Genomic DNA, 121896 nt, shown 5'->3' on the forward strand with positions numbered 1-121896 from the left:
CCTGGGTTGCTTTTGCCAGAGAGTTTATCACAGAACTGATTGTCCTAGCAGATCACTGGAAGCAACCCAAATGTCCGGCCAGAGAAAACTGGGTGAACAATGTGAACTATTCTTAGGCAGGAATAACAGGCACCTATTACAATCAATACTATGGATCTCTAAATGGCAATATGCATAGATTTTAAAAGTATGTGATGGCCCTGGCTGGTTTGGCTCAGCGGTGGGAGCCTCGACCCGTGGACCAATGAGACCCGGGTTCAGTTCTGGCCAAGGGCACGTACCTCAGTTGCGGTTCATTCCTGGCCCTGGTTGGGGTGGCGCAGGAGGCAACCAGTCAACGTGTGTCTCTCGCATCAATGTTTCTCTCTCTCTCTCTCTTCCTCCCTCTCTCCCTCCCTCCTAATCTGTCTAAAGATAAATGGAAAAATGTCCTCAGGTGAGGATAAACAAACAAACAAAAAAACCTGGGATGAAGTTAAAAAAACAAGTTGTGGAATGAGAAGCGCTTTAGGTGTGTGACCATGTGTGCGTGTACACGGAGTCGTACTGCTGGCTGTCAGGTCGGCAGCTGCTCAGCTTCAGGAGACAGCACCAGTCAGTTCCCGAAGCCGACCCCCGCGCTCACGGCCATCGGCCATCGGCAGGCTGCGAGCTGCCTGCCCGCGGCCTGGACGTCGCTGCCTGGGCGCGACCATCCCCGTCACGCAGCCATTCTGCCGGGTGTGAAGAGACGGCGCATCGTGGTTCTGCTGCCTCTCCCTGAAAACTAGCGAGGGGGAGCTGTTTCGTGTGTTTCTGGCCATTTGAGTCACCTCTTTGGTGACTCAAGTCTGTGGCGGGGTTTTCTTTAGGAATTTTTGCCTTTTTTTTTTTTAATGTATAGAGTCTTTATAGGTGCTGGATATGAACTCTTTGTGGGGTGTACGTATTGCAAATATCTTCTTCCATTCTGCGGCTTGTCTTTTGACTGTCTTAATGGTGTCGCTTGAAGAGAACGTCTAAATTTTAATGTGGTCCAATGTGTCCTCTTTGTCCTTTATGGTTAGAGCTTTGGGTGTTCTGTTTAAGGAATTCTTGCCTTCACGGGAAAGTCCTCTGAGAGTTCTTCCACAAGAGATCGCACCTGTCATATTTAGGTCTACAGTCCTTATGTAACCAGCTCCGCTCACACCTTGATCTCGGGCTTCCAGCCTCCAGAGCTCAGACACAATACCTTTCTTTTGTTTACGCCATTCAATTCCCGTGCGTTCTCCCGTCGGCCCTAGCAAGCTAATACAATATGCTGGTAGATGTTTTCCTACAGTTTGGACACGCATCTCTATATAGACAAACAACTTTTTCAACAAATGCCAATATACTATTCATGCCACTCATTTTTCCATTTTGTAGTATACGACGGGCACTGAAAATTAATAAAGGGAAGCCACACGAATATGGAGACAAAAGACCAGAAGGGGGAGCTCTCACACAGACCCTGTCATGTCAGGTACAGGAAGAATTGTGAATTATAGACGCCAACAGAATTGTCTACTGGCAAGAATCTTCAATTATAGCCCCCACGGGAAAAGATGTATGTTGTGTCTCCTACAAGACATCAGCTGCCCCAGCAACTCAGCCAATGAGAAACTCATCTCCCTGAACTCTCGATGATCTCCAACGCACTTTTGTTCAACTTCTCCCAACTTCCCCCTTTTTCTCCATAAAATAACATTCCTCTCTGTTGTTGATTGGACTTGGCTTATAGCTTTTGCTATAGCTTGCATGTTCTGAATTGCAATTCTTTGCTGAGCCCAAATAAATCCACTATGCTGGTAAAATAACTGACTTTTATTTTTAGGTAAACAGCACTTTTTTATGCCGAGAGGTATGACAAAACTCAGTGAGCCCACCTTCTATTTTCCTAGGGCCCTGTGGGGGAGATTTAAGTGGCTTCCAGGCTGTTGCTGCTCAAAACAATACAGTAGTCATAGGGAGACATTTCCCCTGTTCCTCACCCGACATGCCATGCGGCCTCTGAGCCATACTCCACAGGCTCGCCTGGGACCTCCCTGGAGCTCAGGTCGTGTTCTCCTGCTAGCTGGCTCTTGGCTGGTTCCTTCACGGGATGTGAGCTCCAAGCACATCTGCCATGTACAGTTTTTAAAATATGTCTTACTGATTTTGAAGAGTGAGGAAGGAAGAGGAAGAGAGAGAGAAAGATCAATTGGTTGCCTCTCCTACGCACCATGAGATTGAACCTGCAACCTGGGTATGTGAGTGGACCGAGAATCTAACCGGTGACCTTTCGGTGCATGGGCTGACACTCAGCCAACTGAGCCAAACCGGCCAGGGCTGCCATGCACATTTTTATTTTTATCCTCACCCAAGGACATTTTTGCATTTATCTTCAGATAGAGTAGGAGGGAGAGAAGGAGGAAGAGAGAGAGAGGAACATCAGTGTGAGAGAGACACATTGACTGGCTGCCACCCACACGACCCCAACCGGGGCCCCAGGGACAAACCACAACAGAGGTACGTGCCCTTAGTGGGAACCAAACTCAGGACTCTCTGGTCGGTGGGCCAACACTCTAACCGTTGAGCCACACCGGCCAGGACACTGCCATGTACATTTTTACATGGGGTGTGCAGGAGGCAGCAGATTGATGTTTCTATCACCCTTCTTCTCTCTCTAAAAATCAATAAAAACATATTTTTAAAAATTCAACTGAGTCCATTGAAAGAGCTAATTGGCCCTATTAAATGATTTATAGATTAGGCAGCATCTCATCTAGCAAGCAGACAGATACTCTGAGGAGTTATACAAAATGGAAGGCTTTTATATGAAAGAGCGTGGGGCAAAGAAGTCCCCGGCAAAGAAAATGGGAAGTTCACTAGAGGAAAGAATTCAGAGTGATGATGCTTTCTCATTGGCTGGGCTTGTTGCTGGGCAAGAAGAAAATTTTCCTCCCTCCTGCAGAGGTAGTAAAGTAGATAGCACACCTTCCTGTTGGAGACGCAAGTCCAATCTTCTCATGTTTGGGGTAAGTGATAAGGAGTGGTAGGTAGGGTGATGGCCCCCGCTACAGGACCTCCAGAGTCCAACTTCAGTTGAGGTTTCCTGTATTAATTTTCACAAACCAGATCATGCCTGTTTGCCATTGTTTAAATATTTCACTTGTCTTTTCTTCCCCCAGTGTGAAGTAGACTTTTTGATAACTTCTAATTGGTTGTTGTTGGTACGGAAAATATACCTTTTTATTTATTTTTCAGTTGAATCACTCAGTTCATCTCTTATTCATTTTTAGATTTTTCAGTTGCCTCTTGGGAGATGGAGGGAGCTGATCACATTATCTCGTTGTTATGGTCATGTTGCCTCGGCCTTTCTAATGATATTTTCCATTTCTGGTGAGTGCCTTATTGAGTTAGCCAGAACTTCCAGGCTAATATTAGGTAATAACAGTGAGGGCAGATATCTTTGAATCTTCCCTCCGCCTACTGTGCATGGCCTCTGTCCTCTCTTCATCCTGACCTGCACCCATGTTCCCAAGGGCCATCCTCCTGCCTCTCAAATGTGGGTCCTGTCAGGGACTGCCATGAGGCAGGCTGTGTTTTCCTGTAACACGTATGTTCAGAACTTCACTGAATAAACCTGAATGTGCTGCATATTCAGCACATGGGGAGGCAACTGTACTGCCATGTGGACGTGAACTAAAACTAACAGATTAACCCGGCTGGTGTGGCTCAGTGATGGAGCATCAACCCCTGCACCAAGAGGTCGCCAGTTCAATTCCCAGTCAGGGCTCAGGTTGTGGGCCATATCCCCAGTGGGGGGCGTGCAGGAGGCAGCCAATCGATGTTCTCGCTTATTGATGTTTCCATCTCTCTCTCTCCCTCTCCCTTCCTCTCTCTAAATTCAATAAAGGAAAAAAAAAATGTTTTTTAATCTAAAAACAAAAAACAGATTATTTCTACAAGTCACTGCTGATTTCAAAATGATGTTGTATCCTCTTGTACTTTAGAAAGGCTTTCTAAGCATGATTTGGATTGCCTGTTTTTAAACAACCTGTCCAGGGAAGCCTTAAGCTCCTCCATATTTATTTCTCTAGTGAGTAGCAGCATTAAAATCATTTATTTTGCATAAGACCTATGTTCAAATTAAGGATCAATTAGAAGAGACCTTTGTATTGTATTGCTATGAAAATATATAAACAAAATAAATGGAAGTTAAAAAAAAAAAGAGGAAAAGGTACGCATAATCCTACCACCCGGACACAAAAATTGTATTTCTGCCCATATATTTGTCTTTCTCAGAATCGCAGTCATTGAATTTATATAATTTGATTGTGACTTATTTCACTTAATAAATGTTTGTGGTTTTACATAATCTGCGTAATGATCAAGCTTAATGGCTGTGTAATGTTTCTGTAAGTAAATGAGGGGTAATTAAGTTAACCATTCCCCTAATGCCGAGCATGAGTTTGCTTCCAAGTTCTGTAACACAATGGACATTTTTGTGCCAGGGCTTTTTCTGCTCTTGGCTTACTTCCTCAGGCCAATCCCTAGAGTGAAATTACTGGGTCAAAAGATTCTAAGGCTTTTAGGACTTTTACTGACCAACCAAGGGATTGTGCCAAGTCACCTGATGCCAACAGAGCAAGCAGTGGTCCAGGTCCACTCTGAAGGGTGGCTCCTCTTCACAAACAGATGTCACAGCATCACTGTCACTGGAGTTCTGGTGTGGGAGTTTAGTCCTGAGGGTTTGGAAAGGAGTTACCAGAATGTTGGTTCTTTACCCAGGTGTCCAGGGAGAGAGAGCTGCAAGGGGAGGGCTCTACCCAAAGGTGGCACTGCCGTGACATGCCAGGTGACTGCTTTAGGTGACTCCAGTGTGGTCCCAGGGGTTGCAGCCCAAGATGCAGATCACAAACCCCACTCTGGACATACAAATGCTCAGAACATGGGATGGCTGCTCCAGATGCTTCCTGCCTTGTTCACTCCAGCGTTCATGTATCTCTAATGGATATACATGTTCAACCATCTTTTAAGGGAAAACAGCGTTTTGTGGCATCTTGCCCACAACACTCACTGAAGTGGACATCAGATACCTAGTGTAACAAAAAGTGTAAGTACTACACAAAATATGAAACACAGACAGCAGTGGGGTCAGCATCCAGAGTGTGCCACAAGGAGCCCTGGGCTGAAGGCACCTTCCTGGCCCCTCAGCAAGGCCTCCTGAATGCCCAGACCCCAGGCTGCCCCTGCATCACCAGCAACCATGCTGGTAATGCTTCCTGGAGATGACAGGTGCACCTATGGTACTTCTGTCTCGTGCAGTGTTTACCCAGGGCCTTGCTGGCTCGGGGGCCTGGAAGGGAAAGAACCACAGACATGCAGCTGCAGGAAAAGGCAGAGGGACACCGGGAACTGATTGTATGGCCTTTCCAAGCGTAGAGAAACTTCAGAGTTAGCTGGGGGCGGGAGGAAACTGTCCCCAAACAGAAGGAATACCAAGAGCTGTGCTCTTCCCTGGTCTTCCTGGCTCTGGTCTCCTCTCTGCCTGACTCCCCTCCCACCAGCTCACTCAGAGCCAGAAGCCTGTCTTAGAAAGAAAACCACCGTGTCACAACAGTTTCAAATCTTTCAGTGGGGCTTCTGGAAATAAAATTCCTCCCGGTTCTCCTGGTGAACCTCGTCTTTCAGATGGCCCACTGTTCCGGGATCCTTGCCTGACCTCCCGCCCCAGAGCGCTGATGGCCAATCACACAAATAGACGTGAAAAGAATCTGTGCAATTCGAAACAGACTTTTAAAGTACTTTACAAAAGTGTAAGAGACGAAAGAAGGAATAAACACCATGAAGACATGAACATGAATGGGCCCACTCGCTCCTCTGCAGGCTGTGGGGTCGGCCCTGTCCTCTGCATTCTGGGCACTGTGTTGGGCACACGGCGGGGACATGCCCCGAGATGCGGCGCAGGTGCCCTCCGAGCCACAGGCCCAGGCCCAGCGCAAGACTAAATGAATGGACGCGGTAACACGGGGCAGAGGCCGGGACTCTCACGAGCGCAGGCTCCGGAACGGATCGAAAGGCCCCGCCCCCATCCCCCACTCGCCAATCAGAGGGGGCCGCGAGATCCGCCCCCCGCCCCCGCCCCCGGCCGCGTCCTCTGCCAATGAGCGAGGCCCAGCCGCCGGCGGCGCACACCGTTGTTCGCGTACCATGCGCCAAATAAAGTTCTTCAGGGCTTTGATTTTTTTTTTTTTTAAAGGGCCCGCTGCGGTTCCAGCCGCCGCGGGCCAGAGTGGCCGAGTCTCCGCCCCGCCACTTCCGGTCGCGCCGCCCGGAGCCGGTGCGGCTGTGAGGGGCCGCGTCTCGCCGCCGCCGGCCGGCCGGGCATGGTGTTGGGCGCCGGGCCCGCCTCGCCTGTCTCGAGGTGCCCAGGTGAGGAGCGCGCGGCCCCGCGGCGGGCGAGGGGCGGCTGAGGGCGGTCGCGGGCCTCCGGGCGGCTCGGCTCCCGCGGCGCCGCTGCACCAGGCGGGCCGAGGCCGGGCGGCCGCTGGGGCCGCCGGGCGGGAGGGCCGGGGCCGGGCCGGACAGGCCGCCCGCACGAGCACCGCCGAGCCGGGCGCACGCGGCCTGCCGCTCGGCCGCCGTCGCGGGGGTGCCGCTCGCCGCCCTGCCCAGGGAAACGGGGCGCCGGGCGCCGGCCCAAGGTCACCGGCCCGACGTGGCGGAGGGAGCGGCACCCGGACGCGGAGGCCTCTGCGGCCGCCGCGGAGCCGGGCCGGGGCCGCCGCCGGGCGGAGCGGCCGGAGGGCGACATCTTGGGACGACCGCGGAGCCGGTCCTGGTGCGCGGCCCGGTCCCGCCGGGGTGCAGCCTTGGGCGTGGCCCCTGCCTGGCGCTCGGTCCTCGCCTGGTTCGGGGGCTGGGCCGCCCTGTCTGCACGCCCCCGGCGCGGCCTCCCCGCAGCTGCCGGAGCCCGGGTGCGACGGTGTTGTCCCCGCACACGGACTGCGGGCGGCGGCGCGCCGGGCGCTCCGATCGGGGGGCCCCTGCGACAGAAGCTTCCAGAAAGGAGCTGGGTGCCGGGGAACGAGGAGGCCCGCCCGCCCTGTGCAGAGCGTTTCTGGCAGGTGGGGGGGGGTGCAGGTGGGACAGGTGGTCGGAGGCCAGCTGCCGGGGCACTGAGGGCCTCCACCCAGACCTACCTGCCGGTCAGGCAGCAGGCCGGCTGGAGGGGCAGGCTTACTGCCGAAGGTAGAAGGGTTGGGCCCGGAGGTCGGTCAGCCGACCAGAATGACTGCGGCCCGCGTGGGAGGCTCCAGGCCCTGGCTCTGCGGGAGGAGGTGGGAGGGGGGCTTTTCTATGTCCCGATCCGGGCCTCTGGCTGGAGAAGTTGTTTGACCCCTAGTGACCTGCACGCAGTTGCATCTTTTACCCTTAGATCGGGGTTTTTCACGGCAGGAAGACTTGTAAACCAGGAGTTTCCCTCCCTGAGCTGACTGGCCCCCACCCCCACCCCGGCTCCTTGCACAGGTGACACGGCCCGGTTTTGCCCCTGCAGGCAGGTGAGCGGAGTGAATGTCTTACTTAGCGATGAAGCTAGTAAATAGCACACTCCAATCTGCCTGACCAGTCTGGAAGCCAGGCGGTCCCACCCAGAAGAGGAACTGGAATGGGCCCATTGCGGCTTGTGGAATTTAGGGACCCAGCGTGCTAGATGCTGATCTGTCTCCGAAAATGCTGCCTTAGTCAGAGTGTAATCCGCAGTAAAGGGAAGTTGAGTTTTAGCCCAGATCTTCAGTGTGCAGAGCGTGCTGAAGAGGGAAAGGAGAACTCTGGATCGGCCGGAGCTGTTCAGCAAACAGCTTGGCAGTTTGAGCAATTATTTTCCTTCAAGTCTCTGTTTAGAGTTAATTTAGCATCTGTGGATACATTTCCAGAGTAGGCCTTTTATCCCTAGAGTGGTAATGACACAGGTGATGGAGAAATAGACGGTCATCATGTACTGACATTTCTCAGCAGGCTGGGGGAGTGAGTCTTGTATTTTCTCCTGTGGAAAACGGAACACAGGTGCTATTTCCTCATACCTTGTACAGTGAGAGCCCAGTCGGGCCACAGCCTGAAGACTGCAAGCAGGAATCTAAGTGGAATTGAGTGGGGCTGACTGCCCCAGAGAAGAATTCAGTGTGGGGCAGCAGGGTGATGAAAGAGCCAGCCTGAGCCCTCAGGCTGCAGTGACACAGAAGAGTGTCTGGGTTTGCGAGCCTTTTGTGCGGCGAGTCTTGCCAGGACCCTCTGAGCGGCTCCTGTGGTTCAGGCCTCAGGAAGCTGGGAGCAGGCGTGTGCCCAGGCCCTCGCTTGTCCATGGGGCTCTTCACTGTGACTTTCCTCGGGTGCTACCTGCTGAACTCTGCACACAGTGCTTTTATTTTATGTTTGCACATTTCATTGCCAAGGCCAGCTAGCAGATAAAAACCGAGTGCTTCCAGCCGGACCCCCAGGGGCAGACATGCCTTGGCCGTCATCGGGCAGCCGTGACGATGCGGTAGGCCTGATGTGCTCATTCTCAGTGGGTGGCAGACACTGCTTTGTGCCCCGCATCTGCTTAAGGGTCCTGAGGGATTATTCCCAGTAGGGCTGAGTGAGCGCTGTCTCTGGTAGCTTGTGGGCTGCAGCGCCCATAGGTTTTCCTCATGCTGGCCCCACTCCCAGTGCCCCCCACTCTGTGAAGTTACTTCATAAGCTGCACCAGGAGCCCCCACTCTGGGTAAACCTGAGAGGATGTGTGCTCATTGGTTGTGGTCCCTGCCTCTACGCAGGTCCACCTGAAGAGGTGACATGGTGATGGGGATGAGAAAACAAATGTGTGTTTTCACATTCTGTCAGCTTTCTTGAGGTGTAATTGAAGTATACCATACTGCACATATTTAAAGTATCCGTGTGCTTGGTCTGAAGGGATGTATACCTCTGAAACCGTCACAACCCTCAAGGTAAAAACGTCCCCATGTCCGGGAGAGAAACTAGTGTTTCTGTGGTGACTGCTTCTGGCAGCTGAGCGGCCTCACACAAGCCCGTTCCTGGCCCCGTGGTCCCGGGGTCCACGTCTGTGAAAAGAGTGTGAGTGGCCTTGGTGTGCCTCAGCAGTTAGAGCGTTAGCCTATGGGCCGAAGGGTCTCGGGTTCGATTCCTGGTCAAGGGCAGGTACCTGGGTTGCAGGTTTGGTCCTGGGCCCCCAGTCGGGGTCGTGCTGCAGGCAACCAATAGATGTGTCTCTCACATCGATGTTTCTCTCCCCCTCCTCTCCCTTCCATTCTGTCTAAAAAAATCAGTGGAAAGATGCCCTCGGGTAAGGATTAACAATAACAAAACGAGTGTAAGTCAGGGAGGCCTTCCCAGATCGAAATTCCCATAGCTTATGAGCCCTAATGTGTGGCTGAACTATCTTCTGAAGATTTAGACCAGAGAGTCTTTCAGGGGTTGGGGTGTGTGTGCGCATGCACGTGTGTGTCTTCACAGGCCATGTACAATTCAGGAGACACTTGATGCGTTGTCGTCATGGTACAAATAATAGAAAATAGAACTTTACGGACTGAGCTTAGGCCAAGTTTTCCTCTGGAAGTTTTGGGTAATTTTCTTTTGAAAATAGAGTGGTATCGAAAGGAATTGATAGTAAAGCAATGAAGGAAGTTCTGGAAGTATCGGGCTGGTGACGAATTTCGCCCTCAGTGTAAAGAAGCTCCAGGGTCCCTCCAACGGGGCCAGGCAAGCACGAGCTAGGAGGCCTGCGGGCGAAGGGCCTCTCGTGCTGGCAACGGGGCAGACTCCAGAGGACAGCGATGCCGCCACAGATGAGGACATTTCTCTAGCCCATGCTCCCAAGCAGCCAGGTGCGTCGCCTGTGCTGGTCATGGTTACCCTTCCCCGTGAGTTCTCGCGGGAGCCTGAAACACAGCTTGGTTGGAAGCAGCCAGAGAAGACCATCTAGTTTGGGGCATTAATTATAACTTAATCTTGATGTTCATACTACCTGAAAATGTAAATTAAAGATACTTATTAAAGTTCTAGCCATTCCTTTGTTACAGGAGGAAGGAAAGCAAAGCCTTGTGGTGTCCTGTCCTCCCCAGAAGCTGGCACTCCCCTTAGTCTGCCACGGGCCCAGGCGTGTGGGCCAGACGCAGGTGCATGTCCCCGCAGCGGGGAAAGGCAGACTTACTGTGACAGTGGTGAGCCCACGTAGGGCCTGTCAGCGGAGGCTCCCCTAGAGCGGGAGCTCTGCGGTAGCTCTGTCCCCACCGCATCCCAGGGCCTGGCGCCCAGTGAGTGTTAAGTCCATGTCTCTCCTTTTCTTTTTTTTATCCTCACCCGAGGACATTTTTGCATTTATCTTCAGACAGCACGAGAGGGAGGGAGGAAGAGAGGAAACATCGGCGTGAGAGAGACACATCAAGTGATTGCCACCCACACGACCCCAACCAGGGCCGGGGACAAATAGCAACCGAGGTACGTGCCCTTAGCGGGAACTGAACCTGGGTCTCTCTGGACCATGGGCCGACGCTCTAACCGGCCAGGGCGTGGCTTTCCTTTCTGAAATTTTAACTCGTACTTTATACAGTTAGACTTACGGAGGATGACAGGGAGATTGCCCAAATCCATTTTGAAGGATTCCAGTCTTCATAGAGCTAATATGCTGAATTTTTCCATAACTGAAGGCAAAAATGAAAACCACCGACATCGTTGCGGTCAGTGTCCAGCCGCTGTGGAGACGTGTCCTTAACGGAGCTTCCGTCTGTCTTCCAGGGCAAAGGCAGCAGTGATGCTGACGCTGGCGAGCAAACTGAAGCGGGATGACGGTCTCAAAGGGTCCCGGGCATCAGCCACGGCCTCCGACTCCACCCGGAGGGTGTCTGTGAGAGACAGGCTGCTCGTTAAAGGTGATGTCCACGGGGCTGGCTGGGCCTGCTGGGAAACATGCTAAACCGGAACCGCGTGGTGCTTACGACAGGAACTGCTGCACTGGAAATGCTGCTGGTGACGAGCTGGCGTTAGAAACGGTGTCTCGTGCACTTGGAGTAGTCTCTGTGGGCTGCCAGGTGCCAGAGGAAGGACTGAGGTCCCGAGACCAGCAGGCCTAAGACTGGTCGCGGTGCTGTGGGCAAGGGGTCATCGCTGCTTCTGGGCTGCTCAGCACCGAGGGAGGGAGTAGAATTCGGTAATCTCCTGGGGTCCTCCTCCATGTATTTAAGTCAGAGCCGGAGGAGACTGCAAACTCAGGTCCCCTCATAGCATTAACCGCAGAGCCTCCCAGAGCCGCAGCCCTGGAGAAGGTTTGTGGAATGTGTGTGCACGTGTGTGTGCAGCTTTTGCATCACTGATGGCACAGACTTAAATTCTCAGGAGCATGGGCAGCTTCCCGGGTTCATGAGGACTAGGAGGTGAGGGAGAAACAGCCCCTGCCTTGAGGGAGCGCATGACTTGTGTGTCCAGTTCTTAAGTGTCAGGAGCTAGGAGGCAAAGGAGGGTTGGGTGGTTTGTCAGAACTGCCCGTGCTTGTGTTCAGGGAGGCAGGTGCCATGGGGTGTCGGGTCCCCTCAGAAGCACAGCCGCGCTCAGCTTGGGAAGGAGTTGGAACAGGAAGGCCTTGGATTGGGGCGCGTGCTTCCTCACTGTCCTGGTGGCCCTGAATGTTGACTCGGCTCTGGCTTAGGCCGCCTGGTAGGGGAAGAATCGTTCTGTCCTATCGGGCGTTACCTACTCTGTCAGGGACAGCACTTGACCCTGAGGGGTCAGAGGGTGGGCATGGCGGGAGCACCCCACTCGGGTGGGCCCTTTAGGACTTGAATCTCTTTCCCGGGTGCTGGCTCCAGAGTCCCGTCTGCCAAGGACCCGGGAGCCAGGCAGAGCCTGGAGCAGGGTGTGGTGTGTGTTGTTGTGGTCCTGGGCGTGAGGCTGTTTTGGTGTCTGACGAGTTACAGTGAGGAAGATCCAGACCTTCACTGGTGGGGAGCAGGTGGGAGCTGGCGACTGTCCCCCCTTGTTGACCACGTCCCCACCTTGGTCGTGTCAGAGCAGCTTTGTACACTGAGCACTTAGGGCCAGGCCCTCTGCTGGGCACTTGCTAGTGCTGTTCTTACTGGCTTTTGCTAAGCCTTGCTTGCGGTGGTTCACTCTGAAGCTGGACGCAGAGGGCTTGAGAACCTTGCGGGAGGCAGCGTCACTGCAGCAGAACTGCGCACCCACGCGCCGGGCAGGGCGAGCTTGGGGAGCAGCCCCCGCCGGCAGAGACGGGCAGCAGGACAGAAGAGCGAGCGCGGGGCTTCACCTGGGAGCGCTCACGGCGGGAGGGCCGCCACGGCCTGGGGAGCCCACGGGGCTCACGAGCAGGACTCTGCTCCTGCTCCGAGGGCAGGAGGTGTCTGGGGCTGAGTTTACAGGCTCCGCAAAGGTACTCCGACCTTGTGAGACTGTCAAGGGGAGGTTCAGAACCGCCTCGCGAGGTCACCTGTTTGTATCCTCTCAGGTGCTGGTGGTGGTCAGGCTTCTGGGGCCCAGAGCACTTGAGTTGACAGTGGTTGTGGGCCTGGGGGCTCAGGGTGACAAACCCCTCATGGGCCTGTGCCCTCCATCTGCCTCGGGGGGCTGGGCCAGGCCAGCTGATCAGAATGGTGTGGGCTTGTGGGGAGGGCGGGTAGAGGGCAGGGTGGGCTGACGGGGCGGAGGCCGTGAACAAGAGTCACGTGGGAAAGAACGCTCTGACGACTGACGACGGCTTGGCCGATCCCGGAGCGCTCCTGTGCTTGCTGGTTGTGGCCGTGGCCTTCATCCTGGGGTTTCTGATGACGGCAGGACGTGACCGATGTGGGGCTGGTGAGACATTGGCCTGGTGAGTACCGCGATTATGGTGAAAGTCTCTTTAGGCAGAGCTCCCTTTGGGACTTTGAGGACAGTAGGGTATCCAAGTTCAGCAAGATCGCTACAGTCAAGACTGTCATGCTGGGCTGACTCTGGCTCGTGTGGGACTATTACTCATGAGGGTCAGTAGGTTGCAGAAAAGTGTGCTAATGTGTCTTGGGACTCGGTGCCGCAGGCTGGGTCTGAGAGCAGGGAATTTGGCATGCAGCAGAGTGTCCTTGGGGCGTAACTGTGCAGGGGGAGGCGAGGGAAGCAGGGGCGGGCAGGGTGAAGTCACGCTTCAGGGAAGGCCCTGCGATGCCTCTACAGGAGCACGCGTGGCCCTTCAGAGGTGCAGAGGCGGTCCTGCCCTGCATCCGTCAGTCGCCCAGGGGGGGTGTCCTGTGAGGTGTGGCCCTGGGTGGGGGTTGGCACAGCACACACGGTCCCTGGAAGGACTGAGCTGAAGGCCACCTGCTGACAGCCCTCACTGAGAGGGCAGGACATGCCTCCCACAGACCAAAGGAAAGAACAGAGACTTGCAGGCAGACGTGGGTGTTTTTTGTCTGGTCCACTGCCACACTTGACCTGACGTGCTGTGGGATCTGGCTTGGTGCCGATGGCTGTGAGTGAGCTGAGGGAACAGGCGGTTGACCACCAGCAGGGACAGCTGTCCCAGCAGCGAGGGCTAGTGTGGCTGCTCACGGGGGCACCTGTTTTTTTTTCTTGGAATAGTGGGTCCAGTCCTGAAGGGCGACAGAAGGCTGGGGTCAGCCCTCCCTGGACACACTGGAGCCTGCCTGGGAGTGGCTGGCCAAGGGCATGCTCTGCCATACCTGCGGCTTCACCCCAGCTCTTCGCGTGCCCCGGTGGTCTCAGGGACGTCCTCCGGCCCGAGCTGGAGAGAGGCTTGTAGCTGCAGGACCAAGGGCACTGTGTGCACTGACCCCTGGGAGCTGGGGACACGGGGAGAGTGTGCGTTTCCTGTCGCCCTTACTGGGGAGCATCATGGTGTTTTCAGGCAAAGGCAGGTGGCACTGGACCTTTGTGGGGCTGCTGAGTCTAATGGTGCTCCCCACCTCCCAAAAAGCCCTCGGGCAGAATGCCTGCCGGTCTTGTCCGTTAGAAGTTGGCCCCTTTTGTCCAGTGGGAGCATGTCTGTCCCGGGCCTTTCACTTGTCCGCTCAGCAGAGTTAGTGCCTGCTGGGCGCCAGCCCGCTGACAGCGAGCCCGCAGACCTCAGCGGGCTTCAGGCACCTCTTCAGTCTTTGTAGATGTGGAGATTGGGGATCGAGCTGCCTGACTTCAGGGCCAGGTCTGGGCACTAGAGGGACTGGGTCTGTGCAGCCTTGTTCGTGGGCGGCAGCCCCTGTGGTCAGGTGGTCCCTGGCATCCTTCTGTTTCAGCGGGTGGGCTCTGGGGCTGGCTGTGGTGTCGGCTTGCCCTGCTCCAAGTGTGCTCTGCACAGCGCAGGGCCTGGCTGCCCACCCACTGCAGGTGCTCCCAGCACCTGGTGCAGGGCATCTCCGTGGGGTGCCACGTGAGGCCTCCCTCGGGAGAGCGCTTCTGTGTCCACATGGGCAGCTCAGTCGTGGGTGGTACCGGAAGGACTCCTTCCAGTGCAGTTCCTGGATGAGGGAGAAGAGAACGTTCTGGTTCTGCAGAGCGGCTCTCTCCGCCCTGGCCCTGCCCAAGACTTGGGGTGGGCTTAGGGCTTAGTTTGCCGTGTGGGCAGGATATCCCCAAATGCACCACCTCCTAATACCATCACACTGTGGGGGTGGGATGAGGCTGGGGCTCAGTGTGAACTTGGGGGGACCCCTCTGCATTTAGCAGAGTGTGAAGCGGGGGTTACATGCTATAGTGTGTGTTTAAAAAGCCAGAGCCGTGGCCCAGAGAGAAGGGCTCTGCTGGCAGCTGCGGTAGCCGCCCTCAGGCTGGCTTCAGATGCTTTGTCGCAGGTTAGAGAGCAGGGCAGCTGCCAGGACACGGGGTGACCCCTCAGGTGTGCTGCACAGCCCGGCGGGCAGGAAGGGTCTCCGGCCAGTCCTGTCTGCTCTTGCTGGAGTGGGTGGCATGAAGCCTGGGGCTCCATTCCCACCATCCCAGTCTCTGCTACAGCCGTGCCGGGGTCAGGGTTGCAGCCTTGGCCCCCAGAGTGCGGAGGGGCCCGTGGGTGCTCTGGGCCTTCGCCCTGTAGTGTGCTGCTGTAAGGCCCTTCGACTGAATGGAGGGCTGATGTGTGGTGGGGCTGGGGTGGGGACTGCAGCTGTGCTGTCTCCGTGGAGGGGCTGATGCCCTGGTGCCAGGTGTTCCCCAGGGGAAGGCACTGTGCGTGGGTGCTGGAGTGCAGAGAGGTGCTTGGTGCCCTGACAGGGAGCTGAGAGAGAGCTTAGTTCAGATCTAAGGGCTGGTGGTTCAGGTGGAAGGAGGTGGTCAGGTCTCCTGGGAAGTAGCTACTGTCTCTGCCTGGGTCAAAGGGCACAACTGCTCTCCTGGTGCTGTCTGATGGGGTTTGGAACGGGCTCTTGCTAAGAACCATCTGCATCTAGGATTGGCCTTTTGCCTTAGTCACCTCGGGCCACCATAACAAAATACCACAGACTGGGCGGCTTACACAACAGACATTTATTTCTCATGGCTCTGGAGGCTGGAAGCTCAAGATGAGGGCACCGGCACGTTCGGTTCTTGGAGAGGACTGGCTTGCAAGCACCTGGGGACTTCCCATAGGGGCACTGATCCCATCACGAGGGCCCCGCCCTCATGTCCTCGTCCAACCCTGATTAACTCCCAGGTGCCCACCTCCTCATACCGTCCCACTGAGGGGCAGGGCTTCAACAGAGGAACTTTGGGTGGGGACAGTTTTGTCCACAGCACCTTTGGAAGCCCCGATCCCCAGCTGTTCCAGGAGAAAGGCTCCTCGTGGCTCAGGACATTCACGCAGGGGCCACAGCTGCCTTGCCAGCAGTTGTACCAGGCTCGGGGCCAGGCACTGTCCCGGGGCTGGTGAGTGTGCAGCTTCTGCCATGGAGAGTGTGCGGGTTGGGGTGGTGGCTGGCTGGAACCAGCTGGAGCACTGTGTAGAGCAGCCCACTGCAGAGGGGGTGAGCGTGTGCGTGGGGGGCCATGGCGGTGCCCTCTGTGATGTGATCTCTCCGTGTGGTCATGCCTCAAGTGGGCTCTGTGGTTTGATCTTTAGTCAGAAAGGAAGAGTCATTTCTCAGAAGGAAGCTGTGCAGCCACGGAATTGTGCAAGGTGCCTGGTGCCTCCCAGAAAGGCTGGGCCAGTGTGCGGTGGAGGTGCTAGCATCTGGGAACTGGGGAGACCTCAGCAGCGTGAACATGTCTGAAGTTCCTGTTCCCTCGGGGGGGCTAAGTCCTTTGGCACAAAGGTTATGCAGGGAAGGTCCGTTTGCCAAGAGCCCTCTGGCGTGGAAAGCAGTTCCCTTGTGTCCGGTCAGAGTGTGCACATGGGCTCTGCGGTGGTAGCTGTTGGTGTTGGTGAACTAGTGTTTGCCCTCGCCTGCGGGGGTGGTCTTCGTGCCCGCTCCCTGAGCGCATCGCCGCCGAGCTCTGCGGCTTACTTTGTCGTGGGTGCTGGGCTAGCATCCTTGTGAAGTCCTGGTGCCCGCACTGGCTGCTGGACCAGAAGCTGCAGGTGTCCTGCCTGTGGGGGTCATTGCTGACTGGGCCTGAGGGCTGTCCCCAGCTCTGTCCGCCTTCCCCGAGTGAGCTGCACTGGCCGTGGAAGTGCAGGCATAACGCTCATCTTAGGACTTGAACTCAGGACCACAGTGTGGCATCGTCAGGTCCATCGGTGTGGCTAGCTGGGTATAAGCATTTTAGCTTGGCAAAGGGCCGACAGCAATGACCTGTCGCCGGGGCAGTAACACTCAGAGGCCTGGGCCCACGCAGAGCTGGTTTGCTGGTGTGTACAGGGCTGCTGAGGAGGCTGCTCTGCGGACTGGGCCGTGGTGGGCACCGAGCCCGCTCTGGGGTGGGTTTGGGTGTGGTGTGCAGAGGGCGCTCTCACAGCTGTTGAGAAGACCAGGAGGACCTCCCCGGGTGGTGGTCTGCAGCCGGAGCGCAGCCTGTCCTAGAGGGAGGCCTGTGCCTGTGGTGTGGGGGCAGTTCTGTTGCTCAGCTGTCGTCATGCCCTGGTCAGCACCTCCCTGTGTCCCCCCTCCCCCCCCCGCCGGTTCTCTGGGCACGTGTGTTGTTTCATGGGGCTTTTATAGCTGGGCAGGCAGAGTTCTGACTGCACGCAGGACAGGCCCGGGGAAGCCGGGGCGGGGCCGGCATCAGCCCCTCACAGGAAGGGCCACCAAGGACCGTTTCTTGTAAATTCTTATCAACACAGTTAAATAAGAGCTTAATAAAATATGTAAATAGAATTTGCCAATAAACATAGTTTAAGTATATGGATAACATGTATGTTAAAGTAATTAATATGAATGACTCACTTGATAAAATCCCTACTTTTCTGATCAAATGAATGCCCTGTGTGTGTCCCTGTCGGAGGACCTGGCGTGGGTGCCACGGGACATCAGCGCTCTGGTCCTCCACACCCGCTTGCTCTAGTGAGCACCCTGCTCAAGGGCAGGGCGAGAGTGGACCAGTCAGGAGGCTGGAACTCGAGCCCACTGTGGCCGCTGTGACAGCGATGATGTGGGTTCTCCTGGCTCGTCTTCGTGGTGGTTTGTTAATGGGTGTGTTTGAATGTGCCACCTAAGACCACCAAGGAGGGGACCCTGGGCTTGCACCCATCCCAGAACCTGGTCCTTTCCAGTCATAGCCAGAGGACGCCGGGGTCACTGCTCGCCCACGCCCAGCTCTGCTGCTTGGCTCTGATGCCCTGGGCCCCGAGACAGCGTCGCTCCCTGGCTCCTCTGGCCCACTCCACTTTCTGGACGCCATTCCAACCCCTGGAACCCCAGAGCTGATACGTTTTGTGGGCCACTTGTCCCTACCCAGATTCTCAGTCAGCTGAAGCCAAAGGCCTGTGGGTTTTCTCACCCTCAGCCTCCGAGCAGGACCACCTGCCGGTCTCCCACTAAGGCACTCAGCTCTGAGCTCTGCGAACACTGTGCCCCGCACTCCTCCTCCCTCCCCACTTCTCCCCCTCCCTCCCCTCTCCACCCCTCCCCTCCCCTCTCCACCCCTCCCCTCCTCCCTCCCCCTCCCTTCCCTTCTCCCCACCCCTCCCCTCCTCCTCCCTCCCCACTTCTCCCCACCCCATCCCTCCCCATCCCTCCTCACCCCTTCTCTCCCTTCTGCTCTCCATATCACTGGAAAGAATGGTCATACCTATAGCATCTTTATTTTGACTGCTCATTTGCTTTTTAGTTTTTTGTTTGTTTGTTTGTTTTGTTTTGTTTTTTGGTACATGCCCCTAGCGGGAACTGAACCCAGAACTCTCTGATCCGCAGGCCGACTCTCTAACTGCTGAGCCAAACCAGCCACGGCGCTTTTTAGTTTTTTAAATCTGGTTTCTGTCTTTCCACTTGCCTTCCTGTTTGAATGCCCTCAGCAGGGTCCATCACATCCGCTGGTCATGTCTTGGACCTCCTTCCCCTTGGACCAGTCTGTCCCCTGTTTACTGAATCACCACATTCCCCATGTCTCCTAGTTTTCCACCTGTTTCTTATCAGTAACTTTCCTGGCTCCTTGCCTTCTGCTTTCTGCTGAGGTTCTTCTCCCCAGTCTCCCCTTTGTCAGTCTCATGACATCAGGCGTCATCACTCTGCAGTGGCTCTTCGACTCTGACCTTGGCTGTGCACCCAGACTTCAGCTTCTTCCTCCCAGGCTCCCCAGCCCTCTGTGCCACCTTGGACCCCTCTCGCCCTCACAGTTGGCAGCTCCTTCCGTGCTCGGCTCTCAAGCACCCTGCCTTTCCCGGCCTTTGCCGGCCTAGCTGCCTATCTGAGTGCCCAGCTCACAGGTCACCTGGCTCAGGTTGCCTGGCTCTCACTGTGCCCGTCCTAAGGTCTTCTGGAGGCAAAGCTTAGAGACTTGGTTCAGAGGTCTCCCTCGGCTGGTGTTGCTGCAGAATACACTTTAGAATGGGGAGCGGTGCTCTCGGGGCCTCCCCGAGCCTCGTTTCCCGTGCTCTGGCCACACCTTTCGCTCTGGCTTCTGTGTGTCCGTGCGCTGTGCTTCTGCACGTGGCTGACAGCCTTCACCTCTACAGACCAAATTCTGCTTGTCCTTTGAAACGCAGGCAGAAACCTCCTCCTTCCTTTCGTCCTCACAGCTGAAGGGCATCCCAGAGCCCACTCGCCTGCCCAGGCAGCTCTGTAATAGCTGGATGGCTGAGGGCTGCTTGCTTCGGTGCTGTCATGGCGACAGAAGAGGCCCTGGAGGAGGGCACTAGGGCCAGGAGTGTGGCTCCCAGGGCGGGCGCCTCCCGCAGGAGGAGACTCCCTCGCTGGAAAGTGAGCACGTACGGGGCCTGGGACGCAGGGCTGAGAAGCTGGGAGAGGCACGTGTGTATCAGCAGATCAGTTTGGGGCAGGAGCTTCACTCCTTGGGGGAACAGGTTGCATAGAGCAGCCCCGACGGCTGGCCTGGAGGTCACTTCTGTTGACGTTACGGTTCTCCTTCGTGTTCGGCTGCGTGGGCATCCTGCGTGTCATTTTGTATACTTGAAAGCAACTTCATGGAGTAAAGTTTACTTCAAGCCAAGTGTAGGTTTCAGTTTGTTCAGTTCATCTATTTTTTCCCCAGGGTTCTGGAAGAAATTGGTAATTTAAAGCTGGTAATTTCATGTGGAGTAATTCACTGATATTGACAATAATCTCTTTGTTTCTACAGAGGTTGCAGAACTTGAAGCCAACTTACCTTGTAAGTACAACTCCCCAGCGCAGCGTCAGTGCTGGAGGAGAGTGACGGGCAGCGCGGGGTGTGCTTGCTAGCCTGCATGTCGTGTCGTGTCGTGTCGTGTCGTGTCGTGCGTCAGGCCCAGGCGGGAGCAGCTGGCGGGGCTGAGGCAGGTGCCCTGTCCTCGCAGCAGGGCTGAGCCGGCTCCTGCCTGCCCCGCGTCCTCGAGGGAAAGGCCCGTGCGTCGGCAATGGCCCGTCCTAGTCTGCTGCTGACAACGTACCGCTTGGCCCAGGAGGCGCTTGTTTGCGTTCATCTCTGTGCGTGAGGCGGGGCAGCCAGACTGCCTGATGCCAGCAGGCTCCCGCGCGGCATCTCAGACAGACGCTGCGCAGTCCTCGCTCGCTCGCGGGCTTTGTCCAGGCCGCGATCTTCGGACGTGTGGCAAAGTTCCTTTTTTATTTATTTTCTTTATTTTTTAAGACCTTCAAAGTCTGAAAGCTTTGGCCATTTTAATATTTTTTTTGAATTAGAACTTTTTCTCGTCATACTTGGTTAAAAAAATTGTTCTGACGCTGAAGATGTTTGTGATGGGGAGAAATATTTTATATGTGGTCTCCTGTCTGGGCAAAGGCTGCAGAGCCTGGTGTGAGTGAGCCCGCGCGACAGGGAAGAGGGGCTCGTCCCACCCCGCCCGAAGCTGGAAGACCGTGTGGGGTGCTCCTTCAGTAGTCTTGCAATCAGTTTCTAAGGGTAAGGACAAATGTTTGGGGTTTTTAAGTAGTTTTAATATATAGTATTTATGGGTATACTGGGTTGTAATATAAAATGTTTCTTATCGTGGGTCCCAGCCAAAAATGTCCTAAAAGTCATTGGATTGTTTGACCTCAAAGTTATCTTCCAGTCAGAACTAGAAGGAAGTATCTTGGGGTTCTGTTCAAAGGCTGTCTTTTTACCTGCTGAAGTATTTAAAAGTGATTTACTTTAAACTATTCCAGGAAGACCAACAAACAGATAACCCTGTATTTGCAGACAAAAGCAAGATCGGCAAAATGTTGAAGCTGGGTGATGGGTTCATTATACTGTTCTCTCTCTTTTTTTAATCCTCACCCAAGGATATGTTTTTGTTGTTGTTGATGTTTTTTAACTAATTTTAGAGAGGGGAAGGGAGAGGGAGAGAAACATGGATGTGAGAGAGAAACATCGATCAGTTGCCTCCCATACGTGCCCCGACCAGGGATAGAACCCACAGCCTAGGTATGTGCCTGACTGGCAATCAAACCCGCAATCTTTTTGGTATATAGGGTGACACTGCAACCAACTGAGCCACCTGGCCAGGGCATTTTTCCTTTTAAAATTTTGTATCTAAGGCACAGTTGATTTTCAAACCAATATTTTAATTAAATACCTTAGGTTTAACTGAATATCTTAACTCTTACGGCTGAAGTATCAGATTAAAAAGGCTTTGTGCTAGCCCTGGCCAGTGTGTGGCTTGTTGGAGTGTCATCCAGACAATAAAAGGTGGTGGGTTTGATCCCCGGTCAGGGCAAGTGCAGGAGGCAGCCAATGGATGTTTCTCTCTCTCATTTTTTTCCTCTCTCTAAAATCAATTTAAAAAAATTGTTTTAAAGGCTGTATGCTATATCCCTCTTCTCTTTTTCTCCATACCCTCGCCCCCAATCACAATGGGGGAATCTAAATTAGTTTGTATAAATTAGCCACGTTTTCCAAAAGTATGCAGCTTATTTCAAAGAGGAAATAAGCCACCAAATAAATCTTTACTGTCTGTTCAGTGAATTTTTTTTTAGGGCTCTTATTTGTGTGTGTCTATATATATATATATATATTTTTTTTTTTTTTTTTTTACAGTAATCTCTCTAAAATATTCACTGTGGCAGATGAAATCGCTTGCCATGTAAAGTTGCTGCTTAGTCATTCAGAACTAGCCTAGACCTCTGTTTCTTTTTTATCCTCACCCGAGGACATTTTTCCATTTTTTGTTCAGGTAGAGGGGGAGGGAGAGAGAGGAACAGAGAGAGAGAGAGAAAAACATCGACGTGAAAGGGACACATCAAGTGGTTGCCACCCACACAACCAACCAGGGCCGGGGACAAACTGCAGCCGAGGTGCGTGCCCTTAGCAGGAACCGAACCCGGGTCTCTCAGGACTGCAGGCCGACGCTCTAACCACTGAGCAAAACTGGCCAGGGCTAGCCTAGGTCTCTGTACATGCATGTTTATAGAGAACTCTCTGTGAAAGCTAAAAACTAGCACTTTCAGATAAATGGAAATATTATGAGCATCCTAGCCCCTGCCTGGAACAGAGGAGAGCTTAGTTCCGGAGCTGTAATAAAGCTGCTGCACCGAACTAAAATAAACCTGACTTCACCCTCTATTTATTTATTTATTTATTTATTCATTCATTCATTCATTCATTTATTTTTTATCCTCACCCGATGACATTTTTGCATTTATTTTTAGATAGAGCAGGAGGGAGAGAGGGAGGAAGAGAGAGAGAGAAACATCGATGTGAGAGAGAGATATCCAATGGCTGCCATCCACATGACCCCAAATGGGGCCTGGGACAAACTGCAACCAAGCAAGGTATGTGCCCTTAGTGGGAACCGAACCCGGGACTCTCTAGTCTGCGGGCCAACACTCTAACCGCTGAGCCAAACCGGCCAGGGCTTGACTTTCATTGCTGCTGTTAGAACTTTGACTTTTTTTTTTTTTTTTTTTGCTCAGATAGAGTGGGAGGGAGAGAGAGAGAGAGAGAGAGAGAGAGAGAGAGAGAGAGAGAAACATTGACGTGAAAGGGACACATCGAGTGGTTGCCACCCGCACGACCAACCTGGGCCGGGGACAAACTGCAACCGAGGTACATGCCCTTAGCGGGAACCGAACCCGGGTCTCTCTGGACCACAGGCCGATGCTCTAACCGCTGAGCCAAACCGGCCAGGGCAGAACTTTGACTTTTTTGAGCTTTAAATTTTTGAGATTTTTTTAAGTAGTTTTATTGTTTGTTTTTTTTTAAATCCTCACCCGAGGATATTTTTCCATTTATCTTCAGATAGAGTGGAAGGGAGAGAGAGAAAAACCATTGATGTGAGAGACACACATCAATTGGCTGCCTCCCACATGATCTTGACCAGGATCAGGGACCGAACTGCAGGCCAAGGTACGTGCCCTTGACTAGAATTGAACCCACGACCCTTTGGTCTGCAGGCTGCCGCTCTGACTGCCGAGCCAAACCGGCCAGGGCTGTCATGTTTTCATTACATGTATTGTACTAGAAAGGTGGCCTTTAGCTTTTCAATTTAAGATTGGGAGAAATGAAGCCCATTTAAATTATTTCATACATAGTTCACCTGTGTGATTTGGGAGAAAGTCTTGAACTCTTTGGACCCATGTGCTTTACTTCTAAACAAGGAGTACGCCAGTGTCGTCTCTGAGGCCCCTTCTTGTCTTCTGGACGGGCCAGCGTTCATTCGTGGTGGCTCCCTGCCGCCGGGCTAGCTAAGAGACCCACCCGCAGTCCGCGCTGTGCCGTGTGGCGCCCCGGCATGTTCGCAGTGCTGGGCGAAGCGCATGGAGGGAAAGGGATCCCGAACGAGCTCCTAATGTGGGGACTGAGCTTCCTTCTGTGTGATCTCGGTCTGCTCCCTGAATCCCCCAGACCTTCACGTCGTCTCATGACTGAGGATTCTGTGCTACCTGGTCTCCAAGGCCATTTCCAAGTCTAAGTTTGAATCATTCTATTTTGGATGAAAATTCATACTGTTGTAAAACCAGGCAAATAGCTTCAGTGGGACTTGTAAGAAATAGTAGGTGACTCAAGGAATTTAGTGTAAGATTTTCCATGTTTATAAAATATCGACAATTTATATATTCTCACCAAATTCCTTGGGTATTTACTGTTATCTGGATCATTTGTGTGAAGGAGGCAGGTGCAGGATGCGGTCAGCGTGTGCTCTGCAGCGCTGGCCCTTCTCTCCAGCAGGAGCTCCAGGGCCTGAACAGACCTTCTGGTGTGTGTGGTGCAGGTGGGCCCGGCGCATGGCCACGTCAGGTAGCAGGTGGGCCCGGCGCGTGGCCACGTCAGGTAGCAGGTGGGCCCGGCGCGTGGCCATGTCAGGTAGCAGGTGGGTCCGGCGCGTGGCCATGTCAGGTAGCTGGTGGGCCCGGCGCGTGGCCATGTCAGGTAGCAGGTGGGCCCGGCGCGTGGCCATGTCAGGTAGCAGGTGGGCCCGGCGCGTGGCCATGTCAGGTAGCAGGTGGGTCCGGCGCGTGGCCATGTCAGGTAGCAGGTGGGCCCGGCGCGTGGCCATGTCAGGTAGCAGGTGGGCCCGGCGCGTGGCCATGTCAGGTAGCAGGTGGGCCCGGCGCGTGGCCATGTCAGCAGAACAGCAGTTCACCAATGAAGCAAGTTCAGTTACCATTGGATTGTGAAGACATTTTTATTTAAATGCCACAGAAAACTCTAGGTGTACATTACTTAGCTAACAGCCTTTTCTTTTTAACGTTCACTTTCTGTGGTAGTGGGAATGATTGTTGCTAGGTGAGCAGACCTGAAGTTTGACCTGGGTTCTTTTTCTGGTTTTTCCACGTGTAGCTGTCCTTTATGCATGTACTTTAGTCCCTATATGGTTTCTTCTCAGGGTAAAGTAGCATAATTCTGAAATTAATGGAAAGATTTCTGTTGTTAGTGACCACAGGGGAGGAAAGAAAACATCTCAATTTGGCATTAAGTAGTCAAAGACTAGCAGGAAATCACATGGGAAAAACCACTGGCTTGCCACTTGAGCACATTGGCAGTCATCAAACAGCGAGGGGATCCGACCCGTTGACCTGGGGTGTTTCCAGGCCGGCCTCGCCGTGGGCCACCAGCTCTCAGATCTTCCTGACGTGTGGTTTCTCTTGCAGGTACATGTAAAGTGCATTTTCCTGACCCAAACAAGCTTCATCGCTTTCAGCTAACTGTAACCCCAGGTAATATTCTCATGTATTTTTTAAACAGCAACTTTTAAAGGCTGCCCAACCCTACACTCTTTCGCTGGACTTGCCCTCTAACTCTTTGAGTTACGACAGTAGTGACCTTTCCGTATGAAGACAGATATATGCTTTGTGGTCAGATAAAGCCTGGTGCTGTGAACCTGAGGGACTCATCCAGTGAGCAGGCACAGACCACAGCGCCGGGAACAGGGCGGGCTGGGCGGGCTGGGGCGGGCCGTGCGGGCGTGCGGGCCGTGCACTCGAGTCGGAGCCAGGCTCAGATCCTGCTCCAGTGCAGCAGCTGCCTCGCCTCCCACCACAGCCTGCCGGCCGCAGAGCGGGTGGGACAGGCCCTGTCTCCCGGGACAGTGTCAGGATTACGCAGATCGCCTGAGCGCAGCACAGCCGGGCAGGGCAGGTTGCCAGGTGTCCTGGAAGGGTAACTGTGCCCTGGTCACACTGGGCAGCGGGAGGGCGGGCTTGTGCTTCCTCCGTTCACAATGCAGCTCCAAAGTTCCCGGTCAGCACAGGCGCCAGGCAATGAGTGCGTTGCTGCAGCTGCGGGAGGGCGGGGCCGGGGCCGGGGCCGGGGCCGGGGCCGGGGCCGGGGCCGGGGGCCGGGGGCCGGGCCGGGGCCAGGGGCCGGGCCGGGAGTTAACCAGAGAGAAGGGAGTGTTGTGGAGGGAGCCAGGGTGTTGTATTTAGAGGGGGAGAGGGGATGAGAAACAGACTCACTAGCTAATTGAAAAGTGAAAGAACACAGGATTTCAGTAGGTGATAATGAGCCCACAAATAAGTAGGTAGAATGGTTGGTTTTTCTTCTTTGATTATTTTATTTTTGTTACAGATGTTTCTCCTTTTTCCCCCATTTAGAATTTTTTTTTTTCTGTTAGATATGTTTTATAATAACAGGAGAAATCCCATTTTCAAAATGTGCTTGAAAAGTTTCAAACATTTATTTTATTTTTAATGTTTTTATTGATTTTTTTTTTTAGGGAAAGAGAGAGAGATAGAAACATCGATTGGCCGCCTCCTGCACGCCTCCTACTGGGAATCGAGCCCCAAACCCGGGCATGTGCCCTGGCCGGGAATTGAACTGGGACCTCTCAGTCTCTGGGATGACGCTCAGTCCACTGAGCCACATCAGCTGGGCGAAAAGTTTTAAACATTCATTGACTCCATGTGGTGGTTCTATAAACGCTCTGGGACAGGAAGGTGAATTCAGTCTGGTACCATTTCCACTGAGACAAGTGGCACCGGGGTGGAGTTAAACCCAAACGCCGTCGGGGATGGCTGTCCGCCTGTCTGGCGCCCAGACGCGCGGACACGGGACTTCAACCGAAATGGCGAAAATGGGAACCGCTCTTGGCCGCCTCCACGAAACCCACTGCATGTCTGCTGATTTTATGAGGGGCATCGAGCACCTCTGTGTTTCTTGGCGACTCGGGTCCCCACTGCATGGTATTTCCAGAAATTGTCATGGTGATGAGGGCTGGTTCTCTGTTGAGTAAGCGGTCTCAGAGGTGTGTAGCCGTCGTCAAACCTTGGCTGTCTTCTGCCGTTCTGGCCTTGTCAGTGGCTGTGCTCTGCTCAGGTGCCGGCCTTGTGTCCTTCTCGGCACCTGGTGGGCTGTGCCGGGTTTGTCACTGTCTTACTTGACTGGGTCTTTGTGGAGTCCAACTTCTGCTTAAGTGTTTCCTTTTTTAACTCCATTTTCCCCGTTACATGGATGTTGTGATTATGTTTGTGACACTGTCTTTCATGTTCTTTCTATCGTTCTTGAAAACAGAGCACAGATGTTTGTTATGGTTTTGGTGTTCTCTGTTGGATCAGATAAAAAAGGACTTGTGTTTGACACCTGTAACTGTGAGTATTAGTTCTGTCTGTGACGGGCACGGCAGGGAGCCGACTGCCACCTGGGGCCGTTTGCTGAGGTGCCCCTCACAGAGTCGGGGCCGCCGGGCTCCTGCCCTGGGTGAAGGGGAGCAAGGCTACGTCTGCCAGCCCTGCGCACTGGCCTGATATTGTGGTGTCTTAAAGACTTCTGGAGTCAGACTCCTTTTGGTACTGACCAGATTGACAGAGATCTGCCTAAGAAGTAGAGTTTCGACGATGGGCAGGGCAGAGGGTGTGGCACTGGCTCGCTGGCAGCCAGGAGTCCAGGAGTCTGGAGGCCGCGGAGTGAGCAGAGCGACCTGGGCGCCGCGTGCTCAGGGCCCCTCTGCCTCTGCGGCACAGCCCCGTCCGCACTCGCGCGTTTCCGGGTGGGTGGGTTTGCAGTGTTCCTCTCGCTTGGGGTACGTGTGCTCTTCAGGGGACAAGTGGAACTGGAATTTAGTGACAGGAAAAGAAGTGAGTTTAGGAGAAAATTCAGTCTTCACATCAACTCACAAAACAAGAAAAAACACTACCGAGTGAAGCGGAACCAAACAAAGCAAAACCCTGAACACAGCCTCCTGTGAGGGTTGGACCACCGGGCCGGCCAGGTCATCACTGCCCAGCTGGCCCGCGGACGCCCCACAGCCGCCCCGCAGCCTGCCCTGCTTGGCGTGGGGCTGTGGGCAGAGGGGCCGTGGATACAAATAATCATTATTTAAATGTTCATCTTTCCTTTGTAAGGAAGTGTACTGAGGTATAAAATTCTAAATAAAATGTACTAATTTGAGTTGTACAGCTTAATGAGTTTCAAGAAATGTGTGCCCTTGTGTAACCATACCCAGCGAAGATGTCCCCACCACTCCCAAAGGTCCCTTCTGCTGCTTGGCAACCAGTTCCTTGGCCCCTGGCACCCACCCCAAATTCCTTTCTGATTTCTGTTTCCTGAATCCATTTTGTCAGTTCTTGAGTTTCATATAAATGGGATCTTAGCTACTCTTATGCCTTATATAAGAGAATCATTTGTGTCCTATATACTTACATGTTCTCTGTCTCTGGCTTCTTGCATGTAACAGGTTTTAAAATTCATACATGTTGTGTGTACCAGTAGTTTGTTCCCCTTTATTTGTTATATGACTATGCCATGATTGGTCATTTTCCTGTTGCACGTTGGGATTTTTCCCGCTTTGGCTATTATGAAAAAGCCTGTGTTAGCCTTCTCTTACCGTCCTGGCATACTCTTAGTTTTCCTTTCTCTTCAATTCCACTTCAGAATGAAATAGCTAGGTCATGGGAAAGGTGTATGTTTAACTTTATTTTTTAATGTTTTTATTGATTTTTTTTTTTTTTTACAGTGAGAGAGAGGAAGGGAGAGAGATACAGAAACATTAGTGTGAGAGAGAAACATCGACCAGCTGCCTCCTGCACGCCCCCTACTGGGGATTGAGCATGCAACCTTGGGCATGTTCCCTAAATGGGAATCGAACCAGGATCTCTGTCCAGGGGACGACGCTCAATCCACTGAGCCACACCGGCTGGGCTAAAAATATTCTTAGGATTTCTGTGACGAGCACATCAGTAAAGACAGTTTTACTTCTTTCTCACCAGTATGTATGCCCTTGATTCCTTTTTCTTATTGCACTGGCTCGGCTATGGCTGCCAGCACAGTGATGAATAGAGGTTGTGAGAGCATGTCTTAGTTTTGTTCCTGATCTTAAGAGGAAAGTGTTCATTGTTTATTGAATATGATGTCAGCTGTAAGTGTTTTTTTAAAAACATGGCCTCTATCAGATTGAAGCATTTCTTTTCCGTGCTTGCTTAAAGTTTCTATCATGAATGTGTGTTGAATTTTTTAAGTGCTTGTTCAGTACCAATTGAGATGATTATATCATTTTTCTCCATTATTTTGTAAATATGGTAAATGACATGTTGATTTTTGAATATTAAACCAACCTCGTATTTCTGCAATAAACCCGTTTGGTCACGGCATGATATCCATTTTTTATATTGCTGGATCCAGTTTGCTATTTTGTTACAGAATTTTGTCAATATTCATGAAAAATGTTGGTTTGTATGTTTCTGTTCTTGTCATGTCTTTGTCTGGTTTGGCATCAGGGCAGTGGTAGTCTGGCGGAACAAACATGTTAAGTGTTCCCTTCTGTTTTCTGGGAGAGTTTGTGTTGGGTTGGTAGTATTTCTTCCTTAAATATTTGCTAGAATTCACCAATTAAGCAATCTGGACATGGAGTTTCCTTTTTGAGAAGGTTTTTATTTGTGAATTCAATTTATTTAATAGATATAGGGTTAGTCATCTGTTATATTCGTTCTCAAGTCGGCTTTGCTAATTTTTTTCTTTGAAGGAATGTGTTCATTTCATCTAAGTTGTAAAATATATTGATATAAAAGTTGTTCAGGCTCAGCCAGTGTTGCTCAGTGGTTGAGCATCGATCCATGTACTAAGAGGTCTCTGGTTCGATTCCCAGTCAGGGCACATGCCCAGGTTGTGGGCCCGATCCCCAGTGGGGGGCATGTAGGAGGCGACCAATCGATGTTCTCTCTCATTAATGTTTCTCTCTGTCTCTCCCACTCCCTTTCTCTCTCTCTGCAATCAATAAAGAAAAAAATAAGTTGTTCAGAATATTCTCATGTCTGTAGGATATGTACTGATGTCTCCTTTTCCATTCCTGATATTGGTGATTTGGGTTTCTCATTTTTCTCTTGATCATTTTAGCTTGAGGTTTATTCAGGTGATCTTTGCAAAGACTAGGTTTTATTTTTCTCAACTGTTTGTCCATTTCATTGATTTCTGCTCTTTTTTATTTCCTTTTGTATACTTTGGGTTTAATTTGCTTTGCTTTTCCTTCCTTAAGATGAAAACTTAGATCATTTAAAAAAAATTTTTTAAGCTATTTTGATTGGGGTATAAGATACTTTCTTTTATTTAGCATAATGATTTTGAGTTTCACCCACGTTGTTGCATTAAACAATATTTTATATCTTTTTATTGATGAGTTGTCTTCTGTCTGTGTCCCAGTCTCTTCATCCATTCACCAGCTGACAACCCTTGTGTTGTTTCCAACTCGTGCCCTTGTGCACAGAGCTGCTGTTACCCTTCGAGAACAGGTCTGTCTGCATGTCTGCTTCTCTTTCCCCTGGCAGTGGACTTGCTGGGTCCTGTGATGAGAGGACGGTTAACTTGATAAAATACGGCCATACTATTTTCCAACATGAAAGCACTCTTTCACATTGCTGTGCTACCAGCAGTGAATGAGAATCCCATTGCTGTACATCCTAGCCAACAACTGCTGCTTTAGTCTTTCCAAGTTTGCCATCCAGTAGGTATATGTCTCATTGTGGCTTTAATTTACTGAGCATCTTTTCCTGTGCCTGTTTGCTATCTGTATCTTCTCTATTCAAGTGTCTATTCAAATATTTGTCCATTTACAAATGGTAGTGTTTGTCTTGTTACTTAGTTGCAAAGTTGATATACCTGTGTGTAAGTGCTTTATTAGATATGTGGTTTTTTAGTGGTTAATAACATCCTGTTTATTAATTTTACATCTATAAAAAAAATTCTGATTAGGGAATTCTATAGTTATGTTGTAAAATTTTGTATATTTATGTATATGTTCACCTAAATATGGTCTTAAATGTATTGATTACTAGATTATCAATATTTCCTTAATTTGAACATTTAATTTATAAAAACTCCCTAACTGATGAATGATAATAAAAGTGCAGCTTATATTGAGTCACAAAATTTTCATAGATTTGCCTGTTATCCCATTGTTGGTTAGTGATCATTCTCAGCCTTGTTTCAGAGCTTTGGAGTTAAAAAAGAAGAAGTTTCTGAATGTGAAATAAAGTCAGATCACAGAGTAATCATGGGGGTTTTCAGAGAGAGGGGAATGGACTGGGCACTGACAGGCCTTCAGCTTGACCAGCACCCGTCTCGTGGTTTATGTGTCGTGTATCTTAATACGTCAGGGTTTCCAAAACAGTGGAGGCTCTCATGCCTGGCTCTTTCAAGATTAGCTTTTCATTTGAGTATGGAGCTAACAACTACGAGGGGATACTTTTTTTTTTTTAATCCTCACCTGAGGATATGTTTCTGTTGATTTTTAGGGGGAGAGTGAGAGAAACATCAATCAGTTGCCTCCCATACGTACCCCAACCAGGGATTGAACCCACAACCTATGTGCCCTGACTGGGAATCAAACCTGCAACCTTTCGGTGTAGGAGGGCAGCGCTGCATCCAGCTGAGTCAGCCGGCCAGGGCAGGGCACAGACGAAGAGGAGCAGCTCCCCCGATGGGGTCTCCTTCAAGCCCGGGTGTGCGGACAGCAGCCCTCTCCTCGCCGGGGCAGAGGTGAGGCGTGAGCAGGCCATCGTCTGCGCCGCATCGGCCCGCGCCTGCTGGGAGCCGGGCCCTGTCCCCGCTCCCGCCTCGAGCTCTGTTGGTAGGATGCTCCTTTGCTTACCACCCCACTGAGCAGGCGACCTGGCGTCTCGTGCACACGGTTCTACCCTGATGTCTGCCCTCTGCGTCGCACATAGCTCCTTCCTGAGAGGGCGTGAAATGAAACGCCTGGCAGAGAAGATTCTGATGGGCACCTATACACCTGAACGATGTGGGTGAGCGTCGAAGGCGGCGTGCCCTGGTGCCGGCACCCAGTTCCCTGCACCCCCTGCAGCGCCTTCCGCGTGCACGGCTTCCCTTTCTCGTCACTGCTCCGGCTGGCGAGGGGTCACTAGACAGGAAGTCAAGCCATTCTAGGGTGTGGGCCTGTGACTGACACATCAGCTGTGTACCCCAGCAGTGGGCGTGGAACGGCTCCATCGGTTCGGCAAGCTCCCCAGCCTCGCCCTGGCATGTCTCGATCTGACCGCTGTCCCTTGTTGCCTTTTCCTGGGTGTCATCACAGCGGCACCAAACAATGTAGCGCTTTGTATGTGGCCTTTTAACTGAGCACAGTGCTGTTGAGATTCGTCCATGTTGTTGTATTATCATTTCCACTCTGAACCGAGGAATACGGTGGCCTCTCAACGTCGGCAGTGAAGGAAATGGGTTTTCCCTGGAGCGCCAGGAAGGAATGCGGCTCTGCCCGCTCCTTCGTGTTCACCAGTGAGACCCGTCTGGACGTCTGACCTACGGAGGAGGAGAACTGGTTGAGGGCACTGGGTGCGGGCATTCAAGCAAGAGCATTAAACGAATACCGATGGCTGTGCTTTTGTTTCCTGAGAAATCTTTATCTAAGAGAGACAGAGGTCTCCTTTTCTTTTTAAATCCATTTTAGAGGGGGAGAGAGAGATCCATTTGTTACTCTGCCCATTCATTGGTTGATTCCTGTAGGTGCCCTGATCGGGAGTCAGACCTGCCTGCTACCTTTTGCTGTGTGGGACGGAGCTCTGACCCACTGAGCCACCTGGCCAGGGCCTCCTCTTTTTTTTTTAAGTAGTTATAGCCCTGGCCAGGTGGCTCAGTAGGTTAGAGCACCAGCCCATACAGCAAAAAGGTGTGCATTCAATTTCAGGTCAGGGCATATACCTGGGTTTCGGGTTCCATCCCCAATCGGGGCGTGTATGGGAGGCCTCACATCTATATTCCTTTCTCTCTCTCTCTCTCTTCTTCCTGTCTCTTAAAAAATAAGAAAACATTCTCAGGTGAAGACTTAGAAAAAAATAGTTTCATAGCTTTAGGTTTTACAGTTAGGGTTGTGATCCATTTTGAGTTAATTTTTGCATATGGTGCAAATTTAGGGTCTGGTTTCTCTCCCTCTCCCCTTCCCTCTCTCCCTTCGCCTCTCAGAGTGAATGTAGAAGTGTCCTCTCCTTCTGTTTCCTGGAGGAGTTTGCCTAGAGTTAGTATTCTTCATTAAGTGGTAGAATTTACCAGTGGTGCAACCTAGGTCTGGAATGTTGTTTTATTTTTGTGGTGAGATTTCTAAGTATGAAACCAATTTCCTTAAACAGATAAAGGGCTATTTAGGTTATTCTTTTTTGTTGTTGTTTATCCTCACCTGAGGACATTTTTCCATTTTTTGTTCAGATAGAGTGGGAGGGAGGGAGGGAGAGAGAGAGAGAGGGGAGAGAAACATTGATGTGAAAGGGACACATCGAGAGAGAGAGAGAAACATTGATGTGAAAGGGACACATCGAGTGGCTGCCACCCGCACAACCAACCTGGGCCGGGGACAAATTGCAACCAAGGTATGTGCCCTTAGCGGGAACCAAACCCGGGTCTCCCTGGACCGCAGGCCAACGCTCTAACCGCTGAGCCAAGCCAGCCAGGGCCTTCTTAACCTTTTTAAGTGTTGTAGAGTCTGTGTTGATACCTGCTCTCTAATATTGAAATTATATGGGTTTTTTTTTTTCTTAATCAGTTAGCTTGAGCATATCCATTTTATTGATCTTTACAAAGAACCAGCTTCTGGTTTCATTGATTGTCCCTTCATATTGTTTTGTTTTCTTTTCATATCTTTGTTATTTCCTTCCTCCTGCTTGTTTTAGTTTAATTTGCTGTTACTAGCTCTCAAGGTGGAGGCTCAGTCAGGTAGCAGTGTGATTCCATGTCCGTGTCTCATCTTTCCTGGTACAGGTCTCATCTACTGCATCTGTGACCCGCATGTCTTCTTTGCTTTCTGTTTCTTTCTTATTTTAATATATTTTTATTGATTTTTTTTTTTTAGAGAGAGAGAGAGAGAGGAAGGGAGAGACAAGTAGAAACATCAATGTGAGAGAAAAACATCGATCAGCTGCCTCCTGCATGTCCCCTACCGGAGATCGAGCCCATAACCCAGGCATGTGCCCTGACCAGGAATGGAACGGGGACCTCTCAGTCCATGGGACGGTGCTCAACTGGTTGGGCTCAACAGCGCATTTCTTTATATAGTTATCAGCATACTTATTATGTATGACCTTATTCCTTTTTGTAGATCTGAGCTTTGATCGGTTATTTCCTTCAGCCAGAAGAAGATCCTTGGATTGGTTTTTTTGTTTTGTTTTGTTTTGTTTCTTGGTGGTACGGATTTGCTGGTGCTGAATTCTGTCAGCTTTGCTGAATGCCGCATTCTTGAGTTGACAGTTCAGCACGTTCGGGACATCATCCTCCAGCCTCTGACTTGTGTCTTCCTTATAAGAAGCAGTGGTGGTTCTTGGTCCACTCGGTGACGTGCAGTGGTTTTCTTCTTGCCGTGAAGATGGTGCCCAGTCCCAGTTCAGCGGTTTGAGTGTGTTGTGCTTGGGCGTGGCTTACTGGTTATCTCACTTGGCGTTCAGTGAGCTTTTTGCATCTGTGAGTTAGTTTTTATCACATTTAGAAATCATTTGAGCAACATTTCTTTTAAACATTTTTGCTGTAACCCCATCCTGGGTCTCTAGTTACGTACGCTGCGGTCTCTCACATGGATGTGTCCCCTCCCCACAGGCGCTGGGCTCCGGGCTCTCAGGGCCGTGCTCACTTTCTGTGCCTTGTGGTCGGGTCACTGCGAGTCTCATCCACAGAAGTTCTCAGCTTAGGTGCTGTGCTTTTAGCTGCTGCTGTTTGCTCCTTTTCTGCCCTTTCCATTCTTTCCTCGTTGTGCGTGGTTTCCTCCAAATGTCAGCCCAACTTGATGACAGGTGTCCGTTCCTCCACGTTGGCTTCTACCCCGTGACCCAGCCCCGCATCTGTCCACAGGCTCCTCACCGCCCTGCCGCTTCCCTGGCTTGGCCCCCAGCCGGCCAGCCTCCTCCGTGTCCTCTCCCCTCCCTTCCTTGCCCAGCCCTGCGCACCCTCAGATCCCAGCTAGGCAGTCTCATTGGAACTGGTTGTGCCCCTGCTAGCTCTGGGGCTGCAGCCAGTTACTGCCCCCTGTGCCCCCCTTTCTTCCTCAGAGCAGTACTGCCGTGCCCGCCCCATGGGCCAGTTGTGGCAGCCCGGGCGAGCGGCCGTGTCACAGCCTCAGGTGGCCCCAGGAGTGTTCCCATATCACCGTGCATGTTGCTGTGTCGCTTGTCGTCCTTACTTCAGGTCTGACCAGATGGCAACCCCCACAAGCTTCCCCCACATGAGCCAGCTTCCTGTGTGGTCGTGTCTCCATGTCATGCGCCAGTTTTGTCCTTATGCATGAATGTCAGAGGGCCAGACTGGCCAGTGAGCCGAGTCCCACCGGGCCAGGTGTGCAGCCCTCAAACGGAGAATGGGTCTTACCTCTTTAGAGGGCGGTAAAAGTACAAAGTAAGACAAGGCGATGTGTGACAGAGGCGTGGGGCCCTCCGCTGTGGCCCTTTACGAAAAATGTCTGCCGACCCCAGTCATGTGGCAGGGACGGTGTTTCTCCTGATTTTTGAGTTTAAAATCTACATGGAGTGTAATTTCTACTATGCTGTAAATATTGCTCTTTAAAATGTTCCCAGTGGAGTCTAAATACCATGGCTATACCCACCATCACACGATTTTTTTAAATCCTCACCTAAGGTTATGTTTTTAAATAGGTTTTAAAGAGAAAAGAAGGGCACGCAGCTCGGTTGCAGTTTGTTCCCGGCCCTGGTTGGGGTTGTGCGGGAGGCAACCAGTCGATGTGTCCCTCTCATGTCAATGTTTCTCTCTCTCCCTTTCTCTCCCACTCCCTCTACCTGAAGATAAGTAGAAAAATATCCTCAGGTGACGATAAAAGGAAAGGAGAAAGAGAAAGGGAGGGAGGGACAGAGAAATAGCGATGTGAGAGTGTGACATCTATCAGCTGCCTTCTGTATAGGCCTTGATCAGACCAGGGATTGAACCACAACCTGGGTATGTGCCCTGACCAGGAATTGAACCTGAGACCTTCCAGTGTACTGGACAGTGCTCCAGCCAGCGGAGCCACCTGGCCAGGGCCCCCTTGCTGTTTTTAGAAACGTGAAGAAGAGCTCCTTCAGCGGTTGGAAAGGCCGTTGCTACTTTTTCTGGGCATGCCCATTTCTATTCCACTTGTCCACAGGATGTTATCCCAAGATGGACTTTTTTCTGCTTATGAGTCTTTTGCTACTCTGTCAGACTCTTCTGTAACTGTATGTATTTCATTACCTTAAAAGTTTCTTTAACTGGCCGGGCCGGTGTGGCTCAGTGGATTCAGCATGGTCCCATGGACTGAGAAGTCCTGGTCAGGGCACATGTCCAGGTTGTGGGCTCGATTCCCAGTAGGGGGCGCGCAGGAGGCAGCTGATAGATGTTTCTCACCCGGATGTTTCTATCGCTCTCTAAAAAAAAACAAAACTTTTTTTAAAAGTTCCTTTAACTATAAGACAGGTGCTAAGCATTTTCTTTTAGATGGTTGTGAGTTACTGTTTGTACAAGCTCCTGGCTCCTGGGTTTCTCTTCTCTGCTGCCAGCTCCCCCTCCTGTCCCACCTTCTGTCCCTAAGGACCTCGCCAGTTCATGAAATCTGAGCACTTCATACACAGAACAGCCCCCAAACTACCCCCTCCGCCCGACCTCTGCCCCACACTCCAGAATGGTCTGGACGCGCAGGCAGCTCCCTTGCAAACTGACATGAAATCCCAGAGTCACGTGTCTGCTGTTGGGCTGCACACAGCTGTGCCCTCTGCCCCTCTTCACTTTCCAGGCGGCGGCTCTGCCCTCTCCCTGCAGGGTCAGAGGGCCTGGGTCCCGTCCTTGCCCACCTTGTGCCGAACCTGCCCTCGGATCCTGCTGTTGCTCACCGCAGTGTTGCCACTCAGCTGCCTGCGCCTGTCCTGCCGCGTGATCTCAGCTGGCTCGTGACAGCCGCCCTGGGGCTCAGCCCTGTGCCTGTGATCCTGCCCCTCCTGTGCCCGCACCCCTCCCACGCTTTCGCCTCACCCTGGATAAAGCCGACACTTCCGGCGGCCTGCAGGGCCAGGCTTCGTGCCTCCTCGCCTCAGCTCCTCCTGGCTTCCTTGCCTCCACAGGTGTCCGCAGCCCCGGGCCTCTCGTGGGCCTCGCCCAGCTTCCCTCTGGGGAGTGCTCGCCACTTGCTGTCCTTTTCCAAGCCCCTGCCCAGCGACCCCCTGTAAAATAGCAGACCTCCCCCTCCCACTCCCTTGATCTTTCCACCTTCTGTTCTGTGGCTGACTTTTGCTGCTGTTAATCCTCACTCTAGGATATTTTCCCCTTGATTTTTAGATACAGTAGGAGGGAGGGAGGGAGACAGAGAGAGAAACAAACATCGATGTGAGAGAGACACATCAGTTGGTTGCCTCTTGCACCACTCCAGCCTGGGCCAAGGATCAAACCTGCACCCCAAGTGCGTGCCCTTGACTGGAAATGGAACCTTCAGTCCGTAGGCCGGTGCTCTGAATGCTGAGCCAAACTGGCCAGGGCTGTGGTTTACTTGTTTACTTTGTCTCCCACTAGAACTTCAGCTCCACAGGGGCAGGGAGGTCCCTGGCTGCTGTCTCCTGGCACACGCAGGGACTGGTGAAGTATTTGTGAAAGGGTGGGTGATGACTTTAAACAACACGTTGCTCCCTGGCCAGGTGACGTGGTGAGAGCGTCATCCCATACACCAGAAGGTTGCGGGTTTGATTCCCGGTCAGAGCACGTGCCTAGGTTACGGGTTCGATGGGCCCAGTTGGGAAACAAGCAGGGGCGGTGGATCGATGTTTCTCTCTTTCCTTCTTCTCTTCTAAAAGCAACGAGTGTCCTTGGGTGAGGGTTAGAATAATAATAATAAAACATGTTGCGAGCTTTGATGGTTATTATACATAAAATAGCATTGTGCCTGAAATGTCTTAGCATTTTTCTCTGATTTCGTTGACGTAGTTGTGAATGAATACCACTTTGTGGTAGAAAGAAGTGCTGCATCTCATTTGCCTTCACTCTGTCTGTGGGCGTAGACACTGGGAGCTGCTTGGCCATGTGAATATGATGGTCTCGGAAGGTGTTTTGCTGTAGCTTTTCATTCTGTCCTTGGACTTAGAAGTTAGAGGCGTTTCCGCGACCTTCCCGCTGACGGCCAAGTAGGGCCTTTCTTCCGTTTGTTGAAAGCAGAGCTGGGGAAACATAACGTGGAAGAGGCCTGTCACCCAGTCTTCGGGGTCCTGTGGCATCAGTTTCTGCAGCGTGCACCAAAACCACTTTCCCAAGACGCCAGCTGACCTTGCCCCCGTCACTCTGCACGTGGAAGCATCTCGCTTTCCCGGAAATCCTCAGAGCTGAGAAATTGTGGAATTATTTGCTTTGTTACACCCTTACCAATATGTTTAAACTCACCTCGTGCTGTGTGCATGTTCCTCGGAAGCGGGAAGCTGCAGGCTTAGCTCATTCGGTTTGTCAGGGTATCTGCCCTTACGTTACTAGGTAGACAGTTCTGATTGTCGACTGTCAGCTGCCAGACTGTCTCCGGCCAAGCCTTCCCTTCTCGTTTCTGAGATGTGCCTCGACAGCCGTCTCCCTACTGAGTGTCCTTCCTCATGGACAGGAGGCGTGGAGCCGGACACCCGGGCCAGAAGAGGCACCATGCCTGCTTATTGCTTCTCGTGGGAGATGGGTTCTTTCTCAGTCATCTCGGGTGGAAGTTACCAAATGCAATGTTGACAGTCCCTGCTAGCGGACTCCATGCACAGGACGTCTGAACTCAAGGTGGTCAGCATGACCAGGCTACCGATCGTGACGCAGTGCTCTGCCCTTGATGCGGGGGCGTGATGAGGGAGTGGACGTCGCTGCCGTAGTGCCGTCCAGGGAGCTGACAGGCCAGTGCAGCATGCCGTCCTTCCGGCCTTCACAGGCCGGCGGGGATGGTGGAAGGGACGCTGGGAAGGGTGCTGACATCACGGGCACCCTGAAGTGAGAGCTTGGACACCTGTTCCCAGGGAGCTGACAGGCCAGTGCAGCGTGCCGTCCTTCCGGCCTTCACAAGCCGGCGGGGATGGTGGAAGGGACGCTGGGAAGGGTGCTGACATCACGGGCACCCTGAAGTGAGAGCTTGGACACCTGTTCCCAGGGAGACCTTCACCTGCTGGCAGGGCCTGGTGCGCAGGTCCTGGGAGGCGGGGCCTGGGGGCCTGGGGGAGGGGAGGGGAGGGCACTGCCCTCACTGTGACCGGGGGCGGCTGGTGGAGGCTGGTGCAGGGGCTCCCCCATGTTCACCTGTACTGGGACACACAGATGCCCGAGAAGCAGGACGTTTTCAGTTGCAGCAGTGACATGGCCAGCCTGTCCCAGCCTGGGATGTGTGCCCTGGGCCCCGGAGCAGACAGGTAACGCGCTCTGAAGGAGCCCCTGCTCATTGGCCCTTCTCCACTCCGTCCTGCGAAGTGCACACTCGAGGGCCAGGCCCAGAAGGTGGATGGGCCAGAACCCACCCACCGGGTCCTCCTGGAGAAAGTGGTGACGAGAGGTGCTTTTGGGGTTTGTCTTACTCCGGTCTGCTCCCAGCTGCTTTCGAAGTTGGTTGTGGAGATTGTGGGCACATTAAAGAATAAGCAGGCTGGACTGGGTCCAGAGCTGTGTGCTCAGAGGAGGGAGAAGGAAGTTCTGGCTCAGAAGTGGATCATTTCCCTGAAAGACTGATTCCATGAAATAAATACAACTTCAGAACAGCCTGCTCTGTCTTCACTGAGGTCAGGGATCATATAATTCTAACAGTGACTAACTGAGAACTTGACCATGCCCGAGGAATATGGTAAAAAAACCACACTGGACCAAATCCCAGTCTCTCTGAAGCTGTTGGACTGTGGAGTCCATAGGGTGTCCAGCACAGTGGAAGGCCAGCCTCAGAGAGCCACAGTGTCTCGGGTGGACTGTCCCGTCACCGGGAAGGTAAGAGGAGGGCTGCGTGGGCCTTGTCAGCCCGAAGCTGCCGTCGCAGTTCTTGGAACATCGCACGTCGGTGCCAGATAGGGACGGGCTGCCCTGACAGGTTATGCCTAAGATGCCACTTACTGGAAAAGTTCTTATATCTGCAGTTAAAAAATATCTTTTACAAGTCTTACTTAATACTATCAGTCATTAAGTACTAGAAATAGACATCAGATAAGTGGAGGAAGGTAGACTAATGAGCACTGTGGGGTGGTAGACAAGCAATGAGAAAGCATACCACCTCTGTGTGACACATTCCAGGTGCATGAGCGAGCCGCTGAAATACATGCAGCCGTAGCAATGAGAAAGCATACCACCTCTGTGTGACACATTCCAGGTGCATGAGCGAGCCGCTGAAATACATGCAGCCGTAGCAGTGAGAAAGCATACCACCTCTGTGTGACACATTCCAGGTGCATGAGCGAGCCGCTGAAATACATGCAGCCGTAGCAGTGAGAAAGCATACCACCTCTGTGTGACACATTCCAGGTGCATGAGCGAGCCGCTGAAATACATGCAGCCGTAGCAGTGAGAAAGCATACCACCTCTGTGTGACACATTCCAGGTGCATGAGCGAGCCGCTGAAATACATGCAGCCGTAGCAGTGAGAAAGCACACCACCTCTGTGTGACACATTCCAGGTGCATGAGCAAGCCGCTGAAATACATGCAGCCGTAGCAATGAGAAAGCATACCACCTCTGTGTGATACATTCCAGGTGCATGAGCGAGCCGCTGAAATACATGCAGCCGTAGCAATGAGAAAGCATACCACCTCTGTGTGACACATTCCAGGTGCATGAGCGAGCCGCTGAAATACATGCAGCCGTAGCAGTGAGAAAGCATACCACCTCTGTGTGACACATTCCAGGTGCATGAGCGAGCCGCTGAAATACATGCAGCCGTAGCAATGAGAAAGCATACCACCTCTGTGTGATACATTCCAGGTGCATGAGCGAGCCGCTGAAATACATGCAGCCGTAGCAGTGAGAAAGCATACCACCTCTGTGTGACACATTCCAGGTGCATGAGCGAGCCGCTGAAATACATGCAGCCGTAGCAATGAGAAAGCATACCACCTCTGTGTGACACATTCCAGGTGCATGAGCGAGCCGCTGAAATACATGCAGCCACAGCAGTGAGAAAGCATACCACCTCTGTGATACATTCCAGGTGCATGAGCTAGCCGCTGAAATACATGCAGCCACAGCAGTGAGAAAGCACACCACCTCTGTGTGACACATTCCAGGTGCATGAGCGAGCCGCTGAAATACATGCAGCCATAGCAATGAGAAAGCATACCACCTCTGTGATACATACCAGGTGCATGAGCGAGCCGCTGAAATACATGCAGCCGTAGCAGTGAGAAAGCATACCACCTCTGTGTGATACATTCCAGGTGCATGAGTGAGCCGCTGAAATACATGCAGCCGTAGCAGTGAGAAAGCATACCACCTCTGTGTGATACATTCCAGGTGCATGAGCGAGCCGCTGAAATACATGCAGCCACAGCAGTGAGAAAGCATACCACCTCTGTGTGACACATTCCAGGTGCATGAGTGAGCCGCTGAAATACATGCAGCCGTAGCAGTGAGAAAGCATACCACCTCTGTGTGACACATTCCAGGTGCATGAGTGAGCCGCTGAAATACATGCAGCCGTAGCAGTGAGAAAGCATACCACCTCTGTGTGACACATTCCAGGTGCATGAGCGAGCCGCTGAAATATATGCAGCCGTAGCAGTGAGAAAGCATACCACCTCTGTGTGACACATTCCAGGTGCATGAGCGAGCCGCTGAAATACATGCAGCCGTAGCAGTGAGAAAGCATACCACCTCTGTGTGATACATTCCAGGTGCATGAGTGAGCCGCTGAAATACATGCAGCCATATGATTACTAGCAGAGCCCTGGCCAGTTTGGCTCATCAGTTAGAGCGTTTGCCCAAAGACCAAAGAGTCATGGGTTGGATTCCAGTCAAGGGCATGTACCTCAGTTGCAGTTCGGTCCCCAGCCCTGGTTGGGGTCATGTGGGGGACAACCAATGGATGTGTCTCTCTCATGTGGATGTTTCTCTCCCTCTCTCCCTCCCTCCCTCCCTCCCTCCCTCCCTCCATCTGAAGATAAATAGAAAACATGTATCTCCGAGTGAGGATTAAAAAAAAAAAAAGATTATGAGGCCCTGGCCGGTTTGGCTCAGCGGTTGGAGCGTCGGCCTGTGGTACAGAGAGACCCGGGTTCGGTTCCCGCTAAGGGCACGTACCTCGGTTGCAGTTTGTTCCCGGACCTAGTTGGTCGTGCGGGTGGCAGGCACTCGATGTGTCCCTTTCACATCAATGTTTCTCTCTCTCTCTCCCTCCCACTCTGTCTGTGCAAAAAATGGAAAAATGTCCTCGGGTGAGGATAAAAAAAAGAAAAAGATTATGAGGAGAAAGTATAGAAATGAGGTATTTCTATGATCTTGGTTGGGAAGACCTTTAAGCACAATACCAAAGACACCACAGAAAGGCTGGCTTAGAAATGGAAGCTAGTTGGACAACAGTATCAAAAGGCAAACAGCAGACTATTCAATGTTTATTTTCTGTAAATGGCTGAGGGAAGCGTAAGATATAGTGTTGCTGATTTGTTCATGATGAGAAATAGTTTGGGGGAAGTTGGACCTTCATTTTATTTATTTATTTATTTATTTTTTTATTTTTTTTTTTGTACAGATAGAGTGGGAGGGAGAGAGAGGAAGGGGGAGAGAGAGTGAGAAACATCGACGTGAAGGGACACATCGAGTGGCTGCCACCCACACGACCAACCAGGGCCGGGGACAAACTGCAACCGAAGTACGTGCCCTTAGCGGGAACCGAACCCGGGTCTCTCCAGACCGCAGGCCAACGCTCTAACCCCTGAGCCAAACTGGCCAGGGTGGGACCTTCATTTTAAAGATGTTAATTTTGTCAAATTGTACAATTGAATTCCTGGGGGGCGTGCGCGGGCCGGTGCACTTGTGTGCCAGGGCGCCCTCTGCTGGCAGCAGCCCCGCAGTGTTTACACCTGGGAACGGGGCTCTCCTGCAGGCAGACTCTCTAGAGGACTCTGGAAGAGGCAGAGCCGCGAGTGGCACAATCAAGGGCTTGGGCTTGGTGCTTTGGGGTCTGCAGACCTGGGGGTGGCATGATGGTGCCGCTGCAACCCTGGGCCTCCTCCTGCATGCCCGCCAGCCCCCGGCTGTTGACTGGGCACACTAGCGAGGCAGCCATTCTGTCTGGTCCGTGGCTGTGTCCCAGGGTCTGGAGCAGTGCCCTGCACAGGGTTTGTGCTCAGGAAACCTTTGTTGAATGGCCAGAGCCCTGAGCCAGGCACTGGAGGTACGGCAGTCCCCACCAACGCTGCCCCGAGGGGCGGGTGTGCTTGTGGGGAGACCCGCAGCAAACAGGCTGCCACACAGCTTAATGAGGGGCACCTGTCGTGAGGTGTGAGGGGGCGCGCTGGGTGCTGTGTGCAGAATAGCTGGGGTCCGGGTGAGGGCAGGCTGCTCGGTCGCAGGTTCTGGGGGACTTGGCCAGGGAGGAGCCGGCAGCGGGCAGACAGCGGAGCCGTGTCCTACCCGGGCCGGGCAGGATCTGGGGGCCCGACGAGGCCCCCGAGTCCTCTTGTGAACTCGTAGCCCTCTGCGTCTGCCACACCCTAACATGGTGTTCACTTTTGTCTCTCTCTCTCTTTTTTTAATTTAAAGGATTTTTTTGTTTTGTTTTGTGTTTTTGATAGATGAGGGTTACTACCAGGGTGGAAAATTTCAGTTTGAAACGGAAGTTCCTGATGCGTACAACATGGTGGTAAGTAACCTGCGTCGGAGCCCCTGTGTCCCCTGCTCGTGGCCAGGTGGCTGTCACAGCCCGCACTCCCCCTGCAACGTGTCCTGTCACCCACCCAGGCCTGGGGCTGCGCAAGAACCCGGCAGTGCCGTGTGGCCGGTGTCCCTCGGCAGCAGTGTCGAGTTCTGGGAGAGGCTCGTTCTGTGGACGAGCACTGGCGAGGGTGCCAGCAGGCGCCGTGGGCACAGCCCGCGGGTTCCAGGACCGTCCCCGCAGGGCCTCCCTGCGGATTTCACGGCGGTCTTCTTGTTGAGCTCTGGCACTGAGGAGACAGCATTTTCTCACCACTCTGGGTTGTTCATGCTGTAACCCTCGAGGGTCATAAAATGTGCGCTTCAGGGTTTCGGGGAAGAGGAGTGACTAGTTCTCAGCTGTGCGTGGTCAGTGCCCACAGCTGCATGCTGCCCTCGGAGCTCTCCCGGGAAATGATTGTCCCAAGCGTGTCCCCTTCTGCCTTTGCTTCTGAGGAGGAGCTCGCTGACTCAGTAGGAAGGTGAGAGAAGTGTAGACATTTATCATGAAGTGTTACAAGTGTAAGTAGCAGAGAGTAGTGATCAGCGATAGGAAACTGATTTACGGGAATTCAGAGTGGAGAAAGAATCGCTTTGGAAAGTGGTCAGGGCCCGTTTAGCTTTACAGAGAAACAGAGTTGGAGATGCCTGATTCAGGTTGGCCCATAGCCCGCGAGAGGTGTTCAGGTGTCGGGGAGACCTCTGCAGCTGTGTTCACAGTGTGGCCATGAGAACGGGCCGCCTGTGTGTGCTAGATTGACCAGGTCGACTTCCGTGGAGAATGGGGTCGCTGGTGGTGGGAGAGGAATGAGAAAACTCAGGTTTGGGGGCTTTGCTGCATTTCACTTTGGCCATGGGAACCATTGACGATTTTAAACAGAATCTGGAGGGGCGAGGTGTGCCCTGGGAGACACGTGACCCCTCTCAGTCTGAACCACTGGGCTTGGCACGTGGCCAGCTCTGCTTGTTGCAAAAAAGTAGGTTGGCAGCTGTACTACAAGTACTGCAGTAACTAGTGATCCAAGAGCAAACTCTTCTTTCTGTATTCAGCTGTGCCCTGCCCCGCCACCCAGTGCACCCCTGCCACCCTGTGCACCCCCGCCACCCTGTGCACCCCCGCCACCCTGTGCACCCGCCACCCTGTGCACCCGCCACCCTGTGCACCCCCGCCACCCTGTGCACCCCCGCCACCCTGTGCACCCGCCACCCTGTGCACCCCTGCCACCCTGTGCACCCGCCACCCTGTGCACCCGCCACCCTGTGCACCCCCGCCACCCTGTGCACCCGCCACCCTGTGCACCCTGGCGATGTCCAGCAGACAGGGAAGAGGAGGGCAGTGATGGCACTGAGTGTCCTCGGAGCCCCCCACCCTGTGCCCCCGGGGTTGTCCAGCAGACAGGGAAGAGGAGGGCAGTGATGGCACTGAGTGTCCTCAGAGCCCCCCACCCTGTGCCCCCGGGGTTGTCCAGCAGACAGGGAAGAGGAGGGCAGTGATGGCACTGAGTGTCCTCAGAGCCCCCCACCCTGTGCCCCCGGGGTTGTCCAGCAGACAGGGAAGAGGAGGGCAGTGATGGCACTGAGTGTCCTCAGAGCCCCCCACCCTGTGCCCCTGGGGTTGTCCAGCAGACAGGGAAGAGGAGGGCAGTGATGGCACTGAGTGTCCTCGGAGCCCCCCACCCTGTGCCCCCGGGGTTGTCCAGCAGACAGGGAAGAGGAGGGCAGTGATGGCATTGAGTGTCCTCAGAGCCCCCCACCCTGTGCCCCCGGGGTTGTCCAGCAGACAGGGAAGAGGAGGGCAGTGATGGCACTGAGTGTCCTCGGAGCCCCCCATCCTGTGCCCCCGGGGTTGTCCAGCAGACGGGGAAGAGGAGGGCAGTGATGGCACTGAGTGTCCTCGGAGCCCCCCACCCTGTGCACCCGGCGATGTCCAGCAGACAGGGAAGAGGAGGGCAGTGATGGCACTGAGTGTCCTCGGAGCCCCCCACCCTGTGCCCCCGGGGTTGTCCAGCAGACGGGGAAGAGGAGGGCAGTGATGGCACTGAGTGTCCTCAGAGCCCCCCACCCTGTGCCCCCGGGGTTGTCCAGCAGACGGGGAAGAGGAGGGCAGTGATGGCACTGAGTGTCCTCGGAGCCCCCCACCCTGTGCCCCCGGGGTTGTCCAGCAGACGGGGAAGAGGAGGGCAGTGATGGCATTGAGTGTCCTCGGAGCCCCCCACCCTGTGCCCCCGGGGTTGTCCAGCAGACGGGGAAGAGGAGGGCAGTGATGGCATTGAGTGTCCTCGGAGCCCCCCACCCTGTGCCCCCGGGGTTGTCCAGCAGACGGGGAAGAGGAGGGCAGTGATGGCACTGAGTGTCCTCGGAGCCCCCCACCCTGTGCCCCCGGGGTTGTCCAGCAGACGGGGAAGAGGAGGGCAGTGATGGCATTGAGTGTCCTCGGAGCCCCCCACCCTGTGCCCCCGGGGTTGTCCAGCAGACGGGGAAGAGGAGGGCAGTGATGGCACTGAGTGATGGCACATGAAAAGGTGGTGAGTTTGTGAGTCTTTCCAGAAGAGCAGCGGGTGTTTGCGGAGAGGGGGCGAGGGGGCGGCTGGTGTAGGCTGGCACCTTCTCACACGGCAGGAGGAGTCGGAGTGCCCAGCTCAGGGACAGCGGGGTTGCTGGAGCTGAGTGTCCCCAGTGCAGGGAGAAAGCAGACCCGGAGGAAGCCTGGGAAGGAGCAGCCTCGTGGAGCATCCGGGTGCCCCCATCCCCTGACCTCACGCCCCCTGCAGGAGCTCCGTGGGGCCCCCGTCATGACCTCACGCCCTCCTGCAGGAGCTCCGGGTGCTCCCATCATGACCTCACGCCCTCCTGCAGGAGCATCCGGGGGCTCCCATCATGACCTCACGCCCCCCTGCAGGAGCATCCGGGGGCTCCCATCATGACCTCACGCCCCCCTGCAGGAGCATCCGGGGGCTCCCATCATGACCTCACGCCCCCCTGCAGGAGCATCCGGGGGCTCCCATCATGACCTCACGCCCTCCTGCAGGAGCATCCGGGTGCTCCCATCCCCTGACCTCACGCCCCCCTGTAGGAGCTCCGGGTGCTCCCATCCCCTGACCTCACGCCCCCCTGCAGGAGCTCCGTGGGGCGTCGCGCTCGTGTCTGCATGTCAGCAGTTGGGCTCAGAAAGGGACCGTGAAGGACTTACCTGTTTAGCTTTGCTGTCTGGAAGGCTCTGTTGCCAGAGCTGAGTCCTGACCAGAGTTGCCCAGCTTCCCAACATGTGCCCTTCCTACCGCACCCGTGGCCACTTGGGAGTAGGAAGCTGTCATTCTGTTCTGTCCCTGTGTGACTTCAGGAAGGAGAGGGGCAGGAAATGGAGTAAACCGTAGACACCACTGAGCCTCAAAGACACATTTTCTATAATAATTGGCGACTTATAGTGATTTTACATTTTTATATTTCAGTTTCTGGCTGCTTTGGAAGTTTTCTAAATGATGGGCTGGTCTGATTTTATCAGGAGTAAAAACCCTGTTCTCCATCCAGGAGCACTGAGAGGCCAGCCCCTGGGGGGCCCCAGCCCTCCCCCACTGAAGTTAGGGACGCACGCATCCCATCCCCCGCTCTCCCGGCCTCCCTGCCTCTCATCCAGGCTGAGGTGGCCCCGCTGCCTTACTGACAGGCCAGTGAGCGTCACGCACTCTCGGCAAGGAGGAGGGGACACCGTCCCCAGGAGTCCGTGAGGTGTGTGCTTCATTGACCCAGAGGTAGCTGTGCTACCCTTTCTTGTAGTTCACCTTGACTTACAGAATCTCCTGGGTCTGGGCACTAGACTGTCACCCCTGCAGAGTCTGGGGGTCTTCATGCGCCGTCCCAGTGCTGGGTCCCAGGCGGCCACGCTCTTCCCTACGGACTCGGGGAAGGAGATGAAGCCAGCAGAGGAAAATACACAGTACGGGCTTTTGGGTCGGCAGTTTTGAGTTGGTTGCGAGGCTCGTGCTGGATGGAGGTGAGGAGGCGCAGTGTTCAGGAGAGCCGCCGCGGGCTTGGGCCTTCTCGCGGCCCACTCGCCTGTGCCCCATGACCTGGTGGTCCATGGGCCTCATGAGGGCGTCCTCGGCCCTCACACTCACCATGCCTGCGGTCAAGGTCTGTGGCGAAGACTGCGAATCTGAAAAACTTTAGTCGGCGAAGGAGATCATTATTTAAAAACTTGAAAGAAAGGACTATTTGGTAGACACACACACACATACACACATAAACACTCACTCTGCCCTGCACCTCAGCAGCTGAAATCCAGAATTTCCTTTGTCACTGGCCTCCTCCCTTGAGTCTGCTGGGTCAGCTCTCTCCGGCTGGAACTTGACTGAAAGGACGCAGCGACATTTCAGAAGCTCCTGCCGTGTGCCGGGCTCTGGGCCAGGCTCTGCCGGCTACAGAGGAGGGGCCACAGGCCCCAGGGGCAGGCACAGGAACAGAGACGAGCTCAGCCGGTGATGGGGTGGTGGCCCCCAGGTCTGCTCCTGGGCGTGTTGGTCAGTCACGAGATGGTTGAAGCAGGAGAAAGGAACATGGCTTCTTGCTCCTCGGCTCCAGTTTCCTCCTGGAAGGGACCACGTCACATCCCCTCACCTGTTATCATAGTAGCAACCCAGTCGAGTCATGTCCGTGACCAGCCCAGAGGTTAAGTGCTGACCCGCGTGTTTCCAGAAGGAGGAAAGTCAGAGATGCCCAGCGCCACTGAACGCCTGCTCGCCCTTGTTTCTGTGGGCTGTGTTGTCCTCGTGGGACATCGAGGAGCATGGCGGTGCAGAAACGGCGTAGGCATCGCTGCTGCCCCAGGGGAGCCACTGCCTTTTTGGTGTCACAGGTGGGAGCCCGGCATGCAGCTTGGCAACTTGGCGTCTTAAAGTACGATGGATGGCCCTGGCCGGTTTGGCTCAGCGGTGAGAGCGTCAGCCCACAGACCAGAGAGGCCCGGGTTCAGTTCCCGCTAAGGGCACGTGCCTCGGTTGCAGTTTGTCCCCGGCCCCGGGTTGGGGTCGTGTGGGTGGCAGCCACTCGAGGTGTCTCTCTCACATCGATGTTTCTCTCTTCCTTCCTCCCTCTCTCCTTCCCGCTCTATCTGAAGATAAATGCAAAAATGTCCTCGGGTGAGGATTTAAAAAAAAATAAAAAACATACAACGGGCGGGTCTTGGTGTTGTCTCACCGTCTCGATGAGCCCTTCGTCACCTGCACGCCGCAGCCCCAGCCGTCCTCCCTGGCACTGCTGGGCCAGTGTCTGAGATTATGGGCAGACTTTCTGAAGGGCCAAGTGGTCAATAATTTAGGCTTTGTGGATATGGTCTGTAACATACTTTTTTTTCTTTTTAGTAACCTTTTAAAAATGTTAAAACCAGCCCGGCTGGTGTGGCTCAGTGCATTGAGCATCATCCCAGGGACTGAGAGGTCCTGGTTTGATTCCCAGTCAGGCACAGGCCCGAGTTGTGGGCCTGATCCCTGTAGGGGGCGTGCAGGACCTGCTGATGGATGTCTCTCTCACGTCGATGTTTCTATTTCTCTTGAAAACAAATAGAATAAGAAACAAACAAAAGTGAAAACCACACTTGAATCACAGACCATGCAGAAACCAGCCTGCACTGGGGCCCTAGCTAGGGCGTGCTGAGCCCGGGGGTAAGCAGCGCTGCGAGCAGGTCCCCGAGGGCGTGAGGGTGCAGCCCTCGGCCGCCGCCCTCGCAGGTGGGGCGTGGCCCTCGCTCCCGAGGCTCTCCGTCCACACCGCGCAGTCGCCCTCCGCACGCGTGTGCCGACGGGCGGTCACTGAGAGGGTGTGCAGGCCTCTTACCTGACCTCCAGCCGCGTGTTTTCACGTGTGTCCTTCTTGCCACTTGGGGAGGAAATATTTTTCAATTGTGATTTGAACTTGCATTTCTTAAATAAGTAGGATGTTAAATATTTTTCCTACTTATTAGCTATTTGCTTTTTGTGAGCTGTTGAGTGCTTAGTCCTTTGTTCCATTGGGCTGTTTTTCTTACACAGAAATTATGTGAAACATTTTTTTAGTTTTCTTAGCTGTGCTATAAATATTTTTCTGTTTATTTCCTCTGTCTCCTGTTACTCTGTACCCGATTCTTGTCCGCTCACTGCGGTCAAGTCTGCCTTCCCCATTGGCTTTCTGTTGTGAAGGCTTTAACGGGCCTCAGACCCCGGCAGCTCGCGTGCAGTCCTCGCTCTGTGAGCCCATGGTGGCGGCGGCGGATTCTTGTCTGCTTGCTGCGGTCAAGTCTGCCTTCCCCATTGGCTTTCTGTTGTGAAGGCTTTAACGGGCCTCAGACCCCGCAGCTCGCGTGCAGTCCTCGCTCCGTGAGCCCATGGTGGCGGCGGCACTGCACCGGGCTCTCGCTGAGCCCTGAGGCTCAGCCGCTCGTCCGCTGGAGAGCCCCTCTCCCCCGGTGGCTGTCCTTACGCACTCCCAGCCTGGACTGGATGCATGGCAGTGCCAGCACCGGGGTGGGGTGGGGCTGGCGATTTCCTGTTGGTCTCGCTCTGGGGCTGGCAGGGGTCTGCAAGAACAGTCCTGTTTGGAAGGTGTGTCCAAACCTGGTCCACTGCTCTCACGCCAAGTTTCAGTTCAGAGGCCCATGGACAAGGGAGGCGCATGTTGACATTGACTGTGACACAGGGACAAAAGAGGGGCAGATGCAGCTGGACTCTTGGACAGGAGGTCAGCACTAGGCGGGGTGACCATGTGCGGGCAGGGACTCCATGGAAGGGAGGGAGCGCTGTCGGTTCCTTCAGGTGCTGAGCAGGTGATTCAGTCTGGCCACGGTGTTAACTGTTGTCAGTTATCCGCTAGTTAACTCCAGGCGGCCCGCCTGCTGGTAACCGTCGTCTTTACCACTAGTTAACTCCAGGCGGCCCGCCCGCTGGTAACCGTCGTCTTTACCACTAGTTAACTCCAGGCGGCCCGCCCGCTGGTAACCGTCGTCTTTACCACTAGTTAACTCCAGGCGGCCCGCCCACTGGTAAGTGTCGTCTTTACCACTAGTTAACTCCAGGCGGCCCGCCCGCTGGTAACCGTCGTCTTTACCACTAGTTAACTCCAGGCGGCCCGCCCGCTGGTAACTGTAGTCTTTACCACTAGTTAACTCCAGGCGGCCCGCCCGCAGGTAACCGTCGTCTTTACCACTAGTTAACTCCAGGCGGCCCGCCCGCTGGTAACCGTAGTCCTTACCACTAGTTAACTCCAGGCGGCCCGCCCGCTGGTAACCGTGGTCCTTACCACTAGTTAACTCCAGGCGGCCCGCCCGCTGGTAACCGTCGTCCTTACCACTAGTTAACTCCAGGCGGCCCGCCCGCTGGTAACCGTCGTCCTTACCACTAGTTAACTCCAGGCGGCCCGCCCGCTGGTAACCGTCGTCTTTACCACTAGTTAACTCCACTGGTAAGTGTCGTCTTTACCACTAGTTAACTCCAGGCGGCCCGCCCGCTGGTAAGTGTCGTCTTTACCACTAGTTAACTCCAGGCGGCCCGCCCGCTGGTAACCGTCGTCTTTACCACTAGTTAACTCCAGGCGGCCTGCCCGCTGGTAACTGTAGTCTTTACCACTAGTTAACTCCAGGCGGCCCGCCCGCAGGTAACCGTCGTCTTTACCACTAGTTAACTCCAGGCGGCCCGCCCGCTGGTAACCGTAGTCCTTACCACTAGTTAACTCCAGGCGGCCCGCCCGCTGGTAACTGTAGTCTTTACCACTAGTTAACTCCAGGCGGCCCGCCCGCAGGTAACCGTCGTCTTTACCACTAGTTAACTCCAGGCGGCCCGCCCGCTGGTAACCGTAGTCCTTACCACTAGTTAACTCCAGGCGGCCCGCCCACTGGTAACCGTGGTCCTTACCACTAGTTAACTCCAGGCGGCCTGCCCGCTGGTAACCGTAGTCCTTACCACTAGTTAACTCCAGGCGGCCCGCCCACTGGTAACCGTGGTCCTTACCACTAGTTAACTCCAGGCGGCCCGCCCGCAGGCCCCGCCAGAGTACCGGCCAGTGCGCTCCTGTTCATTTGCCAGAAAGCAAATTAGCATGTTCAATTGACTTCACTCACTCGGACCTAAACCCGTAGTCCTCAGGCACCTACATTTGCAAAGTTGGATGAATCATTTTTGAGAGGCTCATGATGTCTGGTGTTTAGAAATTAGGAAGAAAATGTGTGACGGTGCTGAGACAGTGTTTGTTTATACAAGTGAAAGGCGACACCATTAGAGTAGAGAAAGGATGGAGAGTATGTGGGTGGTTGAAACATTTTCTAGGTTGGTATCAAGGATAAAACTTTGATTACAAAGATTTTTTTAAAAGCTTTCTACACCTCAGACTAACATAAACACACATTAATGCCAAGTAACCACTGGAAAGATGCCACCCCTCTATGACAAGGGGTTGACAATTAACATCTGTGAGATGACGTGTCTGGGGGTCAAACCCGGGAGATCTGCCGAGGTTCTAGACGGGAAAGGGCCTCCTCCCTCGACACAGTCCACTTGGCGCTGTGTCCACAGCCAGTGTCCTGGCCAGCGGCTCCTCTCCCGGCCCCTCCCGGGGACAGGTCCTGCAGATGTGAGTGGAGACAAGCTATGACTCAGCTCGGTTTGTGCAGAGATGAGAAGCCCCCCAGTGTCCAGTGATAGGGACCCGGCTTGTCAATCCTGCTGCTGTACTATGAAATGCGAGGAAGCCCAGAGCCATCTGAAATACAGCTTTCCTTTTTTGTTGTCTTCTTTCTTCAACGGGTGCGGATTGCTTTTATAATCTTACAGAACAGCCTGATCCAGCATGCCACGTCATAAACAGCTGCCCGGCCTCATTCCCTGGTGCTCATTCCCCTCCTGTCCCTGTGTGCCTGTGAATGTGCCCAGGCTGGCATCTAGGAAGATGTCGGTGGCTCAGGGAGTGGCCACCACTGCGGGAGCAGTGACATTCAGCCACAGTTCTGTGGGCTCCTGGTGGGCACCAGGCAGGAGGGCGCAACAGCCCGGCCCGGCCAGCAGCCCAGTCACCATCAGGCCCCAGGGCTTGTAGAGGGTTCTGTTAGGGGCACGGTGGGCTTTACCAGCAGGACTATCATTTGCATGTGCAGGATGACAACAGCCCCGTGTGGGTGACATGAGCCACTGTCCGAGGGTGAATGCGGAAGGAGCAGGGGAACAAAGGACTGGGTGGGGCACAGTGAGGCCTTGAGGCCTGTGACCTCTCTCTCTGCGTTACAGCCTCCCAAAGTGAGATGCTTGACCAGGATGTGGCACCCCAACATCACAGAGACGGGCGAGATATGTCTGAGGTGAGTCCCCCTTCCTTCTTGCCTTCCACGTTACTGAGCACTGTGTGTGAGCCTGGACTTTCTTTTTTTTCTCACCTGAGAACATTTTTGCATTTATCTTCAGATAGAGCTGGAGAGAGAGAGAGAGAGAGAGAAACATCGATGTGAGAGAGACACATCGAGTGGTTGCCACCCACACGACCCCAACCAGGGCCAGGGGCAAAGTGCAACTGAGGTACGTGCCCTTAGTGGGAACCAAACCCAGGACTTTCTGGTCCGTGGGCCGTCGCTCTAACCACTGAGCAAAGCTGGCCAGGGCGAGCCTATACTTTCTAAAGGGGTGAGTTTGAGGCTGGCCATATTGAGAGGGTTGGAGACCACCCTGGGGCTTTGGGCTGCCTCCAGACTTCGGCCTCTTGTGCCTCGTGCTGGCCAAGGCTGTGCAGTGTCATGCAGCTGCCCGCCTGCCTGGGACGCCTGCCCCCGGGCCCTTACCCTTTTCTGTCCTGTTTGAATGAGGCCGCATTCCCTCCATGTGGCAGACTCGAGCTCGGGGAAATGTCATTCGTGGGATCCAGGAACAACCTTGCCCTTCTGCGCTTGTGACACTGGCCACTTTGGAAGGCAGTGCCCTGTGACTGCCCCTCGCTGTGCGGACAGCAAGGCCTCCTCCGTTCTCACAGGTCGATCCGTGCCCGTTTCCCACGTCTCGGGTCAGGCATGTTTTTACGTGGAAGCGCCGTGTCTGGGGGCGTGCCTGTCACAGGGCGCCTTCCCTCGGCAGTGCCGGCTGTGAGCACAGGGCTTGGGGCTGTGCCGTCCTCAGGGCAGGTGCCAGCTGGCGTCGGTCCAGCCTTGTCCTGGCTTTCACCTGTGTTCCTGCCCCTCTGTGCTGAGCTAGACCCGGAGCCAGATTCCTCTTGTCACTCGTGCTGGCTTCTGAGCCATTGGGTCCCAGCAGAGAGGGGCAGGAACCCAGCAGGTGCTAGCCTGCTGCCTCAGCCAGAGACCCGAGGGGAAGTCCTCGATCCGGATGGAAGACACAGGACCACACATCTAAAGTGAAGAGCATCTGGACTGTCATTTGTGACAGTCTGTGCCCGTCAGGATGAAAGAGGTGGACACTTGCCCTGGCCAGATGGCTCAGCTGATTGGAGTGCCGTCTTGTGCACTAAAAGTTTGCGGGTTCAACTTCTGGTCAGGCCACACTAGGTTAAGGGTTCAATCCCTGACTGGGTGCATACAGGAGTGAGCCAATTGATGTTTCTCCTTCTCTCCCCCCCTCTAACATAAATAAAAACCTATCCTCTGGTGAAAAATAGCCCTGGCCAGTTTGGCTCAGCAGTTAGAACATCGGCTTGCAGACCAAAGAATTGCGAGTTTGATTCTGATCAAGGGCACGTACCTCAGTTGCAGTTCGGTCCCTGGCCCTGGCCCGGGCCATGTGGGAGGTGACTAGTCGATGTACCTTTCTCACATCAATGTTTCTCTCTCTCTCTCTCTCTCTCTCTCTCTCTCTCTCTCTCTCTGAAGATAAATGGAAAGATATCCTTGGGTGAGGATTTAAAAAAGAAAAAGAAAGAACAAAAAGTGGACACCCCATGGGGACAGTGGGCATCGGATCGGCAGCAAACCAGTGGTGGGCAGAGGAGAAGTGGGCGGAAGCACGAAGGTGCTCAGTGTCCTGGGGGCTGTTAGGCTCCGACAGCAGCTTGTGATGCGCGTGGCTCAGCAGTGCAGACTCTTCCCACCAGAAGGAAGCTGCACAGGGCACAGGGTGACCCCTTATGTGAGGACATGCTCCATGTCTGCAGCTGCTGGGGCAGTGACAGACGCTTGCATCCAGCTGAGAACTAGGGCACCCTGACGCGTGAGACTCCCTGCGTGTGGTCCTCCCACTTGCAGGTGGCGCTGTCCAGGATTTTGTGTGAACCTGCCTTTATCCTTAAGGTCTCCCTTTGAGCTCTTTTTAAAACAGCTAAAAGCGTGTGCTAGGCGCTCAGCTGGTGCTAACCTGCAGCTCCTGGGGAGCTACCCACAGGTGGAGGCGGTGCTACCTCCCTCTGCAGTAGCTGAGGCATCAAGTGAGTTCAGGGTCAGGATGACACAGTAGGCAGTTCCCGGTGTCACTGCTGCCGTCACCGTCCGAGTGTCCAGGTGGCGGGGCTCCACATGTTCTGTTTCGAGCGTGCTTTTTCCGGCCGAGCCCCTCCGTGTCCACGCGGGATTGAAGACCTGCTTGCGCCGTAACTAGATGCACAGGAGTTCAGACTCGAGCACGGGCACGGCCTCGGAGGGCTTCTGAGAGGCCTTCTGCGCGGGACTGCGAGACCACGCAGGATGGCCACAGGAAATGTCGCTTTCCGGGGCACGGTGCGTGCCCAGAGCACCTGCCACTTGCGGGGTGAGGCTGCTCCTGCTGACCACTGTGCTTTCTGTCTGTTTCAGTTTACTGAGAGAACATTCGATCGACGGCACTGGCTGGGCTCCCACGAGGACACTGAAGGTAGGGTGCCCGTGACCACTGCCCTGCCCAGAGCCCTCTCCCTCAGTACCAGCCCCAGAAGAGCAGCAGGTGGCCAGGCACACCTTGCCCTCCCCTCCTCTCCCCACCACCCACTTCCCGCTGGCTGCCCGCCAGGCGCTCACCCACCCTCCCCTGCCCTTTCTCTGCGCGGAGGGCGTGTCAGGTCGTCTGCTCTCGCTGTGCCCGTGCCGTTGAGCTGCGGGTGACTCGGTCTCTGGCTTCTTCCCCTCCCCAGTCTGTGTAGTTGTCTTACCTTTATTTTTTTTCTATTTTTTTTCTTTATTGATGTTAGGGAGTGAGAAAGAGGGAAGAGACAGACACACCGATGAGAGAGAACATTCATTGGCCGCCTCTGGCATGGCCCCCACTGAGGATCCAACCAGTGACCTCTTGGTGCATGGGTCAGTGCTCACCCCCTGGCCACACCAGCCAGGCTGGTTGTCTTACCTTAAAGGAGGAAAGTTGCCGAGAAACTTGAAGGAAGAAAAGAATGGGCAGGCGTGATTTCTGTGTCCCTCCTGAGTTACATAGGGGGCGGCAGGACAGCAGCCGGCTCTGCCTTGGGAGAGGGCCCTGACCTAGGGGCGACATGTGGGGAGGGAGCCATGGGACTGGACCAAGGCCCCCTTGCTCCCCTAGCACGGGCTTGAGTTGCGTCCGGCGTCACGTCACAGTACCCACCTGAGCTGCCAGCTGTGGCCGCCCCTCGGCGTGTCTGCGTGGTGCCCAGGGGATGCCCGGGCTGCTTCATGCGCCTGACCTCTGAGGAGCAGCAGATCTGGGCAGCGCTCACTGGCTGGTAACTAGCTGCCTGACTGCTGCCATCGTTAGTGACTGATGAAGCGGTTCCCACCCGTCGTCGCCTGTGCCCTGCAGGGCTCGGGCATCTGCACCCCCACCCTGCACTTCGCTCGGCCTCAGACTCAGCACGAAAGCGTGGTCATCTGGGCCAGAGCTTCCCCAGTGACTGTCCTGCTCTGAGGCTGACAGTCTCAGCAGGTCAACACGAAAGGGTCATGGGTGTCCAGCCGGCCTGCTCGTGCAGCTCTGAGGACTGGCTGGCACATTGCCCGCGGTCTCCCACCTCCCCGGGTCCTGCTTTCCCAGCGCGGCTCCTCTGGCTCGGCCATCGTGGACGGTGAGCGTCGTTCCAGCCAGAACCACTTCAGCCTAAGTCTGTGCCAGACGCCCAGAGATGCTGCTGGGTGCTGTCCTTCGCCTTGAAGGGTGACCCCGAGCAGGACTGACAGGCCTGGGCCCGCCCAGTGCACAGGTGTCTAGGCCCGGCCTTCTAACGTGTGCACAGAACCAAAGCCGCCACTGTGTGCTGACGGCTGGTCCGTCTTGGACCTCTCGGGTCCCTCAGCTCGGGGCGGGGCACACTGCAGAGCAGAGCACTGCTCTTGGGGGGCACTGAGGCCTGAGACACGAGTGGGTCAGGGGGACCTGGCACAGTTCTGCACCTGGCCACGCCTCCTGGCTGACGGCTGCAGAGGCTGTGCAGGCCGCTCCTGTGGCCAGAGTGGCAGGTGCTGCGTGTCACTGAGTAGGCTCTTAAGGAAGAACACAGGGAAGGGATGCAGTCTGCTGTCGTGGGTGGCTGTCCTGTCCTCCAGCACGTCCTGGGCGCGTGCCGCCCTCACGGGACTGCCCTGTCCCCCGGCACGCCCTGGGCGCGTGCCGCCCTCACGGGACTGCCCTGTCCCCCACCACGCCCTGGGCGCGTGCCGCCCTCACGGGACTGCCCTGTCCCCCACCACGCCCTGGGCGCGTGCCGCCCTCACGGGACTGCCCTGTCCCCCACCACGCCCTGGGCGCGTGCCGCCCTCACGGGACTGCCCTGTCCCCCACCACGCCCTGGGCGCGTGCCGCCCTCACGGGACTGCCCTGTCCCCCACCACGCCCTGGGCGCGTGCCGCCCTCACGGGACTGTCCTGTCCCCCACCACGCCCTGGGCGCGTGCCGCCCTCATGGGACTTAGCTCTGTGCAGGCAGCCCCTGGGCCTGGCAGGAGCTCCCTCCTGGCATCCCTCTCCCCGGTGTCCGTGTCCTCGCCCTGGAGGGTCCTGTGCGGAGCTCGTCTGTGGAAGCTGCGCTGATGCACTGTCTGTCTGACTCCCTCCCCCAGACCAGGGCAGGGTGGACAGATGAGGGGCGGGTGGTGGGTGATGAGAGCCAGCAGAGGGCAGTCAGGTGGCCGAGCAGCTGAGTCCGATGACAGTGGGTGTGGCCTGAGGCAGGCGAGCCCTCGGGCTGGAGGAAGGAAGGCCAGGGACCACCATGAGGCCGCCCGGAAAGTGGGTTCCGGTGTGTTTTAGGGAAAAATTCCAATCTTTGAATTAATTTTTTAAAAAAGGTTAGTTTCACTTGGCTTTTGAAGTAATCAGAGCAAAATTATTAAGACTCGGTGGGACAGTGAGTGATGAGCTTGTGTGTGACCCCAAGAGGCAGCGGACGCCAAGCAACAGAGCTTGTTTTATTTTATTTTATTTTATTTTTTTTATCCTCACCCGAGGACATTTTTCCATTTTTTGCACAGAGTGGAAGGGAGAGAGAGAGGGAAACATCGATGTGAAGGGACACATCGAGTGGCTGCCACCCACACGACCAACCAGGGCCGGGGACAAACTGCAACCGAGGTACGTGCCCTTAGCGGGAACCGAACCGGGTCTCTCCGGACCGCAGGCCGATGCTCTAACCGCTGAGCCAAACCGGCCAGGGCAACAGAGCTTATTTTAAAGGTGGCTTTTCAGAAGTCTGGCCTCCCCCGGGTGACGGCGGCAGCACTGGGAGGCGGGCTGTCCTGGGAGACGCTGCCCGGGTCTCGCCCAGGGCAGCTGTTCTCACTTCCCACTCCCCGCGGCGGAGTGGCAGCTCTGGTGGCAGTGAGCGGCTGCCCGGTCCTGCCGGGAGAGCGGCCTGCTGGAGACAGCTCCGCGGTGGGTTCGAGCGATGGTGCCAGGCGCCTGAGACTTGTTTTCTTCTCTCCCTCGTTCCAGGACGTCGTCTGGGGGCTAAACTCTTTGTTCACTGTAAGTATGTCCCCCGGGGTCCCAAGTTTCTCTCTACCCTGACCGCCCGTCTTAGGTGTCCCACGGGGTAGCCCAGGGGGTCAGAGACAGCAGCATGTCCACACCGACCCCTCCTGTCGCTCCTTTGAGAGGCGGAGGAAAGGTGAGCTCTCGCAGTGACCTGTGGGAGGTCACGGGGCAGTCGGGATGGGAGCAGGGTGTCCCTACTCCCCGGGACAGCCAGGTCTGTGGCTTCAGTCTCCTCACGTGGGCGAGTCCTCGACAGCCCCTGGCAGCCCTGCTCCGTCTGCTCACAGCACCCGTCTGCGGCCCTCTTCACCCCAGAGGCCTGGTTTGGGCGAAGGAGGACATGCTCACCCACCTGAGGCTTTGCACAACCAGAACCTTCGCCTTCTCCTGTCGGTGACCAGCGGCCCAAGTGCACGGCCCTCCGAGAACAGCTGTCACAGCAGGGTGGAGGGCAGGAAGGGCACGGGGAGAAGCAAAGGCAGCAAAACTGAAGGCTGGGTCCACTCTTTATATAATACTATGTGTTTCCTGGAGGTTTTGGTCACGAAAGAACTTTAAAAGAAATCAACTACTTTGGAGGAGAAAAACTGCTGCTGTTGGTAAAACATAAACCCTAAGATCCCTCCGTGAAGGTGAGCCCGTCGTGCTAGCCTGCGGGACGGGGCTTCGGAGGGGCAGCTCCCCGGCCCACAGCGAGGGCGATGCACAGCCAGTTAGCCACCTGGCGGGGCTGCTGTCCTCGTCCTGGCGTCAGCGGCCAGGGGCTGCTCGTATCTCCAGCAGAGCCTCGGCATTAGCCCCAGTCCCCCTCCCCTTTGCCTCCTGGTCTGATGTCACCAGGCAGTGCCTGGAGCGCACGTGACAACCCATGCTGACTCCAGCACCTCCCTTGGCATCCATGGGAAGGAAGCACCAAGGGGACCGAGCCACCTGGCGACCTTCTGCTGGTCCCGCCGTCTCTGACTGTTTGGCCCTTTGAGTTCAGTGCAGGCAGAATCGCATCTGCAGCTGCAGGACCTGCGCAGTCCAGGCTGCCTGGTGGCCATGCCCCTTCATGAGGACCAGCTTGTCACTGTCAGCCGCCACCACAGCGGGACCGTCCCCAATCCCATCCTGCTTCCCTCAGAGCCCTCGCCCTGAGCCTGAGGTGGGGTGGCCGACAGCTCGCTGCAGGGCAGGACGTGAAGGAAGGAGGCTCTGGCTCCTGGGTTGTTTGGAGAACTCCGGCGCAGTCCTCCACTCCCCGTGCCCCGGACCCCAGTCCTGGACAGCCAGTCCGCTGCCCGGGGAGTCCGTGGCACGTGCCAGCACTGTGTCAGTCGGTGCAGGGTGTGCTCAGGGCGCAGAGCTGGGCCGAGTGCGGCTTTGGAACACAGCTGCGTCTTGTCTGGCGTCCTTCGTATTTTTACCTCTTTCCAGGACTTGGTCTAATTTCCCAACTGTAAATGACCATAGAGATTTATAATTTTTCTTTGCTATATTTTCTTTGTTTGTCATACCCATATTTATGTCCAAATCAGGAGTATAGTCCCCAAATTTAGCATTCATCCTGAGGACATATATGGTGGTATTTACAGTGGCCCGTCTGTGGCTTTTAAAGTAGTGACTCGTTATGAGAACAGACCTCACTGCTGTGGTTAAGAGCAGGAGCCCGCAGTGCAAAGATCAGACGTGTCCCCATCTGAACTCCCTGCTGTGTCTTGGGGGGATGGGGAGTAGCCATCTAAGGTAGAAAGGGTCTGGTTCTCCCCCCGACCCCAGGCCAGGAGACGTGGGCCTGATGGCCCGGCCCTGCGATCTGTGGGTTCCAGACACCGTCCCTGCGGGGCGTGACGCCTGCGAAGGCAGGTGAGAAGGTGGGAAGTGCAGCGACGGCCTGAGCAGGAGCCACAGCCTCACCAAGGCTCCGTCCTTTGTCACAAAGTAAAGGCAGAGGATTAATTTTGCAGGAACAAAGAATAATGGGACTTGAATTGGGAAAGCTCACGAGTGGTTTCCATTCTTCAGCTACAATACATAAGTCAGTGTGCCTGCCGCTCCCTCCGTTCCCACCAAGCTGGACAGTTCTGGGTAAACTCGACCGCGCTCCTCCCGGTCGGTCGTCACCATTTGGAACAAAGGACAAGTTGGGCACTCACAGCAGAAGAGATCGGAGTGGACCCTCGGCTCCCTAGGGCTCCACACTCGGGTTGCCGGCCAGATCTCGTGGCCACGGTGACGGGAAGACACCCAGTGAGAAGCAGGCTCTGCCCTTGTTCACGCATGTTTCTCTCTTTAAGGATCTTCTGAACTTCGACGACCCGCTGAATCTCGAGGCAGCAGAGCACCACCTGCGGGACAAGGTGAGCAGGGCGGGGCCCTGGCGGAGTGTCCGGTGGAGGTGACGCGTCTCTGAGTGAGAGGAGGGGAAGTTGAGTGGTGGGCCCTGGACTGGGATTGGAGCAATTCGTAGTGCTGTGGCCTGGTGGGTGCCAGTGGTTTCCGTAACTTGTTTGACCCAAGGCCAGACACGTGTTCGGTGGAAGTGAGTTCCTAGTGGAATTTAGTACACTGTTCCTTTACCTTACTAGCAGCGTCGGAATAGAAGGGAGGACAGTGAGTAGCGGGACACCTCAGTGCCCTCCAGGCCCCCAGTGGCCTCCGTACCCTTCACACCTTTCCCAGGGCTCTGACCGCGCACAGCCCTTTGGTTGGGCCCAACATCCCGGGGTCGTAGTCACTACTCCAGTCTCCAGGCCTTTTCTTCAACCTGGCGCCGAGTCAGCGCATGAAGTGTCACCCCTTCCAGAACCGTCCTCTTACTGGTGGGCACTTGGGGTTTCCCCACCACAATATTAACGCATAGATGTCCTCTGTACACGGTCTGGGTCTGGGAGCAGGCCGTGGGTGATGGACGAGGCTGGCAGCTTGTTCACCGGGCGTGGGGCCACGCGATGCAGTTGGAGTGCCCAGCACATGTGACAGGCACAGTGGGGAGAGTGGGTCCTGCAGTGCGACTAGAGGGTCATGGGTGCTCCTGGTCTGGCCGAGGGGCCATCTCTCAGGCATGTGACCTGCGGAGCAGGCTGGGGCGGCACAGGTCTTTGGGACGGGCCCCCAAGGTGTGAGACGCCCTGGCTCCGGGCAGCACCTCAGCCTCCGCCCCCCAGGGCCACCCTGGCTGGGAGGCCACCAGGCAAAGCCTCGGCCTGTCCATGCTGACAAGCCACACGCTGCTCCTGAGCCCGAGCCTTCTCAGGAGCTCCGTTCATGGCGGGCTCCACTCACCACTGCCCTGACCAGGACCTCACTCAGCGTGTGAGTGTTCCTGTCCCTGGGGACCAGCCTCCTCCCGGAAGGAGTGATGACAGCAGGGAGCCCTCGTGCAGAGCTGGGAGGACGCTTGCCTCCTGCTCTTCATGAAATAAGAACTTATCCCCAGTAAGATGGTCCAAAAGTCAGCCCAGTAGTGATGCTTCCATACGAGTTCTTTTTTTTTTTATCCTCATCCGAGGACATTTTTCCATTTTTTGTACAGACAGAGTGGGAGAGAGAGAGAAACATCGATATGAAAGGGACACATCGAGTGGCTGCCACCCGCACGACCAACCAGGGCCGGGGACAAACTGCAACCGAGGTACGTGCCCTTAGCGGGAACCGAACCCGGGTCTCTCCGGACCGCAGGCCGACGCTCTAACCGCTGAGCCAAACCGGCCAGGGCTCCATACAAGTTCTTGACACGCCAGACCCACCCGTGTCCTCATGTCATCGCAGTCATGGTGTCAGAACTCCGTCACTTTGTCTTGTAACCATCATCCACCCCTAGTTTGACTGGTGGCACTTCAGTTCCAGATGAGGTGCTCAGTGCTCTGGAGAGGTCACTGGACAGACAGCCCCTGTGCCTGGGAGTGGACATGCTCGTGGGAGAGGAGAGCGGAGATGCGCAAACAGCATGGGAGGCGGGGCTGGGCCCGGAGTGCCGAGGGGGTGATGGGTGTTGCTCCATTATGTAGGGTGCTCAGGAGCCCTTTATGATAAGAGGTGACTAGAGATCTGAGTGAACCAAGTGGATCTCAGGGAAGAGCATTCCAGAGATTGACACGGCCAGTGCAAAGGCCCTGAGGTGCGAAAGTGCTCAGGGTGTTCAGGAAAGAGCACCGAAGCCATGTGACTAGAGTAGGAGGGCAGTGGTGACGTGACAGCAACCCTGAGTGGCCCTCCCAGGTGCCCGGCACTGTCCCATGCTCTTTCCAGAGCACGTGTGTTCTGCTGGCAGCTTCAGGAGGGCGAGCCTCTTGTTAGCCCTCATCTCTGCTAAGACGCTCACCAGGAAGGGGCCAAGCTCAGGATTTGAACCCGGGTGGCCTGGCTGCATGTCCCATGTCTTCACATGGGCACAGAGGGGGAGGAGGGAGGCAGCCGGCGCCTGAGCACACAGGGCCTTCTGCAGCCGGGACCCGCTTCGACCCGGGTGAGATGAGCGCAAAGGGGATTGAGACAGAGCAGATGCACCTTTGGTCCTGAGGCAGGAAGCGGGTGGGGGCGGCCTGGGGCCTGCCCTTGCGTCCGCTGAGCTTTGGCTGTGGCTCCTTAGGAGCCGGAGGTATTGTCGGCTTCCGGGCTGTGGAAGTGACCTGGCGAGTTGGCGGGGGCTGGTCAGGGCTTCCGCACTGCCCGTCTTTGTGGGCGGGGCTGTGGGAGCCTCTGAATGCAGCCCCGTGGACCAGTGCTGACCTTGGCCATTTGTGGCCTCACTCCCCCATCTGCAGAACAAGGGTCTTGGGATCCCTTGTTTGTGCGCCCCCCCACACACACACACAGTAGGCACCCAGAGGGATGCCACCTCTGCGGGTTTCTGGCTGCCCCTTCCCCTGGGCTGCTGGAGGCTGGTGGCCGAGCGCTCAGGGAGTCCTTGGCTCGGGTGGCTGCGACTTGTCCTGAGCCGCCACTCGCCCTCACTAACTGGCTCTTCTCCGACCCGTGCCCAGGAGGACTTCCGAAGCAAAGTGGAAGACTACATCAAGCGGTATGCCAGATGATAGGAGGGGAGGCTCCGGCGCGGGGCCCACGCAGTCCTCGCGCCCCCACCCCCGGCTCTGCTGGCCCTGTGACGCGTCCTCGGAGGAGCCTCTGCGCCTGCCCATTGTAGACGGGAGTCCCACATAAATACAGCGAGAAATGTGTTTGGGCCTAAAGAGTTGTCTGCTTACCTTAACATGTTTACTTTGTGAACCTGTACTGTATAGGCTGCGGAGATGCTTGAGAGGTGGTCATGAACTCCGAACCGAGCTTGCTTCTTCCCCTCCCCCAACTCACTTCCCTGCACCGCAAAGCCCGTGTCTCGGGGGGCTGGCAGTGGGCGCCCAGGGCCTGCTACAACCTGATTGGATGCGCTGTCTCTTAGCTCCTCCCTCGAACCGCGGCCCGCCTGTCCCGAGGCTTCCCAGAATGCAGTCATTCACTGTAGATCTCTTACTGAAATGCGTATTTTATTTAATGTAAGTATATTTTGGAACAGATTTGTAATTTGTACAATTTAATGCTTTAATTATTTTTTTCTATTCTTCTTTAGTTTGTATTTTCATTGTATAGAGCAGACAGAAAGATGTTGGGTCAAGCAATTATTGAAGAGAAATACAAAGAAAATATGAAAGACACACTAATCCTTCTGTCCCAATGCAATGAGAATTTGGCTTTTAAAATCCAGCTCTTGCTTCAGGTCTGGTTGGGGCAAAGAAGTTTGAGGACCTTTCAGGCTAGATTCGGGTGGTTTGAAGGAACAGAAGGCAGAGCCCTTGGCCATGCTTGGCCCGGAGGAGCTGGCTGGGGCCCGGGGGGTGGGGCGGTGTTTCTGTGCGGGTCCTGTGCTGGGGCTCAGTGTGCAAGGGCTGTGGCTGTTCATCAGGGACCCAGACCCTGGAGCCCGAGGGACAGGAGACCCGCGGGGCCAAACAGTGCCTGATGCCCGCGAGACTGCGCCTGTGGCCTCCGAATCTGCTGTGGTTCCCGCCCGCGTGGGGGTGGCGTCCTGTCCGAGGGGGCAGGAGTCGGAGCAGCTTAGGGCTGTGCTCCCTCGGGACTGCACACAGGAGACCCCTGGACCCGGGACGTCAAATACAAATAAATGTCTGTCTGTTTCCTCCGCTGCCTGCCTGACACTCCGGTTTGATTGACAGCTCCCTTACCTCTGGCTTTCCCCCATCGACCACCTCTCCAACCTGGTGTGCACTTCTTTTTCTTTTTTTAATACAGTGTTTTTCTTTATTGATTTTAAAGAAAGAAGAAGGGAGAAGAAAAGAGACAGAAAATTGATGAGAGAGAACATCAATTGGCTGCTTCCCGCATGCCCCCCACTGGGGATTTTGCCCACAACCTGGGCATGTGCCCTGACCAGGAATCAAACTGCTGACCTCTTGGCGCATGGGTCAACACTCAGCCAGTGAGCCACATCGGCCAAGTGCGGTGCGCATTTCTTTTTTTTTTTTTTTTTTTTTTTATCCTCACCCGAGGACATTTTTCCATTTTTTGTACAGACAGAGTGGGAGGGAGAGAGAGGAAGAGAGAGAGAGAGAAACATCGATGTGAAAGGGACACATCGAGTGGCTGCCACCCGCACGACCAACCAGGGCCGGGGACAAACTGCAACCAAGGTACATGCCCTTAGCGGGAATCGAACCCGGGTCTCTCCGGACCGCAGGCGGGCGCTCTAACCGCTGAGCCAAACCGGCCAGGGCCGCATTTCTTAATTTACATTATAATCTCTGATTAGGAGACCAATGTCCTGGAGGTCATCATGGGAGGAACATAGGCCATGCTGATTGTTGTGATCAGGAATTGTGCGCATTAGACTTGAGGGTGGCCTCTGCTTGTGGGCTACCTCTGGTCCACAGAGCGGGAAGGGAAAGGCTGGATAAAGGGCATGGTGGCCTCTGAGCCCCACAGGCCTGTCAGGGAGGCGCAGCACTGCCGGCACAGCACTGCCACCTGCAGGCCAGCACAGGCCCCACAGCCCGCACGCCACTGCCACCTGCGGGCCAGCACAGGCCCCACAGCCCGCACGCCACTGCCACCTGCGGACTTGCAGAGGCCCCAGAGCCCGCAGAGCACTCCCACCTGCAAACCAGCTGATCCCCCACAGCCCACACATCACTCCCACCCACGGGCCAGCAGAGGCCCCACAGCCCGCACGCCACTGCCACCTTCAGGTCAGCAGATGCCCCACAGCCGACACAGCACTCCCACCTGCAGGCCAGCAGAGGCCCCACAGCCAGCAGAGCACTCCTACCCTCAGGCCAGCAGAGGCCCCAGGCTCACACACCACTGCCACCTGCAGGCCAGCAGAGGCCCCACAGCCAGCACAGCACTCCCACCTGCAGGCCAGCAGAGGCCCCACAGCCGGCACAGCACTCCTACCCTCAGGCCAGCAGAGGCCCCAGGCTCACACACCACTGCCACCTGCAGGCCAGCAGAGGCCCCACAGCCGGCAGAGCACTCCTACCCTCAGGCCAGCAGAGGCCCCAGGCTCACACACCACTGCCACCTGCAGGCCAGCAGAGGCCCCACAGCCCGCACACCTCTGCCACCTGCAGGCCAGCAGAGGTCCCAGGTTCGCACACCACTGCCACCTGCAGGCCAGCAGAGGCCCCAGAGCCCGCACAGCACTGCCACCTGCAGGCCAGCAGAGGCCCCACAGCCGGCACACCACTGCCACCTGCAGGCCAGCAGAGGCCCCAGGCTCGCACACCACTGCCACCTGCAGGCCAGCAAGAGGCCCCAGGCTCGCACACCACTGCCACCTGCAGGCCAGCAGAGGCCCCAGGCTCGCACAGGTGTCAGTGGAGCCTTTCATTGTCACAGGAACTCGCCAGCCAGACCCTGGGCCATCCTGTGTCAGCTGGGTCAGGAGGCCAGCAGCAGGCCTGCCCACATGCCTGATCTTTGCCCTGTGACCCAGTGCACGAGTTCCCTGCCTGAGTCCTGGTGCACCTCACAGGGCCTGTTAGGGTGGTTGCAGGTGGAAGGAAGGTTGCCAGCCCTGTGGGTAAATGGAAGACTGCCCTCTGGACCAGACGGAAAGGGGTAATACCTGTTGAGTCCAACCTCAAAATATTTGACAATAGAAAAACACTTTATGAACGATCAAGTTATTCAAAAATGACATTTACACAGAACTGGACCATCCCCTTCTGTCCAGGTACAGCGCATCTTGTTACACAGCACGCCCAGCGCAGCCCACTGCCACGAGCATCTTATCTGCTGCGGCCCGTGGCACCTGGCAGTGGCTGTGGGACCCTGACTTCAGGCCCTGTGGCTTCTTGGGGTTTCCTCCCCACTTCCAGGACAAAGTGTCAGTGTGGTTTCTGTCCGTGTGCCCCACCAACCTGGTGGTAGTTGATTTCGGATCTGCAAGGGTAGCCGGCCCTGGGCCAAGTCCCTGGAAAGCCAATTAAAATTAAAGTTTACGACAAAGCATTCCCCAAATCAAATCCTGGCTCTACTGCTACCCTCGTGAACTTGAGCAAGATGCTTTTCTCTGCCTTCATTTCCTATACATAAAATGGGGATAACTACCTCCTTGATAAGGGTGTCATCCAGATTAGTTCGAATACATGAAAAGCGCTTGGACCACTGCCTGGCACACGCGGGCCCCAGTTCAACCGGGAGAGATTATGCAAGCGGTGGCCAGTGCATGGCTTCCTTGGACTTCGACTGTGGACCCTTGGCTCGCCCTCTCTTACCACTTTCACAACTGACTGGTTATGGTTGGCTGGATGCACGAACGTTGGACATTTCCACTTGGTCTCACTGGGAACACATCCAAACGGCCCAAGCGCTTCCCCGTCTGTCTGCCTTCCTGTCCAGATGAAGGCCTCGCTTCCGAGTCGCTTCGTTACCCCTGGCTCCTCACGCCCTCCTGCCCCCACTCAGCTCTCCCCTGCTCCTGTCACACATCCTGGCACCCCTTGAACCCACTTCCTTGGCTTCCACGCCCACTGCGCAGTGCCCCTGGGGTCACCCTGACCAACTGGCCTGCAGCCTCCACCCCAGATCCCTGAACCCATCCTCGCTGAACGAGCGCCAGTTCCACTCGAAGTGCCCTATGCAGAGGCCCCCCAGCTGGGGCCGTGGGTGCATGTTTCAGGAGACCTCCGACACCGACGTGGAAGCGTATCCCGCGGGCCTCCGGGCGCCGGGTCCAGCGGGGCGGACGCAGGCGCACCCCGCGTGCCGCGTCCGCCGGCTTCGCCCCGGCCTCTCCGCCCCGGGTCTCAGACGCCGGCGGACCGGCGCAGGGCCCTGGAAGGTGACGAACCGGAGAGACGCCCCCTGAGACTGCGACTCGCTGGGGTTCGCGCCAGCAATTTGCGGCTGTGGCCACGCCCTCTGTGCCAGGCACGGGCCCCGCCCCGAACCGTCACCTGACCGCGCGCAGCCAATCAGCATCCCATCCTGTGCCAGTCCGGGAGGCTGGCCCGCTGCAGCGCGGGGATTGGCCCGGGGTGCGCACCTCAGCCAATCCGAACGCGCCTGGGCCTTGCGACCCCGCCTCCCCTCGCGAAGCCGGGGGTGGCGCTAACGGGCTGGGGGGTGAGCAGGGCACTTTCAGCCGCGAGCGGGGTCCCGGCGGCGGCGGCGGCGGGACCGGGACCGGGACCGGGACCGGGACCGGGACCGGGACCGGGATGGAGGCGGCCGCGGCACCCAGGAGGCACGCGCGGGGGCACGTGGCGAGGCCGCCCGGCGGCGGCGAGGAGAAGAGCCCGCCAGAGAGGTGCGCGCGGACGGGAAGGCCCGGGAGGCCGCGGGTCTCCTCCTCCGGGGAGCCCTCCAGGCGCGCGGGTGAGGGCTCGGCGTGCCCCGCCGGGCGGTCGGAGGGGAGGAGCTGGTCGGTCGTGGAGGAGCCCCACGCGGGGCGCAGCGCTGGCCGGGGGCCGCGGGGGAGGCCTCGAGCGGGGGTGCGAGCTGGGAGGCCGAGCGGTGCGAGGAGCGGCCGGGGGGCCCGCAGGCGGCCACCGCGCGGAAGCCCGAGCGACGCCCAGGGCCCGCCGCACGCGCCCGGGCACGCGGTGCACGAAGGCGGGAGCCTGCCGCCCGCGGGCCGGCGGGGCGTGGGGCGCGTGCGGCCGAGAGCAGGGCCGTCGGAGCCGCTGTCGCGGGAGGCGTGGCAGGGCCGGGAGGCACCCGGGGTGTAGTCCGAGGGTGAAGGGGGACCTTGGAGACTCGAGCAGGGGAGCGATGCAATTTAGTTCTATTGTCAGGGATCCTGGATGCTTTCTGGAGGGGCGGGGCGGGGCGGGGCGGGCCGGGGCGGGCCGGGGCGGGCCGGGGAGGAAGCCAGGAACGCGGCTGGGTCTTCACCGCGGCCTGGGAGGGAGAGGTGGGCAGCAGGGGTGAGGCCGCTGGGGCCTGCGCTGCGAGGAGAGGGATGGACCGGCACTTCCCGTCCCCAGGCTCTTCAGCCTTCTGAAACCGCTTCCCCTGGCCGGCGAGCGGGACGCGTTCTTGTTTTCTCTGCCCTCGATTCAGGAACGTGCTGTGTTCCTGTTTGTTTTTGGTCATCCTCTCTACCCAGCTCTTTCATGGGCAGCCTACTCTGGTTGGAGAGAAATGGGAGCGGGGAAGGCGGCCCCTAGGGAGGCCTAGTGGAGAGGAGATTGGGGATGTCTTTTCACCTTTCGGTTATAAAACTAATGGAGTTCAGCTTGTCCACAATATTGATGGCACGTTAAGGAAATAGCAGGTAGTGGAGCAGAGTAACCTACCAGGTGTACCTCGGAAATGAAGCCATCAGCCAGCCGAGCAGCAGGTGGGACAGCCAGTCACTTAGCAGACACCAGTGGCTTGAGGAACTCTGGGACACGTACTTATGGGCAGTGAGAGCAGAGTTGGGGCGCCTGCAGCCTGCAGTCACAGCCGGACCAGGAGTGCCCCGATACTGGAGTGGCCAAGGATGGCTGGCCAGACTGCCCAAAGCCATGTACCACCAGGTGACACTGAACAGCTTATAGACGAGATGCTGCATTAAAACATTCATGGTGCAAAACAGACCCACGGTTTCGAAGGAGAGTTGCAAATGTACCATCTTGAGGACCCATTGTTTGGGCCTGACTTGTTTGTTTGTTTGTTTTTAATTCTCACCAGAGGATATTTTTTCATTTATCTTCAGATAGAGTGGGAGGGATGAAGGGAGGGAGGGAGGGAGGAGAGAGAGAGAGAGAGAGAGAGAGAGAGAGAGAGAGAGAACCACCCACGTGAGAGAGACACATCGATTGGCTGCCTCCCACACTACCCTGACCAGGGCCGTCCAAGACTGAACTGGACTTGTCTTGGTGGGAAAAGATATGGCCCTACCCTGCTACAGCCCAGGCCGTGGTCAGCACTTGGGTCCCCAGACCAGTTCCCATCCGTGCTTGCACATACCACCCGAGTGTTCCCGTCTCTCATGATGCCTTACGGGCTTGGTCTTGCTTTAAGAGAAGAACTGATTTTTCTGCCTTTTTAAGCATTGTAGGTTATACAAAAGGTAGACATAAAAGTGAAAAGCCACCTGAGCCAAACTTGAAGTCAAGACTACTGAAAAGAAAGAACTATCTGAATCGAAACCCAAATTTCAGGAGCACGTCATTCGAGCCCCTAAATCAGTAGAAGCAATAGAGAGGCCCAGCCCAGTGACAACTCTGGAATTAAAAGTGTCTGCCTCCCTAAAACAAGCCCTTGATAAATGTAAACTCTCGTCAGGGAATGAAAAAAATAAGAAAGAAGACAGTGATACAATTAAGATTGGGATGTGGTGTGAAAATGGAGGGTGTTCAAAGACATGTCAGGGTCTGCAGAGTTTAGACGTCTGGGTATGTTGTTCCGGAGTACCTATTTCCCCACAAAGGGATGAAATACTGGAGCTGTTGTGGAATAAAAACTTCTGATTTCAATCCATTCTTGGCCCGCAAGGGTTGTACAAGAGGGAGACGCATGTAGACAGCAAAGGGTGCTGGGAAAAAGTTGCTCGGTGTAGACATGACTAACATCCAACTGGGGGCAAAGTCACCATTTCAGTAGATGCTGAAAATTCACTTCCAGAACTGAGTCAAGTAGTAGCACAGACCCCATGTTAAATGTGCACGTGGTACTTGAAGGTGAGAAGGAGTCTCATCAAAATGAAACGACAGGGTGTGGTTGATAGAGAGCAAAGTTAGGTAGCTGTGACGGCAGCAGAGACGGGGTCCCCGTGACAGAAGCCGAGCCTGTGCGGTGGGCAAGCCTGGACCTGCCCAGCCAACAACCAGGGAGAACAAAAGGGACCGAGAACACACCGGGAGGGACTCACGCTTCCCACGTGCGAAGTGCAGGCTGTTGCTGTGGTCTTCTGTTTTGTCTTGTTGTCGCCGAATCTGGCATTTCGGGGTCAACAGTAGGTTCTTCAAAGCCAAAGTCAGTTTATGCCTTTGTGCCTGTCCCTTTCCTTCGGAGCTCCCGAGGATCGAGGATCGTGTGCCCTTCTCCCTCCCCGGCCAAGCTGCGGCGGGTCCCTGCGGCGGTCCCGTACTGAGGAAGCTCAAGAACAGCTCATAAGTAGAAAGCAGCACCTGTCCACCTCTCTTTCTGTTCTTCCTTAGTCAGTAAAGCCAGATGGAATGTCAGATTTTTTATTTGTTTTCCCTTGACTTTGCATTCCTACGATCCTTGAAACCTTTTAAGGAAAAGGTAAAACTGCTCAGTGTTTTTCTACTCGGATGGGAACTTTCTGAAGGGGGTTAATTCGGAGGTAGTGTCATAAGTAGTTACAAAGGAATATATGCATTGGTTAACACATTAGAATTCATTTGCAACTAATTGAAATAAAAAATTATATCAGTACCTATATTACTTGCCAAAGCAGTAATATCTCTTTCCTGATTTTAAGGTCTTGGTATGGTATTACGACTAAATTGTATCTGAATTATAGCCTACACCCTCTTAAAACTTTTAATTATATATAAAGAGAAACTAAATATATATCTGGCTTCCCTGATGGTAAAGTATATCTATAAAATTATAGATTAAAAGGCCTATGGAAGCCCAGTAGAGTTTCAGAAGACTAGATATTTAAGCTTTGCTTTGTGACAACTATCTATTACATGTTACATAAAATAGCTTAGTTGTTTTATAGGGTTTTCATGAACCGTTTGACAATTCTAGGTGGTACGATGTTGATTATATATTGTACTTGATTAAACAGGAATCACAGAATTAGATGGTTTGTGCTAATTGAGCCCATGAAAGGATAGGTTACTTTTTTTTCTCTCTATTGATTTTTAGAGAGAGAGATAGAAATATTGATGAGAGAGAACATCGATTGGCCGCCTCCTGCGTGCCCCCCACTGGGATCGGGCCCACAACCTGGGCATGTGTCCTGACTGGGAATCGAACCAGCGACCTCTTGGTGCAGGGTCAATGCTCAACCACTGAGCCACACCCGCAGGGCAGGATAGGTTACTTTTTTTTCCCCCTCACCCAAGGACATTTTTGCATTTATCTTCATATAGAGCAGGAGGGAGAGAGGGAGGAAGAGAGAGAGAAACATCGATGTGAGAGAGGCACATCGCCTGGTTGCCACCCACATGACCCCAACCAGGACCGGGGATGAACCACAACTGAAGTACGTGCCCTTAGCGGGAACCAAACCCGGGACTCTCTGGTCCGTGGTCCGACGCTCTAACCATTGAGCACACTGGCCAGGCAGGTCATAACAGAGCTCACGAAGAAAATGAAAAATATTACGAAGGCCAAACTCTGGCAGAGTATAATAAGTTTGGGCATGAATTGTGCTTACCTAGATTAAAATGATTATTTCCTGAAAACAAAAACACTGACAGCCATGGTCGGTAGTCGTGTTTGGATTTTGTGTGGCTCACTTGAAGCACTGTTGTTGATTTTGGTAAACAGTTCCGAACATAGGTAGCATTCGCTGCTATATGTAGTTGTGACAGCTTCTGAAGGGTTTTGGTATTGGTAAAATGATACATTTTACTTCTGAGGGTCTTCTGGAGATGTGCGTCTTCTGTGACGCTGACTGTCGTCTCGGCGCCCAGTGCTGTGCGGGCCCTTGTTCTCTGTGCTGGCCTCAGAGCAGAGCCCGTGGCGCTGACTGTGAGTCTCTCGTTGATGCAGCCGGTAAACAAGGGCCGGATCTGGTGTCAGTGACGGGCAGAGCCGGGAGCAGCCGAGGGAAGGGCACACGGAGTGCCAGGGAGGAGGGGGTGGCTGGACGGAGCCTCACCGGAGGGGCCGGGCATGGTCATTCTAGGTAGAGAAACCCGAAAGTTCAAGGGGAGGAGCAGCAGGCCTGCCCCAGGGAGGCCCGCCCGGTGGGGGAAGGACAGAGGGAGGGAGCGAGGGAGGGCTGGGTGCCAGGCTCAGCGCCAGCCTCACAGCTGCACAGGAACTGGTGAAGTTAGGAAGACAGGCCAGGGAGAAGAGCCCTCGGGATGAGGGGCTCCCTGGGCTGCCGCGGGCCTGCCCTTCCCAGCAGTCGGGTGGGCCGTCCAGGCCCTCGGGGCCACCAGTCCTCCCAAGGGGCGGGAAGTGTCCACAGGAGCATGCTGACCGCCCGCGGAGTCGTTTCTCCTGTTGACCTGATGGACCTCATGCAGCCGTGCTCCCCGGCCCGTCTCCTTCCTCCTGCAGGACAGTGTACATGGACTACAACGCAACCACCCCCCTGGAGCCGGAGGTCATCCAGGCCATGACGGCGGCCATGCGGGAAGCCTGGGGAAACCCCAGCAGTCCCTACCCGGCAGGTAATTCTAGAAGGTGCACACCGGTGGGAGGCAAGGGCGGAGCTCGGACACTACACCGCGTGGTACCCGCGGTTGTGACTAGATTTCCTGTTAACTCCGGTCTAGCTGCAGTTCTTGGTAGTTTTTCCAAGAAGTCCAACTTGGTATGCCGAGCCTTGTTGGTCCACAGTCCTTAATCCTTAACATACGCCCCGCCTCCCTTTCTCAGCTGGCAAGATGCCTTACCAAGTATTCGTAATAACTAGCCCTGTTAAAACCCTTTCACGTGTCTGTCTCAGTTGATCTTTTAAATCATTGGGATTCAATATAATTCCTGATCTTTTTTAAAAATGCAGATTACTTTTTTTTTTTATGCTCACCTGAGGACATTTTTTGCATTTATCTTCAAATAGAACGGGAAGGAGAGAGGGAGGAAGAGAGAGAGAAACATCAATGTGAGAGAGACACATCGACTGGTTGCCACCCACGCGACCCCAGCTGAGGCCAGGGACAGACTGCAACCGAGAACCGAACCTGGGAGTCTTGATCCGCAGACCGACGCTCTAACCGCTGAGCCAAACCAGCCAGGGTGCAAATTACTTTTAACGTCTTTAATTATAGCCTGGCCATTGTGGCTCAGTGGATAGAGCGTCGTCCCATTGACCGAGAGGTCCTGGTTCGATTCTCTTCAGGGCACAGGCCCAGTTTGCTGCTCGATCCCCAGTGGGGGGGTGCAGGAGACGGCCGATCGATGTTTCTTTCTTGCAAGATGTTTCTATCTCTCTCAAAAAATCAATAAAACGTATTGAAAAAATATTTAATTATAAATATTATTTCTCATTTATTCTTGTTTTAGTGTAGAGCAGTGATTTCCAACCTTTTTCATCTCATGGCACACATGAACTGATCACTAAAATTCTTTGGCACACCAAAACATATTTTTTGTTGATCTGACAAAAAAAATAATAGGTATAATCTTGATTGATTTCCTACTACTACTAATAATAATAGTAATCACCTACACTTTTTGCTCCAAGTGACTTTTTAAAATATCAGGTGCCTGTACTCGTAGATGAGGGTTTCTGGTACCGAGAACTGACCAATCAGACGCAACCGCATCGTGGCCGTGACCGTGAGACACGGCTGCCACGTGACCTGTGTGTCTGTGGTTCGAGGCGCCCCCTGGTGTGGTGGCTGCGGCCATGTTTTCTCAGACAGTCTAAGGGGAGGCGGCAGTGCCCTGACAAGGCAGGTGCTGCACGTTTTTATTGTTGTTGTTTTTAATCCTCTCCCAAGGATATTTTTCCATTTATCTTCAGACAGAGTGGGAGGGGGAGAGGGAGAGAAACATCGACCAGAAAGAGACACATCGATTGGTTGCCTCCCGCGTGACCCCAGGGACCGAACCGCAGCCGAGGTACATGCCTTTGGCTGGAATTGACCCCTGACTCTGGTCCGCAGGCCGACACTCTTCCGCTGAACCAAACTGGCCAGGGCCAGGGCTTTTTTTTTTATCCTCATCCGAGGTCATTTTTCCATTTTTTGTTGAGATAGAGTGGGAGGGAGAGAGAGAGAGAAACATCGACGTGAAAGGGACACATCAAGTGGTTGCCACCCACACAACCCAACCAGGGCCGGAGTCAAACTGCAACCGAGGTACATGCCCTTAGCAGGAAACGAACTCGGGTTTCTCTGGACCACAGGCCGACGCTCCAACCGCTGAGCCAATCCGGCCAGGGCCAGGGCATTCTTTAAACATGTTGATTGCACTTGGTGAAGGAACATTAATGAATTTCCATGTTGGTCCCTCAAGGTAGGAAAGCCAAGGATGTTATCGACGCCGCTCGGGAGAGCCTCGCACGGATGATAGGTGGGAAGGCTCGCGACATCGTGTTCACGTCCGGGGGCACCGAGGTGAGTGTCTCAAGTGTCTCCTGTCAGGTGCAGAAGAAGCAGAAGCTGGCTTCTTGGGTTTTGTGTTTTTGTTGTTGTTGTTTTTTAAGAAAGAGTAATGCTGATCTTGCTGTTTATCAGTTGGCTTGCATTTATCCCATCAGCGAACCCCAGGCCTGATGGGATGTTTGGGACGTAACTGTGAGTTAACTTGCTTTGCGCCGTTTCAGTGAAGTCGCTTCCCTTCTCTGTGCCGGGCCACCCATTCTGCTCTCCTTACACTGACGGGAGGTGTGCAGACCGCGGGGGCGCCAGGCCGCAGCTCAGTGGGTGGCACTCAGCGTCTCCGGAGAGGAGGGCACGGTGGCCTTCGGCAGGTGACACAGAACACCTGGAGCAACCCGCAGCTGCATCGTTTGAGTTTATGAGAAAATTTCGCCAAGTGATTACATAGCAAAATCAATTGTATTTTTTGGTACCAGCAACAAAACAGGTGTTTACCAGAGCACCAAATGATGTCAAACATTTAGGAAATAAGTCTAGTAAAAAAAAGTCTGTAAGACCCCCGCCCCGCCCCCACCAGGAAAGGAATCGAGCATCGCTGAGAGCCGGCAGACACATCTGAGTAAATGGAGCCGAGGACCGTGTCCGCAGCCGGGAACTCGGCATCGTGGAGACGTCAGCCCCTCCGAGGCCGCTCTGTGGTTTCAGTGCAGCCTCGGTCCGAATCCCGGCACGTCTTTGGTGGAATCTCAAAACTCCTTCATGCGGCAGCACAAAAGCCGGAGGAGCAGACTTCTGAGGCCAAGCACCCAGGGATGGCATGCTCTGCGGACAGCTAGCCCGGGGACCGTCCGCAAAGGCACAGGGTCTTCGCTGAGGGCGAGGACATGCACGGTGTTTGTCATGTGACTGCGGCGGCCGCCTGCCCTGGTCTGCTCGGAGCAGGCCCGGGACACGCCTCTGTCCCGGCATAACTGACCCGGCCCTCTCATCCGGGAACGTTTCTGGCCTGCAGGATAGATTGGGGCGAGCGCAGCAGGGAGAGGGTGGCCTCGTGGGTGGGTGGTGCTGGGACATGTGTCCACAGACGAGGAGGACCTTGCGCTGCTGCTCCGCCGCATGCGGGACGAAACAAAGCAGCCCCGGGTGCGACGAAGCCTAATGGTGAAGGTGAGCCGTGCAGAGCTTCCAGGTGACGCGCTGACACCTCGTGCTGCTCCGGGCGATGCTTTGGAGACATAGGGAGCATGAGCCACAATGGGAGAGAGGGATGAATTCCACCACCAGCACAGCGAGGCAGCCTTCAGTTCACCAAAGAACACCGAGGGGAATAAAACGACGGCTGGACAGTGGGAGAAGGTGTCTGCAACCCAAGTGACAAGACGGCGTCCAGAGTCCACAGGCAGAGACTCCCATGGGAAGACGGCGGGACCTGGAGGTGCACTTCACAGAGGGGAGGCCCGGGTGGCTTCTACCCGAGATCTCGACCTCCTAAGGGACCACAGAAGCACCCCGCACACCTGTCGGTGGGGAGTCCCAGTAAGGGAGGGCATTGCCAGGGCTGGAGGCCCGTGACACCCAGGCGGGCCTGGCGGGATGCAGACTGGGGACGCATTGGAAGAGGGTGGCCTCATCTGGCCGAGGGGAGGATGCCAGCCTTTTCAGCCGGCAGTCCCACTGGGGACACATGTTCCAGACCCATGAGACATGTGGGCACAGGGCACAGGTAGGACTGTTCACAGCGACATTGCTTGTGGCAGCCAGAAACTGGGAGCAGCCTGATGTCCTCGAGGCCAGAGTGGGCCGGCGCTCACACCTCGCACGCAGCATCCTGCGGCAGCTCGGACGGGGCTCACTGGGGCGGGGAGCTGAGCCCCGCAGAGCAGGGCGAAGGGGCCTGGCTGAGTAAGGACGGGGCAGCTGCCACCGGACCCCGCAGCCCAGGCTGCCTGGCGGGCCACCCTGGCCTCATCTGGAGCCCAGTCAGTGCCCAGGAGCACCGTGGCTTTGGAACATGTGGTGCATTTTTTGTTGTGACTTACGGTTCTGACAGAGGCCACTGAGGTCCCAGTGCCGCCCGGGAGCGCGGCCATTGCGAGGTTTCTCAGGACGGTGACCAGTGTGAGGTCCTGTGCCCCCACCAGCAGCTACCTGCCGTGGAGGTGGCACGCGAGAGGGACCTGGGCATCTCTGTCTTGACACAGTTGGTGGGGTCATTTTTACACCGCCATCCATGGTGACCTGAGGGGTGCAGGCCCTGACCCCTGAGATGGGATTGCAGGACCACTCCAGCCACGTGAGCGAGGCCCCCTGCGCAGAATCGCCGTGCGGGCACTTTGCTTTCTGTGAGGCTGTGACCTGAGGCTTCGGAAGTGCCACCTTCTGGAGACGCGCTGCTGAGTCGTCGTCCTGCCAGCTCATCGTCACCTGATCTGAGGCGCCTCGTGTTCCGACAGGTGTCCGCTGTTATACTCTGCATGTCACAGTCCCCAAGCGACGTCCAGTGGGCAGAGCCGGTGACACCTCCCGCCTCCCCGCTGCAGACGCCCGAGGGGCTGCATCTCCACAGAAAACGTCAATTCAGTTCAGGTCCAGTCACGTGCAGGTCACAAAGAGAGAAGAAACCCTTGGTTAGGGACACTCACCGGAAGGAAAGCATGAACCTGTCCCTGGAGAAATGGGCAGTGAGCTCAGCGGGCGCTGGTGTGTCCACCCCCAGGTAACAGGTAGCAGGTTCTCACTGTTACACTTTGTCGTTGAAATTATGTTTCTGTTTCACACACTTCTCTGTGTATGTGCTATACTTTAAAATAAAAGAAAAGGTTACTTTTTTAAAAAGGTTTCTCCCTCCGTGTCACTTCTTTCTCCAGGCTCCCAACACTGTTGGCTTCATGCCCTCCAGAGACCGTCTGCGTCCAGACAAGCGTGTAGCTTTCTAGTCTGTTCTCCTGCCTGTACCTCCTCAGGGACTTTGTGCAGGTGTGAGCAATGTGTGTGCATCTTGCCCTTCCACAGTGTGTGGGTACCTTTGATGACGCCGGCTGCCGTGCGCACTTAGCAAGTGCACCGGCCTGTCGGTGACGCCAGCTGCCGTGCGCACTTAGCAAGTGCACCGGCCTGTCGGTGACGCCGGCTGCCGTGCACACTTAGCAAGTGCACCGGCCTGTCGGTGACGCCGGCTGCCGTGCACACTTAGCAAGTGCACCGGCCTGTCGGTGGCGCCGGCTGCCGTGTGCACTTAGCAAGTGCACCGGCCTGTCGGTGTCACCGCAGAGTCCTGCGGGGTTTCACCTCTGCTGTCCCAGGGAGCAGGGCTGCGTAATTTATCCAGCAGGCCCGCCGCTGATACACGGGAAGGGCTTTCCGAGGTTTTACTGTTCAGACAGCGCTGCAGTAAACAGTCTTACGTCCGTCACTCTGTCTGCAGACGTAGCTGTGGGCCCAGTCCAGGAATAGCCTCGCCGGCCGGGGTGCTGACAGGGTGCCAGGACCCTGAAGGCAGGTGCTGCTCACGCTCGCACCGTCACTGGGCCTGGCAAAGGGTCCTTTCTGACAGGTGTGTCAGACGTACACGTGCATGCAGTGCTTCTGCGCACGTGATCATGCAAAGCAGGCAGAGTTGACCGGAAATGAGGTCTGAGGGTTTTAAAAGTTTGCAATGCCTAAATCTTTGTAGTTAGGCCTTCCCAAGGGTGCACTCGGGAACTGACGGGTGTTTGTTTGTTTGTTCGTTTGTTTTAACATGAGCACAAGGCAAATCCCACTGAACGAGACGACAGCTCTCACTGTCCCCTCAGGACAGCTTTCGGAAATGATGTTTTGTGTTATCCCTGCAGTCAAACAACTTGGTAATCCATTCTGTGGTGACACACTTCCACAAGATCCACACCTCAAAGGGGGACACAGCCGGGTGTCACAGCCCGGCAGAGGGGGCCCTGCCCCACATCGTCACCTGCACTGTGGAGCACGACTCCGTCCGCCTGCCCCTGGAGCACCTGGTGGAGGAACAGATGGCCGGTGAGTGCCCAGAATGGGGACAGCCCACTGACCCTGACCGACCGATTTGGTGGGGGAGTTGCCGCAGGGACATGGGGAGCCGTCCCCTCCTGGCTGTCCTCGGGTGCAGGGGGCACAGCCTTTCCTCCGGGCTGCCACCTGGGTGTCAGCAGATGCCATGAGTCTCCCCTGAGGAAAAAGAGATCACCAGGCGTAGACTGGCCGTTGGTATTCCCGAGTGATATTTCAGACCCTGTATACAACCAGTGTTCAAATAGCATGTCTATCAAATGCTAAATGGTGCTTTTCATTGTTTTATTTTAATAATTAAATCTTGGCTTCTACTTCCTCTGAAGGAAGAGGAACGATCGAGTAGTCCTCACCCTCAGGTGGTCAGAACCAGGGGCTCTCGGCGGAGTTGGGGGAGGTGGCCCGGGCCTCACCCCAAGCAGCGCCGGGTAGTTCGAGGGCTGAGTCAGGCCTGGCCTGCAGTGACAGTGCCTGTTGCTGTCACCCAGATGGAACCGATCTGCCACTTTTTCTGTGACATGAGGTCTCAAGACGTGGATGGAGAGCACTAACTTTCCCCAGAGAGCCAAGGCTGACGGTGTCCTTTAAATGAGAAAGTGATTGCCCGGCCAGGCTCAGCGGTGGAGCCTCAACCCTGCACCAAGAGGACACATGCCCGGGTTGTGGGCCGATCCCCACTGGGGGGCATGCAGGAGGCGGCCAATCGATGTCCTCTCTCATCGATGTTTCTATCTCTCCTCCTTTCCTCTCTCTCTAAAATCAGTAAAGGAAAAATATTTCTAATAAGTAAATGAGAAAGTGATTTCTCCTTGGTCTCAGCTTCCCTGCTGACTCCTGGAAGCCTGCAGCCGGCCCGGGGAGAGGCCGGCCCGGGGCTGCTGGTGTGGCCGGGACGCCTTTGGTCTCCTGTGTGGCCACTGGTCTTATCGGAAGGTGGCAGTTTAATTAAAAGGAAAAACAGGCCGGTCCAGCCTGGCCAGGTTGGCTCAGTGGCGAGAGCGTTGGCCCTCAGACCAAAGAGCTGCGGGTTCGATTCCAGCGAGGGCATGTACCTCGGTTGCGATTCGTCCCTGGCCCTGGTCTGGGCTGTGCGGGAAACAACTAATCGGTGTTTCTCTCTCTTTCTCCCTCCCTCCCACTCTATCTGAAGATAAATGGAAAAATATTTTCGGGTGAGGATTAAAAAGTCAGGTCCAACTTTCTTATTAGTTCCTCTTAAATCCTTGCTGCCTTTTTTCTGTCTTGCACAGGGAAGGGCAACTTAGTATACACTGTTAGTAGTTACTGTTGCATTTAGCCTCTTGTTTAAAATCGCACACATTTTTACAAAGTACAAGCTTCCCGGGATGCAAACAGTTATTTAAACATTACAGAAAGGTGTGAAGTGGCCCCGGTCCCGCCCTGCACAGCTGCCTGGACTTTTCCTCGTGCAGGGGGATGAGCCTCTCTAGTCCCCTGCACCGTCCCCATGTGTGGTGCCAAGATCCTACGTGCGGGGGACGAGCCTCTCTAGTCCCCTGCACCGTCCCCGTGTGTGGTGCTAAGGTCCTAAGTGTGGGGGATGAGTCTCTCTAGTCCCCTGCACCGTCCCCATGTGTGGTGCTAAGATCCTACATGCGGGGGATGAGCCTCTCTAGTCCCCTGCACCGTCCCCATGTGCGGTGCCAAGATCCTACGTGCGGGGGACGAGCCTCTCTAGTCCCCTGCACCATCCCCATGTGTGGTGCCAAGATCCTACGTGCGGGGGACGAGCCTCTCTAGTCCCCTGCACCGTCCCCATGTGCGGTGCTCAGATCCTACGTGCAGGGGATGAGCCTCTCTAGTCCCCTGCACCGTCCCCGTGTGCGGTGCTCAGATCCTAAGTACCGGGGATGAGCCTCTCTAGTCCCCTGCACCATCCCCGTGTGCGGTGCTCAGATCCTACGTGCGGGGGACGAGCCTCTCTAGTCCCCTGCACCGTCCCGTGTGTGGTGCTCAGATCCTAAGTGCGGGGACGAGCGCTGGCCCAGCGCGGAGTGAGTGCAGGTCGGGATGTGGGTCCCTGAGACCTAGAACGGCATGGTCCCCAGAGAGCCCACCAGCTGAAGCTCCATTAAGGAAGCATTGAAGTCGGTCATTTCTGGGTGGGGTGAACATGGGGGGCTTACGGTCCTTCTTAGTTTTCGAACATTTACAATCAATCACGTTTCTGACTGTGGAAAATGCTTCTGTGCCGCTGTGCTGTCGAGAGGATGCTTTGCAGGGCTGACGCTGTACTTTGTTCTGTGCTCAGCAGTCACCTTTGTCCCCGTGTCCAAGGTGAGCGGGCAGGCAGAGGCTGACGACCTCCTGGCGGCTGTCCGCCCCACCACGTGCCTCGTGACCGTCATGCTGGCCAATAATGAGACTGGTGTCATCATGGTGAGCGCTTCTCCCGGGGGAAGGGCAGGGCCAGCTCTGCGGGTTGGTCCCCACCTCTCGGCGGGCCTCTCTGTGCTTCCGTCTGCGCGCGCGGCTGGTCCGTGTCACATTTCTCTCGTCCAGTCTCCATCAGCAGCAGCACACCCCACTCTGTTCCCACTGCAGCCCATCCCCGAAGTCAGCCGGCGGGTCAGAGCCCTGAACCAGCAGCGGGCAGCTGCCGGGCTGCCTGTGGTCCTGCTGCACACGGACGCCGCGCAGGCCCTGGGGAAGCGGCGCGTGAGCGTGGAGGACCTGGGCGTGGACTTCCTGACGATCGTGGGGCACAAGGTGCGCAGGGGCCTCCTCTCCTGGGGAGACAGCTCGATACCTGCGGGCTCACCTTCGGGCTGGGCCTGGGAGGTGATGAGCATCTCCCTGCCCTCGGAGCTTCAGAAGGGGTCCAGCTGCTGCTAGGATGTCATTTGACGAGTGCCACTGGGATAGTGGGGCACCCGACCCACAAGGGGCATAGAGGCGTGGCCAGGCCCGGCTGTGGGAGGGCACGAGGTCTCAGGTGTGGAAGCAGGTGGGTCAGCCAGGGGGTGCGTGGTCCCTGCGCAGGGAGAGTGAGCAGGCCCTCCGGCCACTCAGCCCCCCGGGACAGGAGATGTGGGCTTCGGTTTAAAGTGCAGCTCCTGCCCTGGCCGGTTTGACTCAGCGGTTAGAGCGTCGGCCTGCAGTCCAGAGAGACCCGGGTTCAGTTCCCGCTAAGGGCACAAACCTTGGTTGCAGTTTGTCCCCGGCCCTTGTTGGGTTGTGTGGGTGGCAACCACTTGATGTGTCCTTTTCACATCAATGTCTCTCTCTCTCCCTCCCACTCTATCTGAACAAAAAATGGAAAAATATTCTCAGGTAAGGATAAAAAAATAAAATAAAATAAAGTGTGGCTCCTGCCCTGGCTGGTTTTGCTCAGTGGTTAGAGCATTGGCCCTTGGACTGAAAGGTCATGGGTTCAGTTCCCTGTCAAGGGCACGTACCTGGGTTGTAGGTTCAATGCCCAGCCCTGGTTGGGATCGTGCAAGAGGCAACCAGACATTGTGTCTCTCTCACATCAATGTTTCTCTCTCCCTCTTTCCCTCCCTCCCTCTCTTCCACTCTATCACAAATCAATGGAAAAATATCCTCAGGTGAGGATTAAATAAACAAATAAAGTGTGGCTACTGAATGTGGGTTTGGTTTTAATTTTTTAATCCTCACCTGAGGATTTTTTCCATTGCTCTTTAGATAGAGTGGAAGGGGGAGAGAGAAACATAGATGTGAGAGAGATACATCGATGGGTTGCCTCCCACACAACCCCCCACTGGGGCTGGGGATCAAACCTGCATCCCAGGTATGTGCCCTTGACCAGGAATCGAACCTGCGACCCTTCGGTCCGCAGGCTGACGCCCTCACTGCTGAGCCAGACCGGCCAGGCAGTGTGGGTTCAGTCTAGCGATGCGTCTCTCAGGTGGAGCAGGGCGGCTGGGTCACCGTGAAGACCCGCCGGAAGCTGCGCTCGTCTTCCTGGCAGGGGCTAGAGCTGATATTCCTGTGCTCTGTCCGCTGGGCGCTCAGCTGGGCTCCAGGCATGCTGGCCGGGCACTGTGGCACTTAAAGTTTTTGCATAATTTCGATGTGAAAACATGGATTCATGCCCAGAAAATGCCCTCTGTGACCTCTAGTTCCAACTCCTGTCCTTTTACAAGTGTGACCACATGGTGTGCAGGAGGGCCCTGCCCACCATCGCAAGTCCAGCCTGCCCCGCCTCCCAAAGGCTTCTGGGACAGCGGTGGGGCCACACGTTAGGGAGTGTCGCTCTGTGCCTCGGCACGCGTGCGTCCTTGGGAAGTCCTCGCTTAGTAACCACAGGCTTCTCTCCAGTTCTACGGCCCTAGGATCGGAGCCCTTTACGTGCGAGGGCTCGGTGAGCAGACGCCCCTGCACCCCATGCTGTTCGGAGGCGGACAGGAACGGACCTTCAGGCCAGGGTAGGTGAGGGCGAGCGGGGCCTCTGGGAGCACCGTGCTGGCTCGGCGCCCACCCGCCGCTCCCGCGCCTAGGCTCACACACCTGCAGGCTTTTGCGAGACGAAGGGAGTCACCCTTTCTCTCAGCTACTTCAGAGCGTCGATTCCCCTTGTCACCCTGGTTCGGCTGCAACAGAGGTGCCACAGAGCCCCTGGCTGGGACGAGCCGCTGCTCCAGTGGCGGGGCGGGCGGGGCTGTACACGAGCCCCGGGCTCCTTTCTGATGGCGCCTGTGTCCCCGCGGCACACACGGCCGCTAACCAGGGGACAAGGGGACGGTCAGCAACTGGAAGAAGGACGTCAGTGGCTGCCGGTGCTGAGATGACACAGTTACTAGAATCATCTAAGGGGACGACGGGGCGATGACACGATGTTCGAGCAGCCGCCCTCGTGTGTCGCGGTCAATCAGTTCCCGGCTCTGCGCGGTAAAGGAATTTCCACGGAGTAGGTTCTCTTCTCGTACGTCGTCCCTCCCGCTCCGCGTTCCACACTCTCGGCTTCACTCTGGTGAAAGTTGAAGCGCGAAGTGGCGAGGGACGACTGTATCCTCGGGTGAGGATTTAAAACAGAAAAAGCACGTCCAGCCAGTGTGGCTCAGTGGACTGAGCGTAGTTCCCGTGGATGAAGAGGTCCTGGTTCGATTCCCGGTCAGGCACATGCCCGGGTTGTGGGCTCGATCCCCAGTGGGGGGCGTGCAGGAGGCAGCTGGTGGATGTTTCTCTCTGATGTTTCTATCTCTCTCCTTCCTCTCTCTAAAAAATCAATAGAAACATGTTTAGAGAAAGAGAAAGCAGACCATCAGGCGTCAGGACCCACAGTGGGCAGTTCCGGGGGGACGGTGTGGGAAGCAGTTCTTGTTGCTCCAGGTGGAGGCAGAGGAGGGCTGACCGCTCAGTGGAGGGGGCGGGCCTGACAGTGAACTGGGCGAGCCAGGTGGACACCGGGTCCCACACGGGGCCCCACTAGTCCACCCGGCAGCCCCTCCAGACAGCCCCAGGTCTAGACCTTTAGATGCTCCTGGCCTGACTGTCGTCTACAGATGAGGAGGGGAGGAGGGGAGGCCGCGAGGGACCCCATCAGGACCCCACAGCTGGCAGAGGAGCCGGCCAGGGACAGCGCCCAGGCCTCTCGGTTCCCGACCCCATCTCCAGTTCTTCCCAGACCAGCTGTTGGGCAGAGGCAGCCGGGGACAGAGCTCGGGGGATCGGGTTTCGGGCTCACTTATCTGTCGCAGTAGCGGCGCCGTCCCGCAGGCCCGAGGAGACCGGCTCCGGCCAAGCCGGGAGTGATTCCGTCCGCGGTGGGTGTTCCTGGAAGAGCCAGGGCCCCGCGGGGCCGGTCCGATCTGGTGGAGGAGAGCCGGGTCTTGCAGGTTCTCTCCACCTCCTCGAGCTCACACCCATGTGCCGCGCCTTCTGCGCCCCAGCCTCTGGCACCGGTTCAGGGGCTTCGCCGAACCGTCGGCGCAGTGGCCGGAACGAGCTCTTCGGACCCTCGCCTGGTGTGGCCGTGGACCAGGAGGCAGGCCCGGGCCTGAGTCAGAGGGCGGCTCCTCGCGGGTGGAAAGGTCCAGGTGGATTTGTCATATTGCCCGCGCGGCCCCGTCAGCCATCACGGGGCAGGACCAGCCGACTGCAGGAGGGTTTGGGGGCCCCTAGCTGCGTCGAGGTGCCCACGGCACACGCTGAAGGGTGGCGGTGTGATTTTGTCTGTATTTGAACACATGGCTCCACACAGATGGGTTCCTTCTGGGACCCCGTCGGTCGCTTTGCTTGGAAATAGGACGGAATCCCTTGTCTTACAGGACGGAGAACACCCCGATGATCGCCGGCCTCGGGACGGTAAGCCTGCGACGCAGGACAGAGGGAGGGGCCCAGCCTTCCTCCTGCATCCTTCCACTCATGGCTGCCACTCAGCACTTCCCACGCCGCATGGGCGTGTCCCGCCAGGTGGTTCCCTCTAACACTGCTCCTGGAGATGGCATCAGGCCACAGACGTGGGGCTCAGCCCCATGGAACCCCATACTTCAGACCCCAGTCCCAGGTCCAGGTGGTCTCCCAGGCCTCTGACCGCGGGCTCACAGAACTCGGACATTGACTCTAGATCCTGGCTTATCCGGAAGGGATGGGGAAAGGGTGTGGGTGAGCCTCCCCGTGGGAGAGATGCAGAGGGGCGGGGCTTCCCTGCCCTTTCCGGGTGCCACCCCCGCTCCCCCACATGTCCACCAGCCCGGAGCCCTTCCAACCCTGCACTGGGGATCTTACAAGGGCTCTAGTCGCTCGTTGACCCCATTTCAGCCCCCGTCTCCTCTCTGGGGAAGGGGGTGGGGCTGAAACTCCAGGCTTCTGTCGTGGCCTGGCCTTCTGGTGACCAGCCCCGCTCAGGAGCCCGCCCACCGTGGTTCAGAACAGAAGACACTTGCACGCCCGGGAAACCCCAAGGGATTTTGGACCAGGAACGGTCCACGCCGCACTTCCCACGCCGCATGGAACGGGGCGGAGACCAGTGCTAGACCAGCAGGGTCTGGGCCGGGCTGGGGCCAGGGCCGTGTGTCTGCGTCCTGGTCCCTCCCCATCGCTGCCCAGTGGCTTCCTCAGCCCCCAGTGCTAGACCAGCAGGGGCCGGACCAGGCTGGGGCAGGGCCGTGTGTCTGTGTCCTGGTCCCTCACCATCGCTGCCCAGTGGCTTCCTCGGCCCCAGTGCTTCCAGGAGGCCGCGGCCGTGGTCCCCATCGGCAGACGTGTAAGAAAAGTCCTCGATTCAGTTTCAACCTGGAGCTGGTCTGTGGAGTGGGCTCCATGTGCTCAGCGCTGGAGGGGAGCCCTTTCCTCGAGGCTCCCGTGGACTATACAGGCCGCCTGGCAGCAGGGCCCGTGGGCAGGCTGCACGTTGGCCGTCTGCCTGCACGTGGGGGTCTCGGTGGCTACTTCCTGAAGAGATGGCTGTGAGGGTCAGCTGTGGCCCACCTGCACGCTGGCGCCCAGCTGGGGACCCCAGCCCCACAATCACCCCCTCTCTGACTCGGCTGTCCACTCGGGGACACGCCGCCGTCCCCTCCACACTCCTTGCCCATCCTGGTGCTGGCGCACACCCGTCTTCCCAAGGTCTCTTCCCTGGAGGCCGCGTCCTCGCCCACCCGGGCTCCCACCTTCCCTGTACCCCTGAAGGCCCCCTGCTGTCGCCCCTCTTTGCAGCATCAGGGTCTCTAGCAGAATGTCCCCAGCTGGGAAGCTGGTCCGCGCCCCTCCGGAGGCCTCCCTTGTGTTTCTCTGCCACCCCCATGGCCTGCTGCACTCCTCCCGTGACCCTGTGGTCCCGACACCCGCCTCGCTGCCTGGCCCTCCTCTCCCGGGGGCCGAGCCGAGTCGCCACCCCCTCGCCTGCCCAGGGCTGTCTGCGCGGCTGCTCTGGGACACTGCTCTCTGGCCGGCTCCCCTCGCCCTGGCTGCCCCTCCTCTGCCTGACCACCTGTCCTCAGGCTCCATAATGCTCCCCCCACCCCGTGTCCCTGACACCAGCCTGTGCTCAGGTCTGTGAACGGGCAGATCCTGTCTATTCTCCTGGGAGACCCGCGTCCCCACCTGCTCGCGATCCCCATGTCCTCTGGGCCCTCGGCGTATCCTGCTCTCTCCTCCGTCGTCCCCTCCCCCGTGGAGCCTCCTGCCAGCCAGGCTCTCACTTCAGAATCTAGGCGGTGCCTCGATCCCGCCCTGTCGCCCAGGCTGGGTGCAGCGGCCCGGCCTGTCTGCCCCGTCTCCACGGTCACAGCGAGGATCTGCCTCTGGTCCACCTTCTTGGCCACCGACAACCAGTCACCCCACTCGTGGCCGACACCTGCCCGTCTCCCCTTCTCCACACAGCACCGAGTAGCAGTGCCCATCAGGCTGGACCCTGTGCACTTAGGCTGAGGTCCCCCGTCACCCTTCTGCCCCGGGGCACACTCACCTTTCCTCAGCAGTGACCTTGAAGGTCATGGCCACGGTGCCCGGAACACTTTCCCCAGCTGCCATCTCCACGCCCCGCCCCTCGTGGCCACACCCCTGCAGAGCGCTCACCCAAGCCCCTGTCCCGTGTGTGTCCGTCATGTCTGTCTGTCTCTGGGCGTGCTTTGAGGGCTGGGGCAGCTCGGGCAAGGGGGTGTCGAGTCCGGTGGCCCTGCAGCCACGACCACGACCTCACGGGCCGTCCACAAGTGCTGTCTGTGACGGCCCAGAAGGAGGGCGGTTGGAGGAAGCATCACCTGTCAGTCATCAGGAGTTGTTACCCCTGCTCCTTAGAGCTCTTTGCTGCCCTTTGCTTCACGATGATTGGACGAGCTCTCACATTGCTGCCTCTGTCCCCAGGCTGCCGAGCTGGTGACCGAGAACTGCGAGGCTTACGAGGCCCACATGAGGGACGTCCGAGACTACCTGGAGGAGCGGCTGCTGGTGCGTGCCCCTCAGCCCTGAGCCGGGGTCACCAGCCTCCTCTGTCCTGCCCGTGGGCGATGAGGACCGGGCCTCGGCCCAGGACGTGGGTTCGATTGTGCTGGGCGAAAGCAGCTATATAAACAAACCCAGTGCCCGGGGTGGGGCTTCTGGGAGCCTAGGTCACAACTGAAGAATTAAATACTGAGACAAGACATAATCCTGAGTCGGAGAGCCCCAGACAGGGACCAGACCAATGGATTCTTTTCCCGACTCCAGATGGAAGCACGTGAGATGGTCCATTTAATGACTGGGTGTAGGAGACCCGTGTGTGCGCAGAATGCGTGTCTCCTAATTACCTTCGCTCTCCGTGGTCCGTCTGGGAAGGAGCTGACCCATAAGAACCACTTTGTGTGTTGAGGTTGAGGTTTTGTTCCCCAGAAAAGTCTAAAGTTCAAACAGGTGGTGGGGCGGGGCCTGTGAAGCTGTTACTGAATATTTCATTAATTTTTAGGCTGAATTTGGTGAGAAAATCCATCTGAACAGCCAGTTCCCGGGAACTGAACGACTCCCCAACACGTGTAACTTCTCCTGCCGGGGACCCCAGCTCCAAGGTGACGGCTGACTCCTGGCGCGGGGCGTGGTGGGCACAGGCTGGGCTGGGCTGTGCTGAGGTGACGCCGAGGGAACGGCGCTGTCGTGGCCTGGGCAGTGTGACACTGCTGTCTCCCTGACGTCACTGCTCGGGACCCAGGGCGAGGGGTGCCCACACGCCCAGTCTGCGTGCCCACCTGAACCCTGCTGAGGCAGGAGAGAAAGTCGACTGACTACCTTTAGGCTGGTGGGTCCTTTTTGCCAGCAGATTCTACAGCGTAGTCTATGAGGGTGAAAGAGAGCAGGGACAATCAACTTTAAAAGTGACTGAGCGTAAGGACAGGTGCACACTTGTGGCTTTTCTCTGATCCTGCGACAGCCCTCCAGTGCTGTGAGCGGTCAGGATGCTGCGTTCCAGATGCAGGGAGCAGCTGTCCGAGGCCCCGAGCGCAGGCCCGAGACCTGCTGTGTCTCACTGGGGGCAGATGGAGGCCCCGGTGAGCCACGTCTACAGAGCACGTCTGCTTCTTAGGAGAAAAGGTTGCTGCTTGCTTGTTGTCCTGGGTTACAGAGCATGGTTCGCACCACGAAGCGCTCTGGGCAGCATCACGCCGTGTTCATGAGAACCTGGGCTGCAGCGTTCAGGGGGAGAGGCAGCCAGGGACACTAAACCCCTGTCCCCTTTCCCCTTCGCCTGGGGCAGACTGTGCTCACGGACAACCTGGCCTCACGTGAATGGGACAGACTCTCGGTTACTCTTGTGATCTCTACCTGTGAGAGGAGGGGGTGCCTTCTGGCCTCATGGAGACGGCTGCCTAGTGCCTCCACCTTTAGAAAACGCAGGTTCCATTGAACCTATTACCAGGACAAGAAATCACTAAGTGAGGCAGGCAGTGGGCAGGGAATAACATTTCCGAGAACAGTTTTATGAGCAGAATAATGCTGGCTTCTCTGCAACCCAGGGAGAGGATGCATGACCCCTGGGTCCCCCTGAGGTTTCTCTCTCCTGCGCTGGGGGTGGGGAGTGGCACGAGGGGGGGCCCAGGACTTTCCTCCTCAGAGCCCGTGTGCTGTGTCTCCCCAGGCCGCTTGGTGCTGGCGCAGTGCAGGACGCTGCTGGCCAGCGTGGGGGCCGCGTGCCACTCGGACCACGGGGACCGGTAAGTGTTCTCCAGGGCACATCACAGAGCCTGCAGCCTGGTGGGGACATAGAAAGGGACCCTGCACAGGCCCCAGGGGCGGGCGGGAGCTGCACCTGAAGCAGGGCCCGGGCTTGGCCAGAGGACACGAGCTTCAGGCCCGGCAGGGACAGCAGGGCCCACAGCAGGGCGCTCGCGGTGTCCTCAAGGGAGTAGGGCTCCTGAAAGGTTCGGCACAACCAAGTACGGGTTTCAGGGGAGGGGTATGGGATGGCAGGCCCCGGGGCAGTGATGGCCTGGGCCAGGCACCCTGAGAAAGAGAAGGGGGTTCGGTTTCTGGCTGCTGTGAGTGGGGTCTGCCGAGGTGGGGTGAGGCTGAGTGAAGAGGCCCTGGGCCTGCAGGGCACAGAGACATGGGCGTGGTCAGCAGGCAGGAGGGGCAGTTCCCAGAGGAGTGGCCCCTGCGCCGGGGCTGTGAGGGCGGCGGAGCCACGGTCCGGAGCAGCGAGGCCTGAGCGCAGGGAAGGCTCAGGGCTGCCGGCGCTCAGGGGATGCCCACCACGGCCCCCGGGACGATCTGAGGGGCTCATTTCCAAGATGAAGAGACGAGCAGAGTGGTCCAGCTCCAGGTGCAGCTGACTTCACAGCCACGGTGGGGGAGGGGCAGGGCTGGCAGCACAGCTCGGAAGGGATAAGGGCGGCCCTGCCGGTGTGGCTCAGCAGTTAGAGCGTCGGCCTGCGGTCCAGAGAGCCCCGGGTTCGGATCCCGCTAAGGGCACGTACTTCGGTTGCAGTTTGTCCCCGGCCCTGGTTGGTCGTGCGGGTGGCAGCCACTCAATGTGTCCCTTTCACGTCGATGTTTCTCTTCCTCCTATTCTATCTGAACAAAAATGGAACAATGTCCTCAGGTGAGGATAAAAAAAAAAGAAGGGACAAGCCTCGTGGCCTGATGTGGGGGGTGCTCGGTGCCCTGTGGGTGTGGGTGGGCCCCTGTGGCAGGACCTCCTGGCATAGAAGGTCACCCTCCCAGGGAAGGCGGGCCGGGCTGAGGCTGTCGCTGCCAGCCGGCCCTGCCCTCAGCCGTGACTGGAGGTGGCGGAACCACCCGCCAGCCGGCCCTGCACTCAAAGGCATGGAGCTGGGGTTTCAGGCAGAGGTCCAGCCACCCACTCGGCCATGCTGTTTGGGCCCCTGGCCTGTGGCAGTCTGCGGAGGCAGACCCTACTAGGGGATTTGAGGACCCCCCCTGCCAGCTTCACTCAGCCCAGCTTCAGAGCCACTGTCCATAAATATGGGCTGGACCTGCATGTGCAAAGCTCTGTACTGTGTGCTCTGGAAAACCCAGAGCAGACTCAAACACTGTGTGTGCGTGTACATGCATGTGTGTACATGCATGCACATATGCGTGAGTATGTGTACGTGTGAGTGTACACATGTGTGGGTATGTACATGTGTGTGTGTGTGCATGTATGTGAGTGTGCACACCTGTGTGACTGCATGAGTTTGTGAGTGCGCGTGTGCACATGAGTGCGAGTGTGTGTGTGTGTGCATGAGTGCATGTGTACGTGCATGTGTGAGTGTACTCACGTGTCTGTGCATCCCCTTAAGACCTGAAAACCCCTGCATCCCAGGCCAGCCACACCGACGCAGCAGCTGGGGTGTGTCCGTGCTCCGGGGCAGAGGGTCTGTTCTGGGAGAGCCGCAGTACTGACCACAGAGGCCGTAGGCCCAGAGACCGAGGGGGCTTGAGCTGGACCTGGAAGGCGGGTGGGCTGAGTGTGTCTGCAGAGGCGGGTGGGGAGCTGGCCAAGAGCAGAAGGGGCTCAGTCCCTTCCCTGTCTTGTCTCCGTGACGGCTAATGCTACTCTCCTGCCCCCTACAGGCCGTCCCCGGTGCTGCTGAGCTGCGGCATCCCCTTTGACGTGGCAAGGAACGCGCTGAGGCTCAGCGTGGGCCGCAGCACCACCCGGGCCGAGGTGGACCTCGTGGTGCAGGACCTCAGGCAGGCCGTGGCCCGGCTGGAGGGCCGGCCTGGTGCTGAGGCCGCCTCGTAGGCCGCCTTCGAGGGCTGTGCCAGGGTGACTCCCGGAGCGTCTGAGGGGGGCTGACGGCTCCCCCGCATGCGGCTCAGCAGGAAGTGGGCCCACGGGCACACAGGCCCAGGACACACTGACGTGGGCCCGTCACTGACCCTGCTGCCCAGTGGCCAGGTTGGAGTGGAAACTGGCTGTGACCACAGTCCCTTCGGGAAGCCCGTGGAAGGTGGCATTTGTATCAGGAAGCTCAGGTCCTAGTGTTATAGTGACTGTCGTCAGGGGAACAGGAAGCCGGGGGTTCTGTGGCCATGGCCTCCTGTACGTTTGCAGAGCGCCAGTCTCTGCGCCCTCCCCGCGGGCCCTGCCCAGCCCTTTCCGATGGCCAGGCCCTGCCAGCTGTCCCCGCTCCCCAGCCCCGCCCACCCCGCAGGACTCCGGCCTCCCCACCGGTCACCGGGCGCCTGTCTTCCCTTCAGGGGTTCGCTCGGGGTTGCAGCTCGCAGGCACTGTCTCCACCGAGGCTCGTGTGCCTGGTCCCTGAGGTGGGAACCGTGGCCCACGCACTCCCACCTGGATGTGCCTGCAGGACCCTCCTCACAAGTGCTCTGAGCTTCTCACGTCAGGTGTCGTGTCTCTCGGAGGCCACAGCAGTGACGTTGATCCACACCCACTGTGCGGTCTGTAGCGCGGACAGCGACAGGAGGGCATCGCGGAACCAGCGTCGGTGGTGAAATGAACCAATAAAGCTTCCGGCACTTGTGCTGGGCACGCGTGGCTTTCCCGTGGCCTCTCTCGGGCACCGGCCGTCCCAGCTGGTTGTGCAGAAGCCCCGCTCCTGGCCGGTGGTCCCACTCCAGCTGAAGGGATCCCTCACGGCACTCGGGGCCCAGGAGGCGGGTGTCCTTCTGCCTCAGGGAGGCTGTGGGCCCAGCCCCGCGTCTAGGGAATGCGCCTGGGACAGTGGCCACCCGCAGACTCGGTCCCTGTGGTGGGCAGGGGCTGAGGCAGGGCCCCGAGCCCCTCCTCTCCTCCGGGCCTTCCTGCACCCAGGGTGGCCCTGACAGCCCGCTGAGCACCAGCGAAGATTTCCGGGGGGGGGGGGTGCTCGACGTGTATGAGAAGCCAGAGCATTTGGACCCCAACACCTAGTGGCAACTTCCCCAGCGTGGCCCCACTGAGGCTGGGTCTGCCCGTGAGGAGCCCCAGGGGGTACGGTCTTGGGGCTACTGCCCACACTAGGGGAGCAGACACTGGGGAGCCTGCTGCTTTCTGGGGAGGGTCTCGTAACTAAACGGGCTGGATGCGGGCAGTTCATCCCCGGCTGAGACCACACGTTTCCTGGGCCCTCGCCCCGTGGGAGGAAGAGGATGGTCCAGAGCGAGGCACGTCCACAGGCTGGCGCCCACCCCGACCTGAACGTGGTGCGGGCCTGCCCTGCCCCGTGTCCTCTGCCCACCAGGGCCCGGCACAGCAGGAGCGACCCAGGCAGGGCTGCGAGGCCCATCCCCGAGGCCTGCCCCTGCCCCGTGTCCTCTGCCCACCAGGGCTCAGTACAGCAGGAGCGACCCAGGCAGGGCTGCGAGGCCCATCCCCGAGGCCTGCCCCTGCCCCGTGTCCTCTGCCCACCAGGGCTCAGTACAGCAGAAGCGACCCAGGCAGGGCTGCGAGGCCCATGGCCCCGAGGCCTGGCACTCCCTGCGTCCGTTTCCTCTTCCGCCGCCCAGGCCCGGCACAGCAGGAGCGACCCAGGCAGGGCTGCGAGGGCCCATCCCCGAGGCCTGCCCCTGCCACCGGTCCTCTGCCCACCAGGGGCTCAGTAAACAGCAGAATCGACCCAGGCAGGGCTGCGAGGCCCATCCCCTGAGGCCTGCCCCTGCCCCGTGTCCCTCTGCCCACCAGTGTCCAGTACAGCATAAGCTACCCAGGCATGCTGCGAGGCCCATCCCCAAGGCCTGCCCCTTCCCCGTGTCCCTCGCCCCACCAGGGCCCGCACAGCATGAGACGACCCAGGCATGGCTGCTGAGGCCCATCCCCGAGGCCTGCCCCTGCCCCGTTGTCCTCTGCCCACCAGGGCTCGTACAGCAGAAGCGACCCAGGCAGGGCTGCGAGGCCCATCCCCGAGGCCTGCCCCTGCCCCGTGTCCTCTGCCCACCAGGGCTCAGTACAGCAGAAGCGACCCAGGCAGGGCTGCGAGGCCCATCCCCAAGGCCTGCCCCTGCCCCGTGTCCTCTGCCCACCAGGGCTCGGTACAGCAGAAGCGACCCAGGCAGGGCTGCGAGGCCCATCCCCGAGGCCTGCCCCACCCCCGCACCCCGCCGCCTCCCATCTGCCCTGTGGGCGGCTTATCGGGTAACCAGAGCCGGGAGGTGCGTCCACGCCTGAAACAGGAAGCCCGGGCCTGTGCGTGAGCCCCGAGAGCCCGCCGCCGGCCGGGCTGGAGGATGGAGGGGCAGCGGGCGCTCGCGGCCGCCAAGGACGGGGACCTGGCCACCTTGGAGCAGCTGCTGGAGGCCGGTGCCCTGGGCCCGGGCATCGTCGACGCCCTGGGGGCCGGCTTGGTGCACCACGCCACTCGGGCTGGCCAACTGGCCTGTGTCAAGTTCCTGGTGCAGCGGGCCAAGCTGCCTGGCAACCAGCGGGCCCACAACGGGGCCACCCCGGTGCACGACGCAGCCGCCACCGGCAGTCTGGCCGAGCTCTGCTGGCTGGTGCGCGAAGGGGGCTGCGGTCTGCAGGTGAGCAGGGCCCGGCGGAGGCACAGTGTCCATGTGGCGAGAGGGAGGAGTGAGCCGTGAGCCCGATGGTCCACAGCCCTGGACTCTCTCTCTCAGGGACTCACCGCGCAAACCCCGTGGTCAGTCTGTGCACCCCGTCTCTGCCCCCGCCCCCACCCCACAAAGCCCTTGCAAGCCAAGGCTGCCTCCTAAACCACCTGTGTCCCTGTCACAAACACAGGGAAGCCACTCGGTGCCCCCCCAACAGGAGTGCCAGGCCTTGCTGTGGGGGTACGGCCGGTTCTCAGCAGGCCTGAGCCCTGGGACCTGTCTCGGGTCCACGAAGGGTCCGGGCGGGTGCCGTGCGCCCTGGGGCTCAGGCGCCGGAGCCCATGGGTGACGGCCGGGCGGATAGAGACCGTCTCGGGCTCAGTGATGGGCTTGTGGGGGCATTTCTCCCAGGGCCCACCCTTGTCCTGTTCCTGCCTGTTCGCTGCCCCTTCGTGTGGGACGACAGTGAGCTCCGACAGCCAAATGGGCATCGGTGACCCGCTAGGTCCAGGAAAGGGGCAACTCGCTGCTCACAGCCCGCGGGGCGGCCCGGCAGGAGCGCTGCCTGTCTGCGGGGAGGAGGCCCAGTCTGCCGATCCCGCAGCGGACACGCCACCCTGGCACGGGGGTGGCGCTTGGGGTGGGGGCCAGGGCCAAGGGGCAGTGTCCAGGACCCACAGGGGCCCGCCACGCCGGGCAGGGCACTGCTCCCGCAGGGGATCCCACATGAGGCCGCGTCACGGATTTGGCCCCAGACTGGACTTGAGTGCCAGCCCGGCCTCTCACCTTGAGCCGGGCACCTCGCTCAGTCTGAAGAGAAGGCCTCCCTCGCCTTGGACAGAGCAGGGGGGAGGAGGGAGCAGAAGCCCCCAGGCAGGCGGGTCCCAGCGGGCGGACCCTGAGGCTGCCTCTGGCTGCCCAGCGGGGTGCATCCGGGCCTGCGACCCACCCCCCCTGCCTGGGCCCCGGCAGGACCAAGACGCCTCGGGTGTCTCCCCGCTACACCTGGCCGCCCGCTTCGCCCACCCGGTGCTGGTGGAGTGGCTGCTCCGGGAGGGCCACGCGGCCACGCTGGAGACGCTGGAAGGGGCCTTGCCGCTGCACCACGCCGCGGTCAGCGGGGACCTGACCTGCCTGAAGCTCCTGACGGCCGCGCACAGCAGGTGAGGGCGGGAGGCCCCTGCCGGGTCTGGGTCTGGCCCCGGGCGGCTGAGGGAGGGCAGAGGAAGCCAGCTGGATGCGGCCGTGGGCAGGCACGCAGGGACAGGAGACCGAAGGGCAAGCCTGGCTGTCCCCACAGTCCCCCGTGTCGGTGTAGAGCGGTGTTCTGAGTCCTGGTCTCCCGTCCCGAGCCCTGGGCAATGGCCTTTGGGCCTCACGCCTCTTCAGATTGTCCCCAGGGGTCATGCTGGCCACGGGGCGTCTCTTAGACCTGTAGTTTTTAAAGTATTTCCTGACATTTGAAAGCTGGGAGACTTCACATTAAAACATGCACACACATCACATGCACGTGCATGCACAAACACATAGGCACATACAGGCACACACGTGAGCACACAACACACACACACAAATGGGAAGGCCCGTGCTCCACAGGCCCCCATTCCCACCTGGCATCCGCTGCAGGATGAAGTCGGTCACCAGGAGATGGGGTGGGCCTTGGGTAGGGGACACCCCTCCCTAAAGTGACTCACCTGGCCCTGCAGCCGGTGGAGGCGGAGGGAACTCAGGAAATCCCAGAACCCTGCTCCGGGCCCCAAATGCCAGGCCTGGGCACCCACAGACTAGTGTCGGGCACACAGTGCTCCCTGTTAGCGTGGGTCCGGCTCTGAGACCCCGGGTAGTCACCCTGCTGACCGGCCCAGGGCGCACGGTGCTCCCTGTTAGCGTGGGCCCGGCTCTGAGACCCCGGTAGTCACCCTGCTGACCGGCCCAGGGCGCACGGTGCTCCCTGTTAGCGTGGGCCCGGCTCTGAGACCCCGGGTAGTCACCCTGCTGACCGGCCCAGGGCGCACGGTGCTCCCTGTTAGCGTGGGCCCGGCTCTGAGACCCGGGTAGTCACCCTGCTGACCGGCCCAGGGCGCACGGTGCTCCCTGTTAGCGTGGGCCCGGCTCTGAGACCCCGGGTAGTCACCCTGCTGACCGGCCCAGGGCGCACGGTGCTCCCTGTTAGCGTGGGCCCGGCTCTGAGACCCCCGGGTAGTCAGCCTGCTGACCAGCTCAGGCTCTCAGTGCTCCCTGTTAGAGTGGGCCCAGCTCTGAGACCCCGGTAGTCACCCTGCTGACCGGCCCAGGGCGCACGGTGCTCCCTGTTAGCGTGGGCCCGGCTCTGAGACCCCCGGGTAGTCACCCTGCTGACCGGCCCAGGGCGCACGGTGCTCCCTGTTAGCGTGGGCCCGGCTCTGAGACCCCCGGGTAGTCACCCTGCTGACCGGCCCAGGGCGCACGGTGCTCCCTGTTAGCGTGGGCCCAGCTCTGAGACCCCGGTAGTCACCCTGCTGACCGGCCCAGGGCGCACGGTGCTCCCTGTTAGCGTGGGCCCGGCTCTGAGACCCCCGGGTAGTCACCCTGCTGACCGGCCCAGGGCGCACGGTGCTCCCTGTTAGCGTGGGCCCGGGTCTGAGACCCCCGGGTAGTCACCCTGCTGACCAGCCCCAGGGCTCACACAGCTTAAGTGGGGGAGAGGGTGGAGCTAGATTCCAGAGGTCAGAGCCCCACCTCTCCCAGGTGGTTCCCTTGGGCAGTAGACAACCTGTGCACCCTGCAGGGGACTGGCTGGGACCCCTCAGCGGGTAAGGGAGGGGGGCCGGCCAAGTGCTGGGCCTCCCCTCCCCTCCATCTGGGTCCTCAGCTGGGACAGTCCCCACCCGCACCCCAGCGACCCCTGGCCGGCCCTCTGAACCCATCGTCCCCGCAGCAGCGTGAACCGGCGGACGCGCAGCGGCGCCTCCCCGCTCTACCTGGCCTGCCAGGAGGGCCACCTGCACCTGGCGCAGTTCCTGGTGAAGGACTGCGGGGCTGGCGTGCACCTGCGGGCCCTGGACGGCATGAGCGCCCTGCACGCCGCGGCCGCCCGCGGGCACTACTCGCTCGTCGTCTGGCTGGTAAGGGGGACGGGATTGGGCTGGGCAGGCTCCCCGAGGCTGGCCGCTGCTCCTGCCTGCTCCCCAGAGCCCCCCGGGTCTGTGCGCCCACCCAAGAACTGGGGGCCCACGGGGTTGTTGGGGAAAGGATGTGCCCACCATTGCTGAGTACCCGTGAGTGCCAGGCCCAGGCTGTGGGGTGCAGCCTCGGGTTCACAGCTCCAGTTGTGTATGAACTGGGCATCAGACCCCTACCGGACTGTGGGGACTGCAGCACCTTCCCGGGCCTCCTGCCCCTCCCCCGCGAGTCCTCGTGCGTTCCTGGGTGCTCTGTCACCAGGAGGGGGCGCTGGCCGGTCGGCAATGTGTTTGCACTCAGCTGCCTCAGAACACGGCCAAGTTCAGGGCCCGGAGAGCTGGGGTCCAGAGGCTGCCCCCCTATCAGACAGCCTGTGTGCTGCCTCCTGGGTGCCCCCCAGGGGAGGCACTTTCTTCACCTCATGTGTGAAACCGGCGCCCGAGGTGTCTGGTTTAGGATTTGAGCTGGGGCAGGTTTGGGGACTGGAGACTCCCATTAAAACCAGACCTCCGTCCCCCACACTGCTCTGGAGGTGCCGGCCGTGGGGGGTTGACAGCGAGTGTGAGGACCCTGCTCTGTCCCCAGAGCTTCCTGGGGGTTGGTGCTCCTGTCCCGAAGGTCACCTCCCACCCCTCCCCGTTCTCCTCCCGTGGCCACCCTCCCCCCGGGAGTGGTCCCCCCACCCAGCCTCACCTGGTCCTTCTCCCGCTTCCCCAGGTCACTTTCACTGACATTGGCCTGACAGCACGGGACAATGAGGGGGCCACGGCCCTCCACTTTGCAGCTCGAGGTGGCCACACGCCCATCCTAGACCGGCTGCTGCTGATGGGGGCCCCCATCATGAGGGACTGCTGGGGAGGAACCCCACTGCACGACGCTGCAGAGAGCGGGCAGCTGGAGGTGAGGCAGCGCGGGGGGGCTTCGGTTCAACTGCCATGTGTCACCTCTGGCTTCCCTCAGGAGGTCCCCGTGGGGATCGTCTGATCCCCTTGCTCCTCCAGCTGCTTTGAGATGCTCATCCTGTCCGATCTTCCGCAGTTTCTCCGACAGAACCAAGGGGGGTTTTCATCCACCCCGCTCGGGACTGGTTGGGCTTCTGCGTTTGTGCTCGGGGTGTTCCTACCGGTCTGCCAAGTTCTCAGTTGTTCTCCCTTCAGATACGACCTCTGCGTCGACTATTCTCTCTCGTCGTGTGTTTTAGTCCCGACTGTAGCGACTGGTGTTTGGTCTTCGTCGTTTTGTCTGTCCGTGCTGGATTCTGATTGCTGCCTCTGACCCGTGTTCCGTGTACTAGTTCCAGCTTCAGGGTTTGACTTGGTTACTATTTTTATGTTCTCCATCTCCAAGTTAGTCATTTTTCAAATCGACTGTGTTGCCCTGGTCGGTGTGGCTCAGCAGTTGGAGCATTGGCCCGCAGACCAAAGGGTCCCAGGTTTGATTCCCAGTCAAGGGCACATACCTGGGTTGCAGGTTTGATCCCCGGCCCTGGCCGGGGTTATGCAGAAGGCAACCAACCAATGTGTCTCTCTCACGTCGATGTTTCTCTCCCTCTCTCTTCCTCCCCAAAAAAATCTCCTGTGTTGTTTTTAGTGTTTTGTTTTTGTTTTTAAATAAAAATTGGATTTCTTTAAAGAAAGGCGGGTGGGGGATGGGAATGCCCAAAGGGAAGGACCGCACATCTCCGAGCCACGAGCCACGGGGTGTTGGGTCCTGCCGGCAGCCCGTGGAGCTGGAGTGCCCTCCTTGTGTGCGTCCGCCCGCAGGAGCTGCCATGTCAGTGGGCCTGGGTCTGGGTTGGTGGGTTTGGGCAGGGGGTTGGGTCTGCAGGAACGCGGGTGTGTGATTGGGCAGTTTCAGTTCCTTATACAGTTTGATTCCTGGCGTCGGGCATTTATTGTCGGGCCTTGGTTCTCCTGTGGCAGGAAGCTACAGCATGGCCGTCGGGAATTAGATTGCCTTGTAAGTCCTAACATTTCCCGCCTCTTTTATTTATTTTTTATTTAAAAAAATTTTTTTTCTTGCCCTGGCCGTTTGGCTCAGCGGTTAGAGCGTCGGCCTGCGGTCCGGAGAGACCCAGGTTCGGTTCCCGCTAAGGGCACGTACTTCGGTTGCAGTTTGTCCCCGGCCCTGGTTGGTCGTGCGGGTGGCAGCCACTGGATATGTCCCTTCACGTCGATGTTTCTCTCTCTCTCTCCCTTCCTCTCTCTCCCTTCCACTCTACCTGAACAAAAAATGGAAAAATATCCTTGGGTGAGGATAAAAAAAAAAAATTTTTTTTCTTTATTGATTTGAGAGAGAGAGGAAGGGAGAGGGAGAGAGTTAGAAACATCGATGAGCGAGAACATCGATTGGCCGCCTCCACTGGGGATCGGGCCCACAACCTGGGCATGTGTCCTGACCGGGAATCGAACCACTGACCTCTCGGTGCCTGGGTCAACAACGTTCAGCCACTGAGCCACACCAGCCAGGTATTTTTTATTTTCTTTAAAAATATGTTTTTAATGATTTTTTAGGGAGAGATAGAAACATTGACGTGAGAGAGAAACATTGATTGGCTGCCTCCTGCACGCCCCCTGCTGGGGATCAAGCCTGAAACCCAGGCGTGTGCCCTGACCAGGAATCAACCAGGACCTCTCGGTTTATGGGACGATGCTCAGTCCACTGAGCCACACCGGCCAGGCCCCCTCCTCTTCTATGTGTTAGAAATTATTTTTATGGAATCGGGACAGAGGTCTCTTTCTTTTGTAGCTGCTTCGTGCTGGTTTGTGGGCGTAGAGCTGTCCCTCCCTAAGCCATGTGAGCGTGTTGGAGAATAAGAGTAGGGATAAGTTCTCGAGGCCTTGGTCAGAGTTTTCTGTTTGCCCATAACAATTCGTCTATGGTTTCGGAGAAAGCAAAGGAGGGTGCGAATGGGCCTCCACAGTGAGACCTACGTGGTGTAAACAGTTACCCGGGTGTTTAATAAGAAGTATGCCTATGAAAACAAAAAAAAACAAAGGTTCATGATCACAGCAAATTATTAACCAGTTTCTGCATCTGTAAGTCTGTCCGTCGAGAAGGCTCAAAGGTTCTTTCCCTGGAATGAAAGCAGGTGGAGACAACTGGACAGCACTAGACACTCAGGTAACTTCTACACGGTTGACCTGGTCATTTGCAATGATTCCAACTCAAAGGATGGTAGGGAAAACGAAACGTGAGTTTGGAGGCTTGAACACAACTAGAACTGAGGAACCAGTTTAGTTCACAGATAAAAATGAAACCAAACGTTGAAGACAGTCAGCGGCACTACAGTCCAGCACTTACCCCCGGCTGTGTGGTTTTCACTGGAACACAGTTTCTCTCCCTAAAACCACCTCATTTCTATTGAAGAGACTGCATTAGGTCCAGTTTTAATGTGGCTGATTATTTGCATAAACCTAACGGAATTAGCACTTGATAAACTTTCTCAAATTTGTTTGGCTGGGATGTCAGTCGTTGGTAAGGAATCCTTTGCTTGAGCTCCGCGGAGCGGTCAGCGGTCAGCCCTCAGGGCGGAGAAGCCCCCGTCACAGATACCGTCAGCTGTGCCAGGGACACCTGCAGATCTGGGTCGTGTCCTCAAGTCCTTCAGGTTCCCAACGTGTTGAGGTTACTGTCTGCCATCTTCGTTCCTGACCTGGAAAGATGCCGTGAACCGCTGACCGAGCCAGGTGCCAGGCCAGGCCCTGCAGGCGGCTTCTGGGCAGCTTCCATTCGTCTTGAGAGCCAGCCCCGGTTCCCTAGAGGTTCTGGTGACTCCAGAGTCCAGGCATGTCTCTCTTGGTCATGACATTCCAGCCAAAGACTAGGTTAATAAAACCACAATAAAACTGCTCTTGGTCTTGGGGTCCAACATGAGTGGACCCCAAGTTCTTCCAGACTCCCGAGCGGCAGCAGGAACACCAGATTGTCAGACCCCCTGATTCCTACTGCTGGGTATAAGGAAGCTTGTTTTTATTTCCCTAAAACAATTTGGTAAATTATATCCTCAAGCAATATTGAAAACACTTTTATTTTTGTCTCTACCTAATCCCTCCAGAATTTGGCAACTTTCACTGAGTGAGAATTATTCTCATGACAATATATTTATTTGCATAAATCCAGTAAGAATCTGTTCTCTTTAAAATAGAACACATGAGCCCAGCCAGTGTGGCTCAGTGGTTGAACACTGACCAAGAGGTCGCAGGTTGGATTCCCGGTCAGGGCACATGCCCAGGTTGCGGGCCTGATCCCCCGTGGGGGGCACGCAGGAGGCGGCCAGTCGATGTTCTTACTCATCGATGTTTCTCTCTCTCTCTCCCTCTCCCTTCCTCTCTCTCTAAAATCAATAAAGAAAAAAAATGTTTAAAAACAGTAAGTTGGTGGTGTGGTGCTCGGGCAGGCTAAATAGCAATCCCAGACGGTGCATAAAGAAAAGTTGGATTGCCCTGGCCAGTTTGGCTCAGCGGTTGGAGCATCGGCCTGCGGTACAGAGAGACCCGGGTTCGGTTCCCGCTAAGGGCACGTACCTCAGTTGCAGTTTGTCCCCGGCCCTGGTTGGTCGTGCGGGTGGCAGCCACTCGATGTGTCCCTTTCACGTCGATGTTTCTCTCTCTCTCTCTCTCCCTTCCGCTCTACCTGAACAAAAAATGGAAAAATGTCCTCGGGTGAGGATAAAAAAAAAAAGAAAAGTTGGATTTATTTAAAGAAAAGGAGGTGGGGGATGGGGACACCCAAAGGGAACGGCTACACAGGTCCGAGCCAGGGGGTACTGGGTCAGTGCTGGCAGTTTTTTGTTGTTTTAATCCTCACCCGAGGATGTGTTGTTGTCGTTGTTGATTGGTTTTAGAGAAAGAGGAAGGGGGGAGAGAAGCATCGATCGGCTGCCTCCCACACATGCTCCGACTGCAGATGAAGCTGCAACTTGTGGTGTCCGGGATGACGCTCCGAACCACTGGGCCACCGGGCAGGGCTCCTGTGCTGCTTCTCAGTTTATCCCTCTGTGCCCGAACTTTCCAGCGGGGTCTTCGTTTCCCGCACGTCGGAAGCAGTCTGTTGTCCTGGCGGGTCTGTTTGTCCGAGTGCCGGGTCCCCTGGTCTCGCCTCTGGTGTTCCCGGCTTCCTTGCTGCCCGCGTGACGCGCAGTGTCTCCGAGAGACGGTTTGCAGGAGTGTCTAAGGCCCGGGGCGGTGGGACATTTGCTCTGCCCGTCAGCACACGTGGGACTTGAGAGTCTGGCATCGTCTCCGTCCACACAGGGCGCGGGGTTCCCCGCGTGGGGGGCTCCAGCTGGCCAGGCCAGTTACCTCCCTCGGAGGGTGGTGCCCATGGTGGCAGGTGGTCGGTCAGAGCCCACCTTCGGGGGCCTTGAGCTTTGGCTGGTCTCCCTCCTCCCAGGAGGCTGGAAAGAACCACTTCGGTCACGACTTTCTCCTGCCCCTCGGGGCTCCTCTCCTGACCTCGGCCTGGTCCTTCCTTGCTTACTTTTTACCTCTTTCTTTCTTTTTTTTTTTTTGAGGGAGAGAGAGGAAGAGAGAGAGAGAAACATCGATGTGAAAGGGACACATCAAGTGGCTGCCGCCCGCACGACCAACCAGGGCCAGGGACAAACTGCAACCGAGGTACGCGCCCTTAGCGGGAACCAAACCCAGGTCTCTCCAGACCGCAGGCCGACGCTCTAACGGCTGAGCCAAACCAGCCAGGGCACTTTTTACCTCTTTGATGCTTAAGGAAGGTGACTTTTACATCTAGTCCATTTTTTAAATATTTTTATCGATTTTAGAAACAATGATTGGCCGCCTCCTGCACACCTTCTACTGGGGATCGAGCCTGCAACCCGGGCATGTGCCCTGACCGGGTATCGAACTGGCGACCCCCTGGGGCCTGAGACGATGCTCAACCACTGAGCCACACCGGCGGGTTCTAGTCCGTTTTACACATTGACTGGGGAGTGGATGTCTGAACCCCTGCTTCTCCCCTCCCGGTGTGGACCCTCTGCCCCCCGGCTTTTGCTGCTGGCATGGCCACCTCACAAATGTCCAGACTTCCTCCTCGGTCGTAAGTCCAGTGGTCAGGCCGTCACTCTGCATCCCAGCTTCTTGCTGTGAACAGGACACCCCTCTGAGAGTTGCTGTGAAAATGGAAACTGGGCCCTGGCCAGTTTGGGTCAGCGGTTAGAGCGTCGGCCTGCGGTCCGGAGAGACCCGGGTTCGGTTCCCGCTAAGGGCACGTACTTCGGTTGCAGTTTGTCCCCGGCCCTGGTTGGTCGTGCGGGTGGCAGCCACTCGACGTGTCCCTTCACGTCGATGTTTCTCTCTCTCTCTCTCCCTTCCTCTCTCTCCCTCCCACTCTATCTGTACAAAAAATGGAGAAATATCCTCGGGTGAGGATAAAAAAAAAAAAGAAAAGAAAATGGAAACTGGGTCTGGCCCTTGAGGCTCAGTGGATGGAGCGTCGTTCACGGACTGAGAGGTCCTGGTTCGATTCCCAGTCAGGGCGCATGCCCGGTGGGGGCTCAATCCCCAGTAGGGGGCGTGCAGGGGGCGGCTGATTGATGTTTCTCTCTCATTGATGTTTCTAGCTCTCTCTCCCTTCCTCTACCTATAAAAAAAATCAATAAAAAACATATTTAAAAGAAAAATACACTTAGCCTGTTAGAGCATCGGCCTGCAGACCAAGAAGTCTCAGGTTCGATTCCAGTCGAGGGCACCTACTCGGTTGCGGTTCACCCCAGGCCCTGGTCGGGGTCGTGCGGGAGGCAACCATTGATGTGTCTCTCTCACATCGATGTCTCTCCCTCTCTCTCTGTCCTCCTCCCTCCCGCTCTATCTGAAGATAAATGGAAAAATATCCTTGAGTGAGGATTAAAAAACCACAGTTAAACGGGTTCTGTAGTTAAAGCCCGGACATGGGCTACAAGGTCAGGGTCAGGCTCCGAGCTGGGAGGGACCCCACGGTGCCGCCTTCTTGCCGCCTGAGCCTCTGTGGAGCGCCTGACCTCGGTACCGGGCTCCCTGCAGGGTGGGTGCTGGTGCCGGCAGGGCTGGCTGCTCGGACAGGGTGGCGGTAGGTGCAGAGGGTGCCGTGGGCCCTCGGGCAGGCTCACGTCCCCCAGAAGCTGGGGCCCGGTGCCGCCCTCCGTGTGCCTGGTGAGTGCGTGGGCCCAGTGTGTGCCGTGGGTGACGTGTGTCCTCCCTGCAGTGCTGCCGGACACTCGTGTCCCACCACGTGGACCCCTCCCTGCGGGATGAGGACGGCTACACAGCCGCCGACCTGGCCGCGTACCACGGACACCAGGACTGTGCGCAATACCTGCGGGAGGTGACCCGGCCGGTAAGTCTCAGGGTCCCCATCGTCCTCCTGGAGTTGAGGGTGACAGGCCCCCTGCTGTCCTGATGGACCAGTGAGCTGGAAGCTCTGTGTACTCTGTTGTTTGCAGGAAAAGGTTCTGTGCTGGGCTGAGCCAGTCCCACAGGTCAGCTGGCTGGGTGCTGGGACCAGGGTTGAGCCCAGGGCCATGACTGGGGCCAAGACTGGGCTGTGACTGGGGCTGTGATGGGCTGTGACTGTGCTGTGACTGGGCTGTGACGGGCTGTGACTGGGGCTGTGACTGGGGCTGTGACGGGCTGTGACTGGGGCTGTGACGGGCTGTGATGGGCTGTGACGGGCTGTGACAGGCTGTGATGGGCTGTGACGGGCTGTGACTGGGGCTGTGACGGGCTGTGACGGGCTGTGACTGGGCTGTGACGGGCTGTGACTTGGGCTCTGATGGGCTGTGATGGGCTGTGATGGGCTGTGACTGGGGCTGTGACGGGCTGTGACTGGGCTGTGACTGGGGCTGTGACTTGGGCTCTGATGGGCTGTGATGGGCTGTGATGGGCTGTGACTGGGGCTGTGTCGGGCTGTGACTGGGCTGTGACTGGGCTGTGATGGGCTGTGACGGGCTGTGACTGGGGCTGTGACGGGCTGTGACTGGGCTGTGACTGGGGCTGTGATGGGCTGTGATGGGCTGTGACTGGGGCTGTGACGGGCTGTGACTGGGCTGTGACTGGGGCTGTGACTTGGGCTCTGATGGGCTGTGATGGGCTGTGATGGGCTGTGACTGGGGCTGTGACGGGCTGTGACGGGCTGTGACTGGGGCTGTGACTTGGGCTCTGATGGGCTGTGATGGGCTGTGATGGGCTGTGACTGGGGCTGTGACGGGCTGTGACTGGGCTGTGACGGGCTGTGACTGGGGCTGTGACGGGCTGTGACTGGGCTGTGACGGGCTGTGACTGGGGCTGTGTCGGGCTGTGACTGGGCTGTGACTGGGCTGTGATGGGCTGTGACGGGCTGTGACTGGGGCTGTGACGGGCTGTGACTGGGCTGTGACTGGGGCTGTGATGGGCTGTGATGGGCTGTGACTGGGGCTGTGACGGGCTGTGACTGGGCTGTGACTGGGGCTGTGACTTGGGCTCTGATGGGCTGTGATGGGCTGTGATGGGCTGTGACTGGGGCTGTGACGGGCTGTGACGGGCTGTGACTGGGGCTGTGACTTGGGCTCTGATGGGCTGTGATGGGCTGTGATGGGCTGTGACTGGGGCTGTGATGGGCTGTGACGGGCTGTGACTGGGGCTGTGATGGGCTGTGACGGGCTGTGACTGGGGCTGTGATGGGCTGTGATGGGCTGTGATGGGCTGTGATGGGCTGTGACTGGGCTGTGACTTGGGCTCTGATGGGCTGTGATGGGCTGTGATGGGCTGTGATGGGCTGTGACGGGCTGTGACTGGGGCTGTGACGGGCTGTGACTGGGGCTGTGACGGGCTGTGACTGGGGCTGTGACGGGCTGTGATGGGCTGTGACGGGCTGTGACAGGCTGTGATGGGCTGTGACGGGCTGTGACTGGGGCTGTGACGGGCTGTGACTGGGCTGTGACTGGGGCTGTGATGGGCTGTGATGGGCTGTGACTGGGGCTGTGACGGGCTGTGACTGGGCTGTGACTGGGGCTGTGACTTGGGCTCTGATGGGCTGTGATGGGCTGTGATGGGCTGTGACTGGGGCTGTGACGGGCTGTGACAGGCTGTGACTAGGCTGTGACGGGCTGTGACTGGGCTGTGACTTGGGCTCTGATGGGCTGTGATGGGCTGTGATGGGCTGTGACTGGGGCTGTGACGGGCTGTGACTGGGCTGTGACTGGGGCTGTGACTTGGGCTCTGATGGGCTGTGATGGGCTGTGATGGGCTGTGACTGGGGCTGTGTCGGGCTGTGACTGGGCTGTGACTGGGCTGTGATGGGCTGTGACGGGCTGTGACTGGGGCTGTGACGGGCTGTGACTGGGCTGTGACTGGGGCTGTGATGGGCTGTGATGGGCTGTGACTGGGGCTGTGACGGGCTGTGACTGGGCTGTGACTGGGGCTGTGACTTGGGCTCTGATGGGCTGTGATGGGCTGTGATGGGCTGTGACTGGGGCTGTGACGGGCTGTGACGGGCTGTGACTGGGGCTGTGACTTGGGCTCTGATGGGCTGTGATGGGCTGTGATGGGCTGTGACTGGGGCTGTGACGGGCTGTGACTGGGCTGTGACGGGCTGTGACTGGGGCTGTGACGGGCTGTGACTGGGCTGTGACGGGCTGTGACTGGGGCTGTGTCGGGCTGTGACTGGGCTGTGACTGGGCTGTGATGGGCTGTGACGGGCTGTGACTGGGGCTGTGACGGGCTGTGACTGGGCTGTGACTGGGGCTGTGATGGGCTGTGATGGGCTGTGACTGGGGCTGTGACGGGCTGTGACTGGGCTGTGACTGGGGCTGTGACTTGGGCTCTGATGGGCTGTGATGGGCTGTGATGGGCTGTGACTGGGGCTGAGACGGGCTGTGACTGGGGCTGTGACTTGGGCTCTGATGGGCTGTGATGGGCTGTGATGGGCTGTGACTGGGGCTGTGATGGGCTGTGACGGGCTGTGACTGGGGCTGTGATGGGCTGTGACGGGCTGTGACTGGGGCTGTGATGGGCTGTGATGGGCTGTGATGGGCTGTGACTGGGGCTGTGACGGGCTGTGACTGGGCTGTGATGGGCTGTGATGGGCTGTGACTGGGGCTGTGACTTGGGCTCTGATGGGCTGTGATGGGCTGTGATGGGCTGTGATGGGCTGTGATGGGCTGTGACTGGGCTGTGACTGGGCTGTGACAGGCTCTGACGGGCTATGACTGGGGCTGTGACGGGCTGTGACTGGGCTGTGACGGGCTGTGACGGGCTGTGACTGGGGCTGTGACTTGGGCTCTGATGGGCTGTGATGGGCTGTGATGGGCTGTGACTGGGGCTGTGACGGGCTGTGACTAGGCTGTGACTGGGCTGTGATGGGCTGTGACGGGCTGTGACTGGGGCTGTGATGGGCTGTGATGGGCTGTGACTGGGGCTGTGATGGGCTGTGATGGGCTGTGACTGGGGCTGTGACGGGCTGTGACTGGGCTGTGATGGGCTGTGACGGGCTGTGACTGGGCTGTGACTGGGGCTGTGATGGGCTGTGACGGGCTGTGACTGGGGCTGTGATGGGCTGTGACGGGCTGTAACAGGCTGTGACTGGGCTGTGACGGGCTGTGACTGGGGCTGTGATGGGCTGTGACGGGCTGTGATGGGCTGTGACTGGGCTGTGACTGGGCTGTGACAGGCTCTGACGGGCTATGACTGGGGCTGTGACGGGCTGTGACTGGGGCTGTGACGGGCTGTGACGGGCTGTGACTGGGGCTGTGACTTGGGCTCTGATGGGCTGTGATGGGCTGTGATGGGCTGTGACTGGGGCTGTGACGGGCTGTGACTAGGCTGTGACTGGGCTGTGATGGGCTGTGACGGGCTGTGACTGGGGCTGTGATGGGCTGTGATGGGCTGTGACTGGGCTGTGATGGGCTGTGACGGGCTGTGACTGGGGCTGTGATGGGCTGTGATGGGCTGTGACTGGGGCTGTGATGGGCTGTGATGGGCTGTGACTGGGGCTGTGATGGGCTGTGATGGGCTGTGACTGGGCTGTGATGGGCTGTGACGGGCTGTGACTGGGGCTGTGATGGGCTGTGACGGGGCTGTGACTGGGGCTGTGATGGGCTGTGACGGGCTGTAACAGGCTGTGACTGGGCTGTGACGGGCTGTGACTGGGGCTGTGATGGGCTGTGACGGGCTGTGATGGGCTGTGACTGGGGCTGTGATGGGCTGTGACTAGGCTGTGACTGGGCTGTGATGGGCTGTGACGGGCTGTGACTGGGGCTGTGATGGGCTGTGATGGGCTGTGACTGGGGCTGTGATGGGCTGTGACTGGGGCTGTGATGGGCTGTGATGGGCTGTGACTGGGCTGTGATGGGCTGTGACGGGCTGTGACTGGGGCTGTGATGGCTGTGACGGCTGTGACTGGGCTGTGATGGGCTGGACTGGGGCGTGTGATGGGCTGTGATGGGCTGTGACTGGGGCTGTGATGGGCTGTGACGGGCTGTGACTGGGGCTGTGATGGGCTGTGACGGGCTGTGACTGGGGCTGTGATGGGCTGTGACTGGGGCTGTGATGGGCTGTGATGGGCTGTGACTGGGCTGTGATGGGCTGTGACGGGCTGTGACTGGGGCTGTGATGGGCTGTGACGGGCTGTGACTGGGGCTGTGATGGGCTGTGACGGGCTGTGACGGGCTGTGACGGGCTGTGACGGGCTCTGACGGGCTATGACTGGGGCTGTGACGGGCTGTGACTGGGGCTGTGACGGGCTGTGACTGGGGCTGTGATTGGCTGTGACGGGCTGTGACGGGCTGTGACTGGGCTGTGACAGGCTCTGACGGGCTGTGACTGGGGCTGTGATGGGCTGTGATGGGCTGTGACAGAGGCTGTGATGGAGCTGGGTGGGGGCTGGGCCCTGCCACCCACCTGGACACAGAAACCATGCTGTGGCTCTGGATTTCTTATGCCAGGGCCCTAGGGGTGACGTTATTTCAGACTGCGGTTACCCACGGGTGAGATCAGGACCTTGGGTCCTCAGTGAGGTGACCCTGCCCTGTGCGGCCCAGAAGGCAGCAGGTTCCCATCCCCCTCTCCTGTCCTGGTGTGTGGCCCTGAACCTCCCTGAGCTGCTCCTGGTCTGAGGACAGGGATCTGTCCCACTGGCCCCGTCCCCAGCACACGACAGGCCCCCGTGTTTGTTGATTAAACAGAGGAGAGGCAGGCAGGTGTGTGAGCAAATGGACAGGGTAAGCCCGGAGGACAGGTGTGTGGGTGGAGTCGGCCGTTAGGTCAGTGGAAGCCGGGCTCCCCCAGGCCCTCGCTCCCACCCCCTCTTCCAGAACCAAGGCGGTTACTGTGACAACTTATCCCAACCTGCCGCTTGGGAAGTGTCCCTGGGATGGCCAGGCCCCATTTTCAGTTGACGGCACTGAGGCCCAGAGAGCTGACCTGTCCCCACGCCAGGTATCACTGCAGGACCCACGGAGGCAGGGCTGCCGTCCCCGTGGCCTGGGCCCTTCGACAGTCCTCACCTGGCCACCCCCTGCCAAGCCCCATCACCACTGCCTGGTGCCCACGCCCACCCCCCGAGGTTCGGGGGCCGCTCGGGTGCTCCCCCCGACAACGCCCTGGTGTGTTCTGATGCCATGGTTTCAGAAATAAGAATTCCAGTTCTGCTCAAGTCATTTATTTGCTAATTATTTTGCTAATGTTCAATTGAGTATTGTTTGGTTAAGGGCTGTTTCCCCGGCTTGGGTTGGAGAAGGTGGTGACATGCTCAGCTGGTGGCTGGTGTGGTGGACGAAGTGTCCCTGTCCCCAGCCTGAGCAGCCTGGCCACCTGGGTCCTTCCCGCCCCTGTGCTCTGGGGTCGGCCTGGCGGCTGAGATGAGGAAGTGGGGGGGGCGGCTACTCAGCTGCCGGGGAGCAGGTCCCACCGGGCCTGTGGCTGGGTTCCTGGGCCGTCCCCAGACCAGCCACACTGCAGGGCCCATGACCAGGGCCTTGTCCAAGCAGAGTCTCTGCCCCGCCCTCCATCTGCCAGCCCCTCTGGCCACTGTCCAACTCTCTTAGGTGGACGGGGTTCTGGCTGCTCTGCCGACACCCCAGGACATAGGGCACCGGCCACCTCAGATTTCCTGGGGGCTCTTCTGGTCCTGGCTGTCTCCTTGGTGACAGCACAGGATGTGAGGCAGCAAACCCCCAAACCAGCGTGGGCGACATGTGCCCCCCGACCGGCAGGCCAGGGCACCCAGCCCGTCCTCAGCTCCACCTGTGATGGTGGCAGGTGGGTGGGCTCGTCCACATCCTTCTGCCCCACAGCCCCTCCTCCTGCGTCTGGGGCCAATGGCCAGTGCGCTCAGATGCAGACCCTGGCCATCGGGCTGGGGTGTCCGGTGAGCGCCACGGTCCCGCTGGGGACTCAGGGTTGGGGACCTCTCTCTTGTCTCCCTCAGTGAGCACCGGGGCAGCAGGGGTGCCCGGTGCCTCTCCCAGGTGCAGGCTTGGCCCCACGGAGGGCGGCTGGCAGCTGGGGGCCGAGGCTGCAGAGGCTGTGCCTGGGGCAATGTTGATGGAAACGCAATATCAGGGGTCTCCGCGATGGCCTCTTCCCAGGTCGGGCTCGGAGCAGGTGGTGAGAGCCATGGGTCCCGAGAGGCAGCCTGGACCGAGGCTGGACAGGGAGCGGCAGGCCTCCCTGTGGGAGGCGCCCCTGGCAGGCTGGTCTGCATGCCACTGGGGAAGTCCAGGCCTGGCCTTGACCTCCCCACCTTGACCCTGACCAAGTCCTCTGCTCCCGGGGCACTGTCTGCACAGTGAAGGGTGGATGGGGGCTGGAGGGCCCCCTGTCTGACTCCCTGCTGTGGGGCCAGGTGTGAGTGAGGTCCCGGCTGGGCAGCAGCAGCCCAGGTGGCAGGCGTGTCCCTCCAGGCAGGGGACCAGGGTCCCCACACCTCCGTGGCCTCCGCTGTCCTGGCCCCCACCCTGGACTCACTACCGCCAGGGTTGGAGCGGCTCTGCCCAGCGTGTTCTGAGCACCTTGAGCCTCAGTTTTCTCAACTGTAAAACGGGACCGAGAAGCGTCGTTGGAGGGTCGAGATGGCCTTGAGCACCCAGCCGGCACCAGCTCCCCTCCTCCAGGTCCAGAGGGCCCCTAAGACCCCTCCACTTAACCGATGAGGAGACTGAGACCCAGACAGGGCAAGGGCCCCCCGGGAAGCCTCCGCCCAAAGGAGGGGCGTGCCTGGCTGCCCGGCCAGTAACTGAATCTCAGCCTGGTGCCCGGCGCCCGGCGCCCATCTGCGGGTCCTGATTTCCGCAGCCCGGGTGGCCTTACAGGCTGTAACCCAGCGCGACACAGCTGTCCTCGATGCATAATGCATGGGCCGCTCGGCGCGCTCAAATCTCACCGGACACAGGGAGGGGCTGCAGGTCTCGGAGAGGCGCCAACTGGGGGCAGGTGCCCGATTTGGGGTGACATGCCCACTGTCAGGACCCGCAGAGCGGGACCCCACATCTGCCGCCTCCCCTGGTCCTAGTACACTTGGGTCACCTGGGCCCGAGCGAGGGGTACAGGGGAGGGGGACGCCCGTCACCCAGGGAACACCGTCCCGGCTAAGCCCCAGGACCCCTGTGACCCTGCAGTGCAGCAGCGATGAGGCCTGTCCCAGGGTGCGCCAGCCCTGCCGGGCGCCGTCCTCTCTCCCAGCCTCTGCTGCCCCCCTCCCAGGGACAGCCCCCACCCCAGCTGAGCCTGCACTCTGCCAGGGGAGGGGACATTCTTGCCCCTCCCCCAGGGCGGATCCTGCCAGGGTAGGGGCCGAGGACTCCCAGGAAGGCCCACAGCCCTGTCCTGGCTGGGCAGGGCTGGGCACTGGGGTGGCCCCGTGGCGAGGGCTCCGGGCTCAGCTTCTGCCCGCCAGCCTGTCCCTTCCAGCTTCTCCAGCCGAGCGGCGGGGTCCGGAGTCTGACCGACATGTCTGCAGCTCCAAAGCCAGGCTGTCTATGTCTGTGTCACAGACACGGGAAGAAGACAGGAGACTCCCGGGTCTGAGACACAGGGCAGAGGGCAGGCATCATGTTTTGTGGGTCCCCTTGCCCCCCAAGTCTCAGGGTGTGTGAGAGGGGCCCAGATGGCTGCTATGCACTCAGGAAGTTTGAGTCACAGCAGAGGACAGAGCCCGGGCAGCCCCAATTTACAGGGGCCAGTAAGCAGCCGGCTCCGCTGCCTGGGTCCGTCCCTGCACCCCGGCCTTGAGGGCCCGGACCCGGCATCCCTAGGAGGGTGCAAGGGGCTCACCGCCTGCCTCTTCCTCCACGTCGGCGCCCTGGACCGAATCTCAAAAGGACAGTGACGCAGGGGCCTTCAGTCCAGGCAGGAGCAAGGACGGGGGTCCCAGCTCCGCCCTGTCCCAGCTGTGCAGCTGCAGAAAGCCCCCTGCCCTATCCTGGGTGCAGGTACTGTACCGAGGGATCCCCAGGTGGTTTCCCCCTCTCAGGCGACTAGGATCTCAGGTGCCCCCCACCTCCTCGGAGGGTCCACTTGCCGGGGCCCTGCGCTGTGGAGGGTTAAGCGGGTGGAAAGGGATCCCACACACGGCCCCAGCCCGCCAGCCACCTGACACTCTGCCTTCAAAAATTAATGTGACACCTCCCACTCGGGGGGGCAGCTGCAGTAGGCAGCCCCGACAGCCCAGGACAGTCCGGGTCCCCGCGCTCACAGCCCAGCCCCTGGTCCTCCACCGCTGCGCTCTGGGGCTCCCCGACTCCGGCGGGAGCGAGGGGTGAGGTGCGTGGGGACCGGGTGGACGGGGTTGACGGCTGTGTCCTGCCCTGTGGCTGTGGTGGGGGGAGTCCTGGATAGGAGTGACACAGGGGTTGCAGGCCGTGAATGTGGACCTGTGGCTGTCCCAAGGCACCCTCAGACGAGGGCCAACTGCGGCCTGCACCTCCTTGCCGGGAGGCGGGACCGACCACCCGTGGATGAGCAGGGGACACTCAGAGCAGCCAGGGCTGTGCCCCAGGCTCTGTGTGAAGAGAAAACGCAGGCCTGTGGCCCTCAAGTGGGGAATTTCGAGGTACGGTCACCAGAACGTTGCACCGGCTGCAGCGGGGGCCCGGCCCAGGCCACTGTCTAGCCTGGGCTCGTTCGAACCAGGTCCTCTGTCCTCTGACTCTCTCCGCACCAACCTGGGCCCCGGAGGCCACGTCCCAGCTCAGGTGCCCGCTGGGGGAGGGGGCGTGGAGCTGCGTCTGCTGGCAGGGCGGGGTGCTGGGAGAGAGCACAGTGTACGGCCCTGCTAGCTGAGGTGGCAATGGGCAGCCATGTGCCAGGCGGGCACCGAGGCACGCTGGCCCAGCCGGGAGCCCAGGCGTCCGCCCGCTGAGGGACGGGGCCTGCCAGCCTTCAGCTTTCAGCTTTCAACCAAGGGCTCTGGGGTTTGGGAGGACAGCTCGGGGTCCTCCTGGAGAGTGTCTCTGCCACCTCAGAGGTACAGTGCTCTGTGGACACCACCCCGGGGTCGGGGCAGCCTGCATGCCTGGGTCAGCTGCTCGGCCGGCCGGTGAGTCTGTGCAGACAGGAGCCTTGGTTCTCGATGGTCAGTGCAAAAGCTGAGGCCCAGCGAGGCTGAGTGGGGAACCTCCAGGTCGAGGCTCTTTCTGGCTGCCCGCCAGTCAGTGCTTGGGGGCAGGGGAGGTGGCCAAGGACAGGGCTGTGCCCTGCCCCAGACACGGGGCAGGATGTGGGGGTGAAGTGGGGGTGACCCAGCAGCCCCCAGGGCTAGTCTTGGTGGTCTGTTTCCAGGTGGCCCCGGGGAGGGTGGCCTGTGCCCTGCAAGGTGGTCCCGGCACAGGGCCACCCTCTGAGGCGTGGTCACAGCTGCGTGGCCCCACGTAGGTGGCTAAGTTCCAGGTTCCTTGCGGTTTTCCCCTCAGCAGGGGCCAAACACCTGTTCCCGGAGAGGGCACCGGTCCAGGTGGCTCTCAGCACACTAGTCAGGGGCAGTCTGGGAGGGTGTGTGCATGTGTGTGCATGTGTGTATGTGTGTGCGTGTACGTGCGTGTGTGTGCACATCTCTTGTAAGGCCAGAGAGCTGAACACAGGCTGGACCCCAGCTCCTCACCCCGTGCCTGGAGCTGCCAAGTTAAGCTGCCTCTAGACGGAGCCCTTGAACCCGGCCTTGAGATGGGGGTTCCCTGGTGGTGGTGGTGACATGGGGGACACAGTGAGTGGTGGCACTCAGACAAGTGCATAGGGTCTTTGGGGAGCCCTGGTCACCCGGTGTGGAGGGGTGGAGACACGGGGGACAGAACCTGGAGGTATACTTGACCTGCCACAGGCCTGTTCTAGGGTGCACAGCCCTTCCCCCCATGACATGGGGCCAGGCTAGCCCGCTGGACACCCTCTACCCCCACCTGGGCCTCCCGCTGACCAGGCCCGTCCACCCCCAGGTGCCGCTCCTGATGACGCCCCCTCCCCCGCCATTTCCTCCTCCTCCGCTGTCAGCTGCAAGAGGCTCCCCAGAGGATGGAAGAGGGGGCTCGGGTCCCAGGAGCCCCACCTGTGAGTACACCTCCCCAGGGAGGACGGCCCGGGCCATGGGGCCAGGAGTGGGCACTGCTGGCCTCCCTCCTGAGGTCCTCTGAGGGGCGGTGGGGCAGCAGCTGACGTCAGGCCGCTGTGCTCAGGACCCAGGACAGCGCTGGTACCGCCCATTGTCCAGCCCCCACTTCCAGGCTCCCTCTGCTGTTGTGCTAAAGTGCGACCAGCCTTTCCCACATGAGCACTCGCAGCTGTGGTTGAACAGCCTCCGCCCAGCCTCGGGGTCCCTCCGTGCGCTCTGAGCCCCTGGCCTGGCCCTCCTGCCCCTGTGTTGTGGGGAAGCCTCCTGCCCTCTCTGGGCCTCTCTGGGCCAGAGGTGAATCCCCTCCGGACGTGCTGCTGCTGAGCCGCCAGCAGGGGGCGGCGACACTGCCCTACGCTGCAGGCCAAGTGAGGGGGTCCCACAGCATTTATCAGAATGGCGGAGCCGAGCGACCTGCAGGCCCTGGGTGGTGAGGGTCCGCATCCGCTCACGGGTGCACTGCAGACCAGGACTGTGCGGGTCCCGGTGTGATGCAGAATGTCTCCGTCAGGGTGTCTGTAGTGGGGTCCGGGTGCTTGGGGTGGTAAAGGTAGGCTTTGTGGTTCGATGGGCGGCATCAGGTCCCCAGACCGCGGGGCGGGCAGGGGCAGAGCCTGGCCGCGGGGGGTGACCAGGGTCAGCACAGACACTCCCGTCAGCAGCCTGCAGGCCCAGGGATGGATGAGTCTGCCTGGGCTCCCCGGGGCGGAGGGCTGCTTGGGTCTTTGGCTCCAAATCCAGTGTCCTTCGGGGAGACGGGCTCTGCCCCAGGGCCCAGGTCGTCTACTTCCCAGCCCCACCCTGTCTGGAGTCCCTCTGACCCCAGCTCCCCTTCCGCCCAGCAGCAGCGCCTCTCGGCGCGCCCTGGCCTGGCCAGCCCGACCAGCCTCTTCCGAGCGAGCAGGTGACCCGCGCAGACCCCCTGAGGACCACCACCAGTGCCATGGCCGTCCCTACGGTGCGTCCTCGCCCTCCACACCCCTGCCTCCCAGACCCCCAGCCAGCCCTGAGCCCCCCTGGCCCTCGCCGTGTTCTCTCTCCCTCGTGGGTCCAGGCCAGGCCACGTCCAGGGCCTTCCTCACGGGTGGACGTCCATCGAGCCTGGGGTGACAGGCTGACTCTGGAGGGCGCCCTGGGTTCCGAGGAGATGGAATTTCAGGGCCACCAGCAGCTTGTCACCCCAGCACAGAAGGCCCAGAACCCTTCCTGGTCCCAAGGAGTCCCAGACCCCTCCTCCTGACCTCTGACCTCAGATGCTTCACGCCCCTCTACGGTCATGAGACAGAGACGGAGGTCCATGGGGAGGGTGGGCCTGGCGCCCGGTGCCCTCCTCCTCGGGGCTCCCGGCCAGCCCAGGACCCACGGGAAGAGACCCGCTTCCTTTCTCGCCCTCCTTCTGGGCATGAGGCCCCTACAGTCCAGCCCACCCTGTCCTGGGGACTCTCAGCAGCGGAGATGTTCTGTACACGTTTGGGAAATGCCGCCCAGTGCCACCCCTTCTTGGAGAGTTACAGTGCGCACGGCAGATTAAAGGCTCTGACAAGTCCTGCGATCCAGATTGGCCACCAGACTTTGTGCAACTGTTACACAAACGAGTTTGCCCATCCGCATAGCCTACTCTGGGCAACTTCTTCCCTACTAGTTACAGCAGAGTGGGAGGAATCTCCGGTTGCCTCCCAGCCAGCAACCCCCCACCCCACACATACTCCTGGGTCCCACAGGGGACACCTTGGGTATCTGCCCTCAGAAAGTTCACACTTACCAGGTCCGAGTGCTTTCCTGTGGTCTCAGGCCCCACTGCCCTTCTCCCTGGGCTGTGCTGGCTTGGGGTGGCCACGCCCCTCTCCCGGCAGGACCCCCCCAAGGCTCTGAGCAGTCCGCTCACATCCACACAGGGCGCTGGGACGGTGGCGGGGGACGCCCAGGACGGCCTGGCCGCACTGCAGCTGGACGGACTTCCCTCTGGCGACCTCGACGGGCTGGTGCCCACGCGGGATGAGCGCGGCCGACCCATCCCCGAGTGGAAGCGGCAGGTGATGGTGCGGAAGCTGCAGGCGCGTCTGGGCGCAGACCCCGCACTGGGTGCTCAGGTGGGGCTGAGAGGGCGGGGCCAGCGGGAGAGAGGGCGGGGCCAGTGGGAGGGGAGGGGCCAGAGGACATTGGGGGGGAGCTTTGTCCTGGCAGATGGACGTGGGAGGTGGGGCTCTGAGCCCACACCGGAGCCCTGGACCCCAGTTCCCCGTTGTGTGCCCCTCTGTGGCCCGTTTCCTCACAGCCAGACTCTGCAGGATGCAGGCTGTGAGCAGTGCCTGTCACCTGGCTCAGAGGTGTGGTCCCCGCATGTCCTTTGATCTAGCGAGTGCCGCCCCCACCTTATGCCAAGCCCTGTCCTGGGCAGTGAAGGCGGCCAGCCCACTGCAGTCTGCACTCCAGCAGGGAAGACGGTGGGGGCGGGGCTAGTCCATGTGCTGTGGAGAGAAGCGCACAGTGGAAAGGGGAGAGGCTGTTTCAGGTGGGTGCTCGGGGCAGCCTCTTGGGGAAGTGACCCTGAGCAGGGGCCAGAAGGAAGTGGGAGAGGAACTGTGGGACTCTGGGACAAGGGATTCCAGGCGGAGGGACCAGCAAGTGCAAAGGTCCTGAGGCAGAATGGGTTGGCCCAAGGGAGGACCGGGAGGCGGCAGGAGTGGAGTGAAGGAGGGATGGTGGACAGAGGTGAGGTCAGAGAGGGGCAGTGGATGACAGGGCCTCTCACTGCAGGGCTCAGGCCTGAGCAGAGGAGGACCGGGAGGCGACAGGAGTGGAGTGAAGGGGGGATGGTGGACAGAGGTGAGGTCAGAGAGGGGCAGTGGATGACAGGGCCTCTCACTGCAGGGCTCAGGCCTGAGCAGAGGAGGACCGGGAGGCGGCAGGAGTGGAGTGAAGGAGGGATGGTGGTCAGAGGTGAGGTCAGAGAGGGGGCAGCAGACGACAGGGCCTCTCACTGCAGGGCTCAGGCCTGAGCAGAGGCTGTGGTTTGACGGGGATGTTCCCAGGCGCCCTCGGCCTGCGTGTGGACGGCAGAGCCCGACCCCACAGGGATGCAGTTCTGTCCGAACGAGGTGCCACGGCCCTTGGCGCAGAGCCCGTCCGGTGCAACACCTGCCTCGTGCAGCTGTTCACGTTCACTGACGTGATAAGCAGTGGCCCTTCCCTGCCCCGGGCTCCTGGCCCAGAGGCCTCCCGACTGGCTCAGAACTGCGTGCACGGGCCTGGCCGCCCTGCCTGTGAAGTGGGCGCCTCTGTCAGGGGCCCCGAGAGGCCATCGGGGGACGCGGGGCCTGGAGCCCGAGGGAGCCCAGTCAGGGTCCCTCCGTATCTGTCCCCCGAGACTGCGCAGGGGCAAGGCTGTGCGGGTGCAGGGAGGCCGGGGTGCTCTGGGGTGAACCGATGGAAGAACCGGAGCAGAGCGCTCGAGGCTCCTGCCCTGCTAGGCGCCTCCCAGCACGGAGGGCTCTGGAGTGGAGCGGGGGGCTCTGAGGAGGGGGACCTTTGCATGAACACGGAGGGGGTGAGGGGAGACCAGGAAGACGGGTGGCAGAGGGAGAGACCCCCGCCTCTCCCGAGGAGAAGCGGGGCCCTCACAGGGCGGGGGCCTCCCTCAGCGGCAGCAGCTCTCCCAGTCCAGGCGGGGCAGCCGGCGTCCAGGGCCGGCTCCCGGGAGCTGTGGCCAGCAGGAGGCGCCCTCTCCCGGCGGCCCCCTGACCGGCCGCCCCGCACCCAGGAGGACAGCGGGAGCGCGGGCCCGGCGGCGCAGGCGGCCTGGCGGTACTCGCAGACGCACCAGGCCATCCTGGGCCCCTTCGGGGAGCTGCTGACGGAGGACGACCTGGCGCACCTGGAGAAGCAGATCGCCGACCTGCAGCTGCGGAGGCAGTGCCAGCAGTACGAGAGCCAGCTGGGCCGGCTGGCCGCTGAGCTGCAGGCCCTGCTGCCTGAGCCCCTGGTCAGCATCACAGTCAACAGCCGCTTCCTGCCCCGGGCACCCGGGCGGGAGGGCGAGGAGGCCCCCGGCCCGGTGCCCGAGCCCTCGGGCTCCGAGGGGGCCGCGGAGGCCGTGGCTGGCGGGCAGCCCCTGCCCTTCTGGTGCAGCCACGTGGCCAGGCTAGTGCGCAGCCTGTCACTGCTGGTCACGGGCATGAACGGGCTGGTGCAGGGTGAGGGGAGGCCAGCTGCCCCGCCCCCTCAGGAGGCCAGGGAGGCCCCGGCCAGCCTCCCCCCGAGCGAGGCCCAGCGCGAGATCCAGGAGTGTGGGGTGTCCGTGCGGACGCTCCGTGGCAACTTTGAGTCGGCCCCCGGCCTGCCCTGCGCCCTGAACCTGGGGCCCTGTGAGATGGGGGCCCCGCCCGGGCAGTGCCCGAGAGGCTGCTGGCCGGCGCCCCTGCAGCCCCGGGGCAGCCCGGTCGGAGGGGAGCCCGGGCCGGGCGACACAGAGGAGGCCAGTGACTCGGGCATCAGCTGCGAGGAGGCCCCGTCGGAGGCCGGTGCCGGGCACAGCCCCGACCTGGCCAGCCTGCGGAAGGAGCGGATCGTCATGCTGTTCCTGAGCCACTGGAAGAAGTCGGCCTACACGCCCGCCCTCAAGACGGCCGCCTGCCGGACCCTGGAGGCCCGCCGCACCGGGCCGCAGGGGCAGGCCGCGGCCAGGGCCCCTGGGCCGCTCTCCCCGCCGCCCAGCGGGGGCTCGCGGCTCGGCCACCTCTGGCAGCAGCGCAGCGTCATCACCCACCTGCTGGGCACCTGGAAGGCCGTCATGGCGCACGTGCCAGCCCGGCAGCTGCGGCGGCTGAGCCGGCGGCCCCGCGGCCTCCTGTCCCCCGAGCAGTTCCTGCCCTACGTGGACGGGGCGCCCGTGCCCTACGGCCACCTCACGCTGGACCTCTTCATGCTGGGCTACTTCCAGCTGCTGGAGTGCGACCTGCCGGCCGAGGAGCGCAAGACGCGCCACCTGCTCTGCTTCGAGGTCTTCGAGCACCTGGGCGCCCACGGCTGGGAGGCCGCGCGGGCCTTCCACAAGGCCGTGACCGACGAGGTGGCCTCGGGCCGCAGGGCCTGGGCCGACGGCTTCGAGGACATCAAAGCCCGCTTCTTCGGCTCCGGCCGCGGTCCCGCCTGGGACCCGGAGCCTGGCCGCACGTCGGGCCTGAGCCCTCTGGGTCCCCAGCCCCACACCGCCGCCCCCAGTGCTGGCCCCGAGCCCGCAGCGCAGCCCCTGGGGTCCGGCTCCCGGCCCGGCAGCTTCAACAGCGAGGACATCTGCGGCTACATCGACCGCAGCTTCGCCTTCTGGAAGGAGAAAGAAGCCGAGATGTTCAGCTTCGGAGACTGAGCCCGGCTGGCGGCCCCTTCCGGGGGCCCTGGGGTGCTCTTGGCTTTCCTCTCTCTTGTCCTATTTCACCCACCTGGTGGCCAGGTGAGCCCAAGGCCGGGTGGGCAGACACGCGGGTGCGGTGCGCCCTCCGCCCTGCCCGGCCGGCTCCTCCTCGCTCTGGGCTCAGCCTGCCTCCTTCGCACCACCAGACCCGGGAGGCCTGAGCTCGCCTCCAGCCCTGAAGCTGACAACCCGCTGCCCCAGCCCCAGGCCCTCTGCCCACTGTCCCCTGGCTCCTGGGGGGCCAGCCCGTGTGTCCCGTGGGCCTCTCCCCAGTGCCTGGGTGTCCTGTCCCTTGGTGTCCCTGCTGCTGGTGGTCCTGGCCCTGTCCAGAGCCTCCGTGTGGCCTGCGCGGGTCCTGCCTCGGTCTTTGGGGACCTCAGGCCTGCCCTCCACTCCCCGGCCTCTCTTTCCCCATCTGTGAAACGGGAGAGGAGCTGGGGGTGAGGCTCCTGTCAGACAGAACCGCCCTCCCGAGTCCACACGCGCCCGCCCCAGAGGGTTCCAGGGGGTCTGGCTCCCGAAGAGAAGGCTCTCTGGGCCCTGCCTCCGTTGACAGCCCCCCAGGCCACGGGGCCGAGGCAGCGGCCCAGCAGAGACGGCTGAGAGGCCACCGCGGGACAGGGGCTCTGGGCAGGGGGCCACCGCCCCACCCTCGGACCCAGAGCATTCTGGGGCACACTAGCGGGACCATGATGAGGTTCCGCCCCTCCCTGTGGGCACCCAGGTGTCACCCACACCCTTCTCCATGAAGGACTGAGGAAAGGCTCCCTCAGGCAGCCTCCGGGGTGCCGAGTGTGGGTGAATAGGTGGTGGGGACCAGGCCCGAGTGGTCTGTCTCCGGCCCCCTTGGCAGCCAGGAGGACAGGCCCCACCCAGGCTGTGGGGTTTGCCCAGGGACTTGGGGTCGGTGCCCTGCAGCTGTGCGATGCCCCCACAGGCAGTGTGTGGGGAGGAGGCCCAGGAACGTCCCCGCACTACCTCCCTGCAGCGGGGACCCTCGTGACATCTCCTGCACGGCCGCGGACGAGGTGGATGGAGCACAGCCCTCCCAGCCAGCCCACTCAGGGTCCCATGGGGAGAGACACGTGGGGGACATGAGCGGGGCAGGTTGGGTGGTCGGGCCTGGGAAGGAGGAGATGGTTTGCTAAATAAAGGCTCCCGCTGCTGGCTGGTCTCCACGCTGTGCCTGCTTGGCCGGGGAGCACGTGGGTGGGCACCAGACCCGAGGCCTCGTCTCAGCTCCTCTGAAACCCCGGAGGCGCCGTCCTCACCCCACAGAGCCTCCGCTTCATCTGTAAAACGGGGGTGGTGCTGACCAGCTGCTACCAGGGTCCGGTGAGGGTGGACTGAGGCCCCGCACGGGGCGGGGGTCTCCATCCCGGGAAGACAGTGATGCCCGCGGTCATTATTCAAGGAGCAGGGTCCAGTCCTGGGCTCCATGGGCACCTCAGTGCTGTTCCCCAGCTTTGGCCCCAAAACATGGCTGATGGGGCTAGACGAGGGCTGCCTGGGGCTGGGGGAGCCCTGGGTGGGGTGGCAGAAGGTGTGGGCGTGCGTCTCCATCCCTGGGTGCTGTCTGCAGGACTGTGGTGTTCCGAGGGCTAGGCAATGGAGGGGGCTGGGATGGG

General features: G+C 58.1%; 3 protein-coding genes and 1 pseudogene across 5 annotated transcripts; all 4 read left to right on the forward strand.

The window, feature by feature from the left end:
* Positions 1-6304: 6304 nt before the first annotated feature.
* On the forward strand, positions 6305-64203 carry UBE2F (ubiquitin conjugating enzyme E2 F (putative)). 3 transcript variants are annotated; one of them, XM_036253890.1, is made up of 10 exons: positions 6305-6420; positions 10783-10916; positions 19687-19716; positions 24615-24680; positions 43110-43177; positions 52470-52540; positions 54968-55025; positions 58046-58078; positions 60367-60429; positions 63055-63215. In XM_036253890.1, exons 2-10 carry the CDS (start codon positions 10799-10801, stop codon positions 63103-63105), a joined length of 558 nt encoding a protein of 185 aa, XP_036109783.1. In that variant the 5' UTR covers positions 6305-6420; positions 10783-10798; the 3' UTR covers positions 63106-63215. The 3 variants fall into 3 exon arrangements, with proteins under 3 accessions (XP_036109783.1, XP_036109784.1, XP_036109782.1); XM_036253891.1 differs by lacking the exon at positions 58046-58078; XM_036253889.1 differs by lacking the exons at positions 43110-43177; positions 58046-58078 and having other exon boundaries at positions 6354-6420; positions 63055-64203.
* Positions 64204-67749: 3546 nt separating this feature from the next.
* On the forward strand, positions 67750-92098 carry SCLY (selenocysteine lyase). The gene is made up of 12 exons (XM_036254181.1): positions 67750-67838; positions 72731-72843; positions 74636-74736; positions 78555-78735; positions 81017-81144; positions 81310-81474; positions 83047-83153; positions 84996-85032; positions 87535-87618; positions 88112-88211; positions 89276-89351; positions 91213-92098. The coding sequence occupies exons 1-12, from the start codon at positions 67750-67752 to the stop codon at positions 91382-91384; spliced, it is 1353 nt and encodes a 450-aa protein (XP_036110074.1). The 3' UTR covers positions 91385-92098.
* Positions 69355-70244, forward strand: LOC118625532 (annotated as a pseudogene).
* A 1709-nt stretch (positions 92099-93807) lies between the features above and the next one.
* ESPNL (espin like) lies at positions 93808-120223 on the forward strand. Its single transcript, XM_036254822.1, has 9 exons — positions 93808-94101; positions 95104-95294; positions 97049-97235; positions 98011-98193; positions 104491-104622; positions 114686-114797; positions 115704-115816; positions 116754-116948; positions 118619-120223. Exons 1-9 carry the CDS (start codon positions 93808-93810, stop codon positions 120221-120223), a joined length of 3012 nt encoding a protein of 1003 aa, XP_036110715.1.
* The last annotated feature ends 1673 nt before the right edge of the window (positions 120224-121896 follow it).

The sequence above is a fragment of the Molossus molossus genome, unplaced genomic scaffold (assembly GCF_014108415.1).
Source record: "Molossus molossus isolate mMolMol1 unplaced genomic scaffold, mMolMol1.p scaffold_m16_p_11, whole genome shotgun sequence".
Taxonomy (NCBI): domain Eukaryota; kingdom Metazoa; phylum Chordata; class Mammalia; order Chiroptera; family Molossidae; genus Molossus; species Molossus molossus.

Coding starts and splice junctions, on each gene's coding strand:
- ESPNL (XM_036254822.1), top strand. CDS start 93,808: ATGGAGGGGCAGCGGGCGCTCGCGGCCGCCAAGGACGGGGACCTGGCC. Junction 94,102..95,103: donor AAGGGGGCTGCGGTCTGCAG/GTGAGCAGGGCC, acceptor GGGCCCCGGCAG/GACCAAGACGCCTCGGGTGT. Junction 97,236..98,010: donor ACTCGCTCGTCGTCTGGCTG/GTAAGGGGGACG, acceptor CCGCTTCCCCAG/GTCACTTTCACTGACATTGG.
- UBE2F (XM_036253889.1), top strand. CDS start 10,799: ATGCTGACGCTGGCGAGCAAACTGAAGCGGGATGACGGTCTCAAAGGG. Junction 24,681..52,469: donor TCAGCTAACTGTAACCCCAG/GTAATATTCTCA, acceptor TCTGCGTTACAG/CCTCCCAAAGTGAGATGCTT. Junction 60,430..63,054: donor AGCACCACCTGCGGGACAAG/GTGAGCAGGGCG, acceptor ACCCGTGCCCAG/GAGGACTTCCGAAGCAAAGT.
- SCLY (XM_036254181.1), top strand. CDS start 67,750: ATGGAGGCGGCCGCGGCACCCAGGAGGCACGCGCGGGGGCACGTGGCG. Junction 78,736..81,016: donor GGTGGAGGAACAGATGGCCG/GTGAGTGCCCAG, acceptor TTCTGTGCTCAG/CAGTCACCTTTGTCCCCGTG. Junction 85,033..87,534: donor TGATCGCCGGCCTCGGGACG/GTAAGCCTGCGA, acceptor CTCTGTCCCCAG/GCTGCCGAGCTGGTGACCGA.